This window comes from Podarcis melisellensis (assembly GCF_964234715.1).
Source record: "Podarcis melisellensis genome assembly, chromosome: 2".
Classification (NCBI taxonomy): Eukaryota; Metazoa; Chordata; class Lepidosauria; order Squamata; family Lacertidae; genus Podarcis; species Podarcis melisellensis.
Window position 1 is genome coordinate 68,695,525 of NC_138529.1, and position 142,776 is coordinate 68,838,300.

General features: G+C 42.1%; 7 protein-coding genes and 1 long non-coding RNA gene across 11 annotated transcripts; 2 read left to right on the top strand and 6 right to left on the bottom strand.

Annotated features, from left to right (window-relative positions):
• Positions 1-292: 292 nt before the first annotated feature.
• BRK1 (BRICK1 subunit of SCAR/WAVE actin nucleating complex) lies at positions 293-2,377 on the bottom strand. The gene is made up of 3 exons (XM_081900404.1): positions 2,175-2,377; positions 1,964-2,046; positions 293-933 (listed from the first exon to the last, which is right to left on the bottom strand). The coding sequence occupies exons 1-3, from the start codon at positions 2,290-2,292 to the stop codon at positions 907-909; spliced, it is 228 nt and encodes a 75-aa protein (XP_081756530.1). The 5' UTR covers positions 2,293-2,377; the 3' UTR covers positions 293-906.
• Positions 2,378-3,637: 1,260 nt separating this feature from the next.
• On the bottom strand, positions 3,638-43,357 carry FANCD2 (FA complementation group D2). 2 transcript variants are annotated; one of them, XM_081900233.1, is made up of 44 exons: positions 43,030-43,357; positions 42,123-42,219; positions 39,865-40,002; positions 39,495-39,562; positions 38,933-39,036; positions 38,455-38,518; positions 37,847-37,899; positions 36,533-36,611; positions 34,516-34,640; positions 32,682-32,769; positions 32,042-32,146; positions 31,250-31,350; positions 30,367-30,475; positions 28,834-28,869; positions 27,477-27,620; positions 25,578-25,712; positions 24,356-24,487; positions 23,988-24,095; positions 23,138-23,247; positions 21,854-21,914; positions 20,144-20,263; positions 19,263-19,336; positions 19,016-19,162; positions 17,777-17,877; positions 17,015-17,130; positions 16,166-16,274; positions 15,817-15,918; positions 14,276-14,388; positions 13,328-13,474; positions 12,977-13,093; positions 12,240-12,368; positions 11,965-12,083; positions 11,466-11,576; positions 11,053-11,180; positions 10,311-10,410; positions 9,855-9,977; positions 9,574-9,667; positions 8,912-8,983; positions 8,455-8,493; positions 7,655-7,729; positions 7,013-7,087; positions 5,530-5,676; positions 4,546-4,617; positions 3,638-4,039 (listed from the first exon to the last, which is right to left on the bottom strand). In XM_081900233.1, exons 2-44 carry the CDS (start codon positions 42,187-42,189, stop codon positions 3,965-3,967), a joined length of 4,332 nt encoding a protein of 1,443 aa, XP_081756359.1. In that variant the 5' UTR covers positions 42,190-42,219; positions 43,030-43,357; the 3' UTR covers positions 3,638-3,964. The 2 variants fall into 2 exon arrangements, with proteins under 2 accessions (XP_081756359.1, XP_081756358.1); XM_081900232.1 differs by having other exon boundaries at positions 3,638-4,042.
• A 76-nt stretch (positions 43,358-43,433) lies between these two features.
• EMC3 (ER membrane protein complex subunit 3) lies at positions 43,434-52,017 on the top strand. Its single transcript, XM_081900386.1, has 9 exons — positions 43,434-43,524; positions 44,335-44,531; positions 45,679-45,736; positions 46,651-46,744; positions 48,046-48,150; positions 48,400-48,481; positions 48,607-48,686; positions 49,042-49,124; positions 50,126-52,017. The coding sequence occupies exons 2-9, from the start codon at positions 44,377-44,379 to the stop codon at positions 50,252-50,254; spliced, it is 786 nt and encodes a 261-aa protein (XP_081756512.1). The 5' UTR covers positions 43,434-43,524; positions 44,335-44,376; the 3' UTR covers positions 50,255-52,017.
• Positions 52,018-52,494: 477 nt separating this feature from the next.
• Positions 52,495-57,599, bottom strand: LOC309363874 (uncharacterized protein C3orf62). Of its 2 annotated transcripts, none has more exons than XM_081900388.1 (4): positions 55,813-57,599; positions 54,383-54,812; positions 53,860-53,951; positions 52,495-52,863 (listed from the first exon to the last, which is right to left on the bottom strand). In XM_081900388.1, the coding sequence occupies exons 2-4, from the start codon at positions 54,805-54,807 to the stop codon at positions 52,613-52,615; spliced, it is 768 nt and encodes a 255-aa protein (XP_081756514.1). In that variant the 5' UTR covers positions 54,808-54,812; positions 55,813-57,599; the 3' UTR covers positions 52,495-52,612. The 2 variants fall into 2 exon arrangements, with proteins under 2 accessions (XP_081756514.1, XP_081756515.1); XM_081900389.1 differs by lacking the exon at positions 55,813-57,599 and adding an exon at positions 55,606-55,800.
• A 173-nt stretch (positions 57,600-57,772) lies between these two features.
• USP4 (ubiquitin specific peptidase 4) lies at positions 57,773-92,870 on the bottom strand. Of its 2 annotated transcripts, XM_081900258.1 has the most exons (22): positions 92,745-92,870; positions 92,191-92,318; positions 90,591-90,721; positions 88,289-88,415; positions 87,516-87,661; positions 86,695-86,753; positions 85,149-85,280; positions 84,005-84,122; positions 82,782-82,955; positions 81,825-81,983; positions 80,056-80,280; positions 78,367-78,450; positions 75,519-75,613; positions 67,478-67,669; positions 66,423-66,511; positions 65,875-66,093; positions 65,712-65,782; positions 65,059-65,174; positions 63,821-63,970; positions 62,411-62,514; positions 60,647-60,735; positions 57,773-59,952 (listed from the first exon to the last, which is right to left on the bottom strand). In XM_081900258.1, exons 1-22 carry the CDS (start codon positions 92,864-92,866, stop codon positions 59,833-59,835), a joined length of 2,850 nt encoding a protein of 949 aa, XP_081756384.1. In that variant the 5' UTR covers positions 92,867-92,870; the 3' UTR covers positions 57,773-59,832. The 2 variants fall into 2 exon arrangements, with proteins under 2 accessions (XP_081756384.1, XP_081756385.1); XM_081900259.1 differs by lacking the exon at positions 85,149-85,280.
• LOC309363923 lies at positions 72,550-73,807 on the top strand. The gene is made up of 2 exons (XR_014165657.1): positions 72,550-73,279; positions 73,313-73,807. It is a non-coding gene; the product is annotated as an uncharacterized lncRNA (long non-coding RNA).
• Positions 92,871-95,061: 2,191 nt separating the features above from the next.
• GPX1 (glutathione peroxidase 1) lies at positions 95,062-98,755 on the bottom strand. Its single transcript, XM_081900401.1, has 2 exons — positions 98,417-98,755; positions 95,062-95,995 (listed from the first exon to the last, which is right to left on the bottom strand). The coding sequence occupies exons 1-2, from the start codon at positions 98,738-98,740 to the stop codon at positions 95,657-95,659; spliced, it is 663 nt and encodes a 220-aa protein (XP_081756527.1). The 5' UTR covers positions 98,741-98,755; the 3' UTR covers positions 95,062-95,656.
• Positions 98,756-107,992: 9,237 nt separating this feature from the next.
• On the bottom strand, positions 107,993-137,962 carry RHOA (ras homolog family member A). Its single transcript, XM_081900405.1, has 5 exons — positions 137,808-137,962; positions 115,508-115,665; positions 112,619-112,739; positions 111,361-111,491; positions 107,993-109,244 (listed from the first exon to the last, which is right to left on the bottom strand). Exons 2-5 carry the CDS (start codon positions 115,661-115,663, stop codon positions 109,071-109,073), a joined length of 582 nt encoding a protein of 193 aa, XP_081756531.1. The 5' UTR covers positions 115,664-115,665; positions 137,808-137,962; the 3' UTR covers positions 107,993-109,070.
• Between the last annotated feature and the right edge of the window lie 4,814 nt (positions 137,963-142,776).

A 142,776-nucleotide genomic window follows, 5' to 3' on the forward strand; every position in this document is an offset into this window, starting at 1 on the left:
AACCCCCAGAACAGCACATGGGGGATATTGTTCCACTGGGCGAGCAGAAGTGCTTGCAGTGACAGGTCAATCTCCTAGCACAACACTGAATTCCACAATATTAAAATAAAAATAAATTTACACAAACATTTAAAATGTTTAACTATGGATATACTGGGGAGCTGCAAGTGTCCACCAATATTTTCTGGGACGCTCACACTATTCTGGCATTGGATGGGCATTGGAAGGGATACACGGCGGCAGTATCCCTTATGTACACCCATCCCAAACTCTAGTTGCAGACTGACCACACTTGTTAAGCACAGGAGGTTTTATTGTTGAAACACAAATGGAAAAAAAGATACCCCAAGTTACATCAGAGAATACAAAAAACTTAGAAAACTAAGCCCCCCTCCCTTGGCACATGATAAGTCTCCCCCTGCCCCCCAAAACACACTGCACATTTATTCTGTTGGACAACCGCAGCGAAATGAATCGATACCTTCCAGCAGCAAAAGTCAGCCGCAGGATGCTCTTACTGTGTATATTGAAACTGCCCACTATGCACAGTCCCAACATCCTGGTCTGTTTCAACTGTTAAAAAACAACACCACCCCCATCATTGTGTTCCCAGAAATGAAGATTTGGTTTCATAAAGATTCTGTTAAAGAGAGCTTTGCAAGCGCATAAATCGGCTTGTATAAAAACCACATAATTAAACATGCTCTTGTACAATTTAGCCATTTCAGGTGGAAATCACCCGCACAAAGTCACAGGCTCCAAACGGGGGATGCAGCTTCCCAAGGGGCAGAGACGAGCGTAGCTCCCATCCATATTAAGAAATGAAGAAACTTGATGTCTGATCGTCAGCTTCGTAAACAGCTGCACATTTTTTTCCAGGTTGGCTCTCTGCCAGCCTCCGCCACCCTATGTCAGCGTTTCACCTTTTGTTACCTGTCAAAAGAAAGAAGAGAGCTTGCTTGCCTTGCAATGTGGTTTCCTGGGAAGGGAAGGGGGAAGAGGATATTCCTAAGTTTCTTTAGGAAACTTATATGTAGTATTGATGCAGGAGTATAGATATTATTATTTTTTGTGTGCACACTTGATCACATAACACCTTAAAATCTAAAAATAAAGCAAAAGTAGCTGGGCTGACCCATATGAAACAATCCCAAATCCATGTTAAGTCAATACCTTCACTATGCCAACCAAAATTTCAGAAAATAGCATCAATAATCTACTTCATGCCACTCTGGTAGCACTTTTGTAAATTGTTTTTTTAAAAAAATAATCACGCAATGTATACATGTTATGAAATATAAATACATGTACATTCCCCCAATATGATAACTTAAATCGAATACAGCGTTAAGTGTAGTGGACTTTTTCTGGGTGCAATGTGTGGGCCAAATATGTGTGATGAAGAAGGCTCCAGGCAACAACAAAAAAGGCTTGCATCACAATGTGTCTGCCCTCTCCCTTATATGCTAGTTTTCTATGTACAGGAAGGTTTGGGAGGAAAGGCAGAAGCTGACTGGAGGGCTTTTGCATTGCTGGGGGTTGAACTAGATGAGGTGCCTTATCTATGAATCATTCAAGCACACAAGGGCCATAGCTAAGTGGCAGAGGTTCCATTACAGGGATATCCAGTTAGCACTGCCAAGTTCCCTTGACTGAAACCCTGCCTATCAGCACAGGTCATACTAAGCTGGATGGTCCATATCTGACTCAGCATTTGGCGGCTTCTTATATCCCTGCGCCCAACCTGCTGCCTGAAACTGACCACCTGGTTCCTCTCAGCCTCCAGGGAGGGCAAAAGCAAGCCTGGCTTCCGTGCCTGGAGGAAGCCTGCAAAAGGGAGCAGGGGGTCGGCAGCAGAATCCCCGAAGCCGAGTCGGCCGCCGGTGCAGCCAGCCAGGCAAAGGGGGGGTCATCGCCTTCCGGGGTTCCCCAACCTAAGGAGCAGCCGCCGCCGCCGCCTTACCCGGGCCTCGATGTATTCGATCCGCCTCTCCAGCGCCGTCAGTTTCTCGTTGAGCGTGGCCAGGCGCGAGCGGCAGGACATGTCTGCAGGCGAAGAAAAGGGAAAGTGAGAGGTGGGCAAGCGGCGCCCCCAGCCAGACACCCCCCCCCGTCCCGCGTGGCAGGGATCGCGACCCCCACAAGGGAGAAGGCCAGGGCGGCGGCTTCTGTACCGAAGGAGTTGAGGAAGTCCGCGATCTTCTTGATGGAGCTGGTGATCACCTCGATGTACTCGCGATTGGCCCAGTCCTGGTGGATCTCGCGCTGAACCGGGTCCTCCTGCACCGACATGACCGACAGCTGAGAGCAGACGGACCCCCCTCCCCGGAAGCTGCTGCGCTTGCGCACAAGACGCAGCCCGTCTCCCCAGGCTTGCTTTTCCGTGTCTCGCAGGAGCAGGCCCAAGGTTGCGGCACGCGTGCGCCGTTCTTCCCTGGGCCCCGCCCTCCCCAAAGCCGCGAGTCTGCGCACTGCGGCAAGTCTGGGATTGCTGAACAGATGCCGAGACAGAGTTGGCATTTGGGTTTGTTGTGGCTTCAATCTTTTCCTTGGATTTCTCTTTTGAGGCCCAGTAGTGAGGGGCTTTTTTAGATTAAGGAAAGTCAGGTCTACCCTATCTAAAGCCTGCAAAAGGGAGATAGCAAGAGTGGAATTCTTACGCTTATAAATCATGTGAAGTCAATTTCAAACATATTTGTGCTTCTTATGCTTTTAATAAAAGGGCTAAGAACACACTGTTTTGGCTACAATACTTCTCTTTCCTGATGTTGTGGTTTACCAGATTTTCTTCTTTTTCATAGCTTTGATGTGTAGCTGCAGAAGCCAATATTGCAGCATTGCGTACTACTTTTACACTCTGGAATTAATGTTTCTCTGGACTTGAAAGCTTGTGACGCAAAAACTCCTTCCTTCATAGCCATTATGAGGGAAGAAACTGCTGTGTCCCTACAATAAAGCATTTAAAACTCTACAAAATCAAGCATTATAGTTAAAGGCCTAAGGGGCTTTAAAAAGCAGGACTGCCCAAATTTAAAATGCAAATCCCACACCTTAAGACATATTCAAACCCCAGTTAACACCCATGTAAGATATAAAGTTACAAAAACAAGAGACATATATTAGCTTTCCTTCCCAACTAATTGATGAAATTTGGGGCATGACTGATTCTCTGCTTACTTGCCATTTTCTTACACTCTGGAAAGCTACATGTATTTCATATTAAATAGAGATAACAGCAATACTTGAAAGACTAAAGCTAGCTGGACAATTCAGGACAGCAAAATTTATATTTTTTCAGTGTGTAGACATGGACATGATTCCATAACATTCAATTGCCCTATTTAAATGCTTATAGACAATGTCACAGAAGCCTTGAAATGACTTGTGGGTAAGGGACACAAATGCTGAAGGTTAATTAAACCTACAGAAATGTCATTAGTGCCCCTTTAGAACTAGAACACTTGCCACAGCATGCAACAGTTAGGATTTCTAATTTATTTAGTAAATTTGTGAATGAAACTCCAAAGATCTTAATACATATTTCTGCATGTAGCACTACAAACAACACAACAGTCTAGAACACTATACAAATGAGCAATGAAATATTTTCATGAGACGAAAGTAACCAAAATGAACATTTTAGTATTTTTTCAAATGTTTAATCAAACATTTCAAATGTTGATTCTTGACTCAAATGAAAAGTTGTATGTTTTGTTTTTACATATCACGAGTGGAGAATATTTAGGGATGGACAGAGCAAGGCATATGAGAGAGGAAAAGGGAGACAGATTTGGATGCAAGGAGAAAAGTGCTTTGAATTTCAAGGTGCAAATCTTTCTAGAGATCCACAATAAACTCACTGAAGCACAGGTGTTCTGGACACACAATCCATTCAATATTTGCTTCCTTTAATTTACTAGTTCCAGTAATTATGCAATGAAGAATTAAGCCAGTATAACCCATGCTAATCAGAGCTGTCTTCATCACTGTCTTTGATATCCATGCCATCTTCATTCTCTGAATCTTCCCCTTCCTCCTCCTCCTGGGGAAAAAAATCATGGCACTGATGCACAAGTGGTGAAGATTAAGGGATACAGATGTATGCACATTATCTATAAGCATTTTCATTGAGCTAGCCACCACAGCCCCAAATATTTCTTGGCCTCTCACCTTGGCCTTATTAGCATATATGTAAAGTTAGGGGTGGGTTTCCCCAATGTGCAAATTGCTGCCTTTCCATGTCCAAGAAAGGAATGGTTCAGAGTGCCATTTCCATCTTAATCTTATCTCATTAGGCTAACCGGATTATGCCCATTGGTCAGTCTACCCCCCCCCCCAAGCCTACAGACTCATTTCGTGCAAAAGATGTTAGTGAGAAAGACGCAACAGTGGCACAGCTCAGATTACAACAACAGTGAAGACATCTTATCATTGTGCATTTCCTGTACCAGAAACAGAATGATAATTTTGACCCTTCCCCTACTGCAGAATATAAGGATTATAAAAACAACAACCACAACCACAATAGTTGCTTTAGAGAATTACCTCTGTGGGAAGCTTGGAAATCTCCTCCTCCATCTTGCTAGCTTGGGATGCCTGTGAAAGAATCTCTTCTCCCTAAAATGGACACAATAAACTTATGATGCCACTCAAAAATGGAAGTCTCCTCTCTCTTGACTGGCTTTCTGCTACTCTGTGAAGACCTTTCGTTTTAGACATGCATTTGACTCCTGACATATGACTATTTGGTTTTAAAGCTCTTTTGGTTGCTGTCCCTGCCCCTTTTTAGCTGTTCTTGCATTTGTCACTTACTGTATTTTGAAGAACTAAATAAATAAAATTAAAAAATTGTCCAGTAGCACCTTGGAGACCAACTATGTTTGTTCTGGACATTTTTTTTATTTAATTCAACTGCGTCAGACCAACACAGCTACCTACCTGTATTTTGAAGGTGTGTTATGAGCTGCCTCAAACATTCTACTGAAAGGACAGGGCACAAATACTTTTAATTTAATAAAGGGCTTATTTCTTATTCTATTTCACACAAATACTGTGTGTGTTACTGTTACCCGTATATCATTCCATTGAAGAGGATGAACACGCTGTCAGCAAACTGGCTTCCAAAAGCCAGTATGTGAAAATTAATTTCTTTGAGTTCAGAGGCCCTTTCAGATGATCTCCATTGAAATAAATCATTCAACAAGCTAGCAACAACTGGACACCATGATGCTATCTGCACCATGGATGAGAGAAGAGGAACCCACATCAATATAACATTGCAGTTGCACGTGGCTCATCTAGTTCCAACAATTTTAACTTTACCATTTCTTCACTGTACAGAGCTTGCTTAGTGTTCACTCAGCTTTCTAAAAAGACATCCGATAACATAAAAGTTATGATCTTCCATGTATTTAAATGTTATTTACTCTGCTAACACTTGAATAATGAGGTCCATTCAAATTCCACCAAGCTCAGTTAATGAGCCATTCACAAGAAACCAAGTGATGCTGTACACATATATATTCTCACCTGCAGATCCCTGTTTTTGAGGACGCCCACCCAGAAAGCTTCCTGACAATGATTGAGAGCCAACATTGCTTTCACTCGGTAAACAAACAGCTCAAGGGATTTCTTCAGTAGCGGTACATGGCTGGTGAGTCCTGTGTCTTGATGAATCTACACATGGAAGAAATGCACAGAATGAAATTAACAATCCTTATCTGCATCTTCTTCTGTATTTAATCAGGATTGTTCAGTTGGTTTGGGATATAGGAAATCTGGCTTCAAACCCTGTTTTATGAATGCACTAAATGGCATTCAGCAAGGTTTTATCTCCCTGCCTCTGCTGTGATGGAAATAGTGACCTTCAATATGGTTGTTATAACTAAATAGTATAAAGGTTGTAAAATGTATATTATAAACTTAAGAGTGCTATTGATATTGTAGTTTGTTGCCTTTGGACAAACTTGCTCTTTCTTCTGAAGTCTGTTTTCTACCTCCCCTTCTCTCCCAGTGCTAACCCTAAAAAGACAAGTGTAAGGTCAAGGAACAGGTTTTAGGCAACAGGACTGGCAGTGGGACATAGGGAAGCAGGAAAGGGTCTGCTGCCATAAATATAACCTTCTTAAGTTGATCAGGGTTGAATATTATATTACTACTACTACTACTTGTTTTTATTATTGCTTGTAAGCCGCCCTGACCTGGCCTTGGCTGGGGAGGGCGGGGTATAAATAAAAATTATTATTATTATTATTATTACTACTACTACTACTACTATTTTACAACAACAACAAACAATATCAGGAGTAGCAAAACAGGTGATGACAATTTAGCCTTCCAGAAGAATATACCTGTGGTTGTGATAAAGGTAAAGGTAAAGGTACCCCTGCCCGTACGGGCCAGTCATGTCCGACTCTGGGGTTGCGCGCCCATCTCGCTTAAGAGGCCGGGGGCCAGCGCTGTCCGGAGACACTTCCGGGTCATGTGGCCAGCGTGACATCGCTGCTCTGGCGAGCCAGCGCAGCACACGGAAACGCCATTTACCTTCCCGCTATAAAGCGGTACCTATTTATCTACTTGCACCCGGAGGTGCTTTCGAACTGCTAGGTTGGCAGGCGCTGGGACCGAGCAGTGGGAGTGCACCCCGCCGCGGGGATTCGAACCGCCAACCTGACGATCGGCAAGTCCTAGGTGCTGAGGTTTTACCCACAGCGCCACCCGCGTCCCTGTGGTTGTGATATGTCCATAATAAGAAAGGTCAGACTTACAGGCTAATAGCAATTAGCTTATAAAAATGTTAGCCGGACCCTTCTTATTATGCATGGACAGGAATGGATAAAGCAAGAATAGCTGGAGGACAACCTGGAGATTCCCAGCCTCTTCCTGGATTTGCAATTCATTACAAATAATCACTGAAATGGGAAGACTGAGCATACTTCGATAGAGAACTTAAAGCAGATTGACCAGATTGTACTAAATTAGAAGCCAACACCTTGTTTGTAGCCTTCTTTACCTTGGAATGGCCACATATGTGGTGAAGTTGTCTAGTGCTCAGCTGCAAGGTTTTCAGCAAACTCTGCACATCCTCCTGGAAGGCGGAAGAAAACCATTCACAAACCTGTTCAAAACTGCCACCTATTGGGCTACTTGGAATACTGCATTATCACTGTAACTCAAGGCTCTATTTTCACTCAGTGGGTTGTACCGAACCAGTTAGGACGGCTTTGCATATTGCATCACACCAAATTCAGGTTTGCTACCAAGTGTACTGTACATTAAAAAAGGAGTTGCAGTCAGTCTTGGTTCCTGGACAAGTGTACTTGTATGATGCCCATATTTGCCACATGTCCCCTAAACCTCTTTGAGATGTATATTTAAAAGTAACACACGAAACAGCCCTTATCTGAATTATTGTCTTACTATTATCCCATGCTCTGGGTCATGGCAGTTTTGCAAGGAAGTGTCACTAAGGCACATAATTTGTTTCACCCACTGTTCAGTTCTCAGATCAACTCAGTTATACCAAACATTTCCTCCCCCGTTTTCATTGTATCATTTGCACAGTCACTATACTCCATGCTTAGAAAGAGCAGCCACAAATTGTTCAGTCTATTCCTGTGTCAATCAAAAGACAGCCCGGTTTCCAACACCTTACCCTGTGTTTTTTAAAGCTGCAGTCCAATAGGGGCATGCCAAGCTTCAAGAATGTTTCCACAAAAAGACGCCCATACTGTGCGGAGCAAAGACAAAAAGGCAGAAAATGTGGTAATTGCTTACAAAAATTAGGAGATGCTATTTGAACAAGCCACGAGTTTACATCACAGAGCATGGAACCTTGCATATTTGTTTATTTCCCTTTCCAGCCTAATCAGGGAAGAAGTATTAAAGCATATCCCTGCCATCAATTTACATCATTTTAATTTTTATAGTTTCACCCAAACAATCTCAGGAACTGTTTCATAGGATGTCTGTAGTGCAATGTAGCTATGTAATCAAAAGGTATTTGTGGTCCAAAGTTTCTCTACTGTAGCAGGAATACTTGGGCAGAAGGTACATGTGCCAGTAATTTCAAGTATCAGCATGGTGCTCCCTCATACCTACATCCAAGTTCACATAATAAGCACCTTTCACTGAATGAAGTGCTGTGCTCCCTGCATTGCAATTATAGCCAGGTGCAGAGTCAAATTGAAGTATCAGAGTGGAAGTCCTAGATTGCCTGGGTTGTTTTTGGCACTGAGAGACCAGCAACTTTTGGATGCTCTCCATTTCCCCCCCAATTCCTGCTGTTCACTGCAAGATCTCTGTAACTAAGAATTAGTACCTGAGCTTGCTTCCTCTCGCCCTGCTCCCTCCCAGCCCCCTTTTCTTTTGTGTGAGCTTGAAGGCAGGGATTGTCTTCTCACACATTTGTAAGCCTCTGTGGGAGCCACCATTGTCATCAGATCTTCAACTTACCTTCAGGCAAGCACTGAGCACAGGCCTACTGTCAAATACCTGTTTGGAAAGAGTAAAGGATCCAGGAGAAAGAATGATGAGAAACCAGAATGCTAGTTAAAGCAATTCCTCCCACCTTCCCAAGGAACGTAAAAGTCTGTACAAGGTCCTGAGGCAGCTTATTCCAGCTGAATAGCTCTCGTAAGAAATTGCTGTTAGGAAGTTTCTCCTCGTGTTTAGCCAAAATCAGCTTCCCTGCAATTTCCACCCATTGATTCTAGTCTGCACTCTGGAACAGCCCCCTGCTTCTGCATGGCAGTCCCTTCAGATGTTTGATGATGGTTATCACGTCTTTTTTTTACTCTTCTCCAGGTTAAACATAAAGGCACTCATTTTGACTAAATGGATAAGAATACAGGAATCCTACACAGTCATATTCCAGCAATGCACGTTCCTTGTTAATGTGAAGGCTGCTCACCTTGACTAAATTAACAAGGATGTGGAAATCCCGGACAGCCAGGTTCCAGCGTAGCAACTTCTCTAGCTGGACCTGTGGAATAACAAGAGTAGAAATATGTTTATTTGGGTATCATCTGGCTGCTGCCAGGAGCCATGTTCCTCGAGGTGAGGGGGAGAGGCAGTGGTGATGAACAAGTCTGAGGTTCACCGAGGCTTCTTCACACAATGCTAAATCACAGGTTAGTGTTACATATCTGTTAGGCCACTGTCAGTTATGAAAGACAACACATTTATATGACTGAGGTTCCCTACAATAAACAATACAAGTGACCTGACAATACTTTCAAGCTTTGTTGTTGTTTAGTCATTTAGTCGTGTCCGACTCTTTGTGACCCCATGGACCAGAGCATGCCAGGCACTTCTGTTTTCCACTGCCTCCCGCAGTTTGGTCTTAAATGCCATGGTGTGTGTGTGTGTGTGTGTGTGTGTGTGTGTGTATACACCTTTACAACTGATTACACATGTGCTATTTTACCACTTAGTTATTGAACTTGTGCAAAATTAGCTCAGAGCTTCAGGAATTAAGAACATGGTGAGGCTGAACATGCTCCCACACATTCTGCCAGAGCTATGGTATGCAGACTTCCTGCTAGAAATCTCAGATACCCTATGTCACCCTACCTCACTGGAATCTGATGGTTTTCCAGCAGAAATGCTTTTCGCTGAGCTCTCTAGCTGAGCCATCATCACTCGGAAGAAAACTGGAAAAGTTTGCCTGGTGAAAATAGAAAGTTGTGCTGAAGTCACACCACTTTGAAATAATACACAGCTTTCTGAGCATTCTTATTCTCTGAAGCGTTTACATATTGTTTATGCTGTATACATAATATAAGTTTCTCCATTATTTCTTTCTTTTTGGAGAACTGTTCATTGGAAAAAATAAGTCTCAAGGTCCCCATTACCTGGTCAACGTAGGGTAAGTGGAAGAGTATTCATCTTTAGAAGACTGAATCAGCTGCGGAATCCCGACACTGCAAATGTCTTCTATTGCCTTCAATATATTATCTGTGTGCTCCATATAGATACTGTGTGGAACAATTTTTTTCACAAAAATTACCAGAATTCCATATGGTATCAGAAAGCCTTATAAGGCTTACACTACATTACATTACATTTGGCTTGATGTACTAGAAAAGCATAAAAGATGTTTTCTTCCCTATTTCATCAATATTCATAATTATAAACATGTAGCGTAGTTACAAATGCAATTTGATTAGAAATTGTGATTTTTAAACAATCTCGGTAGTTGCCAATGAGGCCTTTTCAGTGTCAAATGAAATAAACTGGCTGCTATATCATGATCTTTTTGTGAGAAGGAAAGTAGAGAGCATTATGCTTATATCTCAAGCCATCCTTACCAGAACAAAGTGTGGAGAGCATCATTAAACTGGGTGCCCTTCTGACGAATTCCACTGGGCTGCAGCCATGATTGGCAGAGAAAATGTTTAGTGATGGAAGCTGTCGAAGAAGAACAAAAGAAGAATGCATGGATTTATTTTATTGTGCAGGGCAGGCAACAGTCTGTTGATCCGCTTTCAGTGTCTCAGTCGGGTAGCCGGCATGGGGCTATCCTGAGGTTGCTGAACTCCAACTCCCATTAGGCCAGCCAAGAAAGCCAATGGTCTGGCATGATGGGAGTTGTAGTCCAGCAACATTTTAGGGGCACCATACTGGCTATCCATGAGCTAGGCAGATAACATGTGTTGAACACACCATGTGATTTTGCATCAACTTTTATTTCTTGCCATTTGTGATATCTGTGGGCCCAAGCACCTGTGGTTCGGCACCCATTGGAGTCATAGTCTCATAATCCTGCAACTATTTTTCAATGATCTCTGTTGGGTTGTGACATACAAAGCTCCCCCTGTTTTCAGGGATTTTCCAATAAGACGTACAAACATTGTGTGCATCATCCACTTTAGAACCCTACTTTCCATCTAGGTTAGCTGAGAACCACGAACCATAAATTAAATCCTTTCAACATTTTATTTCTTGAAAGCACAGCATACCTTTTTCAATGTGCTTGCTGAAACTCTCAAAACTACACATAATTTATGCAAATTAAAGCTATGCAATGCAAGGAAACTCTGTACACATTACCTATTTCATTGCTTTTCTGGCTAGTCCCAGATTTTTCAGTAATGACAAGCAGAAGCTGAGTGAGGCTCAGTGCACAGTAAATGTTGGGAATACTGTGCTGGAAGTTCAGTAAGTATTGAAAACTCTGACTGTAGGATACAAAAAAGAAATTATTATTATTATTATTATTATTATTATTATTAACAACAACAACATTGCTGGTATATTGATATAATAAACACATTCTAATATTCAGTTTCCCATGCCCAGTGATGGATCCTATATCCTGTTTCTGAATCTTTTACCTTTTAGATCCATTTGAAAAACTACCTGGAAGGGATCAGGCACTTTGACAAGAGGAAAGGTGGTCTATTCAAAATAGGGCTAAAAAAACACTAAGGGGTGCACCAAGAGGGACATGTTCTTTATTTTACCTGAGCAACTCCTCAAGAGGGAGATCTCTCTCCCCTGGCTTGAGTCTATGTGCTAGGACCCGGAGACCAGATTTCAGCAAGCTATGGTTTTCGTGTTGAGAAAATCCACTCCTGAGGAAAGAGAAGACATCAATCACCTTTTGCAACAATGCCTAGTGTGGGGAAGAGAAATGTAAGCATTCTTCAAGCTCTGTATGCTTTTCATGCACAGACTACCAGCCATATGTCATCAGAAATCTTGGGTCTCATTTCTACAGCAGAGGACTATCAACTCTGATTGCACAGTTGGGCACCCTAAAGTTTTGCTTACGTTCTTGTCTTAATCTGACCAAGTAACTGTGTCAGGGCTATATGACAATGAGCTTCACAGGAGCCTGTTACTGACCTTAGCTAAGGATGGCTTGTTGGATGGGAGTCCTAGCCAAGAAGAAAAATAAGAGCCCTAAAATAAGAGTGATGGTTCATCCTCACTGTCATATTTGCACTTCCGCACACTCACCAAGCAAACAGAAGGTGAAAGACTTGCAATAATCGCTGATAACAGGATGACATGAGGTGGTGTTCTTGAATGTTGACCCTTGGCCCATCGATCACACCATGGTTCTCTGCAATCAGTGCCTTAATTGAAGAACAAACTATTAAGTAAAAAGCTGCCATTTGCTTGCTTACATTGTGATCCACCTACTTTACAAAACACTCATGATGGAAACAAACCCCACACCTGATAAAACACACATTTTATGTTGATGTAGCCTAAACAATTTACTTTCTAACCTGGAAGTAGTTGTGCATATTTTCCATGTGATTACACAGTGGCTTCAAGAGTTCAACAGCATATTCAATCACTTCTTGAGATGATCTTTGACAAAGATGTGAAAATCCAACATTTCTATTTCCTTTTCCCTGTAGAAAATCCAAGGTTTTTAAAGTTTTATGCAGTGATCAGACCTTAGTATAGGTGAAAGGGATTTTACCAATGAATGCTCAGCAAACATGAAATTGTCTTCAGTATAGAATAAAGTGCATAGCTGGTACCAGCGTAAAGCTGGGCACATAACTCAGTCACCTTTTGAAGAGCACAAACTTGGGAAAATGTGGCTTGGACTTTCTCCCTCCCTCCCCATCTTCCTACTTTGATCAAATCATGGTTTACTAAATCAGGTTTAACAGCAAACTAAGATTTGATCAAACCAGGAAGTATACAAGAGTGAATCAGAATGCACAAGGGACAAAGAGAGTGGATTACTTAGGCTAGTTTCTACACACTCATCACATCCTTCTCTGCCCTCCACCCAGGCAAGCAAAAAGCACTATCAGAATTCAAGGACACATTTCAACTGGGCAAAAAAACCCTCAAGAAGGTTGAAAAGCAGAGCTGATGACAACTGTGGTTTGGTAGGATGCATGCCCTGGGGAGAGTCCTGCAGGCTAGAGAGGCCTGGGGAGCTGCATTTTGTCCCCAACGTAAGAAACACAGTACTGTACCTTCTTACTATCTCTTTTGTACATACCTTAAAAAAGGGGGCTCTCTTTGCAGCAACTGGAATCAGCATGTGTTCCAACTTACGACTCAGATCATCCAAAAGGAACAGAAGCTGTGTTGGCCCAATCTGCACCACTTCATGGGTCTAAAAATTTAAGGGAAGAATATGACACAATTAAGTCAAATGCTCATATGGTGCCTATAAATGAAGTATTCTGGGATCTTCAGGCATTTAAATATAGCACTACATAAAAATGCTAGTTCAGGAGATATCAGAGTAGGATGGGACAAGAGTGTGTGTTGCTGCTGTGTATTTTCACCACAACAGGTGAGAGTAAGTACACTGAAGTTTATGCCATGGTTCTTTAAATTTACGTGCCTTTGTGTGCATCTCCGTATCCAGAGCAGATTTGGTCAGCAGGCCACTGTGAATAATGCTAAAAACCTCTAAGTCTAGTTCACGGAAATACGCACTATAACTCTGCAGTGGTACCAAAGGAGTCTCTGGTTCTTTTTCTGTGGAGTCCTGAAAAGAAGAACAAGAACATATCTCTTTGCACAGGACACATCTCTGGGAACTGAGTGCCAGTCAACTGCAAAAGTATCTCTGCATTTGGCCAGCATTGGTTCTCAATGGCATTTGATAAGATGAAATACACAGGTGGCATATACAGATACAGACTGTGCAAATTTCCCTTTCAACAGTATAGAATCATAGAAATGTAAGGCATCTCAAAGGTATCTTTGCCCAACCCTCTGCTGATGCAAGAAATGCCGTTGCTATAGGATCCCTGACAGGTAGATAGCCATCCAAGTCTGTGCTTAAAAAAAGCTATAGGATAATAGAATTGGAAGAGCACCACAGAATGGGAAGATAGAAGCACTGCCAAACAATATGGAAATGACTGCACATTCAGATTATGGTGCTTCTTCATTAATGTCTGGTCTTAGATTTTCACTAAGGGGGCATGTATTTGTATATGCTGCCAGTGTACTGCACATCCAGAAGGAAAGAATATAAGAAAAATAAAAAAAAATCATGGGTACACTGATTTAAGACTTGAAAAATCCAAGGCACCCTAGGAATCTGAAATGCATTTTTGCTGGCCCCAACCCCTTAAGCCACTGAGTGGATACCAATTACCCTGGCATGCTTGCACCAATGCTGCTTTTTTATCATGTGGTTTATCAGATTTTTCATGAGAGGATGTTCATAATCAGGGAGAGAATAAAGCTCAAATTACTAGGGAAAAACCCACAGCACCCCAGTCTGCTCTTTTTAGTTTCCTTTTGTATACTCCTCAAAAGAACTTGGGCTATATGGAACCTTCTCTGGTTGGCTGATCTCAGCTTCAGGCTGATTTGCTTCTGTGTTCTCATCCAGTTGTGAGTTGTCTGCAGAACCGTTTTTGCCATTATCAGATTTGGGGGTTTTTTGCCCTGAAAAACAAGGGAGCATTTCACAAACAGAGAGAAAGGGGGCAAGATCTGTTGAGATGAGCATCTTCGGATGCAGCAGATCCCCAGCTAAGCTGGGAAGTTCCAGACACAGCTAAGTCCCCACCCTTGGGCTCAGATGGAGCTATGCAAATTCCTGCAGCAGCCAAAGCTGGTGCAAGCCCAGAATAAGGGGCATTACAGGACAGGAGGGAGGGGGACATAATGTGCATCCCAAGCCCCATCTGATCAGTCATGTGACCCTAGGAGCCCTGTGTGAGTTAAGCTAGCAAAAAGGATGGCCTAATGAAAACAACACCACAAAAGTCAACGAAGAGGACCTGAGCCTCAGTAATTGGGCCCAGCAGCACCTGGTTCCAACTGAGGCCACTCCAAATGGGACTTCTGGACCCAGTGGATCTACAGCACCTGCAGGATTCAAATTGTGCACTTCTTGACATCTGTGGCGTGCTATGCTGTCTCACAGGCTCCCTGCATAGGGACTTTGCATTCAGGAGTGGGGCTGGGGGCACTTGGAGAAAGACACTATGCACTTGAGGAACACACACCCACAAACACTGGGCACCTTCCAAACAAAGGCTGCCCCTCAGACATGGAGAACAATCAATACCTTCATGCTAACACCTTTCTCCCTATCTTCACTCTCCAAAGGAATGCCACCAGCGCAGCAGTGACTCCTGCCGTACTACTACTCACAAGAAGGAGCAGCCATAGAGACAGAGAACTGGGTAAGCCTGGAAGAGGGGAGCCCTTCTCAGTGTGGAGGCCTGGCAGCAGCCACAAAATCCCTTCCTCCCGGTCGACCCAGCCCTTCTGATACTCCTGCAGCACCATGGTATAAAAGGTAAAGGTAAAGGTACCCCTGCCCGTACGGGCCAGTCTTGACAGACTCTGGGGTTGTGCGCCCATCTCACTCAAGAGGCCAGGGGCCAGCGCTGTCCGGAGACACTTCCGGGTCACGTGGCCAGCGTGACATCGCTGCTCTGGCGAGCCAGAGCCGCACACGGAAACGCCGTTTACCTTCCCGCTGGTAAGTGGTCCCTATTTATCTACTTGCACCCAGAGGTGCTTTCGAACTGCTAGGTTGGCAGGCGCTGGGACCGAGCAGCGGGAGCGCACCCCGCAGCAGGGATTCGAACCGCCGACCTTTCCATCGGCAAGTCCTAGGCGCTGAGGCTTTAACCCACAGCGCCACCTGTGTCCCGCACCATGGTATACAGGCCATAATATACAGAATTCTTGACTGAACAAAGACACAATTATACTTTAAGCTTGAGGTGCTGTGCTATACAGTCTTATTATTGCGTTACCTCTTCTGCATTTCTGGACTTATTTGCAAAAAAAGTTTATAGTCTCGATTATATTCTTCCATGAATTTTTATTTTAAAAATAAAGTTTAGCATATGTTACCTTTGCTCTTCTTTTTGGTGGCACCAATGGTATTGATGACAGGTACTCCTTCTGAGGTTTCAGAATCAAAATTTGCAAGAGGGGGAACATATCCAGGGCTTGCTGAGAAACAAAAGCGGAAGCAAGTTTGTTAACTACATTAAGGCAGCCTTCATACATTACAAAGTTTCTACATGAATTGTATTTCCATGTGGCGATGAGAAATACACAGGTAACTGTGCAGCAATCCTACACATGCAGAAAAACCACAGTCAACCTGTTTGCCAGCCCATCTACTTGTAGACATATGCAGATACTGTATATTCTCTTTCCCCCATGCCCTTTAACCCTGCATTTTGTTCTTGCTCACCTGCCAAGCATTTTTCCAGCAGACACTGTAGCTCCGTAATGTTCTGTAACCGAGTCAAAACTTTCCCCTTTATCTCGGGGTCATCTTGTTGACAGAAGGCATTTACCACCTTGAAAGGCGAAGCGAAATTGTGAAACCAAGAAAGGGACCTCTCCTTTCCTAGCTACCTCTGCTAATCTAGGATAGCTGCTAAACCTTTTATCGAATCTGATACTTCCAGAGCACACTGAAGAGACATCTTAATGCACTCCACAATAAGGATTGTGTCCTTCAGCCTTTGTCCAACTCCAAATACATCACCTGTTATAAATAAGTTGCTGACTTGGACCATAAAATGTCAGCCAAACAACATGGTGAAGTGCATTTGCAAATTTCATCCCCTTGACCAGGAACCCACAGCTTTAATGATGCAGATATGTTTTTTGAAATTGCTGTACTATACTGCATGAGACAGTGCTCTGACATCTTGGGGCACACACTCTTTTCAAAAGTAATGTGACAAACAAAGAAAACATTTTTTAAAAAAGAATCCTGGAGGCTCCTTTGTACACTTATTTTTCCAGTTACAAATATTAATATCTGTATCATAAAAAGTGTGTACTTCTGAAGGCATGTATTTTTTTACATGTACCAATCAGGAAGCCATGCACTTCTTCACTCCCAAATACAAAAATAATATTTATGTCATGAAAATATGAATCCATTTAGACACACACAGAACCCAGTTTAGGAAAGCTTCCCTTTATGTTTTTGGGGAGATGGTACTTGTCATATCAGACAGACATCTGGCGTATTAGCCAGAATTTGAAGGAGTAGGAAATTAACTATTTCTTGCATAGTACTGCTCACCTCACGGAACCAGTTGAGGGCATGAAATAGAAGAGAACAGAGGAATTCACGCTCTTGCTTCGATAAGGAATCTAACTTTCCTACCACCTCCAAGTTGGTCAGATACAAAGGGCACCCTGTAACAAACATGGCAAAACCCCAGGGCTTAAGTTAACTTAAGTTCAACATAATCAAAGCACCCACCCACTGCCACCTTCACAATCCATCCCTCTTAGCTGTTGCATTTGTATATAGTAGCTAGCACCTTATCCTTCCCAGAGTACCACAGAACTAAGTTCAGCTGGCCTGAGAGGTAAATGGCACACGACCAGTGATTCCTAGTACAGTGGTACCTCGGGTTACATACGCTTCAGGTTACAGACCCCGCTAATCCAGAAATAGTACCTCAGGTACTTTGCTTCAGGATGAGAACAAAAATCGTGCTCCAGCGGCACGGAGGCAGCAGGAGGCCCCATTAACTAAAGTGGTGCTTCAGGTTAAGAACAGTTTCAGGTTAAGAACGGACCTCCAGAATGAATTAAGTACTTAACCCGAGGTACCACTGCAATTCAGTCTATTATGGGGGAATGAACAGTATAACTTAAGAGACAACAAATTAGAAGATAAGATGTTTTGCTCACAACCCAGCTCTGAACATCCCAAGCCTTCAAAGAGATTACAGGACAGATTAGGTCAGGCAGAGCCAACTATCTTCTGCTGTAGTCCATGGACTAAAGCAATAAATGCCATTCATTCACAGAGATAACTGTCCATAACCTGTACCTAATAGGGCATCAACATCATCCAAGCTCCCTTTATTCAGTTCTGCCATGCAGAGTCTCAGCAGCCGGAAGAATGGTGACAAACACAGAGGAGACACTACCCTGGGGAGAGAAAGGAGAGAAGAAACGAAAAATGTCCTAGTCCAGTTTTCAGTACTGTATTTCCAGACATGGCTTGGAAAGACCAGTCTGAAGCCCTAGATCAGGAGTAGCTAACTTCAGCCTTTCCAGATATTGATGGACTCCAAATTTCATCAGCTCCACCCAGCATGGCCAACGATCTGGGATGATATGAACTGGAGTCCAACAACTATGTTGGCTGCCCTGGACTAAATCTATATAGGACCGATAAATGACCACCAAGTTATCTCACACCACTTAATACTTTAAAAAACCAACAGTAGTTTCCTTGGGGGATTTCTTTAATAGACATATTCATTGCGTTTATGTATGGAGGGCCACAGGTTACCCACCCCAACCCTAGACAATACTATGCTAGGTGGATAAATAATTTGGACTTTGCTTAAGGCAGCTTTATGTGTTCTTAATATATTATTCAGACAGTGTAAAACTTAGCAAATTTTTAAAAGTATATTTAAATTTGACTGCATCTTTCTTGTTGTATAAGAAGAAGAGGAGTTTGGATTTGATATCCTGCTTTATCACTACCCAAAGGAGTCTCAAAGCGGCTAACATTCTCCTTTCCCTTCCTCCCCCACAACAAACACTCTGTGAGGTGAGTGGGGCTGAGAGACTTCAGAGAAGTGTGACTGGCCCAAGGTCACCCAGCAGCTGCAGGTGGAGGAGCAGAGGCGCGGAGACGCGAACCCGGTTCCCCAGATTACGAGTCTACTGCTCTTAACCTTTAAATTGCCTCCTCTCATGAAATTGGAATCTTTGTTTCCATATGCAATGCCTAGGGGGAAAAGTTGGGATAGTTGGGAAATGCAGATGCACTACTAAGCAAACTGGAGAGATAGGAACCATGAGCTGTGGCAAGGCAATGAGATGTGTTTTGAAAAGGAACACTGTGAGTCTGCTGCTCTTTCCCCTTGTTTTTACATTTATCAGAAATGCCTGCATGTTTTCTTCATAACCATCCTAATTCTTTCTGAAAGAACAAAACAACTATTTCCATGATTCCATTTAAATTTTAAAAAGTATGCATTAGCAGCCACATTCTGCCTTGGCCAAGGCTGTTATCTATTCATCTCAATAAGAACAGAGAAGCACCACCGACCTTTTGTCATGGCTCTTAGCTGCTACTTCATCTACATTCTTGCTCAAATAGCTCTGGGACAGCAGAGGCAACAAGTTAATAGCAATTATTCCCTCACTTTTGTCATCTTCCAAGCTATACAGGGACTTCACCGGGAGCAGGAAAGCACTGCAGAGGAATCAGATATCAATTGATGGCCAATGCTACAATAACTAATTGAATTTTTGGTACTGAAGGCGGTAAATGGTGTTTTTCCCCCCTGAAATACCTGTCCTCTATAGGGAGAAGATCTGTCACAAAATCTCTCTCAAAGTCCTTCTCCACACTGTTCTCAATCCACTCCTGAAAGAATGACAGTTCCACAGGGAAAATTCATTTTAAAGAATTATGGTGAAGAAGGGTGACGGTGCAGGCTAAAGGAGGAAGTGAAGCATGCAAACTAGCTAAAGCAACTCCTCCTTTATCCTCCACTACTTTTCCTTTGACTGCCTCCATTGAGAACCCCTTTACCCTCATAGACTTTAATTAGCCTAATCTACTCCCAATACTGGTTCAAGTTGTATGGCACTTAGGTGTGGTGCCAAAACCTTATTTTCCCTCCCAAAACAAGATATTATTTTATTTAAGGATTTAGTAAAGCAATAAGTTAAACTTTCTTTGAGGAAAAAAGATTTTAGGGTGTAGAAGTCAGAAGAAGTCAGAAACAAACTATGGCTTACCACAAACATGCAGCATGCTGGTGCATGTTATTCAAATTGCATCCACCCTGCTTCTTCCATTGCCAAAAGCCAGGTTAAAACCAACCACAGTGCTGGCGGAGTGTTACGTGTGAACCAGCGCTCATGGTTTGTTTCTTCCATATAAACCAAGAGCATGAAGTAAAAAACAAACCTTCAACTCATGGCTTATAGAGAGAGAAACAAACCATGAACAATGGCTTGCATGTGATGCTAAGGAAGCGCTGTGTTTGGTTTCCTCTCAGCTTGGTAAAGGGAGGAGGAGCAACTGGAGCAATGTGCACGTGCTCAATTGCTTCAGATTAAAGTTTACCATGATTTACCAGACTACTGTTTCAGCTAATATTATCCCAGCTACGGTTATACAATGTCTGTAACTGAATGGATGCAGACCAATAGCTCTATGACCTACTAGGATCTGAGAATCCAAATTCCCTTTTTGAATCAAGTTGGCAAGTTCATCGTAATAGAGAGCCAAGGCCTGGGGGACCTGTCCACAGCAGGAGCAAACCAGCTCTAGTAAAGATATAATCTGTAGAAAAAGAAGAAGCAGAGTAGTTACTGGAGGATGATATGGTTTCAGCTTTTCAATGTTCGCACATAGTCCACAAACCCCCAAGTGGCTTTAGAAGTTACCAGAAATGTCATTAGCCAAATGAATGTCACTCTGGCATTTGGTCAATGGCTCTTCTCATAATTGTGATAGGATAATTGTACAGGCAACTTGTGATGGTTCCACAAGTGCAGGCAGCCTGTGCACATTCCCCTGTGAACATTATAAGGAACACCAGCAGCCAAATGTTAAGTAATATCTGAAGAAGGTATCTGAAGAAGTGTGCATGCACACGAAAGCTCATACCAAGAACTAACTTAGTTGGTCTTTAAGGTGCTACTGGAAGGAATTTTTTTTGTTTTGACTATGGCAGACCAACACGGCTACCTATCTGTAACAGGTAATATCTGACACCTATCTCTGAAACGCATTCTGTGTGCACAAATCTACACTGACACCTTGTCTTACTGACATTGACATCCTGCTCCTCCCATAACTCCCACTCACCCATTCTCAGATTACCGTATTTTTCGCCCCAAAGGACACACTTTTTCCCCTCCAAAAATGAAGGGGAAATGTGTGTGCGTCCTATGGGGCGAATGCAGGCTTTCGCTGAAGCCTGGAGAGCAAGAGGCATCGGTGCGCACCGACCCCTCTTGCTCTCCAGGCTTCAGGAAGCTGTCCGCAAGCCTTGCGCGCCCGGCAGGAGCTCCCGCCGAGCGCGCAAGGCTTGGGGCGGCAGCCTGTTGCCCGAAGCATAGGGAGCCCTCCGGAGGGCTCCCCGTGCTTCGGGCGAGTGTCTGCAAGCCTTGCGCGCCCGGCAGGAGCTCCCGCCAGGCGCGCGAGGCTTGGGGAGGCAGCCTGTTGCCCGAAGCACAGGGAGCCCTCCGGAGGGCTCCCCGTGCTTCGGGCGAGTGTCTGCAAGCCTTGCGCACCCGGCAGGGCTCCCCGTGCTTCGGGCGAGTGTCTGCAAGCCTTGCGCGCCCGGCAGGAGCTCCCGCCGGGCGCGCGAGGCTTGGGGTGGCAGCCTGCCGCCCGAAGCACGCGGAGCCCTCCGGAGGGTGCCCCGTGCTTCGGGCAGGCGTGTGCAAGGCTTGGGGCGGCAGCCGCAGCTGGAGGGGGGAAATAATTTTTTTTTATTCATTCCCCACCCCAAAAAACGAGGTGCGTCCTATGGGCCGGTGCGTCCTATAGGACGAAAAATACGGTAATTCTTCCAAGCTTATTTTTACCGGGCCTCACCTCACCTAATGCTAAACCATGGTTTCTATTGGGCTTGCCTATTCTCTCCTCCCACCTCCTCTTTAGCACATAAGAGAAGGAGATAGTTTAAAATGAAAAGCAGAAACTTTCTAACGACTTCCCCCCCATGTTAAAATTGGGGAGGATTCCGGTCAGTTTAAATTCTAAGTTAATAAATAAGCAAGCATCACGTTAATCTGAATATCTCCCCAAGCTTTACACTGACTGATCTTCCCATTCAGCTCTGCTGCAATTTTTCAAAGAACACATCTCTTCCCCACATACTACCTATTCCCAGAGCGGTCCTGCAAATATCCAAATACTTGCCTGTCTACATTGCTCCTTGCTCAGCTGTGCCCGTTCCAATAGCTGCCCATTTTCTTTACTCCTGAAAACATATTTTAGAGTAATTATTTTTAACTGATGTAGTTGGGTGCTCGGATATACATTTCTGAGCCACAGAAATGGAACTAAGGCTGCTTCAAAGACCATAAATTCATTACATTCTTTACATCTCATTGATCATCATTCACTGTCCAATTAATCATCACAATGATATAACTATCACAGACCCATATGGGTAGGGAGGTGGCTTCAAATGCCATAAATGCTCACATAGCCTCTGAAGGCTTTCTTCCTGCTTTGCACTATTCTCCAAAACAAATGAACCCCAAATACCATTGCCTAATGAACTGAAATCCAGTTAGAATTGTGTCTCTTCACAAGAACACTATTATTTTATTTTATAGCTTCTGTTGTGTTTTTGATCATGCAGCACTTCATATCACAGAATTAAAACAATACCATGGAGGGATCCCCTCATAATTTGCAGAATGCATTTTGATAGCATTCATTTCAAAAGCCCAAGAACACAGAATTCTACCTCACCTTTAACAAGGCATCAATAAATCATATGCAAATGTATTGCAGATCATTAGGCTCTACAACATTTTGCCAGACATTTGAAAAGCTATGTGCCCCTCATCTCTACTGCACAATTTGTATACGTTGTGTGTACACAGGGAACACAGTTAGAAATCCTGCTGCTCACTTTTTCTAAGGCTCCGCTTTCTTTTTCCCCATAGACCACTTAAAAATGGCTGAGGGTCCTGGTGGACCAATTAAGATTTTTTTCTGCTTGTTGTAGCAACTGTAATGCACTGTGCTAGACACTGTACAATTTTAAACTGTATTTTTATTGCGTCCTTCAGTTCTTATATAATTGTATTTTATTGTATAACAATCTGAATTCCAGAGACTTCAAACTGTAATATAGTAAAATACAAGAAATAAAAGAATCAACAAAAATAAAATTAAAGATCATCATATTTAACACAATGGATAAGCTGCCTCCTGTCTTCAGCCACAAATCCACCTGAATGAAGTTTGCCCATGGACGACAGTTTGGAAGCCCCTGTTCTAAGGCATACTGTTGGTATCAGCCTTAATGGAGCTCTTTTGGACAACCTATATATTTGGAAATTGATTTTTTAAAATTGCTATATTCTCTTGGATTGTTCATGGTGCAGTTTTCAAGAGACACCCTCGGTTGCCATCTGTATCTAGAAAAGAGTTAAACGACAGTGTGCAAATTCTTCTCCATTTCCTCACCTCTTTGCTGCCATGCTTCCCACCATGGTAACTGCACCAATAATACCAATGCGCTTATACTTTGGAATAGTGCTGGAGAGTTGCTTCCTGATCACCATATGCATGTCATCCTGCATGGAAAGAGAGGAAGCATAATGTCAGAAATAACGACGCCTCATCCAGATGCACTCAAAGTAAATCTCATGCCACTGAATTATGCATGAAATCTCTAACACCTGAAAGGGTAGAAGTAGTATATGTGCTGGAATTCAGTGGAGTAAGTCTGAGAAGTGGATAAATGTTTTCTCTCTAAGGTAGCAGGTATCAGCAACATTCAGCAAATTTTGAACATTCACTGTTAACACACACACACACACACACACACACTGGCATCTAGATATTTGCGATTAGGTCATAAGAACATCCCTGCCGGATCAGACCAAAAGCCCATTTAGTCCATCATCCTGTTCTCACAGTGGCCAACTAGATGCGTATGGGAGCCCAGAATCAGGACATGAGTGCAATAGCAACGCTCCCCACTTGTGTTCTCAGCAACTGGTACTCAAAGGAATTCCATCTTGGAGGTAGTACTGTATTGGCCCAAATATAAGCTGCACTTTCCCCCCAAATTCTGACTGTGAGAAGTTAAAGTGCGGCTTATATTTGGAGCCGAGTGCCGGCACCGGCTTGGGGAGTGGGGCGCTGAGCACCGGCCACCCCCTGTTCAGGGTGTTAGTGCTGGGAGGTGGGCCGCACCTGCAAATAAACCTTGAATTTTAAAGGTGCGGCTTATTTGCAGGTGCAGCTTATAGTCAGGCCAATACGGTGCATAGCCATCAGGATCTACAGGACTCAGTATGTTTCTACTCACCTGAATGTGATTGCTTTTGTGCCCCTGGCTGAATGCCAGCATGCTAAGAATCTGGAATAGCTTCCGGATTTGTTGTGGACTTAGATTATCCATATAATCTAAAATGCTCTGAAAAGGAGAGATCACAGAGTCAAGCCAAGTACTCCATATCTTCATGATAAATTCTGATAACAGAATGTGCAGTACAGCAAAAAGTATACTGTTAACACCTGGACTGACTTCTTCTGTGTCACAAAAAGTGGACCATTAACCAAACTGTGGTGGACCATCAAGCACCAGCCGATTGCTCAGACTCTTCCAAAGAAGAACGGTTAGTTGTTAAGCTGTTAGTACCAAAGTGAGAGCTCCCAGCTTTGTATCATACTTGCCTTCAGAAAGACTGCATAAGGAACTATGGATGAAGTATGAAGAGACACCAGATCAATGAGCATATCCAGAGAGACATCAACTGCAATATTATTGCCACCACATGCATGAGTTACCAAGGCACCCACAATCTCCTGCAGGAACAAACACAAGGCAAAATGAAAAGCATGCAGTCCAGTTTTGGGCAGAATGGCCCTGACCTGGTATAAGAGAGGCTAGAGATGCTGCCTACTTCCAGAGGCATCCCATCCTGTTTTGCCACCTGAGTCCAAGGCCTCCTTTAGCTGGGTCACACAGCAGTGTCCACAAAGTGAAGGGCACAAGATGTCTCAAGATATTGGTGAGATCTTGCTGGAAATTGCCACTTTTCCAGCAGTCATGGGGACACTGCCTCCTGGGATTCTGCCGCCTGAGGTGGCTGCCTCAGCGCATCTCATAGGTGGGCCGGCCCTGACTTCTTTGCCTGTATATTCTTGTTCAGCTTTCCCCTTTTGGTTAACATAGTTTGCACCCACATAAGCTGGACTGTAGAGAATGACAAGAAACTCTACATAAACCAGAGCAAAACACAGAACAGAGATGTGCTTATCAAACTAATCACAGCAGGCATCTTGATGTAACAAAAGGAAAATAAAAAGAAGTGCAGATAAACGTTTTTGACTTTTGAAGCCGGAGGTGTGCATTTTCCGAACTCATCATATTATTGTGATTTTTATCTATTTTTAGTGAAGAGCAGGCAATAATTTTAATAAATAATAATATGCTGACCTATTCCCTCCCTCTCAGTGGTGTTTAATGTGAGGAATTAAATAAAGGTGCCCCTGGGTTATCAGCAGCATTTCATTCAGAATTAGATCATTGTGAACTTACCGTTTAAACTTTACACTGCCTTGAAGTGGATTGTAATTGGTGATTTATAAATGTTTCACAAATTTAAAAAGTAATTAGCATATTTCCCACCCACCAGAACATGGTCCAGCCCTGGTAGCTGCAGGGTGGCTAATAGTGCTGTGGCCAGAAAGGGCCTTTGGCCAGTGCCCTATCTCACCTATCACTGGCACAGGCCTGGCTGCAAAACGGGAAACTTGATGCAAACTGGTTGTCTTCTATGATCCATGTCATTCTGCCCCCCACTACATTAGAAGCAGAAGCTGTCAATTGCTACAAGGCAACAACACACACACACTTCACCAAACAGAGAATGGAACTAATGTGTCACTATACCTGCTGGCAATAAGAGTCAAAGACTGTGAATGCTTGCTTGTACATACAGCAGCCAAAAGAGACAATGCAGGGATCTGCCGAGTGTACAAAGATCTCAGCCAGTGACAGGACAGCTGGAAAGAGGTCTCTCATAACCTGGATAAAGAGAGAAAAAAGGGAGATTCTGATACATACCTCTACTATATTTCCAATTGTCTATATTACTCCAAGTTAAGGGGTTTTTATATTTTACTCTCCTGAAAAGATTGGCAACGATTACAGGAAACACTTCAACATCTCACAAAGATGAGCTAACAAAATACTGGAGCAATTCATACAGATTTGCCAGACGGACTGACATTTCTAAAATTACATTGTAAATCGATAAGACAATGAGGCAAGCAATAAGGAGCCTTCTGAGGGATAGAAGCCACCAACGCTGTCTAGTTCTGCCAGAAGGAAGTTTTATTCCAGCCGGCTTTAGGAAGCGTACGTATGAGGACAGGGGCGCCGACTTATAAAAAATATTGGGGGGGCCCAAGACCTCCAAACCGCTGCTGCTGGGGGAACGAAAGGGGTGAGCCCCGGGCTGCCCCGACCTTAAGTGAACCTGTGAGGGCCCGCCCTTTGCGGCAGCCGATTGGCTGCCGCCGTGGGCAGTGAATATTAATGATGTATCATTTTTGTGCTTCATGCTGTGGCCACAGACATGTGATCTGATGGTGAATTTGGGGTGACCCAATGCAAAAATCCTGAGAATCCCTGTGGATCCATGCTTTGTAACCACGTTTTTGCACCATTGCAGCCCCAGGCAACAGTGGGTGTGTGATTTTTGGGGGGCAGGCTGTAGCCATGGACATGCTATGTGATCTGATGGTGAATTTGGGGTGACCCAATGCAAAGATCCTGAGGATCCATGTGGATCCATGCTTTTTAACCACATTTTTGCACCACTGCAGCCCCAGGCAACAGTGGGTGCGTGATTTTTGGGGGGCAGGCTGTAGCCATGGACATGCTATGTGATCTGTTGGTGAATTTGGGGTGACCCAATGCAAAGATCCTGAGGATCCATGTGGATCCATGCTTTTAAACCACATTTTAAGTGGGGAGGGAAGGAAAAACACAGAACGGACAAGGAGCACGAGAGGGGTGTGCAGAGAAGCAGCTGGCTAAGAATGCAGGGGAGGGGTATAACGGCAAGGAGGAAAGGAAGGCAAAAGTTTTCCCTCACCTACCCACCCAAGCCAGCCAGCGCGCTCTCTCTCTCTCTCTCTCTCTCTCTCTCCCTCCCTCCTGCCTGCTTGCCTGGAGGGGAGGGGCTTTCCCTGCTCTTTGTTCCGTTTGAGCAAACACAGCAAGGAAACAGAGGAGGGTGGGCAGTAAGACCCTGAGGCAGAATGCAGGAAAGCAGCCGCTTCCTCTTTTTGAGGGAAAAATACGGTAATAATTTTATTAAATTATTGGGGGGCAGAGCCCCCCCAAACGAATTTTTGAGGGGGCTCGGGCCCCCTCAGGCCCCATGGAGTCGGCGCCTATGTATGAGGATGTCTCCTGTTGACAGTTTCCAGATGTAAAGAAGCACATGTTCTTTGTAGGAGCCAGTAACACCCTGAATCCTAGAGCCAGTTCACACATACAAGTCTTGTTATCTTCAGAATTAATCAGGCAGCATGTGGAGGCAGCCAGCAGCCATTTCTGCAGTTGAAACCACCATGATTGCAGGAAAAGCTGTAACCATCTCTGCCTGTTTTACTTTAATGTCTCTCCATGCAGATCTGTACCTGTGTACACAGCCATGTGGATAAAATAAGCAAGGTCTGTATGCAAACCAGCAAATAATCATGCAGATTTTAGGACAGAGGATGGAATGGGGGGAAAGACTGTCAGCATGCTGGATCACACAGCAGCAGGAGTACTCACCATTAAGTAGTAACGGAAGGCATTGCGCAGCAACTGCTCTCTTACGCAGCCTGATTGAATCTTGTTCTTCAGCACTCTCTCAATCTGCTTCTTGTTCTTGCCATTTGTAGCATAGATTACTAACAGCATTATCAGATCCAGAACCTTTTGGCAAGTAAAACAATTAACCTGATAATGCAAAGGTTAACAACCAAGCAAGGTAGAAGAATAAGAATCAGACCAGACAAAGGATCTAGACAACTCACCTGGCAGAACCTGTGGTAATTTTATATAGCATTCTGAAAAACGTCTCTTTAGTTTTGCTTTTAAAATGACACGTTCCTAGTGTTCATGATTCAGAAGAAAGATTGGAAGGCCCAGCCAGTGTTTACAATAAACTAAGGTTTCAGTGGTTAGAGTGAAAATTCATTCCTAGTTCTCATCTACTTTCTGATAAGAATTTCTTCCATTGCACAATTACATGAAGGGAAGAAGGTGAATCCAAATTCTGAAAACAACTCCTTTTTGTACTTATGTAAATCAAATATAGGGGACACAGGTGGCGCTGTGGGTTAAAGCCTCAGCGCCTAGGACTTGCTGATCGAAAGGTCGGCGGTTCGAATCCCTGCTGCGGGGTGCGCTCCCGCTGCTCGGTCCCAGCGCCTGCCAACCTAGCAGTTCGAAAGCACCTCCGGGTGCAAGTAGATAAATAGGGACCGCTTACCAGCGGGAAGGTAAACGGCGTTTCCGTGTGCGGCTCTGGCTCGCCAGAGCAGCGATGTCACGCTGGCCACGTGACCCGGAAGTGTCTCCGGACAGCGCTGGCCCCTGGCCTCTTAAGTGAGATGGGCGCACAACCCCAGAGTCTGTCAAGACTGGCCCATACGGGCAGGGGTACCTTTACCTTTTACCTTAAATCAAATATAAATGTGCATACACTGAAGGCAGTGTCTAAAAGCAGAATCTGACAAGCCTCTAAAACAGAATTCTAGTATCTTGGCCAAAGAGTGGAATAATTTTCTGTCATATCGACAAGCAGTCCAGAGACTGAGATCTCTCAGTTTAGAGGATGGATGAAAAGTTTGGCCCTCGCCCTGACTTCTAATGGCTTTGAGTGAAGAAATAGATTTGCTACAAATATTGAGCTAGAAAGCTAACTCAGGTGTGTTAGAAATGCAGAGAGAGAAGATAAAGGTCAGTTTCAATATGTCCTCTTACTACACAAGTGACAACTTCACACTATTCCAAATTAATGTAATTGCTGCTGGGAATTTTTTTTAAAGGGTGCCATGAAGGAAACAAGTTCCCCCCTTCAATTAACACCCCTTAAAAGATAATTATAGGTAGAGAACAGCTACTGCAGAATCTAAGATATTACCTTATGGTCAGAGGCAGACGCAACACTTTCAATGGCCTAGAACAGGAGCAGAAAAGACAGTTGCCAATGCTGAACAAATAACCACCCTACACAAGAGACAAAACACATATTTCCAACAGTACACCTGCTGATTGCCGGGATCACATGAAATCATGCACAAGTCAGACATAGGTAGAGGGCCTTCTCGGTAGTGGCGCCCATCCTATGGAATACCCTTCCATCAAATGTTAAGGAGATGAGTAATTATATAACATTTAGAAAACATCTGAAGGCAGCCCTGTTTAGGGAAGGCTTTTAAAGATTTGATAATTTGCTGTTTTTTTATATATGCTGGAATCCACCCAGAGTGGCTGGGTTGGCAACCGAGTCAGATGGGTGGGGTACAAATAACAAATTAATATTATTATTATTAGTGTAAACCTACTGGAACCTTCCTAATACATATCTTCTACCACAGTCTTAGGACAAAGGTTGTGCTATGGGAATGGGGAGGAGAAACACACCTGGGCACTTCTGCCACATGAGTCAAAATGCTCCTGGAACTTATTAGGACTCACCATTAAATATTGGAAAGAAACATTCATCCCATTTCAGGAATATAAGCCTCTGTTCTGGTGGTGTAATGGTTGGAGTATTGGACTAGGACCTGGGAGACCAGGGTTCAAATCCCAACTCAGCTCAATTTTATGATTCTATTATCTGCATCTTCCCGGCATATTGTGTTATTTTATCTTCTTTTGACTATTAGTTAATAAGTTTGGAAAGGAATTTACTCCCAATCGTTCTGCATTCCTAGCAGTAATTCCAGGCAGCCAGATGTTATACTGCCAAAGTTACAAAATCAGGTTGGAACTCAGGCATCAGATGAGGAAGAGTTAAGGAAGCCTCCTTAACAGCACAATCTTATACATGTCCACTCAGAGGCAGGTCCCACTTTTAGTGGGGCTTGCTCCCGATGAGTGGGTATTGGATTGCCGCTTAAGACGGCCTGCATTGGCCGCAGGGAGATAGAAAGGCTTCAGGGCACAATGAGAGGATTACATCATCAAGGGATGGTGTTGAATAGGGACGATAGCTCATGGTTAGCAAGGCTGTCCCTTCCCAGGAGTGTATGCCAGTCGTTAGACTACCCACGCACATGCCTGTCCATCTCCACTGCCCATGTTCATTACTACATATCGTTATGCACTATCAAGTGTTTTCCTTTCCCGTTTCTTCCTCAATGACTATGATTGTATGTTACACCCTACATTGCAGAATCTGGACTGGATGTCCTCAAAAGATTCCTCCCAACTCTGTGATTCTATTCTATTCTGTTTTGATTTTCTCAAATAGGACTCAAAGTCTGAATTCAACAGCAGAGCTGTTCTGTGATGATTCTATCATTCACATATAATTTCCTTACTGAAAAGGAAATAGATTTTAACAGGATCTTTAAATAAAAATCTGAAGTACATATTTTTTATAGAACTGCATCTGAAAGAAAGAACAACTTGGGAAAAGTGCATACCCACAGAGAAAACACACCCTGACCTTAATCCAGCCTTCTGAAATGGTCTTCTGGAATTTAACAGCAGACTTTATAACTTCAAAAAGGAGCTTGACGCAGTCCTGGTTGACACACAGTTGGCTTGCAGACAGACTGAAAAGAAGCACAAGATGGGTAGGCAGCCCATCATTTTAACCACAAAAGCAGCCAAGCAGGTAAAGAGGTTGTTTCAAGTCTAACTTTGGTGGCTACAAAAGAATGCATTGGCAGGTATAAGGCACAGCAGCATTGAAAGGGAGCGATAAAGTGGGAACCCACTAAAATGAAGGCAGCAGTGATAACTGCACAAAGCAGCAGTACTATGTAAGGCAAATAAATGGCAAAGAAGGAGGGTAACAGCTGGAGGAGATGAAACAGTTAACACACCAGCCATGCCAGGGAATGCTTGGATTGTCCAAGTGCACACTGAGGTCTTGGGTCCCCTCATTGTATCAATCACCCTCATGGTGTGAAGAACTGTCAAGCCTCTATCAGATAGTTGGCAGCTGCTGTTGGTGGAAAGGCTCTCCATGTGTTGGGGACACGCCACACGACCCCTTTCTACCCATTACCCTTGTCATATGGAATATTTCCTACTCCCGTAGGGGACTCCTAGATCTGCCCAAAGAGCATAGATAAATATAGAGCTGTGATGGTGATGCTGTTTTGGCTGAAAGGGAGAGAACAACTAAATAGTGAGATTTCAAAGTGAACACGTTCAAAAGGAGATGAAATATTGCAATCCCATCCATGCAAACAAAGGCACCAGAAACCTGATGTAATATTTTCTTTGCTATGTTTCGCTGAGGCTATGATTTTGCCTCATCCTAACTGCTCATGCACGGGGACTGCAAGTCTTTGGGTGAAGCTGAATGTCAACACACAAACCTTGTCCGAGTCTGGCTCCGGAACTTGGTCTGAGAAACATGAATCAGTGGAAGTGAAACACACGAGTCCAGGTCCAACTTCCTACGAAGGTCAGAAATTACCTGCAATAACACAGTGCATAGGTTTCTGCAGCTATTACTCAGAAATACGCACGAACATTCATGGTCATATATTTTAAGACAGTGATTGTGGAGTAGGAGGAAAAAAGTGTAAATGGGGTAAATGTCAAGGAAGGAGCCTGTAATCATCAACTAAACACAAGCTTAACATTGTTTTTGGACTGAAAAGAGAATATTTTTTTAACTATCATACGTAAATAGTTTTTAAAAGGCAAACCCAGTTCTACTTCCTTTTATGGAAAGGAATGCTGAATGAGCAATAAAAAAGGAAGAACTTATTCCCATTAAAAAAAAAGTTTGGTTTTAACCCGTTGTCTGCAGCAAGTAAAGAATTGTCTTTTGCTGCCCTGCGAGCCATAATTCAGTTTTTGACTGCTATATGCCAAGCAAGCATTTAGCACGGAGAAAGGGGTCATACTTCTTTAAGAGTCATGCACCTGCTTAAAAGATGAAAATCTTTGGCCAAATGATACTCTTATCTGCCTAGGTAAAAAGATAAAAAGGATTTAAAGCAACTGGAAATCATGAACTTATAACATTAGTTTCAGAGGTGTGTGCTGGCTCATCTTGTTCACATGTAGAAAGAAAACAAATGTTTGAGTGCTTATCCCAACAAAGTCATCTTTGTATTCCTAAAGAGTATACTTTTCAGCTTTAATAGTAGACACTTTACCTCTGTTGCATCTGTGGCCTTGACGGAACGGAGAATAAATTTTACTACTACAGGCAAATCTTCCACTTTTACGGCACCGACTGTGATCATAACAGATTGGCGCACCTAGGTTGAGAGCAGGACATTTTTCAGTTGTAGGAGCAGGGGAAAGTGCAGCATTTATTTACAGTTCTTGCTTACCTCATTATTAGGGCTCTCAGCAGTTGTTAGTGGAAAATTCACACAGGCTGAGAATATACTAGAATCCTGAAGGCTCAAACCAAAAATGACCACCAAGCACTACCCCATATTTTAAAAGTCACTCAGAACTTCCAGAAAATGATCAGGAACAAGCTTAGGGAAGCCTCCAGAGGGAAAGGATTCCATAATTACAGAGCAGCCACCAAGACTGCATATTAATGTGTCTGCTATCCAAATCTGGGGTCCACGTGCTATAGTTAATGAGGATTTTTCAGATCTGAAAATGCATTACTTCCAGCCTTGGCAAACCTAATTCCTATAATTTCTAACTCTCCTATGCTCTCCCTGAATTCTTGTATGTATTTATGTACAAAGAGTACCTAGTCTCACCTTTATCATGACTTTAAGCAACACTTATACATTGCTTGTGTGCCCATCTATTTAACACAGGGCTTCCTACCTCAGACAGAAGTCCCACATCTAGATTCAAACTGGAGAGGGCATCAAGGATTGGAACAGACAGCTCAGTCTTCTCCTTTAATAACGAACTGAAACGCAGGACAACAAAATGACCTTTTAAGATCTAGCAACATTCCCAAACTGCAATAGTGAATTACAGTTTATCCAGTATCAATTTGTGCAAAGACGGTTTTGTAGGCTGCTACAATAAAAGTTTGTGAATGATTTATCGCTTATCTCTACAATGTGTAACTTGCCCATGTTTGCTGTCTTTCTTTTCCAATCAAGGATACACAAAAGGGTTTACAAAAGATTTTAAAATATACAATCAAAACAAGAAAATAAAATATAAAACACAAAATATCCATTTTAAACTGTGGGTGCTTCCAGATGTGGATGATTTAATCATTCTTGTTTCCTTTAAGCTGTAAATGGAACAGCAACTCTGCTTTGAGATTTCAGGAATCTAAATAATGTTCTGTAGTTGGCGAGGAGGAGGGGGTATTTTAATTGAGATTATGGGATTAGGGATTAGGGCAAATAATGACCCCCCCCTTCCCGGCTGCACTCCCAATCATGATCTTCCCCACTCTGCAATTAAGGAGTGTGGGGAGAAACAGATATTAGACAATGGTTCATCTATACCACTTAAGAGAAATTATGCAGCTGTTCCATTGTGTTCAATAAACAAAGCACAGCGGATTTTCTGGGAGAGAGGAACAGAAGCTGAAAAGGGAAAACATGGGAGGAGGCTGTTTTGATTATGATACTATGAAGATGCTGCATTAAAAGTGAACAATGCTTGGCTCTTCCACAGTAAATGCCCAAATATGGAAGGAAGCAGCCTGTGACAAAAATAAAAATATATATGACCATATATGAGAATGTTGAAGTGTGATGCAGTTTGCTGCCCTGAAGACTAATTAGTTGAAATGCATCAGGATCAACTGACCTTCTTCAAATAAAAACTTTGTTTGAATTTTGTGGCCTTCTGGTTTTATCCATGTATTATAAGAAGAGGAAGAAGAGGAGGTGGGGTTCTGCTGAAATCTTGCTTTTTTTATGGAGCACTTGAAAAGCTCAGACTGTCAGTGCATCAGATGAAGACCACACTGAATGCAGCAGCAGAAGCAGCAGCAGCAATGAATTGAGAGATACAGCCTTAAGGGTTATGATGCCACCACCATTTCTTGTGAATAATCAGATTGGCATGGAGAAAATACTATGTGCAGAGTTCATGCTTTAAAGGCTCCTTATATCAATTCTAGGCAGCTCAATGCCCTTCCCTCCCAGAACTCTTTTGAAACTGGAATTACACACAAACACACACACACCCATTTAGAGCATGAACTGAGACACAGCAGTGTCTTACAATTGTGGTTGCAGTCTCTTGAATGCCAGGGTTTGGATGCAGGAATTGAGGGGATGATAATCAAACATGCAGATGACATCAAACTGGGAGGGGTAACTATGCCATAGAAGAAAGAATTGGGATTCTATTTGACCTTAACAGATTGGACAACTGGGCCAAAATTAACCAAATGAATTTCTATAGGGACAAACGTAAGGTTCTGCATTTAGGCAGGAATAACCAGCTGTACAAATATAAAATGGGGGAGACACCTAGCTTGCCAGTAGTACATGTGAAAATGATTAGGGGTCTTAATGGACCACAAACCTAATGCGAGCCCTGGTCACTCTTGTCTGGATGCACTCTAAATTCACTTCTTTTCACCTTATGCCCAGTCAGAAGGTATCTTCAGCTAAGGCACCAGAAACAGCTAACAGAAAATTATAGAGAGAGTAAAAAGAGAACATGGCAGCATCAAACTTACCTAAGCTCTCTGGCAATTTCACTATGCTGAGAATCCTCCAGGATTTCTGGCAGGCTTGTGATTATGTCATGTTGGATTGGTGGAGGAGAAACACAAATCATCTCCATGAGTTTCTGAACAAGATCCTGCAGATGAACAACAGCTTTAGAACACCAGGAACTCAGAAAAAGGACATTTCCTTAATGATGACAGCTTAAACACAGAAAGCCAACAAATGTATGCTAAAAGAGTTTGGATTTGATATCTGGCTTTATCACTACCCGAAGGAGTCTCAAAGCGGCTAACATTCTCCTTTCCCTTCCTCCCCCACAACAAACACTCTGTGAGGTGAGTGGGGCTGAGAGACCTCAGAGAAGTAAATCATAGAATCATAGAGTTGGAAGAGACCACAAGGGCCATCGAGTCCAACCCCCTGCCAAGCAGGAAACACCATCAGAGCACTCCTGACATATGGTTGTCAAGCCTCTGCTTAAAGACCTCCAAAGAAGGAGACTCCACCACACTCCTTGGCAGCAAATTCCACTGTCGAACAGCTCTTACTGTCAGGAGGTTCTTCCTAATGTTTAGGTGGCATCTTCTTTCTTGTAGTTTGGATCCATTGCTCCGTGTCTGCTTCTCTGGAGCAGCAGTAAACAACCTTTCTCCCTCCTCTATGTGACATCCTTTTATATATTTGAACATGGCTATCATATCACCCCTTAACCTCCTCTTCTCCAGGCTAAACATGCCCAGCTCCCAAGTGTGACTAGCCCAAGGTCACCCAGCAGCTGCATGTGGAGGAGCGGAGACGCGAACCCGGTTCCCCAGATTACGAGTCCACCACTCTTAACCACTACACCATACTGGCTCTCTGGATGCATTCTGGATGCATTCTGGATGCATGCTACACGTATGCATCCAGAATGGAAGCTAAGTGATTGGTTTATTTATCAGACATATATTATTTGTAGTTTCTTAGCATGCAAATGTTTTTAAATGCTTATCTCTTTTGTCCCCACCATATCTCAGTTCATTTCCAGACCCAATTAAAAATGCTGGTTATGATTGCTTAAGCCCTGGGATGGAGCTACTCGAAAGATCACCTGCACTCATACATACCTGCCCAAACCTAATGCTTGGCCTCAGAGGCACTGCTTATGGATTCATCAGTGGGTACAATTAGAATGCCCTGTCTTATGTACATAGCAAAATATGAAAGTGCCCAAATCTGCTGTAGAAACTAGTCATGAACAGAGAAACTGATATGTGATAAAGCTGCAGCCTTAAGAGTTTTAAATGAATGAAATCTTTATTGCTAAAAGCTATAAGCCGCCACAATTGGCCACAATGCGTAAAATACAAATAATTAATTTAAAACTGAACAGCAACAACAGCAAAGCAAAGCAAACATACAAAAATGCAAAAATCACACCTGCATAAGTTAAGCACTCCACTTCTCACACTCCCCTTATACTTGTCTTGGTGCCTAGCTCTCAACTTACTTGCAGCCAAGGCAATTTTTGCAACCTGTGCAGTAATAAATACATTATTGCCAGCCAGCAAAATAGAGATTTGCTCAAGGGGAAGTTGGTTGGAGAGAGAGCAAAGGATGTAATTGAGGAATTTTAGTCTAGGGGATGTACATAAAGGGCTTTGCAACAAATTGTGTTGAATGTCCTCCACCTGTCCCAACTCACAGATGCAGAGTCTTTGGTATGCAGGGTGTAGTAAGAGTTTTAAAGAATTTTGCAGGGCTCTTCTTAGGTCCTGCACAGTTCTTTGAAATCCCAACTTTGGGACTTCAAAGCACCCAAGCTCCCGATGCCATTGTGATGTCAGATGATTGGCAGGTGAACAATCCTACCCACCTATCAAATTTGGCCTACAAGGATAGGATCTGATAAAGATCTGGTCCATGAATTCAAAAAAGTTTCCCATCTCTGTGTTAAAGAAACCAACATCTAACTAGCATGTTGCTAGTGCTAGTATTAAACAATACCCCATGAGAAACATAATTGATTGCATTGGTGGTACTTGCCTTGCTGTCAGCTATCCTGTCAAGCCATTTTAACTGATTGACAATGAGCCGAGGCAAATTGAGTCCATCACTGCCCACACTGAAAGATCAGAAGAGATAAAAAATAAGCCCTAGTTCCTTTTTATTACTGAGAAACCCTTCTTTCTGAAGTCACTTCCAGATGCAGCTATGGAGGACTGCTTTCCATCCTCTCTAGAAGCTTTTCGAAATCCAATTTATTTAGAACTATAGTTTCTTTTAACAAATTCTGTTGAAAATAAATATGCCATGCCATCCTGTATATGAGCCACTTGAGGAAGTGCAATACATACTAGTTTTCAGACAAGAAACCCAGCCTCAGGATCAACAGCAAGGTAGGTAATAATAAATTAAATTAAATAAAAATAATTTTATTTATACCCCGCCCAACTGGCTGGGTTTCCCCAGTCACTCTGGGCAGCTTATAGCATATCTAAAAACAAAATAAAAACATCAAGCATTAAAAAAACCTCCCAATACAGGGCTTCCTTCAGATTTCTTCTAAAAGTTTTACAATTCTTTATCTCCCTGACATCTGAAGGGAGGGTGTTCGACAGGGAGGGTGCCACCACTGAGAAGGCCCTCTGCCTGGTTCCCTGAAACTTCGTTTGTCACAGCCAAGCTGCTGCCACATTCTGGATTAGTTGTAGTTTCTGGGTCACCTTCAAAGGTAGCCCCACCTAGAGCACATTGCAGTAGTCAAAGCAGGAGATGACCAGAGCGGGCCACCAAGGAATCAGCTAAAAGGCCATCAACATGGGATAAAATATCCCTTACCACGCTCTGGAAACCATTTGGATCCATTAAGTGGTGGGGTAGGAGCATCCGAATTGGTCCCACTTCCCTGTGGAGAGGAAGGGTCGCAGAGAAGTCTAGTTGCACCAGGAAGTGAAAGGTCACTGTAATCCATTCATTTATTCCGCCATCTAAAACTTGCTTTGTACAGCAGAAAAGAACACACAGTAAAAGCTTAAATTTCAGCCCTCTATAGCGGGATGACTACTAACCTTTGGCTCTCCAGATGTTGTTGGATTCCAACCCCCATCATTCCTGACTATTGGCCATGCTGGTCAGGGCTGATGGGAGTCAAGGTTCAACAGCACCTTGAGGACCACAAGTTTGTCCAAGTTCCTGAACCTTAAATGAGTATAGGGCATGAGTGGCAAAGATTTTTTAAAAGATCTTTCATGCATGCTAACGAGATCAAGTTTTGAGGATTTCAACAAGCGGTTGAGGAGAAGCAGATGGAAAATGCAGAGCAGTCAACATTTCAAGTTAAAATAGTGGAGTACTTGCCTTTCGTGAAAAAATTCGGGGAGTTTTTCAAATAGCAGTCTTATAACAGCAGGCTTCCAAAAAGAAAAAGGCATTTTGAGAAATTACATTTACAATGAGGTAGCACACTGTGCACACAACACTGCAGACCCAAACCCCATCATCCACTGTTGAAGAAGAGTTCTCTGCTATGCAGCACTGCAGTAAAACTTCCCCAGAGCACTAATTCTTGGTAAATAAAGCTATTGAGCAGTATTCAGTGCTTGTGCAATAGGACCTTCCCCATTCTGTGCTTCTCCAAATCTACTCCAGAGGGCCAGGGGAACCACAGGGTGTGTGTGGGTGTGGGTGTGGATAGAGTACTTTAACAGTGGGGTTGCTTTTTGTCAGGGCAAGCCAGAACTGTTACTCATATTGGTTTTAACTTTGGGAACTTGTGCTTAAGGTTGCTTTTCCCTCCTCCCTCCCATTCCTTTTCCCTTAAACCTTTTTAGTTTGTGAGCTTGTAGAGCAAGAACAGTCTTAGTGTGTTTTTCCCCCTATGCCAATCTGAAAAGGTTGGGATATAAAATGCAATTAAGAAATAAATAATAGGAAGCTGGGAGAACTGCATGGAAAAGTGATCTTACCTGTAATATCTCAATGCCAAGGAGCAGTTTAATGAGGCTTTCACAATATGAATGGATTGCATTACTGTAATGGAGAGAGACACTTTGCTATTATTATTAGAAAAAGGCATCATGTGAGTACCTGGGTTTAAAACAATATACTGTATTGGTGATAGGCACTCCCTGCCCCACTTTGAGCTCCTTAGACAAAGAGACACACATGTAATAAATAAAATCAGATTAATTTAACCCCAAGTACCTTCTCTTTAGCTGTTGTTTAGAGTTTGACCTTTAAAAGGTATATATGTTTACAACACAATTAAGTTTGTTTCTTTAAAAAAACAACACATTTAAAAAAAACAACTCCAGTTGCAGTCCAGAGGCAGATTGGAGTATATGCAGGTAGTCATTTACTACACTGTCATGGTAATATACTGCAAGTATTAAACCATTCACATGGCAACTTGCAGGGAGAAAACAAATGAGGTTTTTCACTGACCTTGTTTCCTGACTTTGTGTGGGTATGCATGGTAGAAGACAATTCCTGAAGTGATCTCTGTTTTCTATGTGGGATTCCAAGCCACTGATGAATTCCTCACCAATCTAGACAGGATGGAGGGAAGGAGAGAGAGAAAATGAAGGCTGAACAATTATCCCTACTGTTTCAAATCCATGAATGTGCAGATCAAGCAGTGAAAGCCTGTTCTTGATCTTTGTGTGGGATGCATAAAACTGTAATTTGCAAATTGTTACTTTTTAATGAAAAAATCCAGTGACCAGTTTCATACTTCTTCCAGATCTGTCAGCAGCAAACCATAAGCGAGAACTCTTTATTAATTATGGAGGTCTCCTACTTTTCTCTTGTGTTGTTTTTATTTAATTCATATATTTAAAATGCAAGGCAAAGAATAAGAGAAGTGGATTGAAAAAGAGATTTTAATTTGGGAGTGTGCGTTTGTCAGGAGAGCGACAGAGAGAGATTGACAGAGACAGAGAGCTTTGGGTGTTAGAATCAATACAGGCCCATTTCAATTTCAAAGACATGAAATGCCAGTTCATACCTGTGGTTGAGAAGGGTGCTTCTTCAATGCTTGATACAACTTCTTCTGGAAAATTGCTCCATCCACAGCTATGGAAAAAGTGCCAAGAAGGACAAACACTGGCATGTTCATGTCATAATAGTCTGAATCTGCCACCTTCTGCCCTTCCCACTAACTGCCGCATGACAGACAGAAATCCACCTGGCAAAACTTTCCCTGGCATAGAGGTAGTGAGGCTAGAATGCTAAAAAGGTAAAATTAAATAAATACATTTCTAGCAGAGCTCCTCTATTTTTAACAGTTGTGCAAAGTAGCAGAAAACCAGCAGGTAAATGTTTACACTTTAATTTCCTTTTAGAATTACTGCTAAGAATGTCATTAAAGTATATACCTATTTCATTCTGTCGTTCTCCAGCTTTCAGTATAATTCCTCCTGTCTTGAGGAGCTGCCCAAAAACATTGTTGTTCTCTACAACTCCATCTTTGGGAATGGATCTGTTCTTACCAAGCGTGCAAGATTTCTTTGTTTCTAAGATGGAAAAGTTACTAGTATAAGATAAATGAATGTCATATTTGAGAGTCACATACCTCAATACAAATAAATGAAAAAATCAACCTTTATATCATGACGTTTGTATAAAGTTTGAGGTCCCTTGGAAGATGATCCCAAGGGCTATATATTCTAACCTAGAACAACTTCTAAGAGAGTGTAGGAGATACATGCAATAGAGCAGGGTTTCCCAAAACTGGATCTCCAGCTGTTTTTGAATTACAATTCCCACCATCCCTGACCACTGGTCCAACTAGCTAGGGATGAAGGGAGTTGTAATCCAAAAACAGCTGGAGGCCCAAGTTTGGGAAATCTTACAATAGAGGAAGGATGATATAAAGCAAAGTTAGGGAACCTGTGGCCCTTCTGATGTTATTTGGACTAATTCCCAGCATCCCTTACCATTGGCCATGTTGGCTGAGGCTAATGGGAGTTGGAATCTAACAATATTTAGAGGACCACAAATTTCCCATCCCTAGTATAAAGGGTACAACTAACAAAGCACTTGAGTAAGTGGTTTGTGGATTGCAATCCCAACCCTAAAATTACTGGACATTGAAGAGAGTTGAGATGAAATCACTGGGGCTACTGAAGTAGGACTGTCCTCTGAAACCCTCAGATTAGAATTATGGAATATTATATACACCACAATAGCCAGCCAAGACTTGTTGCCAATAAAGGATGCATGTTGTCTTGTCCCTGACCTTATGTTGTACTTCACCAGTGTCTGGTGTACAAATCAGGAACAATTCCCATCTCCAAGCTCAGGATGAAGGATGAAGCTCATCTCTATCCTACTGTGCTTCTGATGTACCAAGACTACCTCCAATAAACAGTACAACAGTACAGCCCTTTTCTCAAGCTGGAGAGGGAAACATGGATCATATCCAAAAACACAGGAGCTCCAAATACTTGGAAGTTTAATGAGACACAGACAAGCCCCAGCCCCCCTCTAGACTGTGGAGTATAAGAAGAGATTGAGAAATTGTTCTCAGTTACACCACAATTCCAAAACACTCATGAATTCTTTAGAAGAACAGTACTACGCAGGTCTTCCCTCAAGCTGGGAAGAGCAGGATAGCTGGGAACAGGACTGTCCCTACTGTTATGAAACCCAATAGGTACAGTGTGACTTCTGAAAAGATCCCTGACGCTTTTTCTTGTTCCAGACTAACACATAGTGCTTCCAAGGGCATAATGCAATTCCACAGCTTCTAACTCAGGAGTGAAGCTAGCATTCTGCTGAAGATGAAATATTCACTGCAGCAAAAATATGTATAGACTCTGCATAAAATGTAGGAGCATAATTTAAGTCCCCATCAGCAATCCTGATGCTGATTTCTTTAAGTATGTCATCACTTAAAGAAAGCAGGATTATCACACTTGTGGAATATTATTTTTATTTTATGATATATAAAGAATTCTCTCCTTTGTAATTTTTCTCAATGAGCTTACAGTGAATTTATATACAATCGTACCTTGGATCCCAAATGCCTTGAATGTCTGACGTGACTTCCGCAGCTTCTGATTGGCTGCAGGAGCAGCACCTTGGTTTGCAGACATTTTGGAAGTTGAACGGACTTCCGGAACGGATTCCATTCAACTTCCGAGGTACCACTGTATTCAGTGTTCATAACCATGGAGAAAAAAGTATTCCAGGGCTGGGGGAAAAACACCACTGAGATCAGCTCTATGAATACTTTTGTTGTTGCATTGGGCATTACTAAAAAGGAAGGCATGTTCTCTGCCTAATAAAAATAACTACTACAACAACAATAATAATTTATTATTTATACCCCACCCATCTGCCTGGGTTTCCCCAGCCACTCTGGGCAGCTCCCGACAGAATATTAAAAACATGATAAAACATAAAACATTAAAAACTTCCCCAAACAGAAAGTCAGAAAGTTGTTTATTTCCTTGACCTCTGGTGTGAGGGTGTTCCACAGGGCGGGTGCCACTACCGAGAAGGCTCTGTGCCTAGCTCCCTGTAACATCATTTCTTGTAGTGAGGGAACTGCCAGAAGGCTGAAGGATGGGGGTGGAGACGCTTCAGGTATACTGGGCCAGATGACAGGAAAGATTCTTGCTTTACATACTTGGTAACTTTTCCATCAGATTTTCTCCTTCCACATCAGATTTGGACAATTTCCTTTTTGGAGCCATGACAGCAGGCACTAAGGTAGTCTATTTCAACTGTGGGGAGAGGGAAGGGAAACAATTAGAAGCTGACTGTACGAGATATGTTTTGTTATAAAATGGTGCACAAAAGATAATTTATGAAGCTACAATTCTGTTCTTGAAATGGCAGTAGGACCTGTTTGAAATATACCTTATTTACAATAACGAGTATCTGTGAATGGCAAAAGGGCCTACTACAATAATCTGCTGAAGTAAGCCATTTACCACAGTGAACCAATCCATATTGACAAGAGGTAACAAATATTAGATCAGTAGTTTACTTATTTTAGACATATGTGCAACTGGATGCATTTTCATGAACACATTGGACACAAGATCACAATTATTGTACACGTTGCATTTATTACACTTTATTTTTAATTCTGGATTTTTAAACTCTCCTATCTGTGTGAGACAAAAAGCAGTCCTGGTCACAAATCCTCCTCCCTCCCCAGTTTTCTTCAATATCCAACAGGTGATTTGGGAAAGAAAGATGAGGCCAAATGCATTAAATCCTGCTCTTTCCCACAACAAGGATAGGAAAGCTCCACTATCCGTAATCCTGCTGCTGTTTACAACTGTCAGCTGGGATCCTGATTTCCCCTCCCCTCCTTCAGGCCACAGAAATGCCTCCAATGCAGTGGAGGCTATCATTAACAGGCAGGGGAGAAGTGATTTTTGGCAGCGCCACCTCCTATGATGCTTCAGTGGGTCCTTGAGCCCTATATAATTCTGCATCCCTACCCACTTTGACAACTGGTTGAGAGCCCAGCTCAATAAGGCCAACAGGAACAGGACTCGTACCTGCGCTGTCCGTTAACCTACCTGAGCAACCGCGGAAGCGCTGCTGAAGGCCAGCGGAGGCCAAGGGATAACCACCCAACCTGCCTTTCAGAAGCTGGTGGGGGACAATCTCCTCCGCACTGACTCATTCAGAAGTACAACCCCTCGCCCGCTTCGTGGCTGTTCAGCCGGAGCTCTGCCCGAGTCCCACTCCTCCTGAATTCCCGGGACGGCGGGGCCTTAGTCCCAGTGAAGCGGCAGCGCTTAAGCAGAAGGCGCCCCTCACGCGGCGCTGAGAGGCAAATGGAACTCCGCCTCCCTTCCCCGCCGAGGCGCAGTTGAAACGGCGCGCGCGCTCCCTCAGCCACCCTTCGCTCCCCTTTCAAAGGTTCCCGCCAAGCGCCGGCTCGGGACGCGTCGCAGTGACGTCAGCGAACGCGCGACGCCTCTCCCTACCGGGCGCCGCGAAAGCGAGTCAGGCGTCGCTCCCGGAAGGGTGAAGCGAGGGAGGGAGACCGAGCTGCCGCCGCCGGAGAGGTAAGGAGCCGGTGGGTGCGCGGCGGGGGTCGCGGTGCAGGTGCGCCTGAGGGGCGGGGGGCTACGCGGCGTCTGCTTTCCTCTTCCCGGGGTGGGCCGGCCGCGGCTGTGGCCGCTGAGGGGTCGTCTCCCCACCTGTGGTGAATTTGTTGGGTTTTTTTTAAAAGAGGTTTTTTAAGAGGCTTGAGCCTCCACCCTGCGACTTAATTCCAGGTGCGTGGAATCCGGCTGTGATCGCTTCTCCGAAAGGGCAAGGCCGTGTATGTGCGCATGTATTTACATTTGCTGGTTTCCGTTGACCTAGTCCTAATGGGTGAAGAATTTTTTTTAAGGAGTTTGCCGTTTTTTGGAGGGTTTGTCTCTGTTTCGTCCGTCCCGGGATTGCTCTTTGTCATTAAAAAACTGGCCGCGGAGCTCTCCTTCACACGGAGTGCTGCCTGCTTTTAATGGCATTTCGGTTTGCTTCCTGCCTTGTCTCTTAGGCCTCTGCCTGTACCAGATACTCGAGTGGCAAATTATTCAGCCTCTCTGTGTTTCCCTGAGGACAAATGGGGATTAATGCCCAGAGCTTCCAATTCTGCCCAGTGTCTTGCTGTGGCTGCCTTGTAACTTAAGAAGAATTCCCCACCTGCATAAGAAACTCCTGGGTGTAAGGAAAAACTGCTGTGGTAGAATTAGAAAAGCCACTGTGCTCTGGGGAACTTAGGCAGCTTTCAAAATAAATAAAACTTGGCTAGCAACACGCTAACTGGCTCAACATTTTGGGAAAGTTGAAATTTCTAATTGACTTCTTGTGCTTTGTTCCCCTAGATACTGAAGGTTGAAGTGCATGACCAGAACTGAATTTAAACAATGAGTGAGCCGGAGCTGTTGTTGGACTCTAATATTCGATTATGGGTGGTGCTCCCAATCGTCTTCATAACCTTCTTTGTGGGGATGATTCGTCACTATGTATCCATCCTTCTCCAAAGTGACAAAAAACTCACCCAGGAGCAAGTATCTGACAGGTAAAAGATGCCTGCAACTGAAAAGTGGGCATCGTCACTTATACTAATTGACAACTATAGAGATTGATAATACTTTATGGCATCACATAGGCTTACTGAACTGCAGTAGGTGGGTTATATCTTGCTGTGTATGTATTTGGGAATACTTCTAAACCCGGCTTTGTGGCTGGAAATCCAGGTAGCAGGTAGGTTTGGGGTGTTTTCGGAAAATGAGGCTTGGTCTTTGTATATTTGCAAAGAAGAATGCACAAGATAGACTAGAAAAAGCGGAGCCTAGCTCCTGGATCCTGTCAGCTGGGCTGAATAAAATCCCCAGGATTATCATACTTAATCTTAAAAATGGTGAAAATTCAAAACAAACTGTTATTTGTAATATTTGTAATATTTTGAATGTTTTTGCTTTTTAGATTTTGATTTCTCTCTTTAGTCTTTATATGGACTTTTTCCAGCTTTTCTTCTATAAATATGTATATCTTTCTTCAGATCGTTTCTAGTCACATAGATGATAGCAAGGGACTAGTGGTGATGGTGGAAGGGGATAAGAAAACAGTTATTAAAAATCGCAAGGCTAATCTGATTGAAAATATCTGTGCTTTTCAAGTAGATTTTGTCATGTTCTATGACTGTTCACTTCTTTATGGTTTTAAAATATGGAGATAATATATGGAAATGTATGTACACTATAATGTTTCCCCACAGCAAATGCATGGATTGAATATTTGTATTTTTCTACCCTGATTTCTCGTTAAAAGGGGCTGTCTGGTCAATAACTGCTTGTATACTTCAGATATTTATGAGCAGCCCTGTGTTTTCTTCGTGGAGCATTTTTGTGTTTCAAAAAAGAAGTATATGAAGCAGCTCTCTGTGGCAAGGAATGAAACTGTTGCCCTTATTGGATTAATATCTAGTATTTGTTCCCAAATCATTTCTTGCTGTTCTTGAAATCTTGCTCAACACATGTTTTTAGACTATGAAAGATGATAGATTTTTATATGAAACTGTGTGAATATTGATAACTTGTTGGGAGGCTCTCAGTTGTATTTTGCATCAGTGTCACATGCAGTGTTCGTGCAGGAATATTTTTCTGTCTTCCTCCTTATTCTATTCTTCTATTTCATATGTATGATAATGGCTTTCTTTCTTTCAGTCAAGTTCTGATTCGAAGCAGAGTTCTCAGAGAAAATGGAAAGTACATTCCAAAGCAGGTACGTTTCCATTTGTGTCAGAATTTGAAAACTAAAGGGGAAACCTTAATTGTTCCAAGATTTGGAATGTAGTCTTAATAAAGATCTAAAATGCACATTGTAAGCACATTTGTGGAGTAGACCCAGTCATTTCTATTACTATTAATATGCAGCAATATACATCCAAGACAGCGGGGTATTCCATCATTCTAATTTGCTGTCATGTTGCAAAATTGGATCTATTACTATTTTAAAATATATTTACTAAGATCAGCATGCTTAGACCAGATTAAACTAATGTTAATTGCAGCAGTTAAAATGTTAATGGTTAGAATGAATCTGGGACATCCTGTCAATCCAAGGGGGGAAATCCCTATCAAATTAAAGTGGCTCATAACAGACACAAGCTAGCAGACTTCAAAGCTTGCATAGTTCCCAGATATTCCAACCTCATACATTGTCTAAATGTGTCTTTTGGAGACCTACTTTGTTTCTACCTCACATACTTTGTTTTAAGTTTTTTTAATGCACTAAAAAAATAATATGAGCAGCATATGGCTTTCAGTATAATTTTGTCTTTGCATCTTATCAACATTATGGGTATACTAGACGGAGGAAATTATTTGTATTGCCACTGATCTTTTGGGGAATGTGTAACATGATTACCTGTAAAAATGTTTGGCTACATCTCTGTTTATATCACAAGTGCCTAAACTATGTCACAGGCAAAGATACTTGAAAAAATTAAAGGAGGCTATGCATTGCCACAGTTTCCATTGAAACCTGGAAATATTTGGAAAAGCAGGGTAGGTCGTTTGCAGGGTAAATGTCTATCATCCTTATTGCAAGTTCTTCTACAGAGAAATAACCTGTGCTTAATTTTGAAGCCTTGCGTCCACTTCTTTCATCATTAGAACTTGTTTTTCTTTTTTCAGTCCTTTCTGACACGGAAGTATTACTTCAATAATCCAGATGATGGGTTCTTTAAGAAAACTAAAAGGAAGGTAGTGCCACCTTCCCCAATGACAGGTAAGTAAGAAGGCTTCCTAAGAGTTTGTTATATTCTAAAACATGAGCAATAGAGTAGTAATCAGTGTTTGAAACTCCCATTGTTCCAGGCAAATTTTGCGACAGGGAATTTCATTAGCATGAGCAGCTTCTGAGCTCTGGGTGCAGTACTGCACCTAAGATTTCAGATTAAAACTGCAGAATGGAAGAGGAGGAGGACCTTTTTCTGCCTCCCCACTTCCAGCTACTCTCTGAAGAGACCCTCTTAAGAGTATTAGGGGGGGTTGGGCAGGGGAAGAATTAGACCATGTGAAATATGAACATAATATTCTAACTGCAGTTCATTCATTTTCAGCTTTGTATTACCGTATTTTTCGCTCTATAGGGCGCACTGGACTATAGGGAGCACCTAGTTTTTTGGGGGGGGAAATAAAGGGGAAAAAATCCTCCCCCAGCCCCAAAGAGCAAAGAAGCCAAGACAGCCAGTGGGATCCATCCCACTGGCTGTCTTGGCTTCCTCTTTAGCCACACAGAACCTCTCCAGCTGGGAGAGGCTGCATGCGGCTTTGGCAGAAGCCAAGACAGCGAGCGGGATGGATCCTGCTCGCTGTCTTGGCTTCCTTTTTAGCCGCGGGGCTGGGGCGGGGGAAGCTGGGGCGGGGGAAGCTGGGGCGGGGGAAGCAACCTTGCCTTCGCTCCCGGAGCTTGCTGCTATCCGCAAGCCTTCAGAGCCCGGTGGGAACTCCCGGCAGGTTCCGAAGGCTTGCGGATAGCTGCCCAAAGCCCGGGGTGCGCAGCGCTGCGCTCCCCAGGATTCGGGCTGCTGCCTGCTATCCGCAAGCCTTCGGAGCCCGGATAGCTTCCTGCGGATTGCTTCCTGAAGCCTGCATTCACTCCATAAGATGCACATACATTTCCCCTTCACTTTTGGAGGGGGAAATGTGTGTCCTATAGAGCGAAAAATACAGTATTTGTATTACTGTTATAAAAAAGCGTGCCTAGACAAAACCTAGGTTTAAGGTGCCATTTAGCTCCTAGCTTTCATATCACAGTTTCTAACTCTGGTAGTAATAGGAACATCTGGTTTGCTTTTGTGCTTAACAGCAGCCACTAATTCTAAAGTCTACCTGGTTTTCTCATAAAATAGCCCAGATATACTTAAAGTCAAATTAAATAGCAAATTAAGGACTAAACCAGGGTGATCTCTTCAATCATGCTAAGGAGGTTTCCTTTGTTTTTAAAGTAGTATACCCAAACTTCAGAAATCCATGGGTGTGTAGGCTGTCAATTGTGTGGTCACTTTAACTGCATTTGCTTTGCAGATCCTACCATGCTGACAGATATGATGAAAGGGAATGTAACAAATGTACTTCCTATGATTCTTATTGGAGGCTGGATCAACATGACCTTCTCTGGTTTTGTCACAAGTAAGTGTCAGTTTAGGAATCTAAACTTGTGTGGCCTGGAGGCCTGATGCTTCTAAAATCCCCTGATGCTTCTAAAATCCCAAATTTAATCAGCGTTTTCATTAGCTGAGTGTTCGTGTTCCCTGTTACAGGTTTTAAGCTCCTTGTGAGACAAATTTCCCTTCAGTTATATTCCCCTGCAAAGCACTGTGTTTTATGGTGCTTTGTAATAATCATAATTGTTTCTGACCATATTTATATTTTTTACAGCAAAAGTCCCCTTTCCTTTGACGCTTCGTTTTAAACCAATGCTACAGCAGGGTATTGAGTTGCTTACTTTGGATGCATCCTGGTAAGAATCCTTCACTGTGCTTCAAACAATCTTTGTCTATCTAAAACTGTGAAAGTTACAGCAGTGTTGGGAATTGGGCATTTGTGCATTTGTTTAAATGACACTCAGTTTCTTTGGTTTGTTAGGGTTAGCTCTGCTTCTTGGTATTTTCTGAATGTGTTTGGACTTCGAAGCATTTATACCCTCATTCTTGGTCAAGATAATGGTAAGAAACTGCTATTTATGTAAAAGTAAGAGTGATTCTTGATTTAATAAATGTATCAAACTATGCTTAAATGTTTCTTAGGAATTTTGACCTAGTTACTAATATTAGTAAATTGTAAGAATTTCCAGCAATAATAGACAAAAATCTTGTCTTCAGCTTATTAAGGCTGAAGAAAGTTAAGCATACCTGACTGAGACTTCGTACCTTTTTCGGCCTAACTTGTACAATACAAGGGAGATATTTTGCTGTCTACCTCAGCACAGCACTATAATGCTCACATTCTTAATTTTCCTCAGCTTTGATGGTCTTGCTACTGTTATATAGAGTCACACAAGTCACTCTTTCATATTTACAGCTGCCGATCAGTCCAGAGTAATGCAGGAGCAGATGACAGGGGCGGCAATGGCCATGCCTGCAGATACTAATAAAGCATTCAAGGTATGAGGCTTCTGTTCCAATTGCTGAAACGAGCTGCTCAAGTTTCATGTAGCCTTGCTTCTATTCCTTGAATGTACAGAAAAAATACTTCAAAGGATTAAAACCTGCAAAAAATGATGGTCTTAAATATCTGTTTATTGAATGTATGCTAAATAAATTTTGTAGCTTATAGGAGTGTGATTGGAAACCCCTATTCTATTGTAATCTTTTCATGCTGCTTTAGGGTAGCTAAAACTTCCATTCATCAGGAAACACTAGCTGAAAAGATCAGTAATGGTGGAGAAGCTTAGCCAAAAGAAGTGCCCATTATTACCAGTGCATAGACAGGGGGTATGGGTGGGGTCCTTGGAAGACAAAATGGTAAAGTAAGAGTGTCCAGGGGGTAGCAAGTTTGAAAACCTATGCATTAAAATATACTATGCTAGTTGATGACCTGTATGGAGAAGATACTTAACATTGTATACAAAGTGGAAATATGCTGAACAGAAACTTGTTTTACAGTACTAATTGCAAGAAATAAGAAACAGGTTTCAAATCCCATAAGTAGCTTCATGCATTCTGAGCTGTTCTTCTGTCTGCAAGTTGTGCAGTAAAATAAAAGTTTAATCTCCAGAAAACAGCCCACTTGTCAAATGCTAGGCACTAGCAGCCATGTACACACAAACCAGAAATGCCCAGTGATCTCCATTTAGTATTGCAGGCAGTTGTTAGCTGTGAGGACCTGCCCCCTCCCCCAAACATGCCTGCTCAATGTATGTTCAATAGCCTTGCTGCTTCCTTGTACACATTATGATTCTTCTTTGCAACTTCCTACTATTTAATCACTCTGCACACATACAGTTCAGTCACAAACTTCAGTGTCTTTGTTCAAGATTCAGAGTATAAAGCAGCATGAATAAATTAAGGCAGAATTGTTGAGCAAAGGCTTTTTTCCAAGATAGAAAGTAGGTGGTTGGTGCACTTCTGTTGACTGCATCAATGTTTTTTCTTTATCGCTACAGACAGAATGGGAGGCTCTAGAACTGACTGACCATCAGTGGGCCCTAGAGGATGTTGAAGAGGAACTCATGGCTAAAGACCTCCGCTTTGAAGGCATGTTTAAGGAAGAGCTGCAGACGTCCATGTTCTGAGTTGCTTCATATGGTTGGCATTAAGTCAGTTTGTGTTTATTTATCTATAATGTACTCTTACTGGTGGCCAGAATAAAGATGGTCAGAACTTATGTGAGTTATATATCTGCAGGACAGAGTCTTGCTTCTGAGGTCTCCTCTGATGCCTTTTGAGTCACATGGAGCTCTGATTTGGCAGCTGCTAATAGTCATGTCAGAAGGCAAACTACCAAACTTGTAGTGATTGACCAAACTTACTGGAAGAAACATTTATATTTCAGGAAAACTTGAAATTAAGTGTGGGTCCCTGCAAATTTTAAATGTACCTGCTACTCTAGAGACATACAAAGCCTATGGCAGAATCCATTAATGATTAAAATATTGGTATAAGATTTAACCCTTGAAGGATCTCTCATTGCCAGGGCTCAGCCTTGCTGCATATGCAGCATAACTGCCAATACTCAAAGACTTGAATTTAGATGAGAGAAGCATCCAAAGATGATTCTCCTTATTGTTGCCATTCAGTGGTCCACAGACTGAGGTACTCCTCTGTTTACTGGGAGGCTGGTTCTTTTGAGGAGAAAGGCTTGATTAGGGACTGGACTAGAAGCGACCTGTTGTCTCTAGAGCCAATCCTTCTCCTGCCCCCTAAGTGCATGGTCAGAGGTTATGGGTCTGCTGGAGCAGTAACTAAACACTGATTTTGGTATTGAAAAAGGACCATTGGTACACTTTTGACTTTAGCTGGCACCAGCACTGAATCTATTTGTGAGTAGACTTCTTTCATTTTAAGAATTTGATTTAAATGTTTTTAAGACACGATCTAGAACCAAGGAAAATCCCTTTTTTATTAAGATACTGGTTTGCCTTTGGAAGACAAGCTTTGAGCTTTTGCTCTTATCGTCCATTAGGGAACAAGCATCTGAAGTCTCCCAACATGTATGACCTAAGGTACTTGGTGAATTATAGTTCAGTGCTTCTTGAGGGCTCGTTTGTATAATCAGAAGACAATGCACATTCCTCAGATTCATAATAACAGAACTAGGTTGATTGGATAAAATGTTCTTTAATGACTGTGGGTCAGTTGGCATAGTGTGACAGTAGAGAAAAGGCTACTGATGCCATAGTCTGAAGTTGGTCAGAATGTAAGCATTTGATTATCCTTTTGGAATAACACATGGCCTTGGCTTATGTTTTTATGCCTGAGAAAAATGAAGGGAGCTGTTCACTGTATTTGTGTCTTTAAGAAACAAGATAATGTGTCAATGAAATGGACTTCTGGTTCAGCTCTGGTCGCACAGTAGCTAGTACTGTAAGGGAAAGTATTACCTCCCACCTGGAGCAGCTGTATCTGCCCGTGTCAGTGAGGCTCTGAAATATATCCTGTTGCCCATTTCTGCCTATGTACAGCTCTCCCTTACTGTAGCAGTATATTTATGTTTAGAGTAAGTTATAAAGTGTTCATTAGTGAAATTCAGAAGCTTTGACTTTGTTCTCAGATTCTAAAGACACATCTCTCCATCCAATTGTAGGCTTATGTGAAAACTGCTTTTAATATGATAAAATCCATTCTAAGCAGTGACCTAATTTGACTCCAGCATCAAGACTGCTTTACTAAAAAGCATTGCCCCCCTGCAACTGAAATGGTTAAAGCTATCTATACACAATAACTTGAAAAGCAAAAGAAGATTTATCACTAGTGTATGTTTGGGGTACTGGGAGATGGGTACAGCTGCTTGTTATCTCCATGTTTATAGCAAATAAACTCTTAGACTGCTCTTCAACCTTGATGGTGTACATATTCCCTGCCCCCCTTTGTGGCAAATTGTAAATCTGCTCTTGAGGGGAATGTAAAGAGGTTTCTGTACTATAGCAGATGCTGAATGTTTTAAGGTACATGGAGTAACTTTAAATGTTCACTTTGTAGTTAATTATTTCTAAAATCACTTTCACAATATCTCATCCTTTCCTTGCAAGCATTTTCTCTTGAATAGCTTTACAAAATGAGGCAGCTAAAAGCTTGAAGAACTTTAAGGCAGTTTTGCCATAATGTAGATAGTTGGATTTGTACCATCCCATTGCTTGACAAATGTAGTGGGAAACCATGACTATATGATCAGTTACCCTTTGTCACGCACATTGCGGATAAGTTATTCCTCAAAAGACAGGAAGACAATATCTTAAGGGTAGTATCTTCTGATCCAGGCCTAGATAATGTTCAGTGTTCATTAGCCTGTGGGGAAAACACTATAACGTCACACTATTGTAAATCACTTTAATAGTGCATCTGGCAACAGAAAGGATTATTTGCCTAAGTTTCCATGGTTCAGAAGCATTAATTATCAAATCTTAAATAGCTCACACCTCACACCAGCCTTTCTACTGCAGCTGCTGCAAGGTGGAGCTGTTTGGTTTGTAATCCTCTTCCATATCCAGCAGTGTCTCAATAATTGCTTCATCCTCTAAGGTATGCTCCAGGACCTTTCTGAAACCGATCTGTGCACTCGGATCCAAGGCTGAGGCCTCATCTAGAGGAAACAGTTCACTTGAGAGCCTAGACATCTGCTGAAGTTCATTCTCAAAGTCAGTTTTCCTGTGCATCCTCTCTGATGGCCAAATAGCTGGGTTATCTTCAGTGTAAAAACAAGAATGCAACTTATCAGTCCTGCCCCTAAATATCTGCACAAGTTGATGAATGGCTGTTACATAGAGGGATTTTCAGCATAAACACTCCTGCTAAGCTTCCATTGGCCAACATGTAAAGTAAGTGCAAGTACTAGCCTTTTCCCCCCCTAAAGAGGAACCCAACCCACTGCTTTTAGCATTCTAATATCAATTACTCAAATATCTCCCTTCCAGCTTTGGGGTAAAGTATCTTCATGTTTGTCAATAGGTGATGGCTTGAAAGCAAGTGTGTAGCAATGGATGTGAAGGATTCTAAATTATGAATGCTAATTGGGCCACAGTGGTCTAAAGAAGGGATGATTCACCTATGAGCTGCATCCTGCCTGCCAAGACTTTTCTATGCCCTTCTCTTCTCTCTCTTTCTCCTCACCCCCAGGAATTTGGCAGGGATGGTGGTTAATTCTTTTACCCATTCAATTCTTCCTGCATGTAGAGTACTTCTCAGAAGGCTTGTGCAAGTTCAGGATGCAAATGGTCTCCCACTCACCTGATAAATTACCTGGTGAGTGGGAAAGAAGCGGCATTGCCATTGTGATGGAAGGATCAGAGTACAGAGCCTCCATCTCCCTATTCACCAGATCAATCATTGGGTCCAAAAGGTTAGCCATCCTGGTCTAAAGTATTCCTCCCTAGCCATATGTAACTGTTTCCAAGTCAGAAAGTCTTATTTCAAGGATATGCATGCTAACCTTTTATGCTGTTCAAGCCCTTGGCTTTATGCTGAAATTATTTGCCATGGTACACCCTATAATAATGCATTCACTCTAGCAGCTATTGGTTAAAAACTTGATTAAAACTTGTTCATGTAATGGAGAAATAACTAAAGATACATCACCAGGTTACACAGTCTATTACAGACTCTGCAGGTATGCAACTCAATTGCTCTTTACAGTGCCAGTTTTAAAAAGCCATGTCTGGTAAGCAGGGCAGACAACACTTACCACTCATATTGGCAAGATCTTTCGGGCTCTGTGGAGAAACATCAGTGGCACTTATACTTCCTTCTGACTTCACAGGCCTTTCATCAGGTTTGCTAAACACCACAGAAACATGTTATGGAGACATTGTTCAGTTAAACATTCTCTAAAGTGTATGATCTCTACCAAAATTTTACACTAGTATATCTTAGCTTTTTGGATCATGGTTTAGAACTTTCCTGTATGTTGAGAAATAAATGTGCTTGCACCAGCAATTACAAAACAATTAGTAGAGGTGGTCTAAAACTGAACCATGAGGAGCACCCTAACACTGTGCTTTACCATTCCACAGAGTAAGGCAGTGGGATTTGAGCATCTCTGAAAGGTGGCAAATTGTTAATTAATAAATAAATGTATTTCTCATGTGACAACATATTTTGAGCCAGCTCTTTGGACCAGTCTGAAGCCACATCAACAGCCATCCGAATAGAAGCTCAGTGCTATTCATCCTAAGACAAAAATTAAGCCTGTGACAAGCAGAGCATACCTTAGATGTCCTTTCCTCCATCTCTCACTGTCTTCTGGGCTGATGAAAAACTGCCGGTCAGCCATGAAGATGGGAGGATGTAGCCATGTGTTTTCCTTGCTTGTCAAGGGTTCCCGTTTTGTACATGGAATGTTGGAAGCGGTAGTCACTGGAATTAAGTTTGGCCTGAAGAGGGGATTCTCCTTTTCAGGAGTGGAAGAGACTGGTAAAGATGACTGGGGGCAATACACAGTTGAAAGAGTAAGTTCTCCCTTCTGACTAAAGAGATCTGCATTTAGGGGTGAAGAGGGCTGTGTTGTCTGCAAGTCAAAGTTCTGATCAGTGGTGGAATCTGGGGAGGGGGGGAAAGGAACCAAGAGATCTTCCACTGCTCTGTCAATAGCTGCAGTTAGCTCCTTACGGCATCTGTTCAGCTTTTCTGACATCTCACCTGAAAGGAAGAAGTATCACGTTGTCCAGGAGTTTGGTTATATAAGAAAATATAAAGTTGGGAGGGTGCGCACAGATTGAAATCAATACTAAGTTGCCAATCCATTCAGTTATAGTGCAGTCAGCTAATCCTAGCATTTCCTTTTCTCAATATACTATGTCCTTGACACAGATGGATTACTGAATGTTAATGCAACATTAAAAACAAAAAGGATTAAAAAATCAGATGCGATTTTTCAAATACTTCACACAGAGGCCATGATTTTTACATGAGTGCTGAAGTACACTTTAGATTGTTTTATTCAGGGCTACTTATAATCCATTGTAGTTTGACATTTGCATAGCATACGATACTTCCTGCTAGACTTTCTTCAGGAAGACATGTCTTCAAAACCTTATTCAGCTGTTAAACTTGTCAGGTGAATTTGAGACCAGCCTAATCTACGTTACAAGGCTGTAAGGATAAGGAGGACCCTTATACCCCAGCTCGATCACCAATACCTGTGGGAGAATCAATGGCTGTCCCCCAAGTTGGTGAGGCACATTTGACATCAGCACAAAACTGATCCTTCAGTGTTACTGACCTCTTGTGGAATGAACGTCCAATAGAGATTTAGCAGGCACCTGCAATATTAACCTTCAAAACTCTTGCTCAAAAACTTATTCAAAACTCATCAGGCTTGTGTCAATTAAGGTGTGTGTGTCAGTTTTACTAGACACTTGCTCTAGTAAAACCCAGCCATAGAAATCCCGTTATATTCTCCCAATATATCCAGAAAGCCACTACAGCTTACCTGGTTCTTTACTTGCAGTCAACAACCTTTCACTTCATCTATTAACAAGGTATAAGAATGGACCATTTTTTCTACTCTTGTGACTACTGAGTGGTTAATAAGTGCTAACGAGTAATTTAACACACTTTCATAGTTTGAATAATAGCCCCTTGTAAATTGAACGTGGAGCAATTCATCCTACACACAAATCAACTCTGAATTGTTCACCTGTTGTGATGGATTACCAAGTAGTCCCAATATCAAGACAAGTGCAGGATAGAAGATTGATTGCTTAAGCACTTTTGAGTAACATGGGGATGATCAACAACTGGATCTGGATACTTCTAGTAAACAGTCTGTTGCCTCCCCCCTCTATTGAAGGTTTTCAACTGTCACGGAACCTTTCCCCTCTGCTAGAACTTTCTCTCAAGATTGTACTTGGTGCCTTTTGCCCAACAGCATAAGACAGACCATTTCAAAATCAACTTTGAGTAAAATCATCTCTCTGCCACATAACCTTCTTGGTGCCAACTGATGTTTCCCACCTAGCATTTTTTACCTAGTGCTTGTCACATAACCCAGGGCTGTGGTCCTTTAGAGGGTACTGGGCTCCATCTCACATTAGCCCCAGCTAGCCAATGATCAGCAATTATGGGAACTGTAATCCAGCAACCTCTGGATGACCACAGGCTCCTCACCCCAAAGCAGGCAATCAATGATAAGAATAATGAATTTTATTATTTATACCCATCTTACTGGGTTTTCCCAGCTACTCTGGCCATCTGACAGCATATATATAACATAGTAAAATATCAAACATTAAAAACTTCCCTATGTCTAAAAGTTATGTAGTTCTTTATCTCTTTGGCATCTGTCACCTCTGCCTTTTCCTTAGCACTGCTCCATAGCTGATCCAATGTAGGACTTAATACTACACTAGGATTCACTCAAGAACCCCCACATTTTAACATGGATTGGCAAAGAAGGAAATCAGCTATTCAACTTTCTTCCAACTGTCCTTTTGTGCTTTAACAGTAATTTTAATTCTTTCCATACTCTGGTCACATAGCTGGAGAAGTTAACAAAGAAAACTAGTTCCATTTTAGAAATCAAAATGACAAAAAGAATGTTTTTACATGAGATGCACCTCTAATCCATTTTATAATCTTGCCTACATAGTCAAAAATATTTTAGGCGTAGCCAACACAATGGTATCAGGTGTAAATTATAGTTTGTATTACTGTAAATATATTCTGGTCTTGTCTTTTTCCATTACATTGGTACCTCTGGTTAAGAACTTAATTCGTTCCAGAGGTTCGTTCTTAACCTGAAACTGTTCTTAACCTGAAGCACCACTTTAGCTAATGGGGCCTCCCGCTGCCGTCGCACGATTTCTGTTCTCATCCTGAAGCAAAGTTCTTAACCCAAGGTACTATTTCTGGGTTAGCGGAGTCTGTAACCTGAAGCACCTGCAACCTGAGGTACCACTGTACTTACCCGACCTTTTATGCTTTATAATAATAAAAGCTTCTTAAGTTAGTGTAATCAAATACATTGCTTACACTATAGTCATTCAGATCTACTTTTTACAATGGGAATCAGAGATAAAGCTATTTCCTCCCAAGCCCAATAGGAAATTAATGTCTCAGCAAATGGAAATCCTTGCTCTGATGGGATGTGCTAGTTGAATACCTTACAGATAAAAGCTGGCCCAGAGTTTTCAGAAGCAATTTCAAAATAAAGCTAATTTTGATCAAATTTATGTGTACTAGGTACTACTGTGCTCTTGCAACCTTGTATATACTGCTGGTTTGCAATGACTTTATTGCCTTGGGAGGGGGTGGGAGAGAGGAGAGAGGAGAGAGAGATATATATTTACAGACAGAGATGATATTTTTTAGAATTATGCATTTATCTACATGCATATCCTGGGCACATTTATCTACATGTACCATGATTTTTAAAACACAAGTCACTTGGAATCCTTTGGGTAACAAATGAGTAACAAGTCTAAATAATAAATAATCAATAATAAAATTGCAGAGCACCACTGTATTCCAGAAAATAAAGTTCCTATAACATTTACAGTGTTTCATACAGACTACCAATTAAAAACTAGAGATACAGGTTTGAGTATCTATTTCAAATCCCCATCCACCATACAGAAAAAACAAAGTCCACACTCAAGTGCAATCCACTCCTTTTTAATTTTTTTTCCTTTTATACAGTAAAGCCAGTCACTTACAAAGTGCTAGTCTAAAAACAGGTTTTGACACTATACAGAATGTACACACCAGCTAGGATCCAGCCTGGTCAGAGGCAAATCCAGGTTCCTAATACCATCTTTACAGCATTTAGAAGAAATTTAGTTCAGGAGCCCAAAAATCACCCAAACACAAATGTGCACACTATCTGACCATACAGAGCAGTGAAAAGATTGCTGCAACAGTATGGAACAGAAATACATATGGTTACATTAAATTGCTCTTTGCTTTTAAATATCTGTTTCCTTATCTGTCCAAATGTTACATTCCAAAGTAAATATAACCCAGAAAAACAGGAAAAAACAAAACAGTGCAATGCTACAGTTTGAACTTAGCCTTTAAATAATTCCAGCCCTAACCCCACCCACCAACCCAAGTGTGCAGGAAAATAATATCCAGTTGAGACAAGACCTCAAATCAATTAAAGAACCTGGAAGCATTAGCAACTGAACCAAACAACTCAAATTTCAGTGTTTAAAAGGACTATCCTGGAGAACGCAATAGTAATCACTGGAAGATAGTGAGCAAAATGCAGCTGACAGCAATGAGGACTCTTCTGCTCTGTAAGTTAACAAGAACACAATCACTTTTAATCAGTTTTGTTAAAATGATGTGGCCTGACGATGCCACTGGCTACCACTTGCCTGACGTCATGCTGATAAAGATCAGCACAGAAGCAGTCTGGGAGAGGAATATTTCTTAGTTTGCTGAAGGGAATCCGTGGGAATGTGTTCAGAGCACAAAAGTGAAACACATTTACACAGGTGCCAAGGTAGTTTCAAAGCCATGACACTAAATGGGAAATGCCTTAAGGTGTCATAGCAGTGTGCATGGGAATTCCACGGCGTTACCTGAAAGCTCCTTTCCTAGAAGGTTCTTGTCTATCATCCTCTGTGGAGGAGGAGGCTGTGGGTAGGAAGAAGTCAAACAACATTTACTCTTGCCATCTCTCAGCCAATGAGAAAAAAATACTAAGGAGGTATGAGGATAGCAGAAGATTACAAAAAGAGAAATGAAATGGCTAGAAAGAAAAATAGTGTGTCTGAGACCACCCAAAAGGACATATGCCACTGGACACTGATTCCTATGCAGCCTTCAAGAGATGGGTTCTGAACTTTTCATGGTGTGGCTGAAAGTGCAGAGAAGTAGAAGACAGTTGACAGCGGAATTTCAAAAACTACCAGGGAAAGTTATTTTAGCTCCCCAGTGAGACACTTGAATAAAGAAGCCTTGTGATTGCACAATATGTAAGTTACCAACTAGATCAGGAAGAAACTCAGAGCATATAAGTCTTCATGTGCGTTGGTGTGAAGAATAGGCCCCATGAATACTGCTGCTGGAAAGGCTGGGGGTGGGGGAGAGTTAATCTTTGGGACGGATCCTAAATAATTGTTTTATTAGCACGCAACAAGAAAATGTGGGGATTGTGACTCCTGTATGGGACACAATGAGCCAGAACAAATATGCAATTTTCTCTTTTTATTAAAAGCACACACAAGCTCACCATGCCATGTCAGCAAGGGACTGACAGGAACATAGTGCCAAAATGTGCTGTGCAAGATTGGAACTTGTGCCAAATGTTCACTTCTCTTTTACTCTGGAAACACAAGCACTCAGGCATCTTCCGCAATGCATAGAGCTCAAACCAGAGTTCTACTTACAGTCAAATGTTGTTTCCTCTTGCAACACAGCCCCACTTTCATGCATTGCTCCAGTCATACAGCATAGCTCCTGCTTCCACACAGTTTCTGCCAGACTACACAGTCAGATTTAGATAACACTTTATTGAATAACTATTTGTTTAAAAGCTCTTTGGCTATGATATACCCAAGTCCTTGACATCTTATTGCTTCCCTATGCTATCCATAGTTACTGCTCATTGAGTCCTTCTGTACTGAAACTCCTGTTTGATTCTTACAAAAATCAGTTCTTGGATGCCTTTTAAAATTAGCAATATGACTTGTTTAAACCCCACCACATAGGTTCAGTTGGTATCCATGCCATCACATTCCTCAGATTTCAGCTCAGTGCTTATGCAAGGAGCGGGGTTTCCCTTGAGCATGCCATCTCTACGTTGGTAGAAGAGGACATATGCCGCTTTTGTCTGCAAGGCAAGGTGAAAAATAATGGGATTAAATTGGTCTTCAAGCCTGCATGCAAGAGAAGTCCCAGTACCAATACCCTGTTCTCTAGTAGCTCTGTAGATCTACAGCAGCCTCCCACAACTTGGTGCACTCTGCATGTTTTGGACTACAACTCTCTATCATCACTGTAGTGCCACATCTGGAGGGACCTATGTTCGCTACCTGTGTTCGATAGAAATAGATAGTCCAGCATTCATTCCTGAAAGTGATTTAGGCAAACAGTGTCAAGAAAGTCTGACCAAGTCAAAAAGAGCTGCACTCAGCTCCATCTTCCTTATTAGTTTCCAGGTGTATGCCTCAATTCTTTTTAGGAAACATTCTGCATGTCCATTCCTACCTCGCAACTGTGCCGATTTAGCAGCTGCATAAACATTGTTAGGGAGTATTCGGGGGGGGGGGAGCTGAATCTCAGATTTCATGCCCTTTTTTAAAAAAAAAGGTTTTTAAACACACTGCTTACATAGCAGCCAGGCACACTGAAAAGTGAAGTGCCAATGAAATCCCTGTCAACCAGCATCTTAATGTATAGAACTATGCAGCGATGAAAATGTGTATTGTTGGTCTGAGCCTCAATTTAAGTACTGAGCAATGCCCCTGTAATTCTAAAAGTTACAGAGTACATCAAGGTATATTCAGTTGACTTCAAATACATACCACTATTTGATCTTCGGATGCTGGAGACACACTGCTGTCATCAAAGTAGTACCATTTGCCATTCACTTTATTCTTAGCATATGCAGTATCTACCAGGGAAGCAGACAAGACATAATGGACTTGTTTAGAGGTACAGAGTGAGATTTACAAGTGCTGATAGCCCACAGTTCCATTTAACAGTAGCTTTTTTTTGGTTAAACTCAGTAATCAAAGGCCACTTTGTGCCTAGCTGACAATGGCCAAAAGGAGCATGAATAAATCATGAAGAACCATTAATAGTTTGAGATTAGAAAAACATTCTGATTTGCTAACTGTGTCAAATATGTGGCAAACCTTGAACAGTTTAATCAGATTCTCTTTTACAACTTAATTGAATGGTTTTATGTTTTGCACAGGTATTTTTGGTGCAACAGGAGCAACTACAAAGATGCTAGTCCCAATCCTCCAGTGGTACAAATGTGATGGAGGTTCAGTGGGACAGAGGAAGAAAGCCTTGATTTGAAGCAGAGCAAAGGCTATTGGTTTAAGAAGGCATTTACTCTAGTTATAATAAAAGAGAACGTTACTGAGAAGGCGCAGCACTGCATTGGGGCAAGGCATAGCTTCACATTTTTAATAGCAAAGGTCCAATGTGCATTTGTGTGGTACACACACAACTCACAAGTTGTTGTTGTTTTAAGCCCCACTTCCAAAATGCACACTCATAGGGAATGGTGACAGCCTTTACATAATCAGGGATGCACATGGGGGGGAGCCTGCATTGTTCTAAAGTCAAGACCACATTTGAAGAGTTTCTCTTAGTCCTTTTACGAGGCAGAGTGGGGAATGGAAGGAGCTTGATAAACCAGCCCCAAGTCAAACCCTTCTTCAAAGAGCCAACTTCTCACCTGATGGAGCAGAGATCAACCCATTGTTCTGGACCAGTGGATGTCAACCAGTAGGAATAAGCAACAAATAGCTTGTACTAGGAAACACATTTATATTAGGCCCTATCTACTTTGGCATGACATTAGTGGGCTGAAATCTGGATCACCCCTGCTACTGTTTTTTCAAAGGCCTGGAAACGATGCCTTATGAGGAACGGCTAAGGGAGCTGGGCATGTTTAGCCTGGAGAAGAGGAGGTTAAGGGGTGATATGATAGCCATGTTCAAATATATAAAAGGATGTCACATAGAGGAGGGAGATAGGTTGTTTTCTGCTGCTCCAGAGAAGCGGACACGGAGCAATGGATCCAAACTACAAGAAAGAAGATTCCACCTAAACATTAGGAAGAACTTCCTGACAGTAAGAGCTGTTTGACAGTGGAATTTGCTGCCAAGGAGTGTGGTGGAGTCTCCTTCTTTGGAGGTCTTTAAGCAGAGGCTTGACAACCATATGTCAGGAGTGCTCTGATGGTGTTTCCTGCTTGGCAGGGGGTTGGACTCGATGGCCCTTGTGGTCTCTTCCAACTCTATGATTCTATGATTCTGTTTTGTGAAACCAGAGTTTAAATTTGTACAGTATTTCAACAAGTTGCAGCTCCATCCACCAGAGCATCTTATCTGAAGGAGCAACTGCATTTTGCTGCCCACAGAGCACTCAATTCAGTTTTAAAATATTACTATAGTCCATACCCAGTAAGCCTGACTAACTCCTGGGGTGGGGGGGAGCCTGTGCTGAAATCTGTCAGGTCTTCCACTAAGTTCCTTTTATCTTGCATATTATCTAATGGGAACATTTTGAAATTCTGCAGTTACACATCCAGAAAGAACATAATTACTCACAGTGGCCAACACCCATGCCTCCATAGTGATTGGAAACAGCAATGAGGTCATACACATATGGGCTTGCTGCCGGGTCACAAACGAACTCAGACATGTTCAAATCCCTACAAGAAAGAGTCACAAGGGAAAGGTCAGCCAGCAACAAGTGCAAGGTGATACTGAAACCTCAAGACAAATAAAAAGACTTCCATGAGCCCCCAGACAGTGCTGTAAGCACCCAACACTTCTTTTTTAAATATCCCAATATTTAGCGTCAGTAACTGACTTCACTGCCACTGCTAACTCCTAGCCGGAAAGCCAGTTCACAATATCAACCTCAATAACCACACAGTGCTCCCCCAATGTCCCTGCAGATGCAGGAACAGGCATTTCCACAATACACCACAAATGTAGTGGCAATTTTTTCAGTTGCAGCCAATGCTGGACGATTTCCATGATTGCAACATCTGTGGACATTGGAAAGCCTGGTTTGCATGAGGCACTGTACAAATGCATTCTCAAAGTGCATCGAGACAAAACTGACTGTGTGACCTAACCTCAAGTAACTTTTGGGAGAGGTGCTCAAATATGGTAGCTTAGCAGTTGTTGTTCAGAGTTGGACTTATCATATATTCCAGTGCTACAGAATTACAGAGAAAATATTAGACCTCAATACCCTCCGGTGAACAGAAACAGCAGGCGTAAGTTCAGGGCCAGGCACTTATGACTTTCTATTCTGCCTCTACTATACCCCACATCCAAATCAAGTCCTGGATGCATATACAGTGGTACCTTGGTTCTCGAACGTAATCTGTTCCAGAAGTCTGTTCGAGTTCCGAAATGCTCAAAAACTGAAAGCGGAAGCCTCAATACAGAAAACTCAAAATGGAAGCCACGTTTCCTGTTCGACTTTCAAGGCGCATTTGAAAACTGTGGCATTTACTTCCAGGTTTTTGGTGTTCAAGTTCCAAAACGTTCAACTACGTTCAAAAACCGAGGTACCAATGTATATGTCAAGGCTCTGACTGTGCTGCAGACTTAGGGAGAAATTCATCATCACACTACGATAGTTCTATTAATGCAAGCATTTCCTCTCCTCCTCTCCTACCACACTGTCCTAGGGAACCACTCAGAGCTGGTGGAAGGCATGTGGGCGGGGGTGGGGGGAGTGGGAAAGCCCCATTCTGTTGGCTCCTGCTAGTGCAACTATTTAGCTCTTAACCTCTAGTGCACTATGTTGTTGTAAAATATTAATTGACCACTGAAGTGGATGGTAGAAAACTGTGACAGACATGCTTCTGGCTCCTCACATTTTGAAGGCTAAAATCCAGCCTGTGTACCAAGGTTCTAGTTCCCAGCTGGGTTCTCAGTGAACCCAAATTATTTGTATTTCTTTTTTGCTCTGACCACCAATGCAACCAAAAATCCTACCTGATAGGGAATTCAACCACAGTGTCAAGCTTATCCCTCCAGTATCTGTTATATGAGAAGCGTTTTAAATGTACTACTAAAATACGTGGAAGTGACCAGAGATCAAATTTCTTAGTGGCTTGTTGATGTTTCTTGCAATTGGGACAGTACCTGAAAGAACACCAAAGAGAAAGGTAAACAAAAATAATAATTATTATTATTATTCCTCCTTTCTAATCTTTGAAAACATTTACATTTGTATATATTTAATAAAAAACCTTAGGGACAAAAAATGAATAATACTGAGGAGACACAGAAACCATGCCCTGAATAAGGACCAGGCTGGAAAACTGGATGTAACATCACATTCTGTTCTGGCATAACAGCAAGACAGCAGTTAGGAAAAGCTTGAGCTACCTTCCTGTCAAGGCCAGCAAATTGGATGTCCTGGAGGTTCTTTTAAACTGACAGATGGATTCTCAAGGAGCCCCCAACTAGACTGCACTGTGAAAATGCTGTCCCACTTTTTGCCTCCAATTTGTCTTCCAGTGGGTAGTCTGATCCGCCAGTATACCAGAGTGTAGCTTCATGTTAAGTCCAGCATTTCAGTTCAGTCACAGGCCAGGATAGCAAGTTGGAATATTTTGCAAGGCCCACATCCAGAGATGGGGAGGAACAGAAGAGATTTGTGCTGAAGTCTACAGATGTATGTGTGCTGAGGCAAAGTTATCAATGTCCAAAGATAGAAGGGGTAGCCTATGTGGCTGGCCTACACAAGTTTCCCAGCAGTACATTAGTTCTGTGGAAATAGCAGCTGCCTGTATAAACCTGTAAGATCACTTACATCATCTGGGGAAATTTTACTCATGACACTGTAGCCTACAGATAATCACAGGGTGATTACCTGAAACAGGTATTTTTGCCCAGGCTTTCCTTAGTCTATAGGTTTGGACCCTATTATTGCTATTAATGCAACTGTACATAATCATATAAGCCTTCCTGCTGACAGCATGTTATAATTCTTATATGCATGTAGTACAAAGAAGTTAATATTTTCCAGGATGGGTCAAGCGCTGTTCTTAGCACATGATTTAACCATGTGAAATCAAGCCACCTCAAAAGTTACTAAATGAAATCAGTCTGAGCTACCTTTTCTACATGACCTACAGGGCAAAATGCATAGATAATATCCATGCTTTAGTCAGTTGCTAAACACAGTCCAGAGATGTTATTGCTATGAGAAAACACAGCAAACCTACCATGGATCATGTTCACCAAGTGTTTCCATAGTAGTGAACAGTTCTATGCAATCTTTCAGAGCTACGGTAGTTTTCTTCTTCTGTGGCTGAAACATACTGTTGTGTTTTTCAAATGCCTACCAAAAAAGAAATATACATTATGTTTTTTCCTCAAGTGTAAGATGCATGTTAAACCTTCTAAAAATTAACACACCACACAGGAGAATACTTTAAACCCTTCTATACTAATTGTCTGCAACTTTTTTTCCAGCTTGATTCTTTGCCCTCCTCTTCTCTGGTAATGCCTCCGTACACTTTACTCATACAAAGATGGTACAATACCGTTTCTGTAATCACACATATGATGTCAAGTGTGAGACAGGTAAAGACCTGGGTCAGCCAAAATGGGGTTTGCAAAGCTCAGTGGTAAGCGGTGTGCACAAAGCTGAACCACCAGCTGATCACCAACTCTTGAGAAGCCTTTTTGAATGGCACTCTGTTGGTGCTGATAATGACCTGTTGTCAATATTCTATGACATTGCTCTATTTCCTCAGTACTTTTATCAAAGTACAAAGGCAGAATAAACCACATAATCTTGCCTAACCCCCTGCCAACAGTTATAAGGGGCCAGACTACAGCTGTGCCCTTTAAAAGGTGGGAGAACACTAATCACCTGTGCCTCATGTTCATCAAAAAGCAACTTTCGGGTGTCAGAATCCCAATCAATAGCAAGAGTTGCATGAGCTGGAAAAGAAGAAAAGAAGAAAAGCAATAACATCATGTAAATCTGCCAAAGATGAGGTGTGTCTAGGATGACAATTAGAGGAGATACCTACAACTCAACTTGAGGATTTTCCCATCTGTATTAAGGGAGTTTATTTCTGATGTTCCATAAGAGTTCACAAGACTGAAGCTAAAGAGATGCCTTCTGTGATGCAGGCCTTCCTTTTCCAGGTCATCCTGGATGCAGTCCTCTGATTTGCAGGCATCTGTTTCTGATATTTTCTCCTTACTGTCTTCCTCTCCATTCTGATGTTCCATTTCTTCAACATCACCTGAAACACATTTTAAAGATTGTTTTTCACTTTTGTTGTTCCTCCATAGCATTTATAATATCCTTTGTCTGAAAAACTAATGAGCAAATGATTGCAACAGCAGCTTTGAAAGGAATGCGGCTAAATCAGAGAGAACCAGGGAGGAGTCTGTACCCAACTTTGCAAGTTATCACAACATGCAATATACTTAATAGTGTTATTTGAAGAATATTTCTAAAGCACAGAAGGTTGTATACTACTACAGGATGTATAATACTATTGAGGAGTCATGTCTACTACTTTAGACAACACAGATTTAGTTAAATAATACCCATCTTAGGATAATTTACCTTCAGACACACTACTGGAGCCATTGCAATTCTCACTATCTGGACATCCTTCAGAACATTCTTCTTTTAAGGAAACTTTTACATAGCGACTGAAACACATAAATTATTTTTTCATTAAACGCTGACACGAGTGACCCAGTATTGGAAAGGCAGGTACATTAGGAGAAAAGAACAATTAGTGCAAAATCTCCTCTAGATGTTGATGATTACAATTCCTACCATTCCTATGTTGACTGGGGTTGATGGGAGTTGGGTATCTATCTCATCAGGAAAGCAGCCAGATTGAAAGTACAGAAATATTTCCTCACCCACTATGATTATCATACACATATAAAATAAAAGGATCCTTAAATCCCTTGAATTTCCTTGAAAATTGGTAAGATATGTAAAAGAAAATATGAAATAAACAAACTGAGATATGAAAGCATAGACGATAACCACACACCCTTACAATTTTTCATTGATTCACTGTTTATGTTATTACCATAGAGTTTTCTCTTAGGATATAGAATGCTGTAATATAATCAACATTTTCACAAATATGGTAACATCAAGATAAACAAACTAATTTAGTTCAGTTCCTTAAGTTAAGCATGCATTGTGTGATGACTACTAGTTTAGATATGGGGTGGAGTTTTTTTAGCAAAGAGAATTTCATGGAAGTTTATTGCAACTTATATACACAGAAGCAATACACAGATAAGGGCCAGGACTTTCTTGTGCCACTTCTGAGTTTTCAGAGGTATTTGGTTGATAGCTGCTAGTAACAAAAAGTTGGTCTTTGATCTTAGATTCTTTTTGGGTTCATATAAAGGAAGAGTTTCAACCAACCAAGTTAATACAAGACATTTGTCAGAAAATTCTACAACTATGGAAGTACATGCAATTTCAAACTCATATACTGATAAGCTACCAGTGGATGCAGAACAATAACAATTAGGCACACACAAACTAGTAACATCTAATAACAATCCTATTGTAGAGTAATTGGAGAAACGAAGATGATTGCACTTAGAAATGAGTAAACTTATATGCCACAGAGGTCCTGTACTCACCTAATCCGCTCCAATATAACATTGTACAAGTGATCTAGGGTAAGCTTGTGTTTGGGTATAGCTATGAGTAGTGGTTGCCCATAGAGAACAGTCCCCGGAGCAGCACTGGATTGTCTTGCTTTCTTTTCTCTGAAGTAAACTGAAAGAGTGATGCATTCAGCACCATCTTCCGTTGACTTACAAACTTCGTATCTGCACAAAAGAGAGAAGAATAGTGAGCAAAGTTCAGTCCTTTCAGAACTGGTAAGAGTGTCATGCCAGTCTTAAGCATTCACACTTGGAAGAGTCATATTCTACACCACAGTTCTTAAAATAGGAGCTGAATAAAGCATTTCCTTCTCCCTTTACTTGAACAATTAGATACGGTTTTATTTTGAAAGTGTCAAAAGTTACCAGGTAATGAGGGCCCTGTCTGCAGACATGCAAGGTAAAAAGATCTAGCAATCAGTCCTATGATGTTAACCCAAGACAGTATCTTGTACACACACGCATTCACAAACACCCGTGAAAACAAACAACTAGAGCCATGAAGAATTTAATGCTGTATGACATAGTACTGGAACAATAAATCAGTTTGCTAGGAACCAGGATTTTTTTTAGGAGTCAAGGAGAACCAGGTGATTGAAGGGTGCATAAAGATCGGAAGGATGAGAAAAAGAGTACAGGAACCATAGGGAAAAAGGAAAAGACCTGTGAAACTCATTTGGGACAAAGAAAGTGAAGAAGTGGAGTACTGTTCCCTCAGGCACAGCTACAATAAACAGCAGCAGACCAAGTCTCCTCATTATTGCAACACTTGCAACTTGTATCTTCTTTGAACACCTCCCATGAATATGAAAGTCCTCCCATCTACTAGCACTTCCACCATGCATGTAGTAATAGCCCTACTCAGAATGGTGCCTTGTAGTGATTCCTCACCACTTCTCTGAGGGGCAAAACAGAGGCATTGTACCTACCAAGGTTACAAAACAAAAAGCCTTTTGCCTCTCACACTGAAAGTAAACACACAATCAGTATGCATGAATATAGGGAGGTATTCAATGTACCTCAACATTTGGTGTCTGTGAATTCATCCAGATTTTTCAAATCCTATTGATACTGCGTAAGTAAAACAAACAAACCGACTGTACATCTAAGTACATAAACATTGCAACTGCCCACTATTATTAACAACCTCCACAATGACCCTAAATAGAATATTACTGATATGAAAATATAGCTTAAATGGGTATTATTGGTTAGTTAATGTGCAAAGTTGCTACAGTGGTACCTCGGGTTAAGTACTTAATTCGTTCCAGAGGTCCGTTCTTAACCTGAAACTGTTCTTAACCTGAAGCACCACTTTAGCTAATGGGGCCTCCTGCTACCGCTGCACCGCCGGAGCACGATTTCTGTTCTCATCCTGTAGCAAAGTTCTTAACCCAAGGTACTATTTCTGGGTTAGCGGAGTCTGTAACCTGAAGTATGTAACCTGAAGCGTATGTAACCCAAAGTAACACTGTACTTCGTTCTTTACATATTGTTTTTCTTTCTTTTTGTACTCAAGACCCAAATTACAAAAAGTTCATTCTAGATTTAGCCCTGACTTATTTTTCTGACTTCTTTAACAATGTTAATTTAGATTAATCTGAATTATACTTCAATTAAGTTAGATTTAGACACTGGCCTTAAATTTTTTTCTAGACCCCCAAGACCAACCTATTTTGGCCACAGTTGCAAAAAGGAAAAAAAATAGCCAAAGTAGACAGCAGAGCCCAGCATCCAAATATGGCTACAAATGATCCCTTCCTCAGTCATCAGATCAGTCATTTGAAGAGTGGAGAATGGGGGGAGCTGCCTGCCTATGTAAACCCTGGGTGTGTATATGTGAGTGTGTGGAAGCGGCCATACCTACAGCTGCTATGTGACTCTCAGAGGGTAGGCTAGGAGTGAATGTGTCCCTTAGGTCCCAAAATGTTACCCAACCCTGCTCTAAAGCAAAGAGCAGAATCACTCAAAACTATTTTGCTTCAGGCTATATAATCTCTAGGGAAGGAGCATTTCTAGGGTCAGATTTTATCTTAGTTTATAGTTGTATTCCACCATCCATCCAAAACCCATTATCAGAGAGAAAACCAAAGAGTAATAGGATAAATCTTGTATTTCAGATACTACGTTCAAAATATCCATAACCATTCAGTCTTTTACCAGTTCCAAGCAAACAAGGGTAGAGAAACTATGCAAGGTAAGGTGGGCAGGAAACCAGGGTAAAGTGACTGGCATGAGAATATTATGACAGTTGATGTCAGTAAGTTAAGTGTGACCTGCAAATCATTTTGGCAAAGTTTCATCAATTTTAAACATATATGCTGAATGCCTCCATTATCCAGGCTAAGATAACAAAGGCACTCAAACATATAAAATCTCTCCAGCCTCATATCCCAAGATGCTTCCCCTGGGAAGGAAAAACCCGACAAAAACTTTGCATATTTGTGCAATGATAGACACTTACCTGACCCCTTGTAGGCTGGCTCCATGCTCCAGCAGGATCCTGGGTGATGTGATATCACCATCATGGCACATGCTGGGGCTTTACATCGGAGCAGGAGCCTAGTTGGGGCGGAGCATCATGGGACCTAAGGGGAAAAAATAGTAAGTGTCTGCACTGAGTGCTGAATGCCCCTTTTAGTTTAGCCTGGGGGAATTCAGCACAAGTGACGCATGTTGATGTAGTTTTGCCAGATTGATTTGCAGATCACCTTTATTACAATCTGTCAACTGAACATTCAGTAGGAGAAGCAACTTTCCCAAGAATTGCTGATTCCAGGCAGCAACACTGCTAGACCACCATGTTCTTATAAATGCTTGGACTCAAACTTTACATCCTCCTGCCACTCATGAATGCCTCCAACGCATCTACCAGTACCACATTAACCAATCCTCTAACAACTGGTTAAAGTATGTATGCAATACACCTGGAGAGCAATTCAGCTAACAATTAATACTGGAAATTCTTTGCTAGCTCCCAGCTACTGAAAAAAAGTGATTTCTGTTATTTGCAATACGGTGTCAAAAATAGCACAACTGAAAAAAGGCAAACATGATAGAACAATTCAGGTTCCAAAATGGATGAGATGCTGGAGATTGGTGATCAGCTCACCTAACTTTTCCCTCTCACTTAAAAACTGTGGGGTGGAGGGATTCATTTTTGATCACCACAGTTGCCTTAAGGAACAGAGGTAATCTTTGCTCTGTGCCATTTTCCAGGTCTACATCATGCACATTCTGAAGCTTCAAGCCCTCCAAGTAGAAATATTACAGGCACCTTTGCTACATATTTAAGGGTTTAGAATGCATTGGTGCGAGTTTATCACAGGAACAAAAACATATTCAATTTTTGCAGGAAAGTGCAGATAGAGGCTGCCTGCCATATCTCAACAGGAATGCTATTCCACCAAACAGGGGCAACATCACCCTAAGTTAGTGTTACACTAATTTAGTGTCTTTGTGTACTGCATCCCAATCCCCTCACATCCTCGGGCATGGCTGTGAGGAAACCTTTGCTTCGTTTTTCAGCTAACCAAGATTACTTATTGTATCCAAGCTGTGCTTACTATTAACAATGTTTTCAGGAAATAGACAGGATCATGAACCACAATTTGAAATTTGAGTCTCTAACAGTAAACGGTAAACAGCTTGTCTGGGTTTAGACATAACAAGTAACTATTATTAGCTGAAGGAGCATCTCCACTCCCATCGTTCAACCCGGACACTGAGATCCAGCACCGAGGGCCTTCTGGCGGTTCCCTCATTGTGAGAAGTGAGGTTACAGGAAACCAGACAGAGGGCCTTTTCGGTAGTGGCGCCTGCCCTGTGGAACGCCCTCCCTTCAGATGTGAGGGAAATAAGCAGCTACCTTATCTTTAAAAGACATCTGAAAGCAGCCCTGTTTAGGGAAGTTTTTAATATTTAATGCTGTATTGTTTTTAACACTTGATTGGAAGCCGCCCAGAGTGGCTGGGGAAACTCAGCCAGATGGGCAGGGTATAAATAAATTATATTATTATTATTATTATTATTATTAAGCTGAAAGTTGATTCTCTTGTGACTACACTGGAGGAAAATGGAGGGGACCACATGACCCTAAGATTTGGACATGTAACACTAAACTAAGCTTTAGTAATCTGGGTGTTGCCATGAAAAAGGTCCACCCTTGCATTACTGCACACCATCCTTAAGTAGTGGGACACCCAACAGGACCTCAGAAGATGTTTGTAACCTATGGGTAGATACATGCGAATGAGGCCACTAATAGCTGAAATGACAAACCATGGTTTGTGGTAGGCTAGCAAATGAGAATTAAGACAATCCTGTTTTGAAATGTGTTTTCAAATTGTGCTTTGTCCTAACCAGAGTTGGGTATGATGACTCAAGTTGACAAACCATGGTTATGGCCATGACTCCCACCCAGAAGATCACAGTATCAAGAGATAGGAATGCTGAGTAGACCAAGTATGAAAGCTCTAACATCATCTGCATATATGCTTGGAAGCTCAAAATCATGATTTGGGTTCTAAAATGGGATTAGTACAAAGTATAATTTGCATAATGCTGGAACTGAGATGCCTTGACAAGCCATTATCAACTTCCAAATGTTGCAGATACAAAATAAGGGAGAGTGTAATATATTAATCACATTTGTTAATAAACCTTAAAAGTTCACTTTACATTTGAAGAACTTCAAATGCTTCAGTTCAAAATGTTGTTCAAATCCATTCTTTCAAGTCTAAGCATCATTAGTCAGGAAGCCTCCATTGATCCATCTAACTCAGTATGCTAACTGTCAAGAGTCTTGCCAGGGGCTCAGTCAGGAGTCTTTGCCAGCTTCACTGCTATCAGGGACTGTATCTAGATTTCATTTTACACAAACATGCACTGCCTTTGAGCTGCCATAATTAATGAAGCATGTAAAGAAGGGGGGGAGGAATAAGCAATCTTGTCTGCTTCAGAAACTGGCAAAAAGATATTTCTAAGTTTGCCTGGAATGGGAAAAAGCCTAGAATAAAATATAAAATACTTATAGATACAAAAGATAAAGGAGGCTTCTCCCTTCCAGACTTGAAATTATACTACGGAGATTGTTAGAAGAAGTATACATGGAAAAATCAATAAAAAATATTTTTAAAGGGGGGGGGAGATAATCAAACAAACATTTTAGGTAGACTAGAACCGAGATGCTAAATTCTGGTTAAGAGAGGTTTTACCTCTACAAAAGTGTTTTGTTTGCTTTTCAACAAGACGTCCACCACCTGTACTCTAGTGTAATGCAGCCTGTTTCATCATTTGCAGCTCCCAAAGCACCAGGCTACTGAATGGACTCCACAGCACTTAAGAGAGCACTTGGGAGGATTTGTGTCAGTGGCCCATCTCATCTTGACATTCTATAGTGAGACCAAGGCCTTGACAGGTTCACTTACTCTATCCACCAGAAACTCCTGCATAACATTCAGGAATCCACTGCATTCTATTAATCTCCATGGACCTCCACCCCTGCAGTGGGATGTAGGCACCACAATTCCAAACTTCACCAGGAAGTGGTCTGACCATGATGACTGTGTTGTAGAACCCACCCACCCACCCCCTACTCCACAGAAAGAGACAGATACTACCACTTGAAGCAAAGACAAGATCCAAGCTATGTCCTACCACATCTTAGATAGATGATGAGACAGATGCATGGTTACCACAGAGACTATGAGCTCAAAAACTGGCCCTGAGAGCTTCGGCACACACACTGAAGGTTACCCAGGACAATCATCCTGGGTTCCTTCAATACTATTTTCACAACCACCACAGCCATCAAGGCTGTTGGGAAACAGGGTGGACGGCATACCAGCAGCACCCCTAATCTGTCTCTATGGCCCAACATCAGGTAAAGACATTCTCATTCTGCCCTGAGGACAAGAGGTGTACTAGTGAGCTGCACTGAAATTCTAAGAACTATATCAAGAAAGTGGTTCTCAAACGCCTTGATTCTCAAACGCCAAAACCCCAGAAGTAAGTGTTCCAGTTTTCTAATGCTTTTCAGAAGTGTTTCTGGGGAACCTGCACCAATCAGAAGCTACACCTTGGTTTTCGAACATTTCGGAAGTAAAACGGACTTCTGGAATGGATTAAGTTTGGTGCTCTCTTTTTTTGCTATTTATTTTTCTGTTTTTGTTTTTGAGACTTTTTTGATTGATTTGTTTTTGTGACTGTGTGGAACCCAGTTCAGCTACTGATTGATTTTGTGACTGTGGAAATGGATAAAAGTCCCCCATCCAAACAATGACTATCATCAGTGCAGGTAAGGGGGAAAAATAATTTTAATTTTTATCATCTACAATACTGTCTTATTTATTTTATATTAGAGTACATCGATTATTGCTTTCATTTTATGGATCAATGGTTTTGTGAGATAGTAAAATTCATGTTAAATTGCTGTTTTAGGGGTTGTTTTTAAAAGCTTGGAACGGATTAATCCATTTTGCATTACTTTCTATGGGAAAGCATGCCTTGGTTTTGGAACGCTTTGGTTTTGGAACTGACTTCCGGAATGGATTAAGTTTGAGAACCAGGGTACCACTGTACCTCTATCCCCAACACTGAAGTCTGACCTGCTGTTGCACCGAGTAACTGGTCAGAGAGATGGGTGAGATCAGGCCCACCCAAGTCTTAGTTATGCCAGGTTGGCCTCTTTATCCTCCACAATCAAGTTGTGGATGAGTACATTCTTATTCTGAACCTACCTAGTATTTAACAAAACCATGTTATCATTTTAGAGAGACTTAATGATGCAGCTCTATAAATACTACACAAAACAAAGCCAGACCCTCCTATTGCCACCAACAAATTTTCACTGTCACTTGATATCAATAGTCAATCACTGTACTGCCACTACCACCACTTCTCCTAACCTAATTTCACAGTCTGCTTCACTTTAACTATTTTGAAGTTTCCTATTAAAGAAGTGCAAAACAATCTGCTATTCACAAATATCTAACAAAGTCCTAACTAAGTACAGAGAGCTTTTAGGAATTTAAAAATAGACAAATTTAGTTGGATTTGTGACATTCTGCAATCATATCCAATTGCTAGGAACTTAGTTTAAAGGCTCATCTTTTATAGTTCATATTTGTACTCATAGCTCCAACACAATGGGAATACAATCCAAAATGCAATTCTAATACAGTATGTGTATGTGTGCTCCCATGCATGTATACCGTATATACACACACAAAAAACCTTCTTAAAAAGAGGTGCATTGTAAGATGTCAAATATACTTCTTTTAAAATGTCTCTGTTCTAGCCATTTCTTACTTGACAGTGATGAACAAGCCCCATCCACTTACTATAAATAAATGTTGCACCAAACTTGCCCAAACTGACCAACTCCAGGATCAGTTTTACTGGTGCATTCCCAAAAGATTGACAAGAGAAGCACAAGGTAGTGCTCATGATGTTTATCCACCAACATTTCATATATACACAACTTTATAGGAATGTGTACATGACAGATACTCAGAAAACAATACCTGCAGACACACTGGAAGTTGGGGGTAGGTGTATGTGAGGCAGGCTTACAGCTAACTTTAAAACTAGAATCCAAAGTTTAAGGTTTAGTTTCGAATTGTCACAAGTTCTCCATGCCTGATTTCCCAATGTAAACGTAAACATTTTCATGCTCTTTTAAGTTTCAAAAACGTTAGTAAATTTCAGTGGAGATTTAGCATTCCATGTAACGTAGCCCCAATGTTTTCTAGATCTATTGGCATCTGCACAGCTAAACAATAAAAAATCCAAGAGGAAAATAGCAGCACACAAACACCTCAAAGGTCACTAATTAAACAATATGTGTCCCACACCACATGATATCTCATCAGAACAGCATACAACACAATGTAAGAACTACTGATCACCTACATAAATTGTGGGTACCAAATAATCTATTCAGGCTAAACACTCAAATGTTACATAGCAGAAGTTTCTTATCTCTACTCTTCCCAAAGTACCGGTTACTCACACGAAGATGTTGTCCTTTGGCATAATCTGACTTAAGCTTTCATCCATCTGGAAAATTTTGTGGAATCGGTGATTATAAACATCTGTCACCACCATCTAAAAACAGGAAGTAGTTGAGAATGGAAGTCAGAATAGCATAATGATAATCAAAATATAAGCCAAGTTCAAGAAAAATATTGAAGATTTCTCCTAGGCATTTTCAATATTCTACAATCACAGAATAATAGAATTGTAGAGCTGGAAGGAACCCCAAGGATCATCTAGTCCAACCCCAAGAGGAAGTTTGGTGTCAAGTGACTCATGCTTAAATAAGCCGAGGGTAAAGGTAAAGTTAAAGGGACCCCTGACCATTAGGTCCAGTCGTGACCGACTCTGGGGTTGCGGCGCTCATCTCGCTCTATAGGCCAAGGGAGCCAGCGTACAGCTTCCGGGTCATGTGGCCAGCATGACTAAGCCGCTTCTGGCGAACCAGAGCAGCGCACGGAAACACCGTTTACCTTCCCGCCGGAGCGGTACCTATTTATCTATTTGCACTTTGACGTGCTTTCGAACTGCTAGGTTGGCAGGAGCTGGGACCGAGCAACGGGAGCTCACCCCGTCGCGGGGATTCGAACCGCCAACCTTCTGACTGGCAAGTCCTAGGCTCTGTGGTTTAACCCACAGCACCACCCGCGTCCCTAAATAAGCTGACTAAGCAAAAAACAACAACAACAAAAAAAACAGTAGCCAAATGAAAGAACTAGTACAATATACTGGATCTCAGCGATGAGGAATAGTTAAGACTCCTTGTGTTTGCCAAGCAAACAGATGCCAAAACTGAATAGAACTGGTTGCTTTAATAGCTTGCCCAGAGAAAAATCTCTTTTCAAAATGGGCAATATAATTTGAAAAGCAACTGCTTGAAAGCAAGGATGGCAAAGAGAATGCCTAACAACCACTGGCAACAAAAACTTTGATCTGATAATAAGCAGTTAGGTAGTGGAATGAAACAGGGTTCTTCTTCTCCCAAGGGTACTGGCCTAGCCACTGCTTCTTCTTACTTCCTTAATCCCAAATGTGTTCTTTTCCCAGCTCAATCACCTTCTCCACCATTTTCAGCTTACAGAGTTGAATTCAAGATAATTAAGGTTAGCTATCATATACATTAGGGAGCTGACAAAAGAAGTAGGTGGGAACTGACCTGAATACACTAACCAGAATAGGATTCCCTCCTATTCCCTCAAATCCCCATTTATTTGGTCTGGTTTCTAGAATATCCCTTACATTTTGCATGAGATCACCATCATCAAATACACTCTCAAAGAGCCCATTAGAATAGCAATTGTTATTTTTCTTTCTTTCCTCTTAAATATTATCTGATTATAAAACATTAAGATGATGTCTTTCACCAGACGATTTCATAGAATTGTAGAGTTGGAAGAGACCATGAGGTTCATTTAATCCAACCCCTACAATGCAGGAATCTTTTGCCCAACGTGGGACTTGAACCCACGACCCTGATATTAACAGCCTCATGATCTACAGACTGAGCTATATAAGATATAGAAATAGATCATATTTACAGTTTAAAAAACTCTTCATTATTACACAAGATCAATTCTCAACTACATACAGATCATTTGTAACACAATACCAAATTCTGCTAAGAATGCCCTTCCTATTAAATATTTGTAGAATGTACAGTGGTGCCTCGCAAGACGAAATTAATTCGTTCCGCAACTCTTTTCGTCTTGCGAGTTTTTCGTCTTGCGAAGCACGGTTTCCCATAGGAATGCATTAAAAATCAATTAATGCGTTCCTATGGAAACCGAACCGCCTTCAGACCAGGTCTGGGGACAGTCTGTCCCCCGACCTCTTCTGAAGGCTGGCGGGGGCGAAAGTCTTTGCTTCCCCCCCGCCTGCCTTCCCGGGACAGCGGAGACTTTTCCGCTGTCCCGGGGCGATCTTAAAATGCTGGCGGGCGGCAGCGCTGCCTTTTCCGCTCTCCAGGAAAGGCAGGCAGGGGGGAGCAAAGACTTTTGCCCCCCGCCCGCCTTCGGAAGAGGTCCAGGACAAAAGTCTTTGCTCCCCCCCGCCTGCCTTCAAAAGCCGTCCGGGATAGCGGGAAGCGCTTCCCTGCTATCCCAGACCGCTTTTAAAATGCTGGCGGTGGGGAGCAAAGCCTTTCGCCCCCGCCGGCCTTCCTGGACCTCTTCTGAAGTCCGGAGGGGGGGGAAAGGCTTTGCTCCCCACCGCCAGCATTTAAAAGAGGTCCCCGAGATTTCCCTATGGGCTTTCGTCTTGCGATGCAAGCCCATAGGGAAAATCGTCTAGCGAAGCGTCGCAAAAACCGAAAAACCCTTTCGTCTTGCGGGTTTTTCGTCTTGCGAGGCATTCGTCTTGCGGGGCACCACTGTACATAATTATCAAGGAGATATCAGTGCTAAGGATCCAAGGTCTCATTTTGACCCAATGCTCACTTCAAGCACTTGGGGACATCTTTCAAAATGCGTGCTATGCATAGTTGGTATTAGGGCAAGCAGAACAAGGACAAGGTCAGAGAATGGGCTCATGCTGACAAGCTGTTCTTGTCAGAGTTTTTTATCTGAAAGAGGACAGTTTGTTTTCATCTAAGTTTCTGTATAGACAAACATTTTAACATGTGGAAAGTGGAACGTGACTCCTCACTTCTTGCCCTAAAAAGAAAAATTTACAACCTTTTAAAAGATGTGCCCAATACACAATATCAAGTCACCTTCTTATAATGTTTGTTAAAGTTATTTTTAACTAATTCAGGAATCAGTCTACCTAATAACATTTAGTAGAAAACGGAACCCTTTTATTTATCACACAATATTATTTAGCCTTACATTTTCTGCAGGAACCCCGGAGAATTTTGAGAGTGCATCACACAGGTCAGATACAGCCCCCATCATTGGCACAATTACCTTGTACTGGGGAAAAAAGCAGAACATTACACTTATACTAGGCAAAATAAACCTTGGTAAGGAATACAATTCTAGACTTAAGGATCAGCATCAGTAACCAGGTTTGATACAGGGTGTGTTTGCGTGTTATAGTCAGACATGGTTAACAGTTTACTGTGAACGCAGCTTCTGCTTTTCTCCTACCTGCTAGTAAGTAGGAGCAACAAACCACTACCCTTGGCTTACTGTTATGTCCAAACCAGCCACCATTGTTTGTGCAATCAAGCAAAATTGTGAAGAAACCACATTTTATTAGGATAAATTTAAATGTAAAAATGTTGTCCTGTTATAAGCACTGCTGGGATTGTAAAAAGCTAATGCTATGACAGGAAAAAAACTGGCATTTTTTACTCTTAACTAAAGCTAGAAAGATACACTGTATTGGGGATTCAGCTTGCAATCTACCAAGAAGCAATTAATACTATTGCTAAGGGGGTCACTATTGCTGATATCTAATATTAGTCATATGCAATATACACCCGATGACTTAACTTGATTGATTTCAGTGGATCTACCCTGAGTACAATTCAGTCAGATACTACCCTATGTAGTTTGTGAGGTATAAGTTATGACACTTAGCAACAAAATTCAGTTTATATAAGACTCAGAAATATGCAGAAGACTAGGTTGTGAAAGATTGTTTAGTGGAAACTACATCCAAAATTATCAGCCCATAATTACAGGCCAATTAGGTTTCTTTGTGGGAATGTTGTTGCTAGGCGGTGACTGAAATCAGAGAGGTCATCTCTGATTCTTGGACTGCAATTGTGGCCAGGGCTTCTGTGTGAACATCCTTGGGGTTCCCTCCTCCCTGCGTGTAATATGACTGGCAATTGGGATCTCACCTGCTGAAAAATGGATTGGACAGATTCCCTCTCCAAACATGTAGATCACAAAACATACAGGTGAGGTCAATCTCACTATGCTCAGTTGGGCTTACTCACAGGTGAGCATGCTTGGAGTACAGACTTAGCTGCCTTCCCAGAGTCTCTGTAAAACTGATCTCAAGATTGGGGACTGGATGCATCTTATCTCTGCGTGTACGTATGCTGCGTGTACATATATATATATATATATATATAATGAACATATAATGCAAAGCTGGTCATTTTACATGCTGGGGTAGGAAGGCTTGTTGTGAACTGTGTATTTTAAGACAGCAATGTTTGTTCCAGCTATATCTATTTTAAATTTGATTTCATTCCATTTATCTGTTGGAGGTAAAGGTGTTGTACATTATCTCTTTCTCTGCACATTTTTTCCTCACAACAATCCTGGAAGGTAGGTAGGTAGGTAGGTAACTAGAAAAGGTAGGTAAGAGAGGTTGTAATTGACTCAAGGTGATCATGTGAGTTTTATGGGGAAGATGGGATTTGAACCTGATATCTGAGTGTGTTTCTATGTACATCGAGCAGGCGGGAGGCGTACAACGCAGCTCACACAATGACCCTTAGTATCGGAATTGTAATGCTAAAAGCAGGCAACCTCTTGTAAGTTGCAGAGGGCACAAAACACTACAATTTGATTTTTCTGTCTTTCATAACAAAGACCAACATGAACACCTCTACTTACCTGAGTAGGTTTGCGCTGTGGATCTGCAAAAACCAAGAAAACCTCCATGGTTCGATCTTTCTTCAAGGGCAATGGAAGGGTTAAGTAGCAAAAAGGGTCAAAAGTCACTGAAACTTTAGAACATTTGGGGCAGACCAATGTGGATTTGAAGAGACCGTGGAAAATATCTACAATTATAGAGTTATTACGCAATCGATGATTCTCCCAAGCTTCTTTTGCTACCACCTGCAAAAAATAAAACACATTGCAGAGAAGCAGAAACACAGTATAAAGATTAAGGTGCAAGTTCTGATGAAACATCTTTTATCTGTAGGGAAGGTTACTGAAATACAATAGAAGGACGTGATGTGACAAACTGATGCTGAACAACTATGTTTGTATGCAATGAAATCATTCACTTATTGGTATACCTGTAATTCAACATGCAAGTGACTTGCAACAGAACAGAACAGAACAGACTATACAAGATGATTGCACCCTAGTGTGTAGGTGAAATTTGCATAGTATGAGAGAATCCAATTCTAGGGAGGGAATTCCAATGTCACACCATTACAAACATTCTGTCTGCCTAAGCATTTCAGTTTGCGAGATGGAACAATGCCCCTCCTCTTCCCCTGCTGTTCTGGGGGTTCTTCCCAAACACCCAAACCAATTTCAGAGGGAATTTGGGGCACACAGGGGAGGAGAAGTGTTCTGTGCAGGGCTGCTGCTGACAGTGAATCCCAACCTAGGGAAAGGCAGATTAGAGGTAGCTTCTAGCAAGTGAGCAAGGAACTGCTTAAGCAGTACTGCAGCGCAATTAGTAATGTACAGTCAAACCTAAGAAATATGTAGCTTTCGGCAATGTTTGCTCCAACTATGATCGTTGTGACATTCATGCAAAGGCAGTTATTTAATAAACACTACACTGGGGTGTGCGTGTGTATGTGTGGCATCAATTCTCAAAATTACCGTAATAAAAACTAGGCCTGTAATGGAAAAGCAGCCCAATTAAGTGAAACTTTAAATTGGGCACTGTCCCCAAGTAATTATTTATGTCATTCCCTTTTAAGCCCTTGTTCTACTTCGGTTTAAACAGGGCCAAGAAAGGAGGATTACAGCAACTGACTGCAATTGGAAAGGGTCACCTGGCTCTCAGGTTTCCCCAGCCAAACTGGGTGGCTTACAAAATATATAAAACATAATAAAGCATCAAACATTTTAAAAACTTCCCGATAATGGTGATCTGGCTATGCAGGTCTTATGTTCTTAAAGAGAGGAAGGGTAGTTATATCTGGCTGGCCACAACTGAAAACAGCTAATGTGTTCTCAATACTGTAGTTAAGTTCCAGCCAGCATCAGTCACAGTGATCTGTCAGTGTCCTGACAAACTGTGCTTTGCCATGCCTGTTGTGATCCTGCATCGCCTATCTGGACTCTGCCTTTCTAGTAAGTGCCACTAATTTGATCCAACTTTGGAGCTAGTGGAGTTTGCCATGCAACTGCTTGGACAATCTCGTCCATGTATGCATCTTCAGAATTAGGAGGAAGGCTACCTGCTTATCAGAGCACAGGGCCACACTCACAATGGGAAGCATATTTGTTGAAGCCTGGCTAAGAGTCAATGGTCCCAAGTGGACTGATTCATGGATTCATTTGCTAAGAAAAAGACATCCTCAGTAAGACAAACAAAGGAACTGGATGGGTAAAAATAATTTGTAACATATGTTGAGTGTTACTCTTTTATAGCACAATTTAACTCCAAGCAGTGGAATGTCTATGCAGCATACCGAATCAGGCCTGCCATTAGCATCCTTCAACTCCAAGTAAGGTTTCTTTTTTACTCTGTTTAGATCCTCATGTAAACCATCTAAAAGAAAGGCCAGGAGCTCTTGGGAATCTTGTTGCTGGTACCCCGAAAACTGAGGAGCAAAGCGGCCAACCTGGGTCTAAAATTTAAAAAAGGGGGGGGAAACAACATTAGGAAGATGCATGTGAGCAGTGAAGAGAAAAGCAGTAACTCTAGCCTCATTTGCAGAATTCAATGAAGATTAGATAATTCCTAGCAATAAACTAATGTCAAAAAGATACCAAGATGTATGAAGTCTCCTCTCATATCCGTTTCTTTGGGTAACAGTTATGAGATACAGTTGCCGTATGGTTAATCCATGTAAAATTCTGTGAAACTGACAAACGTGCTAATAAAGTACATTTGTTACTTATTTGAATACAGAATATCAACAAGTGATTTGAAGATCATGTGTACAATTTTAACAACTGTTTCAAAAGCAACTCAGTGTACAACTAATTTCAGAGAGATATAAAGTTGCTAACTTTCAGCTTAATTTTATTTGGAATATTGCACTTTACAACATACCACAGTGGTATAAAACAATAAAAAGTAAACAGATAAAACAGTTCTTAAAAAAGAAGTCAGATAACTCCTAAAATCTTGTTAAAAATCAAATTATATCAGTAAAAGCTTTAGAAACCACAACTATTCTAAACAGAATGCATGGCATTTCCCTGCAATATGCAACATTCAGTGAATTATTAAGGGACTGTAGCACTCAGGAGTCCATATCATACTTAGCATTCTTTTACGTTCAACCTAAGCTACCCAGCTAGACATTTTAAGACGGGGAAAGTATTTCCCCAAGGGCTAACATTAAAGCTCCATGCAGAAAGCATGAAACCAAAAATGTCACTTCCTCTAGCTGTGTTTCAATGACAGAAAGTCTACTTACTTTGAACATGCGGGGGGCCACGTGAGAATTTCTTCCAGACCACATCTGTTTGATGAGTTCTGCATATGCTTCTGCAATTTCTCCTCTCATTCCCAGAGGATTCTCCTGATTTATTTCAGCTTCATACTCATCTTCCAAGAAATAGTCAGTCAGTGGAGGGGTGTTACTCAAACACTAGAAGAACATTCAGACACAAGAAATACATAAAAAAGAAAGCCATGCCAACAACCCATTTTCAGCCCAATGAAAACTAAAATTGTACTAGAGTCAGCAAAATCACCCTATACGGAACTGTATTGCAAGCTACATTAAATATTACATATGGAAACTGCTGTAAGAAGAAAACTGAGTAATATGTACTAGCTGGGTTATTTCTATTTTGGGAGGACAGGGTCATAGCTCAGGGTAGACCACTTGTTGTGTATACAGGAGGCTCCATGTGCAAACCCTGGCATCATCATACAGTGGTGCCCCACAAGACGAACGCCTCGCAAGACGAAAAACCCGCTAGACGAAAGGGTTTTCCGTTTTTGGAGGCGCTTCGCTAAACAAATTTCTCTATGGGGTTGCTTCGCAAGACGAAAAAATCTTGCGAGTTCCCGCTTCCCCCCCGCTTTTTTCCGCCCTTTCCCTAAGCGCTAAGCCGCTTATCAGCTGTTCCGCTGATAAGCCGCTTCTCAGCTGATCGCTAAAAGCCGCTAGACCGCTAATAGCGCTAATCCGCTAAGCTGTCAATGGGCTTGCTTCGCAAGACGAAAAAACCGCTAGACGAAGAAAATCGCGGAACGGATTAATTTCGTCTTGCGAGGCACCACTGTATAGGGCTGAGAAAGTTTCATGCCTTGAACCTTAGAGAGCTGCTGCCAGTCAGCAGCCTGGTTTGCACACAATGCTAATCCAAACAATGGCTAAGTATGATTGAGTGAGTGGATTCTCGCAGCAAAAAGTATAGCCACTTTGCTCCTCCCTTGGCCCTGCTGCTCCTGTGCTACTCATAGAGGAGCCAGGGTTTGGTTTATAAGATATCGGCAATACGAAGACCAGGGTTCTGACACTTGAAAAATGCAGCTTTCTATCTTCCATTGTAACCCACAGCATTATGTAGGTTTTCCAAGCTGTATGGGAACCTAACAGTTATAAAATTTAAGATGGGGTAGTATAAAACCCAAGCAGTACAGTGCCTACCACTCTAGGTTCTTCAGCAGATTGTACCAGTTCTTTACCTGTAAAGCTGAATTCATGAAGCATGTATTTCCTAGGTTACTGAGCCCACAAAGACCAGGCTGTGACTGAGGAGGGCTCTCCCTGTTGTTGTAGGAGTTGCAGGAAAAGCTAGAACCTCTGGAGGGGGAAAACATACTGGAATATGATAACAGGTTGCAGAATATTTTGGCTAAGAAACTATTTTACAGCGATACAAAAATAATGTATATTGTATTTCTTACCCGCCCTGCATCAAATTTTTATGGCGAGTTTACAGAATATAAAAACACAATACAATTAAACACGTAACTCAAACTTAAGACAAAGCAAACTTTCCAACTGATCTATAGTATACACATGCCTACACTATAAAATTCCTCCCTCAGACCTAGTTCTCACAATCAAGTATTATGAGGTAGCCAGTCTGCTGCCTGACTGTACCATTTCATACTGTAGGTGGAGACTCACTTTACTGATATTATATTTTGCTTAAAATACTCATATCCTGCTTTTTGGTTTCCAGAACATTATGCTAATGAAAAACGAAACCAAGACTAAAACTAAAGTTAGGAAAAACCACCACCACCACCACAAAAAACCCCAACCAAGCAGGATAAAAAGAACTGAAGTCAGAGGGTCCTAAAATCCTCCAATGTAATACTGTGTTTGCCAGGCATTTCAAAACTACCGTATCAAGGAAAAGGCAATGTGAATCTGCTTGACAGAAATTGCCATAATTTGGGTGCCGTGACTGGGAAGCCTTGCCTCAAGTAATCACTCACTACACCTCTAGGGGCAAGCGCCTTGAGAGCACAGCCTCCAAGGGAGATCTCAAATGTCCTAGTAGGTTTATATGGGAGAACGCAATCTGGTTTAATGAACTATTTTAGAGTGGCATTTTTTTCCTATCAGCTATTATATGATAAAGTGCTATTGTAGGAAAAATTGACAGAACTCATACATCTTAATGGAACAGTAACTGGCAAAAAAATGCCGGAGGGCCATGAAACTGAAGTTAAGTTTAAAGTTCTACATAGCTAGCTTCCGAACAGTGGAGCCATGAATGCTTCAGGGCAAAACCTTATTTAATAAAGAAGAGAATGCATAAAAGTATTCAGAGAAAGGAAGTTACATAAAGAACAGCAGACACATTCTTGCTATTACCCTTTGCCAAGGCTGGAGCAGTTCAAACTATAGGAGTTATTGCTATCACCATTTGTTATGGTTGAAGAGGAGCAAGAGCTTGCTGATGATTTTGAAGAGGTAGCTAGATTTCTGCTTGTTGCAGTGCTTGATCTGGGAGGGAAAAAAAAGTAGTAAAAATCCCATCAGGGTTTTTGTTGTTGATTTTTAAAAAAAAATTCCTGAGAGTCTTTAACTGACTTTTTAGTATAGTTTACTATTTTAAACTGTTTATTTCTGGATTTCCAACCCAGAAGGAATGACTTCAGGTTGAAGAGGTGGGTTGTTTATGAGTCAATGGAATTAGAAATCTATTACTCACCCCTCATTCTGTATGGAATTTCCCTATTGTAAAATACAAAGGAGAACTTATGCAAGTGGTACTAAGCTACACAAGGCAATTTCTTACATGGCAGAGCGCATGATACGATGCGCCATTTGCATTCCAGCTGATTAAGAGTTCTCCAAATAATTGCTAGGAAAGAACCATACTTCTGAATCAGTGTTTGATCCACAATCAATCATTGTAATTAGTACTAGGCTAGCAAGACTACTAATCTTAACTGGTACAAGGCCTCAGATTCATATTTGCATGCTCATAGCATAAATCTGTCCCCTCCCAGCAGAACAGAAGGCAACCAACAGGATTTTTAGGACTAAAATTAATCTACTAAATGAAATAATTACCTTTTGAAAAAGACGGCTTAAGTAGAATAGATATTCCTTGCCATAATCTACCAGTGATTTGTAAATACTCTAACATTTTAACTACCTGCAGCTGTAGTCAGGGGCCAATAAGAATTGTAATGCCTGATACATTGGGTGGAATTCAATGTTTCATCTTCCAATAATTCCACCTATGCAAGTCATGTACTGTGCTAGAAGTTCTTCTGATCTTTCCCAAGCCAATTTGTGGAGCATGTGGGAGGCAGAAGGGACGAAAGCCCTGTGGGAATCTTTTGTAGGGGCAGGTTAGATGAATCCTTACATGTGGCTTAAATTGTAGATGGCTTTGCAACAGGCTCAGTTCAGAATGAAGCAGTGCATAGGATAGTTCTTCACTGTTTTTTTAAAAAACTGAGCTGCGCATTTCACTACCTCTTAAGGAAACTATTATTTCAATATTGTAAAACTAAGATTAATTCCGTCAAGATTATGAGAGGCAGAAATGTAACTTTAAAGTATGTTTTTGGTACTTATTTTTTAAGTCAATGCTACTTCAATTTAGAAAAATGAGTGTAACAGGACTTAGGGCATTTCCTATCTCATTGTTTAGCCTGAAAGCTCTCAAAAGTGGCTAACAAGTTAAAATACAACAGGACAATAAACACAATGTAATAATAACAGAATAGAGAAAGAAGCAAAATAGTCAGTGTCATGCCAAGTTAAACAGTGATAGAGACACCTCTCAGACCCAAGTTAGACAGAGGCACAATTCAGACATCACAAAACCATGGTTTGGTGTTCAGGTTTTGCAATGTCTAAACTGAGATAGAGAAACGGAAAGCATAAATAGAGAAAAACTTACTTTGTCTGAGATTGCCTGGGCCACGTACCATCTTCATTCTTCACTTCTATTAACACTACCTTTAAAGTTAAAGAAAAATAATAGTAAAACTAGGTAAAGGGAGTGCTATCTTATAGGTCTGGGCTTTCTTTGGTTCCGTGCAGAAAAATACAAGCAAATCAGTGCTTACAAAACAGGAGATTCCCAATTAAATAACCCCCATGCTAACACCTTAGGATGTACAGAAGGCTCTGGCAGGCTTTTGACTCAGCAGCATTTACAAGTTACCATTTAAGGAATCAGCATCTACACAGAAGAGTTTTTCACACTACTGTGGCAATTTGATCACAACTTGTCTTTTTCAGGCCCACAAATCACACAATGGCAGGAACAGCCACCAAATGCAGCTGCCTCTATATGATTGCTGCTAGGCTGTGAATGCAGTAGCTCTTCCACAACGGCTGGCGTTTGACTGAACTTGGCCAAATAGTTGAGAAACTAGCTCAAATTTCAGAATACTTTGTATGACTTCATAATCACATGGGATGGGATCCAACTTCCAAGTCCTACTAGCAAGAGCTCTTGCTAGAACAGTTGGGCTCTCCCCCCCCCCACGTGCCCCAAAATTGGCTTGTAGAGGTGTCAGAAGAACCCCCAGAACAGCATGCCAGGGTGGTGGTGAGGAGGAATAATTCAGTCGGGCAAGCTGAAAAGCTGGCCCTAACAGAATGACAGCCATAGTATTACCTTGAATTCCTCCCATTGTAACTTTTTTACAAATTGCAGCCTTGTCGACAGCCCACAGGGTGAGCAATACAATATATGATATTTGAACTTCTTACCTGTCCCTGATAGAGCCCCGCATCTTGTATAGTACTGTCGAGTTTGCTTAGCTGCTCATAAGTATTACTCATGTATCTGCTCCACAGCCTAATTTCTTTTCCGTCAGGAATATTAAACTGCTTTCGCATTTCATTTTCAATAGTAGCTGGTAAGAAAGAGACAAAGTTATTACATGCTGTATTTTGACTAGGTTGGGAGGTGTGGCTCGTTCAAAGTGTAAAAACGTGCTTATTTACTAGTGCTAAATAAACAAGAAGGTGTATACTAATTCTGGATTATTTTACACTGGTGAATTATTAACTGTATCTGTACATACCAATTTTCTGTAAAATTTAATTTCTGACTATAGCTGTATTGCCTGAAATAACTAACTATCACTTTAAAAGATAAGGAATCGTTTATTTAAAATGCAGCTAGGGTTATTTGAAGCTGACATTCTACTACTACTGAAATAACCAGTCTGCTGGTAGGATTGTTTGAACAATGGCAGAAGCATCTAAAGCTGAAGAGTAACTGTCAGTTCTAAGGACAAATAATAAAAGCTGGAGTGAAATTGTGGTTTAGCAATGCTATAGGAGGATCAGATAAGTAGACGCATTCACCATTTCACAGGGGGAAAAGAAGTAATTTCAGATGATTGTGAAAACAAAATTTGCAAAAAGAAAATGGTAAAATATACTTGCCCCATTTAATGATCTAAATAAATTACTAGACACCACTAGGTGTAGATGTGTTTCAAGGTGTGTTGTGGCGTTAGCAAACAGCTACTTACCAACGGTGTCTGCTTTGCTGAAATAAGAGCTCATAAGATTAGCAGGATCACTGTTCTGACACAGCTTCAGCTCCAAAAGATAAACTTCTACTTTACAGTGCTTCACAAACAGTCCATACTCCACAACCTAGGAAGAAAAGGCTTCCTGTAAAGTAGGTACAACAAACTATTCTGAAAGCAAATATGTAGTCTAAACTGAAAGGCTCCACCCTCAAAGTATCCATATCTTGGCCTCATAGATAACAGTGCCATCATCTAGAGTTTCACATAAAACAGAAGTCCTTGGTTTTAACTCTAGTTCTACAACTGGCAAAGTGGCATCAGATAATCCTGCAGAGGTTTCTACAGCCCAATCCCAAGTGTGTTTATTTCAAAATTAGCTCCACTGAAGTCAACACCAACCAACGGTTATAGTTAACTATTCTTCTTAGCTATTCAAACCAAGAGGTAAGACCCATGATAGATAAAAATCAATGCTTTTTAAAAAATAATAATAAGTAAAATAAACAAAATTTAAATTTAAATTGAATTTTTAAAATAAAATGCTTTTGGAGGAAAAATTCTTTCTAAAGATAGTTTTCTATTTAAGTTACATTATAGTCCAAAGGCTATTCATCAGGAAATAAGGATTTGTTTTAAGTTTTTCATGTGTGCTAAAACTCAGTCTAAGTTTTTGAAAAACATGTTTAACATCATCAGTTATCAAACATGGATACATATGCTATAATGTTATTGTTTTAGTTAAATAAATTGTTTAACTTGTTATTAAGGAAATGATCATTTTTCTCCTTCCAATAAAGTACAGCAGAAAAGTTGTCCAAATATAAACTGTTAACTTACTAAACCTCACAATAATTTCATAATCATCTGTCTATGTATTTCTAATAGTATAACCAAATCAGTAATTTTTGCTATAACCGTAAAAACTACTCTGAAAATTTAATATTCCAAAAATGAAACCTTCATTTGGTTGTAAATATTAAGATTATACCAGCAAGAATGAGTCTTTCTGTTAAAAAATGATTTAAACCAAGTCTTACTGGATAATGATTTAAATCGATTTGATTTGATTAAATCAAATCCACCCTGGTAAGACCCAAACGGCAAAGGGCAAAATCAGGTTTACCAAGATCTCTTTTCCTCAAACTGCCCACCTAAAGTTGCTCTGGAGAGTTGGGAAACACTGGCACAAAACTGGAACATCCAATGCCTTGACAAGTTGAAGCTCCATTTTTATTGGGGAGTCCATTAACATGATTGTAAAATTCTACCACAACAAAACAGGAGAGCTGAATATGACCATCCAGGTCCCTTTATCTGGCCCTGTAAACCAGGAGTCAGCAACCAGGAGGGGGGAGGTGCTGTGGTGTGTGAGGAGAGGGGTGAAAATGGTGCCCCCCAAAAAATGGCAGTGCGGGGGGAAAAACGAAGAAAAAATTAACGAACAGAATCCACACGATCCACAGACCATCCGCGGGCCAGATCCTGAGGGCAATTGGGCTGGATCTGGCCCTTGGACCGTGGTTTGCTGACCCCTGCTGTAAACTTTCCATAGGTCACACGCTTCACTGGCCCTGCTTTATACTCTGAATGTTTTTGCCTGGCTGTAATGTGTCCAACACATAACACTTGGTACAATCTTCTGGCTCAGGGAAAGGAATGAATGTTATGTAATCATTTGGTAGACACTTGGGAGATGGTTTTGTTTTTCATTTCAATTTCAATCAATAATAAAAGCAATAAAAGAAAAAAGAAAGATCAGTAATGGATCATAGCAATTTGCTAAACCACTGAGGCTCCTGGGCTTGCCGATCAGAAGGTTGGTGGTTCAAATCCCCGCGACGGGGTGAGCTCCTGTTGCTCAGTCCCAGCTCCTGTTTTTTGAGATCCACAGAGGTAGCAGGGAGAGGAGAACAGCAAGTCCCACTAGCTGATGGACACAATTGGATACCACCCTTCATCCTGTGTTCTGGCTAAATGACTAATCAACAGAGTACAGGGCAGAGTACAAGAGAAACTTTCTCCTCTAGTCTAGATTAGCTGAGCAAGAAACGTTCTATAAAGCCATTCTGAAACTGTAGGAGCCATCCTAATACTGGGAAGAGCAGTTCATTTCCTACCCTGTATTTCCAGTTATTCAACCTTATTATGTCACACAATATATCATTATCCTATGCACCAGTTAAATGACACCTAAATATTCTTTATAGTGTTCATTTCTCTGGGTAGCTCAAGAGATAACTGACATGATTCCACAAAGCGGCAAAACAATATAAGTTACATAAAGATCATTTTCACTTACCTTTCTCACTATTGGTTTCTGTCCCTCTATACAACCATACCAATTTACTAATTTGTTCCAGGCTTCAGTAGGAACCAACACATAATCCAACTCATCAATGAGATGTTCTTTCAAAGTCTGAGCTTCTGAGTCTAAAAAGGAAAGGAAACATAACAATAAACAGGAAGATAAACAGTTCTCCTGGAAATCCTGAATAAAACAAACACACTTTCAAAGTAATAGACACTTCTGAAAATCTAACTTAAGGTAATTTAAACAGCCACATCAAAGTGAGTCTTGAAGAGAGTCAAGTGGTATTATTTCACAATCTACTTTCAGACTTCCCTTCCACACATAATTTCAAACTATTAATCAAATAAAACCAGCTGTATAGTATTTGATGTTTTATTTAAAAAGTACAATGCAGAACTGGAAGACTTTCCTATACCAATATGATTCAGAGACTTTGAGAAGCAAAATTAAACTTTTTATGTTTGTACACACTTTCTAGTGATTTCCTGGGACTCAGTTAGACTGGTAAAGAAAAAGCAATTTATATGCATTGTATGTAAGATATAATATTGCGCTACCAGATAGCAGTGTGGAGTCCTGTTTTTTTCTACCTGTCTTCCCTGTTTAAATTTACAATGCTTTAAACTGAAACACTTCTTTGATATGTCTAGATCCAGCCCTGGTCTGAGGAACACAGCATCTATATTGCCTTTTGCTGCTAAATTTAAATAGCTCTACCTATCCACAATATGTATTACTTTAAACCTTTTAAAGAGTTGCTCAAGTGTTATTTCTCAGGACTGTATCTGGAGAGAGGTGGCACGTCAGAATGGTCTGTTCTTTCCACTGTTTCTGCTGCCACTGGGAACCTCTTGCAATACAGGAAAATGTGATTTCAAGGTATCTAGTCTCCCAAATAATGAAAGATCATGTATGAAGCAGGCTTCAGATTTTAAGTTATCACCTTACCAAGGTCAACTTTGTGCCACAACAAACCTGAACCAGTACTAAGCCAAGGAAACAATGTGCACCTGGAGCTCAGGGGACGAATCAAAAACTTATTCAAACACAAGTTTGAATTCAGTGGATATGCCTAATGATTTGAAGTTCTATGACACAATATATGAAGCTAATAATGATTTGCAACCAACTGATTTACAACACAGAAGCAGATGTAACTGTTAACTCTTTCAGTTTCCATTTACAAAAAAAGGAAAGTCGTCTGCTTTCAGGCCTAGGCTGAGTGGAGAAATACAAAAAAAAAACCCACAGGAAGGGTGTGGAAGCCAAGAATGAGACACTTATTTAAGGGTGGAACCTCTAAGACTTGTTACAATACTAGTTATGATTGCAGTAACTGCTGATGTGACAATCATGTTAGATTCCATCATAGTTTTTCCAAAGCAAGCTGCCTTATCATATAGAAAAACTAATATCCCTACTTAAGAATTGGGAAAGTGTACTGGGAAAGATTGGAGGGGAAGGGCACTGGCTCCCTTACTGTCAGAACATAGTCCAAAAAGTAGTACCGTGCAGTGACATTTCCCCTCCTCCACTTCCCAGTCCTTTCCAAACTCCAAATCCTAATCCCCTCTCCACACAACTTTACCTGCAAAAAGCCCCGAGTTATCAATGGGTCCCGGGAAGAGATTCGGTTCTCCAACGTTGTACAAGTCCCAACTGTCAAAGCCCACGTATTTCTTCCACTGCTTGAACCACCGGCTGTCAATTAGGAACCTGCAATAAAAGGGGGGGAAATACGCCTTGAGAAGAAGAGGAAGGGGGAAGAAAAAGTAATAAAACAAACAAACGGGGCAGGGTTGGAGCGGGAGGCAGGAAAGGTGAACGAAGTTGCTGGAGGGGACGGGGCGGAAGAAGAGTGACTCAGCACCGGCACCGGGAGGGCCCGGCCGGCACCGACATGCCCTCTTCCTGCCACCTACACCGAACTCCCGGGGGGAGCAGCTCGCGCCTCCTGCTGCCCCCCCCTCCGAACACCCGCATTCGAAAGCCAACAGCCCGAGCGCGCGGAGGGCCTGCGCGGAGGAGGCGGCGCGCGCGCGCGGCCTGGCTCTCAACCTGACACCGAGAGACGAAAGGAGCCGCCGCGCTCTCTCGCTCCCGCCGCCCCCACCCGCCACAACGGCCCCGCTCCCTTCTCACCACGACTCTCCCGGCCGCAGCGCCGTCCCCAGCAGCGGCATAAGTTCCGCCCGCTGCGTCCCGGCGTCCGGCCTTAGGCCGGCGCCTCCCCCGCCGTCTAACCCTACTTCGGCAGCCGCCATGACAGTACTGCAAGCGCTTTCGCCCGGCCGGCCGTCCCCAACTGCGGATATCCTTCCTCGCCCGGCCGCCGCCGCCGCGCGCACAGAACGGCACTGCGCAGGCGCGGCGACGCCTCCGGGCGTTCGGAGGGCAGGGAGCGCCGGGCCCGAGCGTCTTCGCCCGAGCGGCGTGTTTTGACGCTGAGGAAGAAGGAGCCGCTTTCCGGGCGGGGCGGCAGGGAATCCCTCGTTCTCCAGTCGCTCACACAGGCTCGGTCTGCGGTGTCAGTTACCTCTGAAGGGCTGAGAATTGCAGGTCGTGCCTCAAACTAGATTGCGACTCTGGCTATAAAGGGATCCTTCTGCATTCGGTGGACTAGAACTACCAACATCTAGAGGGCACCACGTTGGCGACCCCTGGATCTCTGCTGGTGCAGCTGCCTTTTGGCTTCTTTAGGTGTTATGCTGCCATGACACTTTCTTGTCTCTGGACATCCCACTCCTTGAAACCAGCAGCCAACCCAGTGAATTGATATTGAAGGTCTTGTGGGTCGTCCTGCTGGGTTGGCATAAGGGCAATGGCAATCGTCCTTTTTATCCTAAGCTTTTTTGGAGACTGCTCGTCTAGGAAATATACGGCACGATGTTGGGCTCTTTTTGCCGCAACCATTAATATTGGGTGATATTGAATTGCAGTTGCTTACTTGTGCAACAGGCTTCCTGCTTCTGTAAATGGGACTTCCCATTTCTCCCCTGCAACTCCCCAAGACATGGCAAATCTGCTTTGGAGGTTAGCACCCTCTCCAGAACAGATTGTAGTAGGCAGAAAAGTAGTATGTAAGTAAATTGTAATCAGCACCACAAACTATGGTCCTAAAGATCTGACTGAGCTATCACATTAAAGAACAGAACAAATATGCTAACAGAAGAGCAATAGCATTACTCTGTCCTATCAGATAATCTTCAAGAGAAAAAGCAGCATGTAGTTTTTGAAATAGTATTGGTTGCAAGATCTCTGGTTTCTGCTAATTGAAGTAAGTCCTCCATAGCCATTGGCTCAGCTGTTGAAATGAACAATTTATGAACGTTCCTCCAAAGGCCTTCATACACAAGGTCTGGGAAAGATTGGGCTGGAAGATACTCAATGGAAAGAAAGGATGCATGATTGCCCTCTGAAAACATAGATCTTGATGTGCTTTGACCATGCTAAAGATATTAGTGTTTTTAGGACAACAGGATATGAGGATAATTTGTATAATTACACATTTTAACAACTGCCTGTTATAACTATATAGTAATTGTATTGTTAATCCCTTTTTGTTCTTGTATGTTACATTCTTCAGGCACCCATCTAATAAATCAATGCGGGGGCGTGTGTGGAATGAGCAAACAACATTGTTGCAATATTTGTCAATTGTGCGTGCATATTTGAGAGAGAATGACACAGGAATAGGACACAGGTAAGATACATGCACACAAATATCTACAAAGCTGAGTTTCATTTGTAGTATATTTTTCATCTAGTTCCAGTTTCCACTCCTGTCCCACACAACTAATAACAAGCCTTTTTATTTCTAGCAAATTACCTTCCACATTTATTTGTAATGTTGCTTATTGAATCCAGTTTGTTAATAAGGACTATGATTTGGTAGAATTCTATGTAGAATTTTTGCCAGTAGAAGCGAGGTACCCAGCCTATATCAAATAATTTATTATGTCAATCCACAGCTGTAGGGAATTTTTTTGTCTCAGTTCAGTCAGTACATAATGCTAAACCAAATCGTAGTTTAGCATGAACACAGATTCTTGGAGCCATCATAACTGCTGCACTCCTTTGGTTCTGCTGCTGGCATGCTACCCAGGGCTAAGCCATATTTTGGTTTAGCATGCTGTCTAAATGCAGGCTCATGGTTTGTCTTCTCCAAACAAACTAAGCTGTAAACCAAGAACATACCTTAATGACAGCTCATGGTTTGCCCTAGAGCAAGACAATGTACAAGCTCTGGTTTGGACAACATACTAAGCAAAACCATGGCTTAGGCCAGAAACTGCAGTAGCAGCAGCCATGAACTTCTCTCAAGGGACCTGCTCAGTCATGGTTTAAGTAATAATACTTCAGCTCTTTTGGTAATGTGTTAAATGAACTTAGGTTGAGATTTCAAATAACTAGTTGCTACCTAATGTTACACAGCCATATTATAAAGATACAGACATAATCGTCTTTGAAGCATTTTATTGGCATAGAATTTCATAAACTGCTGTTTCCCCTAGTGTAATTAACTACATCTTCACATACAAAATTTTACAAATACATCAAGTGTCCTTCAAGTGTTTAGAAGAAGCACCATCATAAATAAAATTTTGATGGAGAATAGAAACTTACTGCCAGAGTAAACAGATGAATTGCTGAAAAACAAGATAAGGCCACACAGACAAACAGCATGGAGTTTGGCACATAGAGGGCTGCTTCACATAGTAGGATTTAACCCACACATTAAAGCAGCCACTCATATTACTCAGCCTTGAATCACATAATACATGGTTGCCTCGCACATTAGAGGAAGGGTTATAATTTAGCTTACATCACGGCAAATAGATTCCTGCATTTCAATTAAGTTTCATTGCTACGATGCATAAGCAACTTTCTTCTGCTTATTTGGTTAGATCAGCCCAGTCTAATCTAGGACAGATCTGCAATTCACTCTAATATGGAAAGTATCATACTTAACCTAGGACATCATCTAAGCAATAGCCTAGCTCAAAAAGAGAAGACATTTCTGCAAGGCACATTTTCTGGTTCTTGGTGACTCGCTAAAGCAGCTTTTGAATATCATCCTGGATCTTGATGGTTTCAAAACGCCTGCTGTAACGCTTGAAAGGCACTCCATCACGGCTTATGAGGAACTTCTCAAAATTCCATGCGATGTCACTGCGACACACAGGGGACCAGATGATGAACTGTGGGTTGGTCATCAGAGACACGGGGTCATCATGTGGAAACGGCAACTCTTTCTTCAGGAATTTGAAGAGTGGGTGAGCGTTTTCCCCATTCACCTCACACTTCTCAAAGACACTGAAGTTGGGCTCATACCCATTGCCTGGGCGGACATACTTTAGTGAATTCAGGATCTCCTCGTTGGTGGCATTTTCCTGTAAAAAGGAGAGAGAAGATATATGCTTAATTCCAAATGTCAGAACAAAGTGTAGCAAACAGCCACAGCAGCACCAACCAGGCTACTGACTTCTGCTTTATGTGACATTTTCTTTTGCTTCACCAACCCCTTCACCATGCCAATAGCAGCTTTGCAGAAACACTGGGCAAAAACATTCCCTTTCATCGCAACTTGCTACTTGTTACAGTATCTTAGTTTAGTTCAGCAAACATATGGAGATTAAAGTTATGGAGAAAAGCAAGTTTTACCTACTAGTTCTATAAACTGCTCTGCTGCAGTTGCAAGGAGTTAGTAGGATCTGAAACTTCAAGTTCCTCATTGAAAGTAACATTTACAGAACAAATAATTTCTTCCTCAAACATAAGTCAACTGATGTGACTTAAATATTCCCTAGCATATTGCCCAAGCAGTGATAGACATTTTGGGGTAGTGCTGTGGATGTCTCTTGACAAATAGCAGAAGGTCTTCAATAACTGGGCAGGAGGGGTGGGGAATGAAGCAATAAAAAGCACTTTTAAATTATTTCCAATTTAAGCCCTTACTAGCAGATTGTGATGTTGCCACACAGTTTAGGCAAGTACCCTAATTGGAAGTTTGTGCATAAGGGTTTAGATGTGCAATCAAAATGCACAGTTCAGCTTTGTACACTTTGACTATACAAACTGCTTCATCCCCTGCCCCACCTTGAGTACCCCACTGCTTTTTGTCCCATTCAGAGAAATACTACTTCAAGCCTCAGTTCATGTAACACTAATATGTCCCTGCTGCACACTGCCTCCAAGGTGTGGCTGGGAATTGAAATTTTACAACACCCTTATCAATTCTGGTGAAGCAGGTATTTGTACATGCCAGTATCAGCAACCATCAGTTTGTCTTCTGCCATGATTTGACCTAGTCCTAGACCTTTTGGGTTGCATGCAACAAAATCATCCTGTTAAGACAAGGACTTCCTTCCACTTGTGCAACAAGCTTTCCTCTTCCACTCCTTGTGTGCCCCCCCCCATCTGCTCTGGACTGTTGGGGAGCCTCCAGAACAGACTGGAGACAAGGGAATAGGATTTCCTATTGTATGCCAGGTAGGGTTTGAAAAACAAGAAGCTTATTTACACCCCTTACTGAGCAAGATCTGTCAAAATGACTGAGCCAGTAAGTATTGTAAGAGCACAGCTGCTTTATTAGTTTAACAGAGGTAGAGTAGCCATCCTTTGAGCCAGCTACTTGGTTGAAAACTGCAGACTTCCAAGCCTTACCAAACTATCACCTCCCAATCCACATGCTCCAAATTACAATGGTAAAATGCATGTTTCAATTCCTGAATTTGACTGCTTGTCACTACCTGCTCCAACAACAAGAGGAGCAACTGGTCCATGCAGCCTTCCCCACTTTGTTCCTTGGTGTACAAAGTTTCCACTCACATCTGGAGAATACATTTATAGTATGAATATACCACTTTAATAGTCATGGAGAATCCTGAAAACCGTCGACTGCAAAAGCAGCTCCCTTAAACTACAGTTCCCAGTATTCTCCTTGACTGCTGAAGCTGTACAGTAGCACTTTAAATGAAGTTCCAAATGCTGCCCTTCTCAAAAGAGGTAGCTGTAGCTGGTTCAGTCAAAACCACCATCCTCTTTTCCACTTCACACAAGAGGAGATGCACGGAAACGGCGGCATTTGATTGAGTGGGAAGGAAGCCATTACGCAGTTTAGCTTGTGAGCAGACGGGAAACTAGTAAGGTTGCAAAAGCAGCAGCCGAATGTCTACAGCACAACTTGTAGGGTGCTCTGTGCTGGAAAATGTAACAAACCCTTGCTTCCTCTCTCCGCTCCATAATCACCCAACAAGGTGCTGACTTGAGATGTAGAGCAACTGGATTAAGTGTCTCCTCGGGGCACAATCCCCCCCCCATCAATGCCCCAAGGGGCTCTTGCAAACCTTTCCTGTGCTCGGCAGGCATAAAGCCAGCTTGGGGGGGGGCATTCATCATCGAAGCACTCTTATGCCCAGATAAGAGCCTGTAAAGCAAGGGGGGATGTTGTGGCGATACGGAAGGCATCAGTTTCAGCATCTGGGAAGGCGCGGTTCTTATCACAGAGAAGGCAGAGGTGGCTGGGAGCCGTGATAGAGCTTCCAAGAACTAGGTTCACCCCCGCTCCATCGAGAGCAAGAGAGAAAATAAAGCTTCTGGCCATGTGCAGAGTGCGCTTCCTATAAAGCTAGGACTGAGAAGCCTCCACACAAAGCAGCCCCCGCCCCCCATCAAAAGACCTACAAGCCGACTTGGGAGCTTGGGACGCCCAAGGGCGCCTCGTTCCCTACGCAGCAGGAAAAGCTCCCAAGGGGAAGGTCTCGTCCTCCTCCTCTTCGCCCGCCGCGCCCCCTCGACGGCGGCTACGGTACCTGGTGGCCGAATTGGTTGCACGGGAAGGCGAGCACCGTGAGCCCCTGAGGCCCAAAGCGCTGCTGGAGCTCTCGGAACTGCGTGAAGTCCCGGCTCGTGGTGCCTCAGAGGGAAGCCACGTTGGAGACCAGCACCACCCGGCCCAGCAGCGAGCCCAGGTCGACGGGCTCCCCGCCGCCCAGGGGCCGCACCAGCACTCCCGCCAGGCTAGACAGCGATGCTCCGGCCATGCTGCGAGCCATCGAGGATGCAGAGCAAGTGCGCGGCCCGGAGGCGCCTCTGGCCCTTTTCAGCGCGCCCAGCAGCTCCACCCACCTCGCCATGGCTCTGTCTGGTCCTGGGGTGGGTGGGGCTAGCGGGAGAAAGCTCCGCCCATCGGCTTTGTCCGCGTCTGCCGCCGATAAACCCGCTTTCTTTTACTCCACCCCGTTTCCGACCGCTTCCCTGCCGCGAGCATTCTGGGCATGCGCGGGAACCCTGCGATTCGAAGGTCATTTTCAAACGCCGACTGCGAATGAGTGATTTGCTTGGCTCGAAGCCAGCGTGGTTTGCTGGCGTTTCTCTCCCTTTTGGATTAGTTTAATCATTCTCTTCTTCAAGATCCCACCTCACGTAAAGCACAGCCACTCTTCTGTTGCTGCTGGGGAGAGGAGAGCATTTTATGTCTCGAAGTCATGGGAATTCATGATGTGGGAGTACAGCAAAGCTTATTTTGGAGCTCAGAACGCAATAATAATAATAATAATAATAATACCCCGCCCATCTAGCTGAGTTTGCCCAGCCACTCTGGGCAGCTCCCAATCGAGTGTTAACAACAATACAGCATAAATATTAAAAACTTCCCTAAACAGGGCTGCCTTCAGATGTCTTTTAAAGATAAGGTAGCTGCTTATTTCGCTAGTTCCTTTTAACGTTTTGGGCTTCATCTCTGTTTCGAATTTCCATGCAAATAAGGAAATTAAAATTAGGCAACCAGGTTCAGCATCCTCTGATTTGACTCCCATAACCCAAGCCGCCTTCTCCAAGTGACAAGTCCTTCTGAAGGCAGCTGTGGGGAATGCAAAATGTGTAGCTGCCCCTTAAAGCTCTTGGGGCAGTCTCTTGCTTGCTAACCGTCTCTGTGCAGGTTTGGTCATAGTTTACCAGATTACTGTGGGGAGCTTCTATGCTAGCCTGAGCATCATATAGGAGGGCTGGGATAAAAATGAAAAAGGTTTCATCACTTCTTTCATTTAAGAAAAAGGAAAGGAAAGGAACTGTAACAAAATGCCCAACCTGGACGACCTGGGTTCTAGTACTGTGGGAGAAGAACAAAAATCTCCCCGTGCATTTTCTCTATACACCATTTATTGTTAAAAAATGAATTATAAAGTACTATTTCCACTGAAAGGATTACCTGCTCCAGCCTCAGTTATTAGATATTTTATATTGTACAAGAGAAACTGTTAAAAAAGGAAACAAATTAGGGATTGGAAAGATGTAGATCAGGTTCTGAATAGCCAGAACAATCTGGTGTTAGAACTGGAAGGAAAAGTCTTTGTTTCAGAAAACTGGGCTTAAAGTTGTGACTGTTAATTACACCATCCTGGCAAGTTTTGAAATGCTGAAATCTAAATGTACCAACTCAGGAGTAGGTCTCATTAAACTCAATTTGGCTTACTCCCAGACAAGTAGATGTAGAATCATTGCGTAAATCTAGATCTTCCTTATTGCCCCAGAAAAAAAGTTCATATTTTCCGCTTAGCAATCTTAGTAGTTCCTCAGTGTTGGACTTCAGTGGAAATACTTCAAAGCTCCCTCAGTATTGCAGTATGCTATAAAGTCCAGGTGAGCAATAACTGCAAATAAAAAGCACTGAGGCTTACAATAGGAGTGGCAGTCAAACATTCAACAATAAATAGCAACCGCTCAGCCTCAGGTTGAGCAAGAGCTGGTTTCCTTTGCCTTTAATAGCTCACCTGCCCTCCCACACTGCTCTTCTAGAAGCTTCTACACCAGCTTGGACACCTCCTCACTCTGGGTGGTGCCACGGTAAGGACTGGGCCCAGTAGGCCATTCTGAAGAAGTGAGCAAAAGGAGTCAGAACACCCAGCTCCTCCTTTTCCTCTACTGCAGGCATGCATTGCATTAGACAATTAAAACTTCCCATCAGCACACTATAATAACAATTTAAACATCTATGGCTTCCCCCAAATAATTCTGAGAAATGTAGTTTGTTACGGATGCTGATAGGGCACCTGAAACAAAGCACAAAATGGTGTCCCCACTAGGGTAGAAGATCTGCACTGGGAACAAGGGGGAATAAAGATCTACCCTGGGAACAAAGGGATAATAAATATATACATGTGGTACATAAGAGCCAACTCCTAGGGGCCAAGGCCCCTAAACCTCCCCCAATAAAATATTTGAGGTGGCCACCTCCCAAACGTTGATGAGCACTGCCATTTATATGGTGTGTGTGTGTGTGTGTTGCATCATGTAATTGATTATGCTGGGTGGGGCTTACCTGCCTCCCCAATATTTTATTCAAGTTGGCACCCCTGCTGCCCAAGCTCACACATTGAGCTTTATGGCCAAGTAGGGACTTCAGACTTAAGTCATTCCACTTGACTCATCTTTGTGCACCAGTGAAGTGTACAGTGTGGGTGTAATCTTGTGTGTCTGCCCCCGGTTGCAGGACAGGGAAGGCAGCCAAATGGAAAAGGGGAGAGGTTTCAACATGTCGCTCTGGCTGTGTGCTGTTGCTGTAACTGCTCTTGCGAGAGATTTGCGGGAAAGACAAGGCACACACACACAGAGTTCCTCCTGCACCACTTCCTTTGTGAGCTTGGGGAGCTGCCTGCTTTTAAGCCAAGCTTCTGCTTTTAAGCCAAGGTTGCCACCCTTTTCTCCAGCAACGTTCCTGTGGTTTGGAACTGCTCTACGAGGCAAACGCTCGACAGGTTATACATTCCTCCTGATTCATTGCATGGTTGTTGCATGTTCCAGAATTGTTCTGTGTCAAAGAATGCAAGACAAGTCATGCCACAGTCAAAAAGGAAAAAATGGCATCATCTGCCCTGTTCCCAATATTAAAAGTGGCAACAAATTGCTTCTTGGAAGTCAGGTGATCCTATGTCCTTTACGATCTGGCATGTCTTTTTAGAACTAAAAGCACCCTTTGAATTCTTTGTCTTGGATCCCCAGACTTAGTTATAAAGGAGCATCTTTGGTTCCTCCCATTATGAATGAATGAATGCTTTGCATTTATACCCCATCATTTTCTTCAATGAACTCATGGTGGCATTCATAGTTTCCCCCCTCCTTATTTAATCCCCAAAACAATCCTGTGAGGTAGGCTAGACTGAGAGGCAGTGCCTGGCCCAGGGAGCCGAGTGGCGGTTTGAACCCTGGTCTCCCAGATCCTAGTCTGACACTCTAACCATTGCACCTCACTGAAAAAATTGTGAACTCAGTTGTTTCAATAGGATTTAAATATGTACCGGTAACTCCCAGTTTTATGGATGTCTGTTTGAACGTGCCACAATTTCTACTTTCACTGCTGCTTGGTTTTTGTTTTGTTTTGAAGCAATAACTGCATTCTAAGTTGCTATTGCTTTTCGAAATTACTTGCAAATTGAACTTGTACTTTTATTATATCATATGTGGTTTTACGATTTGACTGAATGCCACTCTGGGTACTTTTAGTAGAAGAGGATATATAAAAGAAATGAATGTTTGATTGCTTGTACTAAAAGAGTAAAGCATGCATCTGCATGGAACCTACCTTTTTCAAATCAAATAATCTCTATGGCACATCTTGCAGATAGGTTTGTGCGCCCCCAAAACATCCTGTTTGTCCTGCAAAGAGTATTTCTTGGCACTTATTGCTGCAAATGTGCCTGCGACAATATGTTTGAGGAAGTTGTTTGTGAAAGTCATTTCCTCATATGTGTGTCCCTCGCTCTTGTTTCAGCCTAGCCATTGTTGAAATAATTGCACAAGTGTCTGTGCAAAGCAAATAAAGCACACCTGGTGTGACAATTCAAAGCCATTTCTGTGCAGGCTTGGAGAGAAGGGGGCAAATACGCATTGCAAATATTTGTTTCTCCCCTTCCAAGCCAAGCTGCCATAATGAAACCGGGAAGTAAAAGGACAGCTGGACTGATTAAATGCTTAATTTTATTTTCTGGGCCCCCACACTGTGGGGGCTCAGTGATTTTCTGAAGCACTAAGACACGGCTTGTATAGATGCTATGCAACAAAGACAGTGGCAGCTGCAACAAGGATGTTTTGTGCACCCCAGGATATGAGGTGGAGGGAGGGGAGTCCAGCTGAGTTTAGCGGTGCTCACTTCCAAGTAAGAACATAAGAAGAGTCTGCTGGATCAAGCCAGTGGCCCACCTATAGCATCATTTCTCACAATGGTCAACTAGATGTCCATTGGAAACCTGCAAAAAGGATTTGAGCACAAGAGCCCTCTCCCCTCCTGTGGTTTCCAGCAACTGGTACTGGGAATCATTGCTGCCTCCAGCTGTGGAGGCAGAACATAGCCATCAGGGCTAGTAGCCAACAACAGCCCTCTCCTCCATGACTTTCTCTAATCCTCTTTTAAAGCCGTCTCGGTCGGTGGTCATCACTGCCTCCTGTGGGAGCAAGACCCATCATTTTAACTACTCGTTACGGGAAGAAATACTTTATCTGTCCTTAATCTTCCAACATTCAGCTTCATTCATTGGATGTCCATGAGTTCTAGTTATGAGAGAGGGGGAATAACTTTTCTCTATCCCCTCTCCCCATGCCACACATAATTTTATACATGTCTATTATTGTTGAATGGTCTCTTTAAATATGAAGGTTCCTTATTGTTCCACAAGATGTGTATTTCTTTAAGGGCCAGAGCCAATAATGTGACCTAGTTTTACAGCTGTGAAGCAGTATAGCAGGTGCTGTTAAGTTGTGTTAATTAAGCTGTGTCAGCAATTGGGCATAGTATATAAAGAGCAGCACCTACCTCTCTCAGGACCCTAGTGGTTGGGTTGGCGGATGGGTCATGCTTATTGATATATTAGAATTAATGTAAAAAGGAGTTTTTGTTATTGTTATTAAAACCTAGCAAAAGTTATTTTTGCGTTCCTTCTAATGTGTGGTCTCCCTTAGCATGCTTTCTGCAGCGCAACTAATCTGCAAATAACTAACAATTATATGTATGTAAATAAGTATGCCTAAGCTTGGAGTCCTCATCAGCCACTCTAGCGTTACCTGACATGCTTTTCAGTTCTCATGACTTTCACTGACATAGCAGGAGCTGAGGACCTTTCACTCCCCCCACCCTCAGGTGTGCTCTGAGCATGGTTGCAATTCAGTCTGTAGTCTCTGTCACACAGATTCTCAACAGCATTTCTTCCCACTAGTCCTGTTTTCTTTTGTTGTTTAAATAGGTGCTTGGGGACTGGGTTGGCTGACTGACCAACCAACCAACCAACCAACCAACCCTTAATCATAGGGACGTGGGTTTGAGTCCCACATTGTGCAAAAGATTCCTGCATTGCAGAGGAGTGGACTAGATGTTCCTTGTGGTCCCACCCAATTCTACAATTCTATGAAAGATGTCCATACTTGCAGTACCAAACAAACAGTTCAGTATGACCAGTGTCTTGTAGATTTGCTATCTGAACAAAACAACTGAGCTGTTAATAATAAAGAGTATTTTTTGAGTTACATATGATAGCCATTGACCATGCATTTGCCTGTGCTTTTAATGAGAATTCAAATGTTTCCATCTTGAGTCTTATCTATTCACTATATGTTTTCCAACATCTTTAACTGAGCAGAATTTTCAATCACCACACCATTCTTCTACAGTCTGGTTACAGGAGTTCCACTGGATCACACTAAAGGTACAGCATCATGTTCCCAAGCACATGCGTCAAGGAAGCCCACAGCAGAGCATGAAGTACCCTCTCCCCCGAGCCTGTTTAGCTAGCATGGCAAACACCTAATAACTGACCTGCCCACCATAAGTTTGCCTTAACACCACTTGAAAACCAGCCAGATTGGTGGCCCTTGCCACACCTGTGGCAGAAAGCTGCAAAAGTTATGCATTGTGTGAAATGTAAAAAACAGCCTGCAACGTTTTTCCAGCTCACACTGTGATAAAGATGAATGGTGGCAGTTTTTATTTGTTTTGTAATCTGACTTTAAAAATAAACTGATCTTGTTTTTGAAAGCTGCATTGGGTTCTTTTTCAATGGAGAAAAAGAAGATATAAATTTTTGAAATAAAAACAAGTATGTTGGAAAGTATTAGGAATCTGAGAACATAAACAACACAGTGCCTGTTCAGTATTTCATAAACTGAATGCTGTACACAATATTTATCACTGAAAGGGAGTGTCAATATCACACAACTGAGGACTAGCGGAGGTTGAAATACAGCTTTTTAAAATGGTTTCACATGAAAGTGGATGACTAAGAGTTGACAATATTTTCCATGCACAAAATGGAAGATGGAGATAATAATTACTCTGCTGTGCAAATGATGGAATATCCCTGTGCCCTTTTATCTTTTGTAGGCACCCCATCTTGGTTAGAGATAATGTTAATGCGTCATTCACTGAAACTGAAAAGTATCAAATTATTCTTACATCACCTTGGTATCATTGCTGAGGTGCAGCAATATTCTGAGGTAATGTCTGGAAGAGATTGACAAATTATAAAGTGCTTTCATATACACATTGAACATACTAACTTTACATGTTGCAAAGGAAAGATTCTGCAAGCACCTGCGAGGTTCTTTAGGCTTGCCCACATGACTATTTGGGTTTGTGTGTCTTTTTAAACACTTTCCTCTGTCAACAGCAGATTCCCTTGCAGTATCAAACTGCTTCTGAAGCTTCCCTCAGTTTTAAAAGTCCTGCCACATGGGACAAAGTGTAGCAGAGCTGCTGTTCAAGAAGCAAACCTAAAACACTATGGGTCATACATAACTGAGAATGTATTTTAATCCTTTATTTAGCAACAGCAGCAGGAGACTTTTTCAGGTGGTTCGCAGTTTATCGGAACCACCTGTACCACCGGGGCCTGGTAGGGACCCCAAGATCTCCTGCAATGCTTTTGCAAAGTTTTTTGCAGATAAAATCGCTCAGATTCAGAAGGAGGTAGACTCCACCGTGGGAGCAGGGCCAGGGCGGGAGAGTGCTAGAGTTCTGTCTGGTCCTGTTATATGGGATCAATTCCAATCTGTTACCTCCGAGGATGTGGACAGGCTGCTTGGACGAGTGAAACCGACCACCTGTCTCCTTGATCCTTGCCCATCCTGGCTGATAAAAGCGAGCCGGGAAGCGCTGGGCGATGGGCTCTGCGGGGTGGTGAATGCTTCCCTCTGTGAGGGAGCCTTCCCAGACCCGCTGAAAGAGGCGGTCATTAAACCGCTTCTTAAAAAAACATCTTTAGACCCGGCCAATTTGGCCAACTATCGCCCAGTCTCAAATTTGCCATTCCTGGGCAAGGTGATTGAGCGGGTGGTTGCTGAACAACTCCAAGCACGCCTGGAGGAAACGGACCATTTGGATCCCTTCCAATCGGGATTCAGGCCTCACCATGGGACTGAAACTGCCTTGGTCGCGCTGGTTGATGATCTCCGGCGGGCTAGGGACAAAGGTGAGAGCTGTTTCCTAGTTCTGCTGGATCTCTCAGCGGCCTTTGACACCATCGACCATAACATCCTTCTGGACCGTCTAGAGGGGCTGGGAGCTGGGGGCACTGTCATACAGTGGTTCCGCTCCTTCCTCCTGGGCCGTGTCCAGAAAGTGGTGGTGGGGGGTGAGTGTTCAGACCCCTGGGCTCTCACTTGTGGGGTGCCTCAGGGTTCTGTCCTCTCCCCCATGCTTTTTAATATCTATATGAAGCCGCTGGGAGAGATCATCAGGGGGTTTGGACTGGGTGTTCATCAGTATGCAGATGACACCCAGCTCTACCTCTCTTTTAAATCAGAACCAGTGAGGGCGGTGAAGGTCCTGTGTGAGTGCCTGGAGGCGGTTGGAGGTTGGATGGCGGCTAACAGATTGAGGTTGAATCCTGACAAGACAGAAGTACTGTTTTGGGGGGACAGGAGGCGGGCAGGTGTGGAGGATTCCCTGGTCCTGAATGGGGTAACTGTGCCCCTGAAGGACCAGGTGCGCAGCCTGGGAGTCATTTTGGACTCACAGCTGTCCATGGAGGCGCAGGTTAACTCTGTGTCCAGGGCAGCTGTCTACCAGCTCCACCTGGTACGCAGGCTAAGACCCTACCTCCCCGCGGACTGTCTCGCCAGAGTGGTGCATGCTCTAGTTATCTCACGCTTGGACTACTGCAACGCGCTCTACGTGGGGCTACCTTTGAAGGTGACCCGGAAACTGCAATTAATCCAGAATGCGGCAGCTAGACTGGTGACTGGGAGTGGCCGCCGGGACCACATAACACCGGTTCTGAGAGATCTGCACTGGCTCCCAGTACGTTTCCGAGCACGATTCAAAGTGTTGGTGCTGACCTTTAAAGCCCTAAACGGCCTCGGTCCTGTATACCTGAAGGAGCGTCTCCACCCCCATCGTTCAGCCCGGACACTGAGATCCAGTGCCGAGGGCCTTCTGGCGGTTCCGTCATTGCGAGAAGTGAGGCTACAGGGAACCAGACAGAGGGCCTTCTCGGTAGTGGCGCCCGCCCTGTGGAACGCCCTCCCATCAGATGTCAAAGAGATAAAGAATTACCTGACATTCAGAAAACATCTTAAGGCAGCCCTGTTCAGGGAAGTTTTTAATATGTAATGCTGTACTGCTTTTAACACTGATTGGGAGCCGCCCAGAGTGGCTGGGGAAACTCAGCCAGATGGGCGGGGTATAAATAATAAATTATTATTATTATTATTATATGCATTACAGCTCTTTATAGTTACCTCATGCACTTGTATAGCTAAATATACAAACCTGTGCAATAATGATAAAGAACTTTGACATTTCCCCCTTTAATGTTTTAATGTTGTATTTTAATCTTGTTTTTAAATTGTATTCATTCAACTTGTTTTTATTATTGCTTGTTAGCCACCCTGAGCCCGGCCTTGGCTGGGGAGGGTGGGGTATAAATAAATTTATTATTTATTATTATTATTATTGTTATATTTAGGGTGCTGAACTTTTTTTCTCTGTTGAGTAACAGTATTTACTACATGATGTGCATTAAGATGACCATTTGCCAGAAACTTTGCTGTGCAGTTATCTTCTCTTGTGTAGACATGTTTTAACCTGGCAATGCAAGCATGGATCCTTCTTGAGGAAAAGGCACTGCTCTGCTCTACCCCACCTTCATACCTACTTAGGCAGCTTGCTAGGAGTACTGGTATCAAGTTGCCAGCACTAGCCAAGAGCCCAGCCGCTAGTTACACATCAGGAGCAAGTTACACATCTTTATATTTTAAAGTAGGGTTGTTATATTCTGCAGACAGTGCTGCTGACAATTATAGACAAAAATATGAGTGTTGGCTTTCTTTTTAAATTCACACTGTTCCACCCTGAACACAAGCTTGTACACAGCGAAGAACACAAACACCAGAATACAGGGAGCTTAGAAAACTGCCTTTATTTTATTAGTTGTTGGAAACAGGAAATACAGAAGAGAGTTTAGTTTGCTGCAGAACAGCAAGATGTTCACAGGATGGGAATTTGGCCAGCAGATTAACAAGAAATTGCATTTTCAGCTTGGAGCTGGATTCAGCAGGGGTTAACTTAAAGCTTCTGAAACATTCAGTTACCTTGACTGTAAAACAGCTGCTTTTCCCTTGCTCCAAAGGAGGTATTAAGATGAGCTTTCTGGGCATGTTTAAGTCATACAAATGGGTTGGACAATTACAAATGGGGAAAGGGCATCAATCTCCATTTGACTTTATTTTGCAATACACTATTAAAAAACCCAGAACACCTTACACAGAAGTTACAAGCAACAGTATTAGGAAATCCAATTATACAAAAAATACTACATCTAGGCTGGGGTATATAGATTTATTTTTGGTAACATACATTTAAGTGGCACTAATTACACAGTAACTATAAGGTAACTAACATGAAACCACAGAACTGTCACTTTTCATAGCTGGATGGGACTGTGGTCATTTCAGGATAATCACATTTTCCAACCACCAATTTTACACTTCAGAGCCTTTGAGTACAGAATCGGGGGGGGGGGGGGGGAGGGAAGAAATCAAATGTGAAAATACTGAAGTTACTCAGGACCTCATCCACAGCCATGTCTGTTGTGCCTGAATAGGCTAGAACATGTTAGTTATGAAGTAGTTACAGCCCAATTCTCAGTGTTACCAGCTTTCCCCTCCCCATTTCTAAAAAAAAGCAGGAAGTTAGAGAATTGTCTTGAATTAGCGCCTGGCATATCCTGCAAGTGCAGAGAAAGTTTTGTTAAAGGAATGTTGAAGTTAACCCTTGTGTGCACAGATGTATTTGATGCAGACCGTTATAAAAAAATCATGGTTGGCTTCTAAATACTGGTAGCAAGACTCAATTTTAAATCTCTTAAGTAAATTATAGATAAATGAAAAAGGCTGGTAATCATACACTAAGATTAATAAACAGCACTTCAAAAATTTATCGAGTGCAGGGCGCTGCTTCAGCCATCTTCCCCTGGCCGTGCTTTACAAGAGAAGGCACCCGGATTTTTTCTTGCCACGTCGGGCTTGTAAAGCAGCTCTAGTGGCCATTTCAAAAACTTCCCTCACACCGTCTTTGGTCTTTGCACTGCACTCCATGTATCCAAAAGCACCAATGCGGTTTGCCATATCCCTGCCCTCTTCAGGTTTCACTGGCTCCTGTACAAACACAAAAACAATTAACATAGTTCAAAAGGAAGGAAGACGGACCATTTTGGTTTTTATCCTCCCAATTCAGATGCAAGCCCCTGATTCTCTGCTGCTATTATGAAGGGAATAAACTTCTGGCAATGCTCTTCTAGCAAAGTGAGGCCTTCTAAAATTGAAGTGAACACTTAAAAATGGTTTGGTACAGCACCAGTAGGTTTCATAGTGCAGCAGTCAGTGCAAGTAAGCCATCAAAAACTTGAATCTTAAAACCTACGTTCTATTCCCTGTGGTTCTCTTCTTCCTTAAAGAGAAAAATTGTGAGATCATTTATTTGCTGCATTATTCCTCAGTATGTGTAGCAGAAAAGGGGGACTAGTTACTGCCCCAGCTACTGCTCAGGTGACAGCTGTTTTTTAAGTTAGTGACATGTTGCAACACACATCTTAGTGATTTAAATGAACTTAAGAATTTGTTTGGCTTTTAGAGAAATGCCAGGTATAGGCATGCAGTTTAAAAGGACTATTACATAGGAGTCGAGAAACCTAATTTATTCATATTGCAGGATGTTACCAAGAGGCAGATAAATATCTCTGTCTAACAATGAATTCCTCTGCACCTGTAACACAAGGCTTCCTCACAGTGAGCAAGCATTTTTACTAAAGAAAAGGGCATAATGTTTTAGCATCAAGTAGTCAATAACGTTTGTCCAACATCTAGAATATTCTCCAGTACTGAAAAAAATACTGAGACAATGACCTAAACTTTAGATCCTAAAGCTGCTCCACAAAGCAAGCCCAGGTAGGCACAATGCCGACATGGAACTTTCCATGTGATGATCTTGCTTTAGAAGTAATCATATTACTGCAGCAACATATGAAATGTCCCTTTGTACCTGTGGCAGTTTTCTTACCACAGCACATTGCTTGCCCAGCTCAGGAAATCTAGTACTGCACTATGGAATTCTGGTGATGGACCAGTATATGCCACTGAACAGTTAGATTTGGCCAGCTGGGTAGAGAGACAGACCAGGGGATGTGCCCACGCCATGAAAAATAAAAATACTGTAAACTATTTGCAATTATACAGTTTTATTATACTTCTGTTTAGTTGTCCAAAGGCATAATAGAATGTTGCTATTTTCAACTCAGGAAAGCCAGGCAGACTCTTCTGTACTGTCTCCTGACAAGATGCAATTACTAGAGATGAATCTTTGAAGGTTTGGTAGCAGGGATGAAATTCATTTAAGGGGGCTTAAATGTGCTGATGGAGGCGTGGCTGCACTGTTGTCTGGATTGGAGAACAGGTGTGAAGGAGGGGATGCCTAATTACCTATTTAGCAGGAACAGTGTAGGTGATTCTTGCACCTTAGGAGTGCTTTGACAATAAAGAACTAAATTTCTAATCGTGTGTCCTCAAAGGGGGCGGGCTGTGTGTGCTGCAGACACGAAGTGGGCTTTAGCCCCCAAAAGCTTATGCTGTTATAAATTTGTCAGTCTCTAAAGTGCTGCTAGTACTTTTCTTTCAGCTGCTTTGCTAAAATTACACTATTATCTACTTTAAAGGATCGATGTGAAGATAAAAAGACTCAAACACTTTGGCAAACTTAAAATGCTATTACAAAAAGGAGGGTGGCGTGGAGGATGATTCAGATGAGAACTCGGGATACCAAATACAGGATCATGGATTGCACCTTGTCTGCACATCCACCTAAGGAAAGCTTGTCCTAGCAGATAGCCGCACACTGGATTTGCTGGGGACCTACATGTAAAGTCTAATATTTGCAGGCCTGAAGATCCTGATTGTGTCACATGTTCTTTTCACTTTCATTTTTAGGTTAGGCTTCTTCTTTTTTTAATTCCAAACCGGGTCTCCTCCCAACAATTCAAAATTGTCGGCAGGCAGGCAAGAGAAAGACTTTTAATTTTGTTTATTCATTCATCAGTATAGCTATTACACCTTTCCTCCAAGGAGCTCATGGTGGCATTCATGAGTCTATTTCCCCCCCCTGTCATCCTCACAGCAACCCTGTGAGGTAGGTTAGGTTGAGGGATTGACCCATGGTCACACAGTGAGTTTCATGGATGATTTTAACAGATACTGCATGGAAATGGAAAAAAAGACTTGCCTGCTTCATCTTGGCCAGTTCCCGCCTTGTGTGTTCATCATTCCTCAAATCCTTCTTATTTCCTACCAGGATGATTGGTACGTTGGGGCAGAAGTGTTTCACCTCTGGAGTCCACTTCTCTGGAATGTTTTCTGAAATAAAAAAAAAACTCACATCAGAAAATCAATCTTCAGTCAAGATTAAGGTAACACATGTACAGCAAATTTCCATGAGAGCTCATTTTCCCATATCCCTCACCAGCCTTACTGGCTGGGCTCTCAAAATGCTAGACACCAGTGTTTAAAGATCCCAAACAAGAGGCCATTTGGGATTTCCCCAGCTGTTAGCAGTTAGTGAGAGCAGTCAGGATCCTCCCCCCTTCCTAGCTGTGATCCTTGCACTCGTTCCAATGGATTCCAGTTTCCATTTTGGCAGCTCTCAAGTAGCTTATCCTAACGGAATATATTTTCCCTCCAACATTCTCTAATTTGGCTAAGACCGAATCCATAGCAGTTTTCCCACCTTTTCCCACCATTTCTCTGCCACTAGTCTGTTTCAGCTAGTAAACAAGGCAGAAAGGAACATTACGAATCTCAGCCTGCTACCATTCTTTGATTTAAGTCACTTGGCAAGATCTGTAGAATAACGAAGTCTTAAAATTCTCTTTCTGCTGAACCAATGATGAATTTCCATTAATCACTAAACAGTACATTTTGGAGCAAGTTTAGAGTAGTTATAACTGGATTTATGGAAGAAATACTGCCCTTAGAAATATGTATTTTATATTTTTGCATATTCTCTCAAAAGTATGTTTAGCTAAGTAAATCATAATCCCCCCCCCCGTTAAAGTTACAGCTACCCTTGGTTAACAAACTATTCCCACACATATCTGCATTGAAATTCAATAGCATTTAAAGAGTAATGAACATGCCTCTTGTGGAATAAAATGTGATCAAGAACAAACTTCATCACATCAGGGAAATTAATGTTTCTCCCAGCTCAGTTTTAGACACAGAAACGTTGAATTCTCTAACTGTTTTGTCCTTGATATTAGCCTCCTTTCCTACCTTCACAAAAAACTTGCCTACCTTCACAATAGCAATCTTTTTATACAATTTGTTCACAGCTATGATTAAGAAAGGAGATTCCCTACCCCAAGAACTAATGTCTCATTGAAAATGCAAGTTCTCTGAAGTTTTAGCTTATATATAGTATAGACATCCTGCTAGCAATGCAGTAATTTAGAGGACATGACATGAATTTAGTTTTAACTACTTACCTAAACTATCAGGACTATCAATTGAAAAACACATAAGTATAACGTCGGTGTCAGGGTATGAAAGAGGCCTAAGTCTATCATAGTCTTCTTGTCCTGCTGTATCCCATAAGGCCAGCTCCACCTACAGGAAGAATAAGGGCATTCAGTCAATAAAAGAAGGTACCTTAATAGATAAGGCTTGTCAGGGTGGTGTTAAAAATTCTTGTCTTGAGATTTCAGAGCATGTCCCTCTCCATTTAAGCACTCTCTCATTTAAAAAGAAATAATACACTGTTCCATATGCTACTTTCAACCGTGGTGAGAAGAGCTGTGCAAGGAGCAAAGGCCTTCTTTATATGGGCCCTGAACAGATTTCCAGAGCTTCTCGTTGAAAAAAGAATATCCACCTATTTGTTCGGCCTCCGCTAGTTAGAAAAAATGGATTTGAGTGTTTAGCTGTATTGCTCAGGAGTTTCACTGTCAGCAAGATTTTATAAAACTGCATTGCCGATTGCAGGTTTCGATTACTACCAAATATGACTGTGATAATAGATGTTTGCGTGAAGTACCTTACCTCAAAGGAAATGGGGGGAGAATCAGTATCAATTGTATTTTTATAAACATGAACATAAAAAGGAATTGCAAGTAGGCAAACAGAACTGGGCCTTTTTTCTGGACACCCCCCTCCCAAATTATGGAACCTGGTGCTGAGTGATATCAGGCAAGCCAATCTCTGATATTTTCAGTCAGCCTAAATTCATTCTGGCTTCTGGAGGTTAATTAAGGATGCTGATCATTGGGTTACACAGTTTTAAATGTCCATTTTGTTTTATGCTGTTTTATAATTTTTAGATATAAATGAGTATTTTGAGTTTTATGAATGTTTGACTGAAATATGTTTAATTGTAAACCACTTTAAGTCTTGCCTAAAAGCAGGATAAAAGGTTTAAAAAACAAAACAAAACCCACAGTCAGTTTCAGTGCTTTTAATTCTCTGTCCAAAAATTCAGTTCAAACAGTTCCTGAGGAACTTCTATTCTACTGAAAGCCACTAGTGTAGTGTATTGATAAGAAATAGCTTAACAGAAATATCAGTTTACATTTTCCAGATGCATATGATTGAACATTCAGGGGTTTGGATCAATTTGCAAATTATTTGAAGTATTACAGCAAAGATCAAATTGAAGGCCTCTTCTCATTTTACATTTTAATACCCCCAGGACATATGTTCCCTGCTTCAGTTCATAATAAACACATATTTAAATCAATGATTTTTTTGGGTGAAAATCTTTAAAGAGCAGGGACCAAAATGGATAAAGGTCCCTAAAATTTGTTTACACTGTAGGGCAGAGTTGCAATTTAACTCAAAAAGAAGTCATTCCAAGCTGACACGAGGCATGCACCTTTTGTACTTGGGCACCTACACTCATGTACAAAGAAGAAAGAAGGAGCACCAAGACTGACAACAATTCTGTGCAAATGTCATTCTCACAAAACTGCCACTGGAGTGACAGACATAAATACAGGGCACGGTAGAAGGAAAGGAAAACTTGGCAGGATTTCTCTGGGGTAAGGAAAAGAGAGACCAAGATTGTATTCATATAACCAGTTTTCCCCTTTACGTAGAAATTGCTAATATTGCTGTGCAGTAGGATAATAAATTCTTCTGTAGTTTAAAAGGAATATCCTGCATTTAAAATCCACATATAAATGGCACACATACATACTGTTGTTTCTGAAAGCCTTTCAGCTGTTTTGGTGAAGCAATGTAAGGTGTGGGAGGGTGATATTGAATTAGTAGTAGGCATTGTATGATCTGTGTATCTGTAAGGCAGAATTTGGGTATGACTGTAGCACTTTGCGAGTCAGGATGTGGCTTGGCAAGTGTGAGGCTGAAGAAGGGATCATGGACTCTAAAGGTGCTTCAAAGTGACCTGCTATACTTTAGGGTTTTATTGTTTATTGCAAAATATTGTATTTATGTTTAATATTGTACTGCATTATATATCATAGCCTCTCAAGTTTCATTGCTATATATTGTATTTGTTATTCTGTAAATAGCTTAGGGACTGTCTTAAGTGGTTTATAAATACATTAAATTTTAAAAATAAAGAAACTTACAAAATTTAGCTTGGTTTCAAATAAAGTCCAACGATCAAGAATAAAACAGATTCAGTTCTGCTTTTCATTACTTCTACACACTTCTTTTTTAAAAATGCTGCTATGTCCTACACTCTGCGCAAAAGAGGCATCCACAAATTTTAATTGGCAAAACAGTTTGTTCCAATACTAACCCACTGAATGTACAACATTTTAAGCTGTTTCTAAGATATCCTTTCATTAACTTTAGCAGCATGTAACTGAGAACAGAACAAATACCCTTCAATTTCATCCAAATGATTTGAAAGGGGGGCAATCTAACATTAAGCTCGTCAAACCTTCTATTTAGTGAGAGTGCTATTTACACAGAGTAGCAACCATATATGAACTCTTTAGAGAACCAGGAGGCCACCCCCCAAATGTAAACACATGCCCATAGATTCATCAAGTTTCCTTGGGATGGATTCAGATTTCATGTGAGCAGAATTTTGCTAATGGGATAGTCTCCTTGGGGGGAAAGGGAGTGATTTTTTGCAGATTCCTCCTTTCTCCAGCAGCTGCTCTGGATGTTTGGGACCTCTCTGTAGAAGGTAGTGTGGGGTGCATGAAAAGTTAACTGAAAATCTCAACCCCTTTCCTCAGCAGAAGCCAACTCAGTTCTCCTAGATGGAAGAAGCCTTTTCATTTGCAGAAGTGAGATTCAGGATTCAATCCATGATATTGATCTCTAACTATAGATTCATTTATGCTAACTATATACTCTGTAGAACAGATGCAGGTGATGTGCTAGTGGCAGAAGTACAGACTCACCTGTTTTCCATCAACTTCAATATCTGCTACATAGTTTTCAAATACCGTGGGAACATATACTTCAGGGAACTGGTCTTTACTAAATACAATGAGCAGACAGGTCTTGCCGCAGGCACCATCACCCACTATAACCAGCTTTTTCCGAATGGCTGCCATTGCTGCAAAGAGAAACACATTGATGATTAAAAACAGAAATTATGGTTTTTCCTGTCCCTCAGACCTTGTGGGGGGGGGGCTGGAATATATTTGGAAAAAAATAATGAACGAATTCCTATGCCCCACATGTAACCCAGAGATGCATTTTAAATAAAAGCACCCATTCTATTCATGTAAAAACACGCTGATTTCTGGACTGTCCGCCCCTGGGCCTTAGGTTGCCTACCTATGTCCTATGCTTTTCACACCAACAATGCTAATTTTGAAGTAGTCATGGACAACTCTGATGCTGAGGCGTGTAGTAGCAACCACTCCTGATTCACTCCTTTTGTCATACTGTGACAATTTCTAACTGTGAAGATAGTTCAGTAATTTGTGTAGAGTTTTTGGGATGCTGCAGGCTGTATTTGGAGCCCAAAAGAACTTTAAAATCCCCGGGCCTTAAGCTTGAGACTCCAATTGTAAATATATAAAATGGATGTGTACCTCCCCACACCCAACTAACACTGGTAACTTATTCCCTTACTCCACATCTATCAAGAGCCAACTACACTGCATTTCCCCCACCCAAGATTAAGAGTGGTCTCCCCTTTAAGTTGCTATTGTTTCAGTTACAGCTTCACAACATCTAACATTTTTATTAAGAATCTCATTTCTTCCTTTTTTCTTGAATGTTAATACAACTGTTCTATGGTTCAGTGTCCAATATTTTTGTATAATAAAGAAGAATTAATCTAATTGTATTTTTTATTACATAAAACACATTAAGTAAGTAAAAAAAATACTTATTTTCTTAGAAACTGCAGTAATCCTTAACAAGTAAACTCGTTTCTATATCTCATTGTATTGCATTGCCTGTGTCTTCACAGTTTCATAAGATTCTTTTTAGAAGAACGAAACAATTAGCCTGGCAGCCTGAGGAGTGGAAGGGAAGAGTGGAAGGTAACCCTGCAGAACATGAATCAGAAACTATTTTCCATGGAAGGGTTACAGTGAAGACATTTCCTGAAATCCTAGCGGTTTCTAATATTCATCCCAAGAGTGCCATGACGCAGCTCTCTCTGCAGCCCAGTCGACCAACAGGAAATAATATACACATAGCTACCAAACTGTCTAATATGAGAGATTCAGACAGCAAGCTTAAAGCAAGAAGAAAGCGATCCGTTCCTGTGGTCTTGGATCTTTCTGCCTCTGAAAATCCTAAACAATTTAGGGGCACACTGAACTTTCCTTACTTATGATCACATAATTAGAGATTAATACTGGATTTACACACAACTGAAGTATGCTTTCTGAAAAATCTTTGCACTGCAGAATTACAAGAACAAGACTCAAGCAAAAACCTAGATGCAGAGATGGAGCAGCTTGGGAAGCATCCAGTCATGGCAATACTGAGCCAGATCCTTCTGAGTCACCTGGTGTACTTAGTTCAATGAACTGTCATATGGATTCATAGGCACTGAAGTCAAAGAACCATTGTGCACATTTACTACTGCCCTATCCACAACTAGTGTAATCCTAATCATGCCTACTCAGAATTAAGTCCTATTGAATTCAACAGGGCTTACACTCAGATACATGGGGACAGGATTGAAGCAAAGGCAAAATCTGATGTAGTCATATTGGTATCAGACTTATACGACATTATTGAACTACACAGGATAATTTAGAAATATCCAGTAAGATATACTGAGAAGGAAAAAATAAATTTCAAGTGCGAGGTTCTCATAGCTCATGGTTATGATTTTACAGTGGTGCCCCGCAAGACGAATGCCTCGCAAGACGAAAAACCCGCAAGACGAAAGGGTTTTTCGGTTTTTGCGACACTTCGCTAGACGATTTTCCCTATGGGCTTGCTTTGCAAGACGAAAGCCCATAGGGAAATCTCCAGGGACCTCTTTTAAATGCTGGCGGTGGGGAGCAAAGCCTTTCCCCCCCCTCCGGACTTCAGAAGAGGTCCAGGAAGGCCGGCGGGGGTGAAAGGCTTTGCTCCCCACCGCCAGCATTTTAAAAGCGGTCCGGGATAGCAGGGAAGCGCTTCCCGCTATCCCGGACGGCTTTTGAAGGCAGGCGGGGGGGAGCAAAGACTTTTGCCCCCCGCCAGCCTTCAGAAGAGGTCCAGGACCTCTTCTGAAGGCGGGCGGGGGGCAAAAGTCTTTGTCCCCCCTGCCTGCCTAACCCGGGACTGTCCGGGGCGATTTAAAAGCGCCCGGACGGCTTTTGAAGGCAGGCGGGGGGGGGGGGAGCAAAGACTTTTGCCCCCCACCAGCCTTCAGAAGAGGTCGGGGGACAGACTGTCCCCGGACCTGGTCTGAAGGCGGTTTCCATAGGAACGCATTAATTGATTTTTAATGCATTCCTATGGGAAACCGTGCTTCGCAAGACGAAAAACTCGCAAGACGAAAAGACTGGCGGAACGAATTAATTTCGTCTTGCGAGGCACCACTGTATGGTGATTTGTAATGGAAAATACAAATGCAAGTGCTTAGCCCATTGACAAGTGGAGTCAGTTGCACACTAGATACACTCCAAACCCAGAATGCAGGGTCAAGTGTAAAAATCAATTGGGAAAAACCCGCTGATACATTTTCTGCCAGTTCTGCTTTCTCTCCGTCATCCAATAGCATTTCTCTGTATTCTCCATGCAGAGGACCTACTACTTCCTTGTTCTTTCTATTGCTTCAAACACAGCCATAAAACCCCTTTTATTATTTTTAACTTCTCTTGTAATTTTGTGCTTGTTTCTGAGCTTTAGCCTACCTGACCTTCTCCCTGCAAGCACTGGCTACTTATTTATACTCTTCCTTTGCAATCTGCCCCTTCTTCTACTTCTTAAACAAGTCCCCTTTAAATCTCAGCTCATCTGAAAGTTCCTTATGCCCCCCCCACTGGTTTCTTTAGGTACCTCCTACTATTCTTGTTTGTTGGAATTGTTTGTGGTTGTGCCTTCAAACATCTTTTTTAAGAAACTCTATCATGACCCATTCTTTGAGTATTTCTGACCATAGGATCTCAGCCAGTATAGTTCATTATGCTTTTAGAAATCAAAAATTTAAAAGTCCAGAGTGCATGTCCAACTACACTCAGCTTTCCCTTTCCTCTGTATCATGAATCCCAAAAGGAAATGGTCACTTCCTCCCAAGGTTCCACTACTTCCACTTTACTGACCAGTTCTTCTCTGTTGGTAAGAATGAAGTCCAAGATAGGCAATCTACTAGTTGCTTTTCCCACCTTCAAGAAAAATGAAGTGACTATTATATCTCTTTTATGTTTGTTAATCTGCTCTATGAAGGCATCATCCAAAGCCATTACTTAGCCTGAAATTGTTTTTAGTTTTTATGCTCCTTCTAGAAATATGCAGCCTGTCTTATGCAGTAGGAGGTAAGTTATGATTGATCCAAGGAGCTGCTGAATTCTGCTGATACAGACATTGCTAAGAAACTCAAGACAGGAATCTTTTCGGAAAAGGAAAATTAAAACACTTTTGCAATGGTATTATTTTATCAAATTGGGCCAGATCTAGACAATGGATTTTCCCCAAGAATTTGTGATTAGAACACTATGGAGTCCAAGACCCATGGACTAAAAACACATTGAACTGTCCTTTCCAACTCAACAATTCTTTTATTCTATTATGCTTTAATTGATAGTCCTGCACTGCAAGAGGTTTGACTGGATGGCCCTTGGGGTCCACACCTTTCAACTCTACAATTCTATGATTTTCTCTTTCTTTCATTTATTTTAAATTTACAGTATTATTCTATTTACACCCAACCTTTCCTCTAAGCACCTCAAGGAGGTGTACATGTTTCTCCCTCTTCTCCATTTTATGCTCCCAACAATCCTGTGAGGTGGTTAGGCTGAGAGAGTGACTGACCCAATGTCACATAGGGAGCTTCATGGCTAAGGCAGAATTTGAACCCTGGTCCTCCATGTCATGGTTTTATATTCTGGCCTGACCACGACTCCACTGGCTCTTTGTATTTTATCCCTTATTCTATTTATATCCTTCAAGCAAAATACACCAATATTGAAAAATAAAACTTCTCTAGTGTCTGGAAGATCTGTAGTTTCCAAAAACTTTCATTTTTGTTTCATTAACTTCAGAAAATGGAAAATTTGTATGAATTGAAACACACTTGAACTTTCACATGGTTGTTCCTTGATTGATAAATGTTTGAAAACGCATAATTTCATTTGTACATGTCACCATGTTGCAGGAGCAAGCAACACACTTGGCAGACTCTCAGACTGCATTCCTGGAACAAATACCTGAAGACATTCTATGTTCTGCAGCATTTGAAAGTACTTTGGCAATATTAAGTCCCAAGAATGTTGCTTGTTCAGCAACCTGGTCAGAGACAAAAGCAATGCTATAATCAATTACATTTGTACCTTTGAACCTTGTATTCAAGAATTTTTCATGTTTTTAAAATGTTGCTTTTAAGTATGTTGCTTCATTCCAATATTAGAGGCCTGTTTCAATTTAGGAACAAATGAAGGTCATGGATACATACATTTCCCATGGCTTGTCTTTTCTGGAACAAGCACACTTGAATACAAAAATAGCCATGAGGTCACCACTGTTCTTTACTATTTCTCCTTAAGTGCTCCAAGATCTGCTACTTCTAAGCTACATATAACACAATACAGCATTCTGGAGGAAAGACTTCTGAATTTCTGTGTGGAAGGGTAATGGGTTTTATTTAACCCTAAGAAGATGATTACTCAGCAAATTTCAGTGAAACTAAACAGGCTGTGTCACTATCACAAAAACTGGGGGGTTTGCATGATTTTATCTATTTGCTAGTTGACTTAAGAAAAAAAGGCCTACCTCCAAATTAAGCTTCGTGACCCATCAATAATCCCTTGCCAAAACTATTTTCAGACCATGAAAAATCAGCACCCTAAGTTGCTTAGGGAGTTCAGCATGAGAACACACAACTGATATACTGTATTCTTATTCTTGTTTAGAGAATATTCCATCTAGGCCTAGGAGATATCACTGAACCATCTAGTGTGCCACTTCCTTGCCTACAAATTGTCTATTTCTATGCAATGATACAAACCAATGCAAGCATTATGAATGTAGCATTGAATACAGTAATTTACAGTTCCTTGAAAAATGAAAGAGAAAATACACATACTTTCATGTAACATTTGATAGCAGAGAAGAAAAACCTGGGCAGTACAGACTGAAAGGGAAGCTACAAGTCTGAAGCTCAATGCTTTTAAGCCTTAATAGCCTGCAAAAGAACAGTCAGCTTGTCCCACATCACCATTTTCAGCTTGCCAGAACATTTTATCAGAAAGTTGAAGTACAATTTCACACTATTGTGTTTAAGCAACTGAGGAATTTTTTTAAGGATTCTTTTTTAACACAGTGATTTCTTTGGGTCAAAGTCTTAAGTTTGCATAAAAATGAATACATAATGACTTTTTTTGGGGAGGGGGAGTTTATAACTTAAGTATGTGCAGGAATAAAGCCTAATTATCTCCATTCTGAGATTCTTATCCATCTCATTAACAGGTGTCACATTAGGCATATAAACAGCCACTTGCTTGGTTGCTGTGGAAAGTTAAGCATTGTCTCCAGGTGGCCATGTAGTTTTTGTAAATTTGTTTTAAGCCACAAGTGACTAAAACAAGTATATGAAGGCAGGGTGACCTAGTAACTTGTAGATTTTAAAGGCTGTGTTGTATTAAAACATCACAAACCAAGGTAATTTTCAGGTTCTTAGTTGACAGTATTCAAGATGTATAATTTTTTTTTGCTGCCTGCCATAATTCCACATATCGGGACACAGGTGGCGCTGTGGGTTAAAGCCTCAGCGCCTAGGACTTGCCGATCGAAAGGTCGGCGGTTCGAATCCCTGCGGCGGGGTGCGCTCCCGCTGCTCGGTCCCAGCGCCTGCCAACCTAGCAGTTCGAAAGCACCTCCGGGTGCAAGTAGATAAATAGGGACCGCTTACCAGCGGGAAGGTAAACGGCGTTTCCGTGTGCAGCTCTGGCTCGCCAGAGCAGCGATGTCACGCTGGCCACGTGACCCGGAAGTGTCTCCGGACAGCGCTGGCCCCTGGCCTCTTAAGTGAGATGGGCGCACAACCCCAGAGTCTGGCAAGACTGGCCCGTACGGGCAGGGGTACCTTTACCTTTACCTTTTATAATTCCACATACGTCAATAATGAAATGTAATGAATTAAGCTTCTTTGAGCTTTTTAAATTTTTCAGGTAGAAACTATTTTACACAAATATTTACATGCAAAATTGAAGCAGCAGAGCCATAACTTGCAGACAGCTAAACAACAGAAGTGTGTGTTAGGCTTAAGAAAAATGCAGAAATAAATTAGAAGACTAGATTATTAAATATGCAATGGAAGATGTTTCTCTGAGAATTTGTGATACTTGTGCTAGAAATATACAATCTGTCCTATACACAGGCAACACAAGGAAACTACCTCAGTCATTAATTTCATACAATGAACTCTTCCCCTCCGTCCTTCTATCTGCTTTTTAACCACTAAAAGAGTAGGCTTTAAGATGTTTTGCAGCCTGTTGCAAACAAGGGGACAATTAAGTTTTAAAAATCTAAAAGCAATATATTTACACTCTGCTAGCTTTGCAGAATACTTTTTCTGGTATCCATCGGGTGATAGGAAGAACTAGGAAAAAAAGTTATGCGAGAGTTAAAAAGCTGCTTCCTGTTGTTAAATTAAGTGCATGAGGTAAGCTGTTGCCAGCTGCCAAATGCTACGTTAGCTTTCTAAATTAAAGACTTAAGACAGAACAAAACTTGCTTTCAGTGTGTTATTTTGGTGACTTATGTCAGCTTTTCAATTACAATGAACACAGTGACTTAGGTTTTATAAATCATTCCTTCTTTTCAAGTCCCACACCAAAATATAGAGATCTGACATTAATGACATTTACCTACTGCAAGTTAACATTGTACCTATACTGGCATTAAGTATCAGAATAATTTTTAAATGGTTTCTGCAGTCCTAACTGAACCACTGTTTTCCTCACTTGTGGAAGTTAAGCAAATATGTATTAATAACTTTATGGGCTAGATCCTTATTTCCCATGAGTGAAATTACACTCATGCGCTAATGGATTAAAGGAGATTTCTCCTCTTCCTCTCTGCAGCCCATAAAAATCTGCTCTAGAGGGATGGGGAACTCTCTGATAGAGTGGTGGTGCTTCCAATTGCTCCCCATCAAATGGAGCCAGTGTTTGGTGCTTTTTAAATATGGCACAAAATATAAGCCCTGCTGGGAGTGGTTTTCCTCAGGAGTTTTTGGGTGCAGCTGAACGCTGCTGAAAGCAGGGCTTACAGACAGCAGGAATCTTTGCAGCTGCAGCTTGAATTCAAGTTTGGGCTGCAACGAAAGAGGGAAGAATTGGGGTGCTTAAGTGCAACCCTGATTCTTTCTTTGAAGTTATATGATATATAGTGTCAGGTTGTTAACAGGTGGGCAAGTCTTGCCCACTTCTCAAAAGTGGCCTGCAGTCGGTGGGCCAGAACAGGATCCTGCCTACTGCTCTGATCAATTTGCCAGTTTGCTCCAACAGGAATTTGTGCTGGATTGGAGTCCCCTCCACAAACCAAAGGAGCCCCTCAGTTGTAGAAGGACATGCCTGGATCCAACCCTATATAATTAGGACTATCTTCATAATATCAGTATTTCAACCTTGAAAATATATATATTATTTTGACTGAAAATGAAAAATAATTCATGTTTACAACTGCACAGTTATTAAAGTTAATGATTCCACTTGAGTTAAGAATCTTAATCTGGTAGGCTAGTGCAATAAGCAGGGTGTAACCTTTCCATGTCTGTATATGACCAAAGAGAAGATGAAAGGTCAACTGAAACATCACCCTTGCTTGCCACATCACAAATGGCTTTTAAAACTACTATAGGTTTCAGAAGTAGTGCCATTTCTGTAAAGGAGACTGTTGTCTGGAAACATCCACCTTTGAAACCAGTTGGACACACAGACCTACTAGTAGAGTGGTTCTTTGAATCTGTATGTGCCTAAAAGCTGCTTTCAGGGAACTGGAACTTCACTGCAATCAGTGCCATAAACTGCATTTCATACTGCATTTCAGCCTCAGTATAAACAGCTTCAATTTTGATAAAACAAGAGCCAAGGATACTTCCTAAGAAAGCTAAATTGGATTTGAGAGATCAGAGCATGCAACAACGCTATAAGCAAATTCACTATCGCCTACAGAAGAAAAAATAAGCAGGACAATAAGAGTCTGCACTGAATGCCTTCTTTACCTGCAGGACAAATGTTTTAGTAAACATTTTCCTAATACATTTGACTCGGGACAAATATTGAAAATAAAAATAAATAAATAAAATTATCAAATTGCCTTCAATTGCTACTTTACTAAGACTACTAAACAGAATTATGCTGAAGTAGTAGCAACAAACTGAAGACATCTAATCAAGTGAACTGGGATTGCTATAGGATACAACAAACTTTCAGGTGACTTCAAGTATCTGACAGCCTCAATTTGTAGTCAGCTATAGCTGGTTCCTGAAACACTGCAAATTCTCAGCAGCTAATATGTATTAATTGAGCACTCTAGAGCCCATCACTGGAATAATTTTTCACCGTCCTCCATGCAGACTAATTCACTTCTTTATTTGATAACTAATCAGAAAATAATTCAAATTATCTTTATTCAACAAAACTCAAAGTGCAGATATAAAAGTGAAAGTCATAATATAGCTGTGTAGATTACCAACCTAAACATTTATACTGAAGGGAGTATAGAAATTAACTAAACACAAACACACACACACACAAATATTGTAGACAATGCTTTAGTATGCCCCTCCCCAAAAGAGAGTCTTCTGTGAAGCAAGTCTTGGGAACGCCTCTGCGGCAGTGCAGCCAACCAAATGTTTTCTGACAGTAAGGCAAAGGACAATTCAGAAAGAATTACTCTTGAACCATGAGCCAAATTGCAAGACAGCAGCAGAAACATCCTGAAGTGGGTTGCAGCTACCAAGAAGCTGTAGTTTACTCCCAATTAAGTGTGAAAGATAAACACATAAGGTTTCTAATTCATGTAGAGGAACAAAGCAAAAAACAAAAAACCCCAAAGTTGACAAACCTTAGAAAAGTGGTTGTGACTATGAGTCATTCCTTGGTGTTGACATTTAAGGAAGGAAGTACATGTCTCTCCCTTCTAGCCTCCTGCATGTCTTCAGTTTAGCCTGAATCAAAAGTTCCTGGATAATAGATTCTGTATATTTGGGGGCAGGGAAGGGGGAAGAATCAAGATCCAGGATATGAAGACACAGATACAAATACAATCCCCACTGAAGGGCATCATATTTCTGGATAGTTCCTGTACCAAGATTATAAAATTATATTCTACCACATAGTGTAGTTCCATAACACTATGTAAAACACAGAAGACTAATAGGAAAAAGAATGACCAAAAGGTATATTTAAACTTCTTTTGGAAAAGGAAAGTACCAGCTGCTGCTGCTTGCTACTGTTGCTGCTGCTGCTGCTGCTGCTGCTGCTGCTGCTGCTACTACTACTACTACTACTACTACTACTACTGTATTATTTGTACCCCATCCATCTGGCCGGGCTTCCCTAGCCACTCTATGAACAGTATGTAGTCAGAACATTTAGCGGGGAAAGCCTTTAAGATAGCAGGGGCTACCCTGTGGCCCACCTGCGCCCTCTAGATGCTACTTGACTACAATTCCCATCATGGCTGATAAAGGACTGCTTGTGGGATTGATGGTTGAGCAATATCTGGAGGGCCACAGGCAAGCCACCTGTAGCTTTAATGGAAGGCTGAATTTCTCTTTTCTTTAGGCTGTTTTAATTAGGTGGTGTACACTCTGCACTCAAAAGTAATTTTGAGTCTCAAATATATTTCTGGATTAAATCAGAACCAAAATGAACAACTTCAGCTACAACTTCTAAAAGTCTGACCCGTTTGCAAATTTAGACTGTTTACCCTTATGCATCTTAGTAAGGAATTGGTTACAACTTCTGAAATCTTAGAACAAAGAAAAATCCATTCCAAACACACTGACTTGGGCTCACCTCCAAATATACATAGAACTGAGTCTGTCTCGGCAAAAATGGCTATATAGAAGTAATGAACTCCTGCTTCCAGAATGTTACTGGCAGACAAAGAGCAGTTTGTGTTGTCACAAAATGCAAGTTGTTTGCCAAGAAAACCCATACTAGTGTGATTCAAGCTAAGCAAATACATTTTAAGTATATTTGCTAATTTTGCACATTTTACTCTAAACCAAATATTAGATATTTAATTGCTTTGGCAAGTTAAAATGCTGCAGTGGTAGGAGAGTTATAAGCATCAAGGCTGTGGGGAAATCCCCCCCAAATTGACCCAAGAACCTTCCTTGAGTGTAGTTCCAGCTTATGGCAGTTGCTTCTGCTTGATTTTGGGGGGTCCCCCTCAGTGCCACAGCCCACCCCATTCAGCAGGGCCCTGCTACTCAGTGGAGCATTTTCAGGAGTCTGGACATGTCAGCTTCTGCTAGTCCCATTACACACACTTAAGTCTGGATTGTAACCTATATTTCTCTTAAGGATGAATTCAAATAAAATAAGGTAACTAACATAAAACCAAGCAACCAACCAACTGGATTATAATCAGGGGTAGGGAGACAGGCTGATCTCAAGCAATGCTGCAAATGGAACCAGAACCTAATGGTAGTCATTGGCCTTCTTCAAGTATAACGCTAAAACATGGCTGAGCATTATGAAAACAAGTTGGAACAAATCTCAAACTCTGGCTCCCCTTCCTCCCTGGCACAGTCATAAGGAACTCAGATGCTTTTGCTTCAGCTTGTTACATCATCCAAACCTGAACTGTGGCTAATCTTAACTATGGTTTGCTGAAACAAGTCCACTTTATAAACTGAGGTTTGAAGTTAGCTTGTTTAAACAAACTGTAGTTAAGATTTGTCTGGGTCTGGATGACAAAACAAGCAGACAATAGAACAAGCTGAAGTTAACTTAATATCTAAGCAGAAGCTTCTTGCAGATACGCTGAAGGAGGAGATGGAAGTGCACAAACCAAAAGTTTAGGGTTACATTCAAATGCAGCTACTGGGTGACTATGGATTTTAATATTATGCAAGTCTCCCCCCCCCCAATCTCAAGCTTAGAAGCTGTACATATATTTGAAATGAAAAGTTCTGGATGTCTTTGCCTGAAGCTATTCTAATTCCAAGTTTAGGAATTTGAAGCTCCAATCTGATTTACAATGCATGATGGGTATGATTGAGCTAAAGGTAAAGGTAAAGAAACCCCTGACCATTAGGTCCAGTCGTGGCCGCTTCTGGGGTTGCGGCGCTCATCTTGCTTTATTGGCCGAGGGAGCCAGTGTACAGCTTCCGCGTCATGTGGCCAGCATGACTAAGCCGCTTCTGGCGAACCAGAGCAGTGCATAGAAATGCCGTTTACCTTCCCACCAGAGTGGTACCTTTTTATCTACTTGCACTTTGACGTGCTTTCGAACTGCTAGGTTGGCAGGAGCAGGGACCGAGCAACGGGAGCTCACCCCGCCGTGGGGATTCGAACCGCCGACCTTCTGATTGGCAACTCCCCAATCAGAACCACTGACCTTCTGATTGGGTTTAACCCACAGTGCCACCCGCTTAAAGCAGCATCTAAATGATCCTACTATTAAAATTACTCTGTATACACAAAGTGAATTTTAATCATCAGCTGTTTCCTAACTGGATGGGTCAGCAATGTGAGTAAAATCCTGCAAGCACTCCAGTCAAGCACTTTCATGCCAACTGGAGTCAGGGTCCAGCTGGTAAGCAACACAAGCTTCTTGCTCCAAGGGTACGTTTTCATTTACTTATGTAAAATCAAATCCCAACCAAGCTTCCAGAAAAGTATGGATTTCTGCTACATTAAGAGTATTGGTGGAATTGTATATCTTAGAAACTATTTAATAAACATAAGGTATCAATCAGTTAAACAGAGATATGAAAAATTAAAGCACTTCAATTTGTTTGCAAGATTCCCCGTATATGAAAGAACTAGCATTTTTGGAGACAGATGTTTTGAAAGAACTTCCAATGCTTGAGAGATCTGCAATACTATTATTAACCACTGATGACCACCTTATGGTTGAAATGCATTCAGCAGCTGGGGGGGGGGGGTTCAATCTTCATTGGACCCAACATATTCTGGTAATTTATATTATGCTGAAGTGATTTAAGTAGTCATATATACAAGTAAAGGAACTTAAAGAGTTTTTATAGTTGTTTTTAAGGATAATAAAGTTGCAGAAAAAAATACTAATTATCTGGTATTTAAGTGAACTTACTGGCCACCCTTCTGTCGGTGCTCTGGTACTTAAATCAACTTATTAGTCAACCTTAATTTTTTATCACAGTCAATTCCTCCTAAGTCTTCTGTTTTAGAAAAAAGAGACAGGAGTATTATACCATTCTGGGCTTCTGGAAAAGATAGAAGCAATGCGGGTCTCTTGTCACTTTTGCTTTTTCCACAGCTCAGTACAAAATACATCCATATCCCAACTCAGAAGAGAAAAAGGCAGGTCAAGCTGAGACGTTCAAGCTGAGAAGAGTCCCTGATCCTTGGCAAGCAGATTTGTGAAAACTTGCATAAGACTGTATTTTGAAAAGGCAGTTCTAGTCATTTTTCTTTGTTCCTTTTCAGTTTTTACAAGGTTCAGTGCCAATTTATTTCATCACACCTACAGAATTATGAAAGGTAGAAATATTAATGAAAACACCAAGTTAAGGGGAAGAATATCTGTGATAAAAATGAGTGTATTACCAAGGATGTCTTTCTATTTGACTCAATACCTGTGGTCAGGGGGGCAGGACACTTTAAACAATGGCAAAAAGATATTTCCAAATTTGTCTGGCGGGGGGATCTGGAATTAAATATAAATTGTTAACAGATGCTAAAGAAAGGGGCGGATTCTCCCTGCCAGATCTGAAACTGTACTATGAGGTGTCCTGCCTTTGCTGGTTATGGGAATGGAATACAGACCTAATAGATTTGGAAGGACATGGCAACAGATTTGGGTGGCATGCTTATTTATGGTATGGAAAAACAAAGGTATACAAGGGATTCCTGAACCACATTGTAAGGAAATCAATTTATGAAGTATGGGGAAAGTATAAAAACTTGTTGGAAACTAAAACACCATGGTGGCTCTCCCCATTAGAAGTGATATCTATTAGAAATGTAAATATGAAAGATGGTTGGGCGACATATAAAGAATTGTTAATGGAGGTGGAAAACCAATTAAAACTAAAAGAGTTCAATGAAGTAAGGTATATGTTATCAGACTGGTTACAACACCATCAACTGAATGATATATTCAGTTTAGATAAAGGTGTGTGTTTTGGAAAAGAACCCTCAAGGTTTGAAAAAAGATTTATTAGACAATAACAAAAAACTGTTATCAAAAATGTATAAATCAATGTTGGAATGGGAGACAAAGGACAAAGAAGTTAAAGTGGTTATGATACATTGGGCAAAGGATGTGGGGTATAATATACCATTAAATCAATGGGAAAAGTTATGGAAAGAGGATTTAAAATTTACAGCTTGCTGTTCGCTGAAAGAAAATTATATGAAGATGATGTACTGAATGTATCCGAGTCCAACAAAATCAGCAAAAATGTATAAAAGTACATAAAATGTATGTTGGAAGTGTAAGGAAAAGGAAGGTACTTTTTATCATATGTGGTGGACCTGTAGAAAAGTAAGAGACTTCTGGGAAATGATATATAATGAACTGAAAAGATGTTTAAAATAACTTTTGTCAAAAAACCAGAAGCCTTTTTACTTGAATTAACAGGGGATGGAATACCAAGGGACTTAAAAAGACTGTTTATGTACACAACAACGGCCGCCAGAATATTACTTTCCCAGAAATGGAAAGAGGAGAAGGTACCAACAAAAGAAGAATGGATAATTAAGATGATGGATTATGCCAAAATGGCAAAGATGACCATGAAGACCAGCGTTCAAGATGAGAAAAAGTTTCAGCAAGAATGCAAGATATTTATAGACCGGGGATGTCTAATCAGTAGATCACGACCTACCAGTAGATTCCTGGCTGATCCTGGTAGATCGCAGGATCCTTATTGTGTACAAAAAGTTATGGGGGGAAAGCTAAAACTCTGTGCAATCCTGCCCCTGCAAAAAGCTCAACAACTCTGGGCACTCCACCCACCCTACGCACACTCCTCCTCCTTCCAATGACAATGGGTAGATCACTGCCAGTTTTTGGGGAGTTGGACATGCCTGCTATAGACTATTTAAAAGACTACTGTAAATATAGTAAAATGTTAGCAGGTTTGATACAACATTTATGTAATTATACAATTGGAAATTAAGATAAATAAGAGGGAAAACAAAGTTTGGAGAAATAAAATGAGATGCAAGAAATTATGGGGGAGGAAATTCAGTTGGAATTCAGTTCAGGGGCGGGGGGGAATCTATACTATATTCTTGGAAAATCATTGAATATATGAATAATTGTGATGATAAAATCTGAAAAATAAAATATTTTTTAAAAAAGAAAACACCGAGTCACACTTCATTATTAAACCAATTACACTGAAACAAAAACAAAGGAAGTCATCTTACAGACTTGAAGTGCTAGAAATGTACTGCCAGTGTCATATCCAAATACTAAGCTTTACAGAATTAGACGGAATCTCAAGATACCATATTGGCAATTTTTAATGTTGGAAAGTTGAAGTTCGCTACTAAGTTTTTAAAGCAACCAATTATGAAGAGTTTAATCATAAAGGCTACAGAAAAGAACTGTAAACATCTCAACACCTACAGATCAAAAGCTTAGCATTTCTTAAGATGAAAGTAATATTAATTTGTGGCCAAAATTCACAGGAGTATTAACACTACTTGAGGAACAACACTTTACGATGCAGGGCTGGAAAACAAATGCCTTGATGCCCAACTTGCCTGAGTGCAAGTGCGTTCAGTTCAAGTGGACCACACTGGCACTACACTATGCCTGCAGAATGCCGAACAGTCCTTGCACCAAGCTAAGAATCTGTAATCCATGGAGTATCTCTGCAAACTGGGTGAAGGGGCATTAAAATGGCAAATACTATTCAATGTTAGCAAGTCTAAAGTGACCTAGATTAGGGTAAAAACCCTTAACTTGACATATATGCTAATGTGGTCTCAACAGATGGTGAGTGACCACGAAAGAGATGTTGAGGTCATAGTGGATTTGGTGCATCAACAGTGAAACAAGTGAATTCCATGTTAGGGATAATTAGGAAAGGGACTGAAAATAAAAATGCCAATATTATAATACCATTATACAAATCAATGGTGCGACCATACTTGGAGTACAGTGGTACCTTGGGTTACAGACGCTTCAGGTTACAGACTCTGCTAACCCAGAAATAGTACCTCGGGTTAAGAACTTTGCTTCAGGAATGAGAACAGAAATCACACGGCAAAAGCACGATGGCCCCATTAGCTAAAGTGGTACCTCAGGTTAAGGAATGGACCTCCAGAACGAATTAAGTTCTTAACCCACGGTACCACTGTACTCTGTACAGTTCTGGTAAATGCACCTCAAAAAGGATACTGTAGAGTGGGGAAAAGTGCAGAACAGGGTAATCAAAGTCATCAAGGCAGAGGAGCAACTCTCAAATTGTTGAGCTTTTTTTTTTACAATTTTACCCCGAAGTTGCTGATCTTTTTTAGGATTGAATTTTTTTAAAGGATTTAACCCCAAAGTTGCTGAGCTTTTTAAAAGGGTTTTACCCCAGGACATATACTGCCACGGGGGCCGGATTAAATTGACTGGCAGGCCAGATTAGGCCCCCGAAACAGACTTTGGAGATGCCTGCTCTAAACAGTTTGGGACCACACTACTCCGGGGACCACCTACATCTGATTGAGCCTGTCTGGGCATTATGATCCGCCTCAGAGGCTTTCTTGTAAGGTCAATTGATCAGTAGGAACTTTTCAATGCTGGCCCTCAAATTGTGAAACTTTCTACACAGTTGTTCCCAACACTACAAACTTTTCACAGTACTTTAAAAATCTATGTCTGGCTAGTTTAAGGTGCATAGTTCTTTTTAAAATATCTGCAGATTATTATTGTGTATTGAGAAGCTAGATTTAAAAAGCTAAGTGGATTAATTGCTATACATTGAAATATATATTTTCAACAACAACAACAACAATTTTCTTCTATACTTGTACAGTACACACAATGCTGGCAGAAGCAGGTAAAAACAGCATAATTAGATAACTAATTGCATCATGTGTGAATAAGTCAGAAAATAAGTCAGAAATTAACCTTCTGAGAAAATTCATTTGGTGATTCCAAGGGAACACACCTCCCTTATGATTGTTCCATTTGATTCTATCTCAAAACATCTCGAGTCCAAAATTGCAAAGAAAGAACTAAGAGATGGTTAAGAGAACAAAAGGGAGCTCTCATTCACTGAACTGATAGAGCCTGCCTCCTCTGCAGAAGTTAAGGAGTCTTGAGAGGATGATGGTCCCCAAGCATAACCTTCAATGTCCACATGCCTCTTTCTGGTTGTGTAGAAAATATCACCTGTAGAAGTGTGATATGTGGATCCAATATGAGATAAGTTGCAAAAAAATAAATAAATGGAAAAAAGAGTGCTTTCACCTCAAGTGATCTTTAGAGGCTTGTCCCAACTATGAACTGTTTTCTCCTTACACCTTTAACTGTGCAATTAACAGTAGATGCATTATTTCTAATTGTGGGTATTCAACTTTCAGTTCCGCAAAATGAAATAATTGCTCTGTTGGAAGGCATTGAGAATGGACTTTTAAAAATGACCAAATCAAATTTTCTACAACAGTAATCAGTGACAGAACTCATTTCATGAGAAGCATTACAAACATCAAACACATCTGAAGGTGCAATTTCTACTGATTTAGTGAAATTCTAAAGGGTACTAGGGCAGTACCAGTGACCAGCTGAGAAAAAATCATATTCAAGGCCAGTTTACCTATGTGAAAGGTTTTTTTTTTCATTCCAAAATATGTAATTTAGATACTCTAAATCCTTCTAATTGACAATTAAAAAGCAACTGGGTGAGGGATAAAATGTATGCACCCTCCCTGCAAAAAAGTACTGGAGCACAAGAGGCTCAAGATAATACTGTAAAGACAGGCTTGTAGATCATATGGACAGATCTTGAAACATTTAAACAAAGCAATAATATACATGAAGTATGTGTGGAAATGTTTTAGTCAAAGCCATAGATAATAATAATAATAATTGTCACGGCCACCCAGGACGGGTCCCAGCTCACAAGAGACCTCACTCCGTTGCAGTTTATTTACAGGAAAAGTTTATTGAAGATTTCTGCTTCTCGTACAGTTCAGCATCGTGGCCGTACGTCTGTCACGTTAGACCGCTGAAGTCCCCTCTGACTCCTCCCCTCTTCCACACCAACTTAATAGCCTGGCTCTAGACCACCTCTTCCTCTCCTTTCTTTTCCGCAGGGTCTTCCTGCCCCCCTGGGTTCCCTCTCTCCGTGACTCGCCTGAGGCTGAATCCTCTGCCGCCTCTTCCCCCCTCCTTCTGGCTTTAGGGCCGGGCTCCTCCCCTGAGCTCTCTCCACTTCCGCGCGCCTCTACGTTTGAACTTGGCGCGCGTACGTTGCTGCTGACCTTTCTTTCGACCGCTACACCACCCCTTGTTCTGCTCTCCACCCTTTCCGGCTGAACACCTTGCTCCAACCCCCTTTCTCTGTTCTCTCCTAATCCTGCTCCCTCCGAGAGGCTGACGACTCCACCCCCTTTACTCCGTTCCGGCTGAGACGCCTCTTGCTGCGTCTGTCTTCCACTGGGCTCCTCTCCGCTTCTCCCTTCTCCTCCCTTTTGCTTGATTAAGGTAACCCCCTTTTGAGAATCCTCTGACTCGCTGCTCAGACTCGTGGATTCCCTCAGAATTCCGTCATCTTCTTCCTCATCCTTCTGCCCCTCCTCCCACTCGCTCTCCGTCTCCTCTGTCATCTCCTCCTCTCTCCCAGAAACCCTGACAATAATAATAATAATAATAATAATAATAATAATAATAATAATTTATTATTTATACCCCGCCCATCTGGCTGAGTTTCCCCAGCCACTCTGGGCGGCTCCCAATCAGTGTTAAAAACAGTACAGCATTACATATTAAAAACTTCCCTGAACAGGGCTGCCTTAAGATGTTTTCTGAATGTCAGGTAATTCTTTATCTCTTTGACATCTGATGGGAGGGCATTCCACAGGGCGGGCGCCACTACCGAGAAGGCCCTCTGTCTGGTTCCCTGTAGCCTCACTTCTCGCAATGACGGAACCGCCAGAAGGCCCTCGGCACTGGATCTCAGTGTCCGGGCTGAACGATGGGGGTGGAGACGCTCCTTCAGGTATACAGGACCGAGGCCGTTTAGGGCTTTAAAGGTCAGCACCAACACTTTGAATCGTGCTCGGAAACGTACTGGGAGCCAGTGCAGATCTCTCAGAACCGGTGTTATGTGGTCCCGGCGGCCACTCCCAGTCACCAGTCTAGCTGCCGCATTCTGGATTAATTGCAGTTTCCGGGTCACCTTCAAAGGTAGCCCCACGTAGAGCGCGTTGCAGTAGTCCAAGCGTGAGATAACTAGAGCATGCACCACTCTGGCGAGACAGTCCGCGGGGAGGTAGGGTCTTAGCCTGCGTACCAGGTGGAGCTGGTAGACAGCTGCCCTGGACACAGAGTTAACCTGCGCCTCCATGGACAGCTGTGAGTCCAAAATGACTCCCAGGCTGCGCACCTGGTCCTTCAGGGGCACAGTTACCCATTCAGGACCAGGGAATCCTCCACACCTGCCCGCCTCCTGTCCCCCAAAAACAGTACTTCTGTCTTGTCAGGATTCAACCTCAATCTGTTAGCCGCCATCCAACCTCCAACCGCCTCCAGGCACTCACACAGGACCTTCACCGCCTTCACTGGTTCTGATTTAAAGGAGAGGTAGAGCTGGGTGTCATCTGCATACTGATGAACACCCAGTCCAAACCCCCTGATGATCTCTCCCAGCGGCTTCATATAGATATTAAAAAGCATGGGGGAGAGGACAGAACCCTGAGGCACCCCACAAGTGAGAGCCCAGGGGTCTGAACACTCACCCCCCACCACCACTTTCTGGACACGGCCCAGGAGGAAGGAGCGGAACCACTGTATGACAGTGCCCCCATAGATTAGTTTGCTGGCTACTTTTCAGGAAAATAAGGAGAGAGCAAATAGCAAGCTTGCAATATTCAATCCAAGGAAGTATGGATGAAAGTAGAGTTTGTGACAGCAATAAAGTAGGCTGGTTCACTGGGTAGAGAAGACAGTGCTTGAGAAGAACTTCTGCTGGGAAAAGGGCACAAATCCTTATTGATCACTGTTACAATTGCAAGTGTTTAAGCAGATTCATTAAATCAAAACAAGCATAATACACTATGCATGTAAAGAATTGAATGGTAATTTTCATGTAGTATTCCAGGTGTGGGAAACCTTTGGTTCTCCAGATGCTGCTGAACTACAACCCCAGCAAGCATGGCCAATGGTCAGGAAGGATGAGAGATGGAGTCCAGCAGCATCTGGACAGCCAAAGGTTCCCTACACCTATAGTATGCTATTGGAAAGGGAAGGGAAAAAAAACCACATTTTCAGTTACTGTACTTTCATTGTTTATCATAACACTTTAAGCCAGACAGAAATTCCTAATTATATAGTGGCAACCAAGCCCAACATACTCTAGCAATTTGTAGGTAATTTGAGTACAACTTCTCAATCTTTCCTACCCTTTGAAACATTTCAGACACAGAATATTGCATAAACGTTTCCTCTTCCTAGCTATGCTTACACAGCCCTCCCACTGCAGTGTTAAACCTACAGCATTACCATAGCAACCCCACCAATCACAACAGTTACTTTAGAGTCCATAAATATTATTTGACAGGTGGCTATCAGGAAAAGATATTAACCTACAGAATGTGGAATGGGCTATATAAGAATATGAATGCTGATCACTAATTGTCTGCTACTTCTAGAGTAAATATTGCTACAGGAAGCATTACAGGCCACTGCTACTAATTTGGTTATTTATTCACACCTAGTGGGTTGGGTCTTTGGCTGCATTACCAAACTGATCTATTCTTCCAGACTAAAATGTAAGACAGGTTAGATACAGAAAAGGTTTCAAAACCTGCTGTATATTCTACAAGTGTTGAATCATATTGTTAACGACACCAGAGAGCTAGAACAGCATAACATTGAGTATTTAGGGGGTTGTTGTTGTTGTTTACTACATTGAGCTGGATTGAATTAACCTGGTAGCCTAAGACCTCCTAGTGCAATGGAGCCCTTCACCTTCTCCCACAATCTGCTCTGAATACCTAAAACCTCTAGAACAGCACACGGGGAGGAGATGTTCTACCTGCCAAGCAGTGCTTGCACTGACAGAATGATCATATTACCGTAGTGGGTCATTGAATTCCACCCATTATTATTATTATTGTTGCAAAGATAAATTGCTCCCTATAATTCTAACCAAAAAAGGGTCAACACTATAATTTTATTACTACATTTTTACACCACCCTTTTTCCAAGAGAAGGGCCTCTGCTTTCGGCCTCACATACACCCTGTGAGGTAGGTTTAAGTTGAGAGATAATGACTGACCAACATCATGCAATGAGCTTCATGAAAGAGTAGACATTTGAACCCACTCAGCATTGGATTATATAAAAACATTCTGCTAAAAAATTTGAGAAGACCTGCCAATTTAGCCATCAACACGCTTAGATGGCCTTGGGCAAGTCACTGTCCTCTTGGCTTGAACTCCATCTGCAGTATGAGAAACTGATACTGGTCTGCCTTACAGGGCTATCACAAGGATTACTGAAACGTATGTGTTATATATTACGGATTGACCCACCATGCTGAAAATACACATTAAGAACAGATCCCAAATAATTAGCGAAAGTTATTTCAAAATAAATTGTAAAGGAAATTTGGGTCTGATTAGTGACTCTTGAGGGTGACTGTACATTTGAGAAAAAACCTGTTTGGCTTCAGCTGCAATTCGCATCAGGTCACATCAACCCCTTGCATTGTTTGTCTTATGAGGCAATCAGTTAAGTTCATGTAAAGAAGCCTCTACAAACAAACAAAAACCAAGAACAAAACTGAAGTTGATGATGCGACAGAATGCTACCAGGATGAAAATCTAAATCAGCAGCAAATATGGAAGTTAACTGCATGCTTCTAGTACATTATTCAGCAAAACACAACGTTATTCAGTCACACAGCGTGTCTTCTCCATTTGGGCCTCCTATTATGATCTGAGAACACCCACACACTTCTGGAGAAGAAACCCTTACAAAGATTCAGCGCCGGGGCTACACCACTACACAGCCCAGAGGCTCTGCGAAATCTAAAACCCAGCGCTGCACATTCGGGCACTTTTCATGGTATTTTCAAGAGTTATTTTTGCTTAAAAAAAAAGAACGCCAAGGCCGCCGAGGAGGGAAAAGAGCAGCTCGACAAACAAGAGAGGAAACACCACCCTCCCTTCCTCCACCCCAAACAATCGACAGAAACTTATGTTTTAAAGCTAAAGGAGGGCCGCCGTGGGGAGCCCCCGCCTGGCATCCCCGCTAGGCTCACCTGGAGACCCGCCACCCGCTTGGAACAGGCAGTTCCCGAACTCCACCCAAAGGGGGAAGGCGGCGGCTGAGCCACCTCCTCTCGCACCAGGAAAATAAAAGGCTCGGGCGGCCCCGTCACCCACAGACAGCGGGAGGCTCCCCTCCCGCTCCCCCCACCCCCACCCCGCCTTAGCTTGTGGCCACGAGCCCCTCGGCCGCCCACGTAGTGTGTGTGTGTGTGTGTGGGCACTTCCTACTCTAACCGCCTCACCAGGAAGAGCGCAGGAAATTCCCGCTCCCTTAGTGGCCACTGGCTGTCGGGTGGGGCAGGCCGCACAGGGAGCGGCCACGCAGGGCCAGGAGCCTCTCCGCTCCCGCGTTCCTCGCCGCCCGCCGCCCTCGCCCCCTTCGCTGACCCCGCGGCCTCTCCGACTCCTCTACCTGAAAGGGCTCCTCCGCTGCGTCTCCCCGGCGCTGCTTCCTTTCTCCTTCTACGGGCCCAAACTCCGGCAGCGGCTGAGGAGGAACGGAAACCGGCGGGGCGGGTCGAGCCGAGAGGAAAGCGCGTTCACGCTCTCATACAAAAAAACGCGACGTGCGCGTTCCCGCCCCTTCGCGTCTCGGCGGCCAATCGGCGGCCGCGGCGCGGGGGCTGCTGGGAGGAGGCGCTATAAAAGGACGCAATCTATTTGTGAACAGGCTCTTAACTTTCCCGACGGCGTCGAAGGAGGAAGCCTGGAGGGGCGGGGGGGGGGGCGGTGAGGGAGCCGGGACTGGGTGTGCGCATGTTTACGTGCAGCGGAGGTAAAGCAGGAGTCAAGGCCGCGCCTCCTCCTACCTTCACCTGCGTCCGCACGGGCTGAGGTGTTTGGGCTGGGCTAGGCGAGCAGGAAGGAGTTCAGGAAAAACAGGGCCGGGCGTGTGACGGGCACCTGCCGTGGCGCGCATATCGGGAAAAAGAGCAATCGCAGGATGAGCCCCTTCCTTCGAGAATTTGTCCTTTGCTTTTTCTGAGTCTACGGTTGCCCCACAACGGGGGTGCGTGGGGGGAAAGAAACAAGTTGCCCCACGGCGAGAGGGTAGAGAGTTCTTCAAAGGTCGGGCGTTCCTCTTCGTTTGCCTTTTGTTCTTGTTTGGTCTTAAATCACTGCAGAAACCTGGAACCCCTTTTGCCGATGATGATGATATTAGTAATAATAATTTATTATTTATACCCCAGTCACGCTGGGTGGCTTCCAACAGAATATTAATAGTAATAATAAAAAGTGATAAAACATCAAACTTCCCTAAAAGATAACTGCGGAATGGTTGCCTGCCACAAGGGATGTTGGCTTTGTTGTCCTCGCCCATCTTCAAAACATTGCAAAAAGCTTAGTCCTGGACCCCTCTCTCCGCCTGGCAACTTGTCCTATCCCCTCTCCCGTGGAATATAAAGCGAGTTCACCAGAGTTATTTACTGTCAAAGCCATAAGAAACTGTCTTAGAGAAATTCAGACCATTGCCTGTACCAGGAATCAGGATGAGCAACTTAGGCCCCGGGCCAAATGGGCTCTTCCCTGTACTACATCTCTCTCGAACCCCACTTGGCACTCTCCTTGAATGCCTTTTCCTTGACTGGAATGTGTCCCTGAACTTTGATAATGTCTCCAGCTTGCCTTGATGAAAGAGAGAGGTGTGTGCATGTGTAAAGTGTCTTACTTTACAAAGGTAAAATTCACTTATGTGTGTCTGTCCACTTTTGCATGTTTACCCCCAGGAAGTTGAATAAGAGGAATGCAGTCCTTGGCCTCAAAATAATTCCCCCATCCCTAACCTTCACCTGCTGCTAGCAGCTCCTTAGGGCAGGCATCCCCAAACTTGGCCCTCCAGCTGTTTTGGGACTACAATTCCCATCACCCTGACCACTGGTCCTGTTAGCTAGGGATGATGGGAGCTGTAGTCCCAAAACAGCTGGAGGGCTGAGTTTGGGGATGCCTGCCTTAGGGTTTAGGGCAGGGATTATCCAGACCTACCTGGAGATGGTGGGGACTGAATCCAGAACCTTCTGCACGAAAAGCAGGTTGTACGCCACTGAAATATAGACAGTTTTAACATTTCTTTCAACAGCCACCCCATTGAAATACCTTTTCTAGAATTTGAGAGAAAATATTATATGCTATTACACAAGCAAGGTGTCTCTGCAATGCTTGCTCGAAATAATGATTATAGTTATCAAGTGGGAGTTTATAATACAGTAAAAGCTTTTTACAGCCTTTGATGATCTTCTTTGAAAAGAAACACAGCAGGAATCAAGTTTTGTACACCAAACAATAAATGTTAATATCAACTTTGGCCTGCAGCTATAATGTATATTCCATTTATTATAAAATGTTCTCTGTGCATGTTTATTTATGCTCTTCAGCTCTACTGCACACACAGCATTGAAGATCAAGCTGGTTAGAATTTGTGTATAATATGAAAGTGATAGGAAATTAGGGAATGTGTTAACAAAAAATAAATTAGTGTTTGGCCCTTATGTCTTATGCCTTTTAATTTTATTAGTTATTTGTATATATGCTTCAGCTGGGGAAACCAGCATAACTATGAGTAAAATTTAGTAAGCTAATTATTTGCAGTTAATTTCAAGAGAATCTGTTTTCTGACAGAAAATATAGAAAAATAAGCCCCAAATCTTGTAACTTACCCTGCCCTTTGCAAACATTGCCTGTGGAATGTGGCCCTAAACACCCATAATAGTTCTTGCATTTCTGGATGGATGATAGGGTATGTGTGAGTGTATGTTTACCCTTTCTACCTTATTGTACAAAGGGTAAAAAATCTTATTAGTTACTCTGCCCACTTTTGCCTCTGCCCCTTCTGGCACATTGCCCAGGAGGAAATGTGGCCCTCAAGAGTGACAGTGGTTCCTGAACTCTGCTGAAAACGATTGCCAGGATATATTTTACTTAAGAGAGTAAAAGTGAAATTGCTGCAACTTGCTCAGGGGAACAATTTGGTATTCCTGTCTTGGATACAGAGCAACAATTCTCATAGCAATAAAAATACAGTGGTACTTCTGGTTACGAACTTAATTCATTCTGGGGGTCCATTCTTAAGTTGAAACCGTTCTTATTCTGAGGCGTGCTTTCGCTAATGGCGCCTCCCACTGTGCACGTGCCTCCCGCTCACATCCCGGGGCAAAGTTTGCAACCGGGAGCTACTACTGTACTTCCGGGTTAGCAGAGCTCGTAACCTGAAGTGTGCGCATGTGGGAAAATGATTGCTTGTACATGAGAGCATGAGCAAAGTTCTTATTGTTATAGGGTGATTTCATAGCTAGAAGCATCCTTGGAACATGAACAGCGCGTGGACAGCTCGTGCTGTCCTATATGATTGGCTAACGTGGCATGGCCTGATGCTCGCATGGTCTAGTGCGAAGGTTCTTATCTGCTTGCTAGAACAAATTGCTTGGCTTGTACTTTGTATCTTTCTGATTTCACACAATAAAAGCTGTGCTGCATGAGCCCTAGGGGCAGCCATATTTCGGAACCTATTATGGTGTGAGACTGATTTTTCTTTGGATGCCGAGCTGCAACTCGACAATTGGTGCCCCGTGTGACTGCCTTCGGACTTCACGTTGTTTTTCATTGTTCAGCACTCACCAACACGTCGTTCATCCACGTTGTGGATCCCTGGTGAGTGCTCCCGTGTGATTTCTTTCGGACTTCATGCTGTTTTACAACGTTCAGCCTCACCTCGCCCGGCAGGGCTGCAGACGCGTCGTTCATCCACGTAGTGGATCCCCGGTGAGAGCTCCCGTGTGAATGTGATTCTGGATCAGCACTTATCTCCGCCCGGACAGGGCAAAAGGCGCCTCCCTCATCCTCCTAAGGATCCCTCGGTAAGTGCTCCCTGCTCTTTCTTGCAACTCTTGCAATCATGGGAAAATCTCTCTCTGCACCACAGAAAAAATTTTTTAAAGACCTTAAATTCCTTTTGGCCAGTAACAACCTTGCTGTTCGGAAAGCTGACCTTAAGTCCCTTATAAAAGCCCTGGACACCCACTGCCCGTGGTTTCCCCAGGATGGAAATTGGGGGTTAGACGATTGGAAAAAAATTGGACACTTCTTTCAAAATCATCCGCAGATTGATGTAAAGGTTTTACATGCCTGGGGTAACGTCTACAAAGCTATGTCGTGCTTAACTCCTTCAAACATTCTTCTGGCTGCTGCACCAGCTTCCTCAGACGCCCCCCCGGTTCCCGCTTTGCCTGCCTCAAACCTTCCTCCTAAACCTCCGGACATTCTCTCTTCGCCTCATCCTGTCACTCCCCTGCATTCTTCAAATTCTGCAGCACCCCCCGCTCTTCCACCTCCTCTGCCCAAGGCATCTGGCACCGTTTCCACCCCACTTCAAGAATCTCTTCGCGCCGCTGCTCCGTTGCTAGCTTTTGATTCTACAACTCCTAATCTTTTTCCTGTGATTGCTCCTGCCGCGCCAGGGGGAGGCCCAGCCCGGCACGAACAGTTTGATTTGAGATTCATAAAAGAACTGTATTCCTCTGTCCAGAACAATGGCTTGCAATCTCCTTACACCCTGGGTTTGTTAGGCACTATTTTTCAACAAAATTTGATACCAGAGGATGTTAAGCTGTTGGCCCGCACTGTAATGCAGCCTCATCAAATGATTTTGTTTATACAAGCTTGGCACTGGGCCTGCCAACGTCGTGTTGATGGGATTCGGAATAATCTTAATAATGTTGCATTGGCTAATCATCAGGCTGCTTTGGCTGCTGCCGCTGCTGGTGCCGCCCCACCCCCAGCCCCCGTCATGTTAACCCAAGCTGATGTCCTCGATGGGTTAACGGGAGGAGGCAACTTTCTTACTGTTGCCCAACAGCTAACTCTCGATCCTCAATATTGGGAGGCCACTACGGCTGCTGCTCAGGAGGCCTTGGCTTCTGTCCCTGATGACAAAACTGAGCGCGATGGCCGATGGGGGAGCGTTAGACAAGGTCCTACAGAGCCTTATGGACAATTTGTCGATCGCTTGTATAACACCCTTAAACGGCAAGTTCAGGACGTAGCAGCCCAAGAAGTGATTGTCCGCCAGCTTGCGTTTGATAATGCGAATGAGGACTGTAAGCAAGCACTACGCCCTTTGATGGCAACTCCCAATGTAGCCATTGCAGATATGCTTAAAGCCTGCCAATCGGTGGGGACTGAGATACATAAAGCTCGCTTGCTAGCCGCAGCTCTATCCTCCACTGTGTCCAAAAATCCTGCAAAGGATAAAACCTGCTATGGATGTGGCAAAGTGGGCCATTTTCGTGCACAGTGCAGATCTAATACAGAGCAATGTCGTCCTAGCAAAAAATGCCCCATTTGCAAAAAAGGTTTCCACTGGGCCAATCAGTGTCGCTCCGCCACGC

Coding starts and splice junctions, on each gene's coding strand:
- FANCD2 (XM_081900232.1), bottom strand. CDS start 42,189: ATGGCTCCAAAAAGGAAATTGTCCAAATCTGATGTGGAAGGAGAAAAT. Junction 40,003..42,122: donor TCTGATGGAAAAGTTACCAA/GTATGTAAAGCA, acceptor TTTCCATCTTAG/AAACAAAGAAATCTTGCACG. Junction 13,475..14,275: donor AGATCAGCCAACCAGAGAAG/GTTCCATATAGC, acceptor TCTTCTTTTCAG/GACTCCACAGAAAAAGAACC.
- EMC3 (XM_081900386.1), top strand. CDS start 44,377: ATGAGTGAGCCGGAGCTGTTGTTGGACTCTAATATTCGATTATGGGTG. Junction 44,532..45,678: donor CAGGAGCAAGTATCTGACAG/GTAAAAGATGCC, acceptor TCTTTCTTTCAG/TCAAGTTCTGATTCGAAGCA. Junction 46,745..48,045: donor GCCACCTTCCCCAATGACAG/GTAAGTAAGAAG, acceptor TTTGCTTTGCAG/ATCCTACCATGCTGACAGAT.
- RHOA (XM_081900405.1), bottom strand. CDS start 115,663: ATGGCAGCCATTCGGAAAAAGCTGGTTATAGTGGGTGATGGTGCCTGC. Junction 111,492..112,618: donor TGATAGTCCTGATAGTTTAG/GTAAGTAGTTAA, acceptor TTTTTATTTCAG/AAAACATTCCAGAGAAGTGG. Junction 109,245..111,360: donor AACTGGCCAAGATGAAGCAG/GCAAGTCTTTTT, acceptor GTGTTTGTACAG/GAGCCAGTGAAACCTGAAGA.
- USP4 (XM_081900258.1), bottom strand. CDS start 92,866: ATGGCGGCTGCCGAAGTAGGGTTAGACGGCGGGGGAGGCGCCGGCCTA. Junction 92,319..92,744: donor CTGCGGCCGGGAGAGTCGTG/GTGAGAAGGGAG, acceptor CTTTTATTGCAG/GTTCCTAATTGACAGCCGGT. Junction 63,971..65,058: donor CTTGGTGAACATGATCCATG/GTAGGTTTGCTG, acceptor GTGTTCTTTCAG/GTACTGTCCCAATTGCAAGA.
- LOC309363874 (XM_081900388.1), bottom strand. CDS start 54,807: ATGTCAGAAAAGCTGAACAGATGCCGTAAGGAGCTAACTGCAGCTATT. Junction 53,952..54,382: donor TGGAGGAAAGGACATCTAAG/GTATGCTCTGCT, acceptor TGTGGTGTTTAG/CAAACCTGATGAAAGGCCTG. Junction 52,864..53,859: donor AGATCTTGCCAATATGAGTG/GTAAGTGTTGTC, acceptor TTTACACTGAAG/ATAACCCAGCTATTTGGCCA.
- BRK1 (XM_081900404.1), bottom strand. CDS start 2,292: ATGTCGGTGCAGGAGGACCCGGTTCAGCGCGAGATCCACCAGGACTGG. Junction 2,047..2,174: donor GGACTTCCTCAACTCCTTCG/GTACAGAAGCCG, acceptor CTTCGCCTGCAG/ACATGTCCTGCCGCTCGCGC. Junction 934..1,963: donor TCGAATACATCGAGGCCCGG/GTAAGGCGGCGG, acceptor TTCTTTTGACAG/GTAACAAAAGGTGAAACGCT.